Consider the following 129,713-nt stretch of genomic DNA (forward strand, 5'->3'; position numbering starts at 1 on the left):
CATTCCTACTAGGATAATTTTTCTTCTTCCTGAATGATGTCTTTTAGAAGTTCATTGTTGAAGAGCCATTGATTGTAAATTCTCTCATTCTTTGCTACTCTAAAGATATTTTTATTTAACCCTTGTTCTTAAAAAGATGCCTTTCCCGGAACACAGTCTTATTTGGATAGCATGTTAATGAGCTGGAAGATATTCCTGTCTGCTTTCCCTTGTTGTTATTGAGAAGCCTACTGTCGCCCCATTTGCCTTTCCTTTGTAGGTGATCCTTTTTCCTGGCTAGTTTTAAGATCTTTGGTATTTTGTGGAATCATAGAAAAAATATGTCTAGGTGTAGAATGTTTTTTATTCTGTCTGATATGTGCTGGTCTTCCTGTAGCTGTGGACTCATGGCTTTCATCGTATTTCATCACTTCAAACACTGTCTCACTTCTCTTGCTCCTTCTGTTTTTCATACGGTTTAACTTTTATGTCATCCTTCTCATTTCCCCATGTCTCCGTGCAATATTACAGTTAATTTCCTCAGCTCTTTCCTATAGTTTGTCAGTTCTTTTCTCAGTATTTCTAATTTTCTGTTTAACCCACCTGTTTGTTATTCACATCAAGATTATAGTTCTTCATTTCGGAAATGGATTCCATTTCTGACTTCTAGGTCATTGTTGATAGCCTCTCGTATGCACATTTTTAATATGCACACTTTTAAGTGAATTTTTTATCTTTAAATTATCTTTAAACTTTCTTTAAAGTTTTCATTTTCTGATCATTACAATATCTGAATTCTTGGAGGAGCACTGCATCTGTTTTTGTTTCTTCAAACTCTTGATTAGTTTCCTATAACTGCTATAACAAATTATTGCAAAATTGAAACTGGTGATTTAAAACAACACAAGTTCATTCTGTGACAGTTTTGGAAGCCAGGAGTCTAAAATCACTTCGTTAAAGCTGGGGTGTTGGAAGGGTTGCTCTTTCCAGATGTTGTAGGGCAGAATCAATTTCCTTTCATTTTCCAGCTTCTCGAGGCCACCCTCATTCCTTGGCTTGGGACCCCTTCCTTGCATCACTCTGGCCTCTTGCTTCCATCATGATGTGCCCTACTTCTGTAGTCAAGTCTTCTTTCCTCTCTTAAGGATACTTCTGATTGTATCTAAGATCTACTTGGGTTATCCAGAATAACCTTCCCATCTCGGTATCCTTAATCACAGCTGCAAAGTCCCTTTCTTCTTGCAAGCTGATGTTCACAGGACCAGGGATTGGGACTAAGATATTTAGGAGGTTCATTACTAAGACTACCACACACTCAGTTGTCAGAGACTGTTAGTTACCAATTCGTATCCATTCTATCATCCCTTCCTAGGAATGAAAATACTAATTTTTAGCCAGGCTTATTGTCAGCCAGTTAAAACTCCCTAGTTTTTTGGTTTTTTTTCCCTTGTTTTGACATACAGATGTGGTCACCAGAATTAAAATTTTGCCAGTAAGTTATAAGTGGAGGTGCTATGTGCAACATCCTAAATATGTTTTTAAAGAGAATGGTCATGCTCTTCTTGTCCTTCCTTCCATAATGGTCTGAAATGTGGATATCTGGAGCTCCAGCAGCCACCTGGGATCACAAGAACAAAGATCATAAGAAAGATCTCAGAGGATTCACGAACCATAAGAAAATAAGTCCCTGACGTATTTGTAATAAACCTGTCCTGGATATCTACTTCTTCATTTGCTTTACATAAAAACAAATAAATGCGTGCTTAAGCCACCATTATTTGGTGGGGTTTTGGGGTTTGTTTGGAGCTTTTTTGGTGTGGGGTTTTTGTTTGGTTTGGTTTGGTTTTTGATTTTTGTTCTTTTGCCACATGAGGTTGAATTTAGTCCTAAGTGATTTAATCATTATGTCATGTTTCCTCGTGTGTTTGGTACTTTTATTCTGATCCTTTATTTGGTTTTACACAATCTGTGGGAATCCTAAAAACCTGAATTAATGTCACCCCCCCCCAAATGGGTTTGCATTGACTTATTCCTGGAGTCGTATATTCCACCAACAGGAGATGGCTTTAACCTTCTTAATGAGGGAATAGTCTCCAGCAGCAGGCTGAGGTTAGCTTCCAGTCCCTGCATTTTTGGCTGGCATTGTCATTTCTTTATCTTCCAAATTTGCAGTTTTCTTTCCTCTATCAATCCTGGTCTTGCTTATTTTTGCATGTTTATATGTTGTTCTTTTGTTTTATTATCATTGGACAGTTCTGCGTCTGGTGAGAGCTCAATGTATTAAAAATCATGTCATCGCCTGGATACTATGCCATTGTAGTAGACTATTACCTCAGGGTCTCTTGTTCACCTTCCTGCCAGGAACCACCCAAGTTTCATGATTAAGATGAGCCACAAAGGCCTTACATCTGATTGGCCCACCCAATATTTTGGTGTAAATTTGGTACAAACAGAACTCTTCTGGAAACCAGATCGGTAGCACTTTCTCTGACCATGGAATCCATTCATTTACTTGTTCTCAGGGGTTCATCGCAGTTAGTAACTATGATTCTCTCTTTTAGAGTTTCCGGCAGCTCTTTCAAATTACACAGTCTCCTTCATCTGTCCACAGAGATTTTGATACACTTCCAGGAAAACATATAATAAAACTCTACTAATGAGCTATTATAATATGTGTAATATTCTGAAGCTTGCTTTTTAATTTAGTAATGCCTCCTATCCATCTCAGTACTTCTGGTCACCTCATTCTTCTTCCATAGCTGCATGGTATCCCAAGGTAAATGTAATAGCTTCTTGGACAATTTGATTGTTGATGGACAGTTAGTATGTTTCCAATTTTGTGACATTATTAACAATGCTATGCTATAATAAGCACTTATACACCTATTTGTGTGATCACATATGTGAGAGTAAATACATAGAAAGGATTTCTAAAAATTAGTGTTTTAGTTCAAAGACTATGAATATTTAACATTTTGACAGATGTTCCCAATTTGTCTCCCTCATGTTAATGTAATGGTGTTTTGTGACAAACTACTAATGTGAAATCAATGTCCATTTTCCCTAATTCCTGAGTGGGGAGTCTCTGTTTTATTTCAGAGTAGTGGTATGCCTACCTAGAGACTACACTTCACAGCCTCACTTTCAGTGAAGTGTGACCGCATGACTATCTCTGGCCCCTGAGCTTGAGTGGCCATCTTGTTTGGAACATGGTACAGTATTGCTCCCTGAAACTTATGCCACTTTCTGCCCTTCTGCCTTTATGCCTTCTTCCAACATATGCAGGGGGTTAATGGCTAACATTCCAGTATCCAAGATCATTAGAAGTGGATTTTGAGGATAGAAACTAGCCATTAGGGATTGTAGAGAAGAAAGAAAGGGAGCTGAATCTTGGAGAGCTACCATACAACCTTAGACTCACTACATCTTGACTCCCATTATAAGAGAGAATAAACCCCTATATCCTGAGTCTTTGTAACATGCAGCTGAATTCCTAAATGACACAGTGTTCCTTTCAACCATTTAACCAATAAGCTAGTCTTTGCTATGAGCCCGGTCCTGTGCTATGGATTACCACCACAGTGTACTTACCTGTACCCAAAGTGGGCTGTCCTTGGAGGGGTTGGTGTGACCATGTATGTGACATTTTACATTGATGCCCATCTCTTCTTCCCCAAATGGTATTCTCAGTCCACAGAATAGAGCAAACTTTAAATTCCTGTCTTTGGCTCAGATCACCTAAGGAAATCAGTCAGAAACACGCACGCGCACGCACACACACACACACACACACACACCCATGCATAAAAAAAGCCAAATAACTTTTCACAGCACCCATAAAACTTCCTTACTTCAGTCTCAGGAATTTTACAGAATAACCCTTTGGCCCTCTTTAAGAGAAGGCCTGTCTGATGAAAAATGTAATAGTTCTATGGATTAAAGAATTGCAGAATTAATAATTCAAAGCTACTATTAAATCAGTGTACTTCATGTTGGTTTGTCAATGTGGACTTTTTCAATTAGACAATTTTATTACAGTGATGAATACCAATGGCACAATTTAGAGAGACCTGTTCTAAGTTATGGCCAGGTTAGCCTCGCAATCCATATTTGCTACTGAGTAAGTGTGATGGCTGTAGCCTTTCAAAGATTAACAGACCCTTATTGGGAACTGAGCCTGCTCCTGTCCCTGGTAAGGATCAGGCAGGAGTGAATTTACTAGTGTATCCCCAAAGGATCCTTCCTGACCATTGTAATGGCTCACTTCCCTCCCCACAAAAGGAACACACACCCTGCCAGTGGCAGGTGTCACAGACAGTGCTGACAAGTATCTGAGTCCCAAACCAAGTCCTACATTGCCTGGTAAAGACAGCAAATAAAATTCCTTTTAATTTACATCTTCATGTGTATTAAAGCTCTAGAAGAACTTGTCAAATGAGAATCAAGTGTGGCAAAGGTTCACAGTCAATGCAATCAAATCCAGAGAGTCTCTGTTATGAGTAATGTATGATTAATGCCTGAGTTATTTTGCCTGCTGTCAGGAGAAGGGACACCAGATACAGAGCAGAACAGGGGAATGCTGGCTCTACCATACTCTAACAGTCACCTTAAGCAATTCTCTCAACTGTTCTAAGCCTTGGCTTCCTCACGGGTAGATTGGGGATAATTACCTCTACTTTCTAGAGTGGGAATAATTACATAATAAAAGAGTGTACTTCCTCTAGCACAGAGCAGATATTCAAAAAAGGCTGATTGACTCTGAATCTGTTCAGTTTATTGACAGGACAGCCCCTGTGCCTCAACGAAGGGTCAGGAACTTCCACTTTTCCTTCCATGACAATGTTTTATTATTGCTTTTCCTCTGTATCTGATTGGAAGTACATGCTTTTTGGCCCATTAATGATCTGTGAGCAGTATTTGTTGCTTCCCCTCTGAATTTGCTGTAGGAAACTCTTGGCTTACAACTGTTCCATATTTGATGGCAAAGATGGTGTCACCTGCCTTGAAGGGAATGGCAAGCCAGGCAGATAATCTTGCTCCTATCCTTGTTTTGATGCCCCTAAAGCATGGGCAAGCAAAGTCCAAATTAACCCTGTTGGCTCTCACATTACCTCACATAATGTTCATGCCCCTCCTGGTCAGCTCCTCAGAAGTCAGAGCACAATTCAGTCCTTGAAGGGGGGTAGGATGACTAACTCATCCTGGTCTATGTGGGACTTTTCTGGTTTTTTTCCCTGAAAGCCCAGCAATATCCCAGCACTGTTGGTCACCCTCAGAGGGGAACAGCCCCAGCATGTGGATTGGAATAGCTTCTCTTAGAGGCCTTTGCCTGTTAAATGCAGAGCAGGTCCCATGGCCACCTCTGGGTGCTTGACTCACTAGGTTTTCACTGCCTTGCATCTTGCTTCAGAGCTTCAGAGACTGCTCCTCCTTGGGGACAAGCACCTGGTCACCAGAGTGCTGCTCCTGCCTTGGGCCTCACTGGGCCAGGCAAATAACAGCCTGGCCTGAGGGACCAGGCCCTCATGGGTGTCCTTTCCTCCATGGCAGGCAGGCACAGGAGTGCTACACTAATTAGCAGATCCCATGTTTCTCCTTTTCCCAGGCTGCTCCTGAGAGAGTCCTGAGGGCAGGAAGCCCTGGGGGCGCAAAGCCGTAGCCAGGTCTTCCCCACTGGTTAGTAATGAGAATGCCTGTGGGCTGAGGCCTGCAGCTAGCGCTGTGTTGACTCTTCTGCAAGCTATTTCTCTTTAGGGATGTATGCTTCCGTATCAAAAATCACACAGTTACTCAGCACCCATGCTTGTTCCCCTTCCTCAGGGACTTTACCGTCTTTCTTTCTATACCCTCCTCAGGGTTCTGCCCGCACCCATCCTGGTGACTCTGTTTCCCTTATTTGTGCTCTAGATGTCTTCCCTCTTGTCTGACCATGTTGGTCTCCTCTTAACTTTTAGATCTGTGGAAGGTTGTGTCAGTTTCCAGAGAGCTCGCGCATACCTTCTCGCACTTGCTGGTTTTGCAGATGGCCACCTCAAGCTAGACCTGGAGCACCTGAAGAGCAGGACTATGGCTGTGCCTCCCCACAGCATGCTGTTTTGGCCTGTGCAACTGCCGTTCCTCTGCATCTTGTAGTGATGGTAGCCTCATGCTGCTGGAGGAAACCGTCCAGTCTTTTCCACATCGTGTGGACTTTTGTGGGCACAGGACTGGGCCTGAATAATGAGAGCACTCATTCTCCTTGACTAACACAAGTAAGCTCAGGGAGGGCCTGGGACCAGCTCGGCCAGTAAGCCTTGAGCCCAGTACCTCCACTGGATCTGATGTGGGAACATGCCTTCTGCTGGCAAGGGCTGCCCAGCTGAGCAGACATAGACTCGGTCTCTTCATCTACCATGTTGGGAGAGCCTGCCCGAGAATGCAGTCAACCCATGACTCCAGGACTCTGCCCTAGCAGCACTGCATGAACTTAGCATCTTGGTTTAGCCATGCCAGACGTAATTTACCCTGGACTTCATAGTTTCACACTTCCCCATTTTTATTAGCCCAGTGTGACCCGAGTTCCTGTGTCTTGAACCCAAAAAGGCATGACTTACCCTGCAGCTTTCTGATTCTGTGATCAGTGTTCTTTCTGTTCTACCGTGTCACATCTTTCTCCCCAGTGTGCCACACATGTGCCCTTCATCAGCATCTCCGCTCCAAACCACTTTGCCTGGCCTGTGCCACCAGCCATCAAGTTCAGGTCAAGACTTCCATCTCTTCTGCCAAGCCTTTTTTTTTTTCCTGCCAAGCCCTTCTTAACCTCAGCACCCTTCACCACTCTGCCCTTCTTCTCAATTCCTGCCCAAGGGGGCACCACACAACTTAGCAATGTCCAGGTCATTGGCTCTTTTTTCCATAGGATGACCTTATCTCTTCAATTTTAAGTTGTCCAAGTTCAGAGATGATGCACCTTCACTTCCACAAATATTGAATCAGTGTTGGGAAAAAATAACGACTAAAAATTTGTGTGAGCACATGCTGTGTGCCAGACATAAGTCTAAGCCCTTTACGTGTACAAACTCATTAAAACCCTCGAGACAAACCTGTAACTATCATTACTGTCCCTATTCTACAGAGGAAGAAAGCAAGGCACAAAAAGTTAAGGCCAGGAAGTGGTAGAATTAGGATTTTCTCCAAAGCATTTTGGGCTCCAGGGTCCCCTGGTTTGACTACTGCACTACATGTCATTTTGTGAACCAGTTTCTGCCACTGTGAAAATTATCAGTTGCTGGAACATAGGGAATTGTGGAATTTTACCAAGCATGAAGTAGTAGTTATTACATTTTTCGGAGTCACCTTACTTCTCTGATAATCTGAAAGTTTTGTACCCTTCTAGAAAATATACACATCTCTCACATACACATGTGCATGTGCACGTGCACACAGAGCACACACACACATGCACACCACACCTGAAAAAAAGGTGCAACCCTGAGTCCTGATTCTGGGGTCATTTTGGCATCTTCATTCTATCCCTCAGTCCTTTGTTATGGCTGGGTGTTTGCAAGGGACACCACAGAGGAAGAGGAAGGTGTCTCTGCTGTCCAAAAATTCATTCAAAGCATAAGTACAACTAGAGGCTGACCTGACAGGAGAGCCATTGGTTTTCGGTGCCTCCTGCCTCCTGTTCCCCGGCATTCAACAGGTGCAGGGGGCAGCCACTGTGTCTGCCTTTCCAGCATGCATGCCCTTATTTCTTGTAATAGCATTTTGATTTCCCTTTGGGAGGCCACCACCCCCTTTTCATGCTCTGTTATTTGGACAGTCGACCAAGGAGTCTACTCTCCTCTGGCCAAGTTATGAGTACAGGACCCCAGCAGCCGACCAGACTGTGTCCTGGGAATTTGAGCAGTCCAAAGAGGGAATGCAGCTGGAGGGGACTCTGGGGCTTGGAGAAAATCTGAGTGTCATTTTCAGGTTCCCCGGAGCTGCCTTGCTTTCTTTCCTGTCCTTGGTCTGACTGCAATTTTTCCTTCAGTTCCATAAGCTACCTGAGGTGGCTTTATAATCTGCCAACCTGGCTAAGCTGAACTACTTCCCAGAACTCCTTACCTATATGTTTTCATGTAGGACGAGCCAGGAGAGAGATTCTGGGGTGAGACTTGGAAGGTGGAAGAGAAGCATCCGCTCCTGGGACCCACAGTGTTGTCATTCATCTGCTCATTAGCAAGAGGCAGTGGCCTTTCCCAGGACCTTCCTTCAGCTTTTCCAGCTTCTGGGCCAGGTGTGTGTGCGTGTGTGTTTCAAGAACGTCATGAAGGGTCCCGACCTCTGCAGGATATCTGTGCCTCCAAGGTCAGAGGCACGGGTTGCAGTCCATCCTTGTGGTCCCCAGTTGGCGTGTGTGGGCTCCAGCTGTTCTCACTCTCCTCTATTTTACATCCAGCTGCCCTTCCAGCTGTCTGCCCCCTGGACTGTGAGCCCCAGCTTCAGACCTGAACACGGTGGCCTTACTGCTTCCCAGCCCTCACAACTGTATGAAGTCAAATCTCTGTTAAAGAATATCTATCTATCTATCTATATAGATATATCTATCTCTATCTACCGATAGAGAAATATCTGATATCGGTAGATAGAGATAGATATATGATATATCTATATTAGATATATATGAAATATATGATATATATCTATATATCATATATATGATATATATGATATTTATAGATATATAGATCTATAGATCTATTATAGATATATATCGATATATATCTATGATATCTATATCTATATCGATATACATATAGATAGATATCTATGATATCTATAGATCTATATATATTCTATATATAAGATATATATAGATATATTCTATATATAAGATATATATATAGATCTATAGATATCATAGATATCTATCTATATGATACATATATTTATAGATATCATAGATATCAATATCAATATAGATATAGATCTATATCGATATATATATATGATATATATATAGATATAGATATCTATGATATCTAGATATATATGTCATATATATCATATATATATATATATATATATATATATCATATATCTATCTCTGTCTATCGGTAGATAGAGATAGATATATCCCTAGCAATTTTGCTTCTCTAGTGGTTGTGCTTCTCTGAGTGAACGCTAACTGACACACCTCCCCAAATCCTCCTCGTAGAGTCCACTTCAGTGGAAGTTATCCAGAATCTATTGCTGCTGCTTGCAGCCCCAAATCCCAAACTATATACATTGCATAATGCTTAAGAAAAAGTTTTCAAATGAAAGAGCACTTAATACGCGCATATTCCTACTACTCTTCCTAGTCTAGACTGTGCTGGAAAGGCAGACTCTGGGGTCAGAGAGATTTAAGTCTGAATTTGGCCAAGTAATACTTGTATGACTTTGGATAGAGTTATTTACTCTTTACTCTTTCTGACCCTGATTCCCCCTTTGTAAAAAGAAGAAAAAACAGTGTTCGTAGTCAGCGCCAGGTATCCATGCATACAAAGAGAAAATCCAGAGTTATGAACTTAAATGCGACACATTTGTCGCATTTTGACACATACGTGCATTTGTCGGTCATGTGGAAGCAGTAGAGGTAAACAGACTTGGGTCCATCATCAGGCCCCCAGGCTCCTCACACCCTGTGTTCCGCTGTCCCTGGAGGGCAAACCCATGCTCAGGGTCGGTGGTGGCCGCACCTAGCTAAAAGGGAGGCTGGCAAATGCAATCTTTATTATGTGGGGCAATAAAAACAGGTTCCTGTCATGGAGGAAGGGGGAAAGAGCAGGCAGGGAAAGCAACTGCTGCTGCACAGTGGGAGACAACAGGGCTGTGCCCAGGGTGGGAAGGAAGCCAGAGCCCATCCATGGCAGAACCCAGCAAGTGTCCATTTTCCTCCCCTACTCGTCTCCTGTTTCCCGCCTACCCTGCCCCCAAGCCCATCAGTGGGCCCTCAGTGCCTCCTGCTCTGATGAGAATCCCTGCTATAGGCTCCATTCACTATGATAAAACTTTCTAGCAGGACTTGTATCCTTAAAGTGTGAAATAAATGGGGGAAAATGCATTAAATATCTTATGCCGATTATATGAAAAAGGAGAGGTTAAAAGTCTGGGTTCTAGAGTTAGATAAACTACATTTCTACTATTGGATCTTCTGCTGCTTGGCTGTCGAATTTTGAGCAAGTCTCTTAATCTCCTGAGATCTTTTTCTTAGAGGAGAGGGAGGGACAGAGAGAGAGAGGATCTTCAGCAGGCTCCACACCCAGTGCAGAGCCAGATGTGGAGCTCCCTCTCATGACTCTGAGACCACAGAGCTGAGCTGAAATCAAGAGTCAGACATGTAATCGACTAAGCCACCCAGGCATCCCTGAAGTCTATTTTTTAATTGCAAATTTCAACAACAGTATTGACCTCCAAGTTTTTGTGGTGAGCAATGAATAATATGGTGCAGGAGAAATACTTAGTACTGCCAGACATATAGTAAGTGCTCAGTAAATATTAACTGTTACTGTTATCATTATCTTTATATACATTATCTTAGTCAAGACTCTCTGTAGACACACTAACGGTTTTCTCTCTGGGTTCATTCTTCACTGCTTTCTTATGCTTTAGGAACCTGAACAGTGAGTGAGAGAATGAGGCTTCTGACATTTCTCCTGTCTAAGAAGCTTTACTGGACAGATTCGGAAAATCCATGGCATGCCCCAGTGGCCCTTCATGGATGAATAGAGATTGAGACCACAAAGACTCCCCTGCTGAGACTTTTGGCTCTGTCTTCTTTGGAATCTTAGCCTGTGATTTCCCTGGAGTTCAGGGACCCCTCGGTAGGTGGTAACAGTTTCCCCTAATCCGTTGATCATCTAGTGTGAGGACCAGGCCAGCACTCATAGGGTTCCCAGTGTGCTTGCTGCAAACACAGACTAGCTCTGAGTGTGAATGTTGTTTCTCACCAGGTAAGGCATGTGCTCAGTCCAGATCAAACACTGGTTTATCTTCAGAGTGCTGAGAGCCAAACCTCTGCTTCTGTTCCTCGCTGGTGTTTATTTGCTTACCCTTGTTGCCTCTGACCCTGGTGTTATTTGCATACCTGATCTCAGTTTCTGGCATGGATGCCCAGAAAGGTATCCTGCTTCTCGAGGGAATAGAACATGGAGCAGCTTGTAGGTGGTACAGGGCAGGGAGCATTGGACTAGGGGGTCAAGAGACATAGCCCCTGAATCCATCTCCAAATGGAAGGATTGGGCTCAGTAGACTTGAAGCCCTCTTCCAGAGCTGACATTCTGTTTTGCTATGAAAATCCCAGCATGAGCGTTCTTAGGGATAAAGAAGAAAAGTTGAAGACTTAAAATGAGGAGCAGGAAGCATGTCTTCAGCCTTCTGTGTCAGGGAGAATTGTGAGTCTCTTTTGACCACATTATTTTGTGTTGCTTGACTTAGCTGTGTGGTCACAGCACCAAAAGTGAGCAGGAGGGCTCCTGCTCATTGACTTGTTTGTGCAGAAATAGCTTGTAAAAACAGTGACTATACTCCATGCAAATATGAACAAAAGAGGTTGGGGGAGAATTCTAGAATCCTTGCTGGAAGATAACCAATGGTATAAGGAGGTCCTTACTTTGAGAAATATTTCATATTACAATCAGAACTTACAGAATGAATGGGTGGTGGGAGGTAGGGGCATAGGTTATTTACTTTACAAGATAGTTTCCCACTTTAGAAGAAGCCAAATGTTTCCTTTAGGAAATCAGCCCTCACAGTGCACTAAAAATATGGTTGAATCTATAATAAAGCTGATTACACAACTTTTGGCAAATGAACCCATTGTGTACAAGCTTGGCCATCCTGTACAGCGTTATCACATTCTTTTCATAAATACGCTCCCATCTTTGGAAAACATTTCTAAAGATAATGCCTTTTTTGCGGTCCAGTTTGATTTATGCATTTACTGTAAACAATAAGATTTTTCCAATTGCAGCTGAAGGGCAAAATCCCTTTTCTTTGGTGATAAATGACCTGCAATGCCCGTGCTTTCCCACAAGGGGGCAGCACACCACAGGGCCCTTTGGTACAACACGGGCTTGGGATTCAGAAAGCACGGCCTGCCCTAGGAGAGAGAAGCTCATTCCCAGGTGGAAGACAATTCACTAAAAGCTGTTAAAAGGCAGATCTGATAGTGTCTCGGCATAATTGAAAGCCCTAAATATGTGCCAGAAACTTTTTGGCTGTTCTTTTGGAGAAAAAGGATGAAATCATTTGGTGATGGATAATCCTTCGATATTAGCAGAAATTATTTTTTCTATATCAATACAAAATTTATCCACCTATGTCACCAACAAAAGTAATTTTGGGCAAAGATACATTGAATCATAAATATATTGTTTCCCTTCAAGTTTCTTTGGTGAGTTTATGGAAATCCATGAGGTCAAGTGTTGCATTCATGTTCTACTCCACTGCCCAGTAGACAGAAGCAGGGTTTAGGATTTGAAACAATTTGTTATTAAGTAAACACAAATTTTTAAGGAAAGAAATTTAGGAGAGAAGATCAGTTTGAGTTTTAGGGAGAGCGTCCCTTTCATAATTTTATACAGGGCCAGGCTTCCACTACATGTATGTAAAGAATAGTAAAAGAAATTCAATGGGTCAGGAAAACAAGTGATTCCACCATGTCCTGTCTATACTAGCTGATGGAGAAGGTTCAGTTGCCAAAAGTGTATTTTGGTTGCCAAGATCCAGTTCCAGCCTGAGGAGATATGAATTGATCACTCCCTGGTTTTCACCTCATGGGAAACCTTAGCCAAGGAGATTTTATGCTGGACTATTCTGTGATACTGTGGTTAAATCCATTATTTCTCCTAATAGCCTTCCTTCTTCAGAACTTCTGGATGTGAGTTGAATATATCACTGCAGGGAATAGATCTGTTTCTCAGCTTACTATATGGTAGGTGTGACCACATGACCAAACCGTGGCCAATGAAATGAAAGCAGAAGTTGTATTCCTTAAAATGGCAGGGTATCCTTTCTCTTACTTTCCTACTTCTATTTCTTGCTGGCTGGAATGTAGATGTGATGGTTGGAGCTGGAGCAGCCCCAATAATGATGAGGTAAAAGATATATAATAAAGATGGTAGAAAAACAAGATAGAATCAGGTTTCTTCTTATGAAGCCATCATAATAGCCTAGACTGCCTATCTAGATTTTTGGAAGAGAGAGAAATAAAAATGTTTTGGGTTTTTCTCATCAACAGACATATGTTGAGAAAACAGGTCAGAAGATGGACTTTTTTTTCTAATTATTTGTTTTGCCATGATTTCATAATTTTTACCACCAATCAACATATATTGAACATTATATGAAGGGCACTGCTGGATGATCTGGTTTTAAGTTGGCTTAAGGACAGAGATCAGGACCACCATAAACAAAGTTCAGTTGTTAAAAAGTCCTTCATGGAAATTGCTTCAGTGCTACTACATAAATAAAGGCAGCTGTATTTGGTCACAGCCATAGCTTTTTCTGACATCTGTGTTTTCCCTGGCAGCAGAGGTTGTGTTTATCCCGAATCTCCCTTATGACTTAAACACAGCGAGAATCTGTTTCTGCATTCAAACTTGATGTTTGGTGCAAAATATGCAAAACCTGTGGACATTAATGGTCATGGCACTGTGAGGCCGATTTGCATCCTCTCTCTCTGTGTCATTCTAACTAAGAAGCACCCACTTCTGTGGTTCGAAGTTGAGCACAGGCATGTCTGTTTCCCTCTAGATCCTGACACAATGATACAGATTCACAGGATCTGGATAAAACAGTTTTCATGCAGCGACTTGCCTGCCCTAGCCCTACAGGAGCCAAACTACTTCTCACCCGTCCAGGCAGCATTCAGGGGTGTGGGTGGAGTGAGGTATAGGGCAGTGTCCTAGCAGTCCTGAGTCCTCAGCTGTCTGGATGAGGGACAGGACTTCCGTCAGGTCTGAGAACAGCACGGGCTCAGTGCCTCCTGGCTTATAGGGACTCCTGGGTATGGCCCAGCTCTGAGAGCTCTGTGCAAAATAGGAACCTAGTAGCCTAATCCCACCCACAGTAGTGAGGTAGGGCCGCAGAATACAAGGGTGGCCATTTGGGGCTGAGGTTTTTCTAGGCACTTAAAATGATCAACCAGTCCTTTTTAAGTAACATAGCTAAAAGCCAACTGCCTGCTTATTTTCCATCCTAGCCAGAGCAACTGAAGGCAGACAGAGATACTATACTCAGATTGCACAAACCAGCCTTCTATTCAAAGCCTATTTGCTGCTTTGCCCACCTTAGGGGCAAAGGAAAAACATGTCTTTACAAAGTAACACTTGCCTGGAAGGGCTGAGACCCCATGATGAGAATTATTCCAGAGAACTTTTACCAAAATATTCAATAATTACCACCGTTCCTAGCCAAGTGCTAATGTTTATGCTACAGGAGGATAGAAACAAGTACACAAAAACAGACACACTATCCAAGGGCTTCACTGCCCAGAGTTGGGTTTTCAGGCTTCACCAAGGCCCGGATTATTTCTAAATGCTGCCCATGTCTGGTTCTAATTTGACCCCACAGGAAGCCTTCAGATATGTTAACACAGAGGGTACCCCAGCTGGCAAACCTAAGCATTATGGTAGCTAAGAGACTCATTTCTCACAGTATACAAATGAAGTGCCATTTCATTTTTGCATGTTTGGTTTATATGGTCTAGTGCAGGGCACTCTCATCATTGCTTGGGATATTGAAAAACAGCACCAAGGTTTGAGGGAGTCCACACTGAGGTAATGCCTGGTCCAGGAGACTATCTGAACTCCATTAGGGTATCCCCAACAGCTGGTAGTAGGTCCTAGTTGTATGATAAAGCTTGTGAGACTCAGAGAAAATTAGTACCATTAGTGATTAGTAATAGCCATACTAAATTAGGGGCAGGGAGGTGTGTGAACAGGTAAGTGGGACAGGAGGGCTGCATTTCAAGTAACAAACTTCATTCATTTTAACCAGTCTGTGACCCTCCTTCCACATTTTTACATCTTTGAAGTTGTGATTCATCCTGTAACTTTACCAAGCCAGACTGTATCTTCGAAAAGTGGACAAAATATTTTAAGTCTCACACACTCTTCCAGGACCTAGCCATGCCCCCATAAAGAACTGGAATTTATGTCCCCTCCCCTTGAACTGGGGAGAGAGGAAGATTTTGTGACTGCCTCAACTAACAGTGTGTGGCAAAAGTGATGCTAAGTGAATGATGGAGCTAGCCCATTAAAAAATGCTCCTGCTTCTACCTGGCCTTCTCTTCTGGGATGCTCATCCTGGGAACCCAGCCACCACTGCTCTGAGGATGCACACGCCATGTGCAGAGGCCCTGGTTCTCAGGCCTGGCTGAGGTCCCAGCTGACAACCTGAATGCCGCCTTGGAGACAGATCCTCTAGCCCTAAGGAGGGCCGCCTGACTGATTTTGCACAGAGCACAGTTACTAAGTTTTGCAATGATCTGTGACACAGCAACAGACAACTGAAATGGTCCTCCGGTAAGCCAGGCAGCCATCATGACCGTTGTCACCACCGGCACGGGTACACCAGAACTTGCAGAGATAGTGTCCAATAACTGGAGACAATAGAGAAGCAGGTTTCAAAGAGAGGCTGTGTCACCAACATTTTTTATGGTACAAAGGACAGTACTGTAAGGAAAATATTGAGAGGTGGTGTAGAAGGATCAGACTCTGAAGCGGGAGAAATCGAGGCATACCATGCCAAATTTATTTTTTATGTCTTCCTTTATAAGAATGCACAAAGTAAAACATATATCTAAGTTTAAAAGAATATCCAGGGGCACCTGGGTAGCTCAGTTGTTGGGCGTCTGCCTCAGGCTCAGGTCATGATCCCAGGGTGCTGGGTGCGAGCCCCGCATCGGGCTCCCTGCTCAGTGGGAAGCCTGCTTCACCCTCTCCCACTCCCACTGCTTGTGGTTCCCTCTCTTACTGTGTTTCTCTCTGTTGAATAAATAAAATCTTAAAAAATATATATATATCCAATGAACATTAAAGAAATGATGAGTCATAAGTGTGTATGGGTTTCTAGACAGCGTATTCCTTTCTCAGTGGTTGAAGTTCATCTTACAATCGATGACATCTTAGATTTAATGAAATCAAAGTATTTATTGTTCTTGATTTAAAACCTCTCTAATTACATTACCAATTACAAGTTTTCTAAGAATTTCACAAATTTTTCATTTTTCTTTGACAATTAAAAAAAAAAAAAAAAAACCCAACCAAAAACACCAGCAGGTGCAGGCTTTAAATTCAATTTAATTTTTACTTCCATAATTATGTCCACAGCAAAAAAAAAATATCTTGAGGATTTTTTAAAAGGTTAATTTTCTGAATATTCCAGATTAATGACTTTCCAGGAACCCATGAAGTCACAGGACTCTTAGATATTTCAAATGTTTCAGGTGGCTGATTCCTGATCTGAGGAGTGAGGGAGGGTGGGCTGAACGCAGGTGAGTGCCTCCGAGCTAAGTGAAAGATCTGGGGAGCATTAAAGAGGCCTACTGAATGAAGAGGTTTACAGAACAAAGATGTGATGGTGTTGGCTTTATTACTACTATTAAATTAACAGAATCAAAACTTCCATAGATTTCAAAAGCAAATTTATTCATAAAATATATGAAAAGATTTGACAAAAAATAAGGCTAGAAAACCTCCATAATCTTATACATCTCAACATCACTTACCAGTCAATAACCAAAAGTCCAATTTGACTCCTATTTTTTTTTTTTAAGTAAAGAGATCATTGTACATATTCACTTGGTAAATATTTTTTCATTTTAGGAGTTACACAGCTGAAAATAGTTACCCAAATCTAGTCTGACCATGCCATTTTGGGATTTTAGAAAGTGATATTCTTTACAGAAACTTACTGACACTGAAATCTCTCAAAGTATATTTACGAAGTTAATTCACAGTACTTTTAGAACTATTTTAAACCAAGTGTTATGGTAAAATATGTAACTCTGGGGATGAAGAACAAATTTAAAATACAGACAAGTATCAACTTCTTCTTAGAAATGGAGGGAAAATGGACAGAGCTGGAAACAGTGGTGTCCCGCTGCAGCAAACCAGTTCTGAGTCCGGTCACTGGAAGATAGCACTCTGTGTTTCACACCCACAGAAAGGCTAGTCTGGACGTTGGCATCTGGGGTCTGTTTTCTTTTTTTTTTTTTTTTTTTTTTTTTTTGGGGTCTGTTTTCATCAGTCAAATCCAGCTCTGTTCAGTGAGGGTCAGAGGATCCCATGCATGTCCTAAATACTAGGAGTGTTCCTCTGGAAGGTTTCAAGTCCTAAGTCTTCAGATCAAATTTTATGGAGTTTTGTAATAATCAATACTCTTACCATTTGATCAAATGAACTACAGATGCAGAGACCCCTTTTATCTGGACTCCAGTCCAAACTGGAAATGGGCTGAGTAGACAAGGTGACATTCTGCAGAAGGCTGACAGAGCCCGCAACTCCCATCTCTACTCCCTCAGAATCTTTCTTTGACCGCTGAACAGGGTATTCACTGCAAACAAGGCCAGAGTAGTAAGGAGAGAAATCTTAGCATTCTCCACACTGTGTTTACAAGCATACAGACCAGTAGCTCTATTTTTACTTCTATGTTGATTACTACAACTAACTGGTAACTACTTAAAGAATCTTTCTAACGTTGTTTTATAACAATAAAGAGAATATATGTGTGTGTGTGTGTGTGTGTTTCAAATACACACACACAAATATCAGCATGTTGGGGTCCATTCATTCAAAAAACAGTTTCTGAATTAACTAGATAAGATGCCCTAGGAACTCTTGTGTGCTCAGTAATACAACTTAACTGCACTACTACCAAGGGAAAATGGCAAATGGAAATAAGGCTAAGTATCATTTTACTTAGACCAAATCTCTTTTGCTGGTATAATACTCCGACAGCAAATCTCCAGACCGGTTTGAAGATTATACTAGATATCTTTTCTGGTAAGGATTCAAGTTCATACTGAGATAGCTTCCAATTTCTAATTACACACAAGTCCCCAATCATCAAAAATTCTAGCTGTAAATGTGTTTGCACATCACATGGAATACAACTCCATATGTGGATTACAAAGAAAACGGGAACCAGTTCTTCAAGGAAGCAGCCTAAGGAGTTTGGTTCCCAGGCAGAATAGTGACGTGCTGCTGCATGGCTTAACTAAGGACACAGGCAGAGCCTAATGGAGAGTGCAGACTGGGCTGGAAGAAATCAGGGAAGGACAATGGGCAAGATATTAAGAAAACAGTAGTTACCAAATGGTCTGTCTACCCGGCATGCTCCCAGAATTCTTAAAACTCTTCCTCTGCTTTTTACTCACAAAAACTATACAGTGTTGATCTAATGCATTCACTCTGTTTTTGTTTTTGTTTTGTCGGCTAGATCCCTAAATACCTTAACACTTTTCAAATGTAGCCCTGTTTTTCAGCTTCCCTGCTAGCTTCTAAAAGGAGCTAATACATAGACATGTATTTTGCAAATGTGAAAGTCCCAGCTATACTGAAGATGGTGTTTTTCTTCTTCTTCTTTTTTTTTTTTTAAAGATTTTATTTATTTGTTTGTCAGAGAGACAGGCACAGCGAGAGAGGGAACACAAGCAGGGGAAGTGAGAGAGGGAGAAAGAGGCTTCCTGAGGAGCAAGCAGCCCGATGTGGGGCTTGATCCCGGGACACTGGGACCATGACCCGAGCTGAAGGAAGACGCCTAACGACTGAGCCACCCAGGAGCCCCTGGTGTTTTTCTTCTTATATCATTAATCAAACTTTATTTTTGAACTATCTTTCAGTTGCAGGCTTGTGTTGTTAGGTATTTTTTTTCCTTGAGTGATGGAAAAAGAAATACCATTCACTCCTATCTTTTATTGTGCCTTTTAAATGAGCTTCTGACCTCGTACATGCCACCTTAGGGACTTGGGATTCAAGGCACATCTACAGCTGTAACTCAGGCAGCCCCCAGCACACAGAAAGCAAGCTCAATGACCAGGCTTTCCCTGAAGACCCATTGGGCCCTTGGCGCTCTTCTGGTTCTTTCATTACAATGGTATCTAAAATTAAGAATTCCAACCCTTGGGGCGCCTGTGTGGCTCAGTGACTTAAAGCCTCTGCCTTGGGCTCAGGTCATGATCCCAGGGTCCTGGGATTGAGCCTCACATTGGGCTCTCTGCTTAGCGGAGAGCCTGCTTCCTCCTCCTCTCTCTGCCTGCCTCTCTGCCTACTTGTGATCTCTGTCAAAAAAATAAATAAAATCTTAAAAAAAAAAGGAATTCCAACCCTTTTCTTATTCTCTAGAGGTAGTGTTGTAATGACCAGATGGTAGTATTTCCAAAAAGCCTTCAGTCACATTTTTCATATCAAAACAAAACAAGACAAAAACAACAATTTCAATTAAAAAATCACGATTTTAAACCTATGAAAAGAATGATTCCTAAGGCACCCTGATATATGGAAGACACAACTACAATGACAAGTATATGCAGTGTGTCAAAAGAAGGTTAATATTTACTAAGTGTAAAGTAAGTACATGAATGTTTTAAAAAGCTGACAAAATAGCACTTATGTAATACCATTTAATTTAAAATCACTTCAAAATGAATGAAGTCAAAGGAGGAAGAAAGACAACAAAGTTCAATCCAATCCTACTTTCCTCCCACCAGTAACTTAAAAAGCAGCAACGTGCACAGGCAGAGACTTACTACTTCCAGAGGTGAAGGCTGCCGGCGCCTCCCGCTGTCAGAAAGAGCTCTCTGTTCTGTGGCAGGTGTCGGACCTGCCACACAGTTGATTTATGAGCCTATGAGGATGAGAAGCACATAACTAGTTTTTACATTTATATGATAAACAAAGACTGCCCTAGAAGAGAAACTCTGTAAAAAAATTTTTTTTACTACTATAATTTCAACTGTTATTAAAGTAAAGTATTTCTGGCACATCTCTTTGTGAGGGCTACAGAGATTTATAGGAGTCCATCACAAATTAAGAAAAGCATCATTTTTCTTTATTGCTTTATGCAACAAAGTTCTACTGGATTAAAAAATGTTAGATTAAAAGTCCATATAAGTTTCTAGTACCATATAAATTATGCAAATAGATTTTTACACATTTAAGTATCTCTAGCTCACTCCGAGAGAGAAGAAAAACTCGAGATGCAAACATATATACTTCCTCCTAAGGGGAAAAAAGGATACTGAATTTAAAAAAAAAAAAAAAAAAGACAGTAGACTTTATTTTTTTTTTAAAGATCTTATTTATTTATTTGACAGAGAGAGAGAGAGATCACAAGTAGGCAGAGAGGCAGGCAAACAGAGGGGGGAGCCAGCTCCCCGCTGAGCAGAGAGCCCGATATGGGGCTTGATCCCAGGACCCTGAGATCATGACCTGAGTTGAAAGCAGAGGCTTAACCCATTGAGCCACCCAGGTGCCCCTAGACTTTATTTTTTACAGCAGTTTCAGGTTTCCAGCAAACTGAATGGGAACTACAAGAAGTTCCCATACACCAAATGAACTTTAACTTAAAGCTCCCAGAGCCTTATCTTTAATTTATACCATTTGACCTGTCTAGTCTTCAAAATAGGGATCATAAGACTTATAAATGGTGTTTAAAGCCATAATAAGCCAGGGTCTTTATCAGTCACATTAAACTAAAAGACAAAAATGGCAACTGGAAGGTAATAGCTTGTTAGCACCTCGACAACAGCTAATAAATCAGTGTTAATGGTGTATTCACTATAAGGGATCTGAGAGAGAAAGAGAGAGAGAGAAATGGAGGGAGGCAGAGGAAGGAAAGAGAAGTGAAAAGGAGGGAGGAGAGTCGGATGGCGGGAAATAGGAAAGATTTTGTTTGCAGAGACAGTGAGACCAACTAGATCTAAGTCATTCTTAGATACTTCACATTTCAGTGAGTGATTTGTCTTGGCATTTGACTTAATAGTCTTATAAAAGGATTACCACTAGCAGATTAAAATCCCATATCTCAAAATATACCCTTTAAGTGTGTAAGACTCCTCAACTGAGTGGGTTCAAAGTGTTAAAACCTATTTCAATTTTAAACTTCTCTTTTGATTCTGAAAGCTGATTAAAAAACAAAACAAAACAACAAAAAAAAACAAACCTAAAAAGCAAGAGGGGACATGACCCCTTAAAATATATTGGATGAGGGGCGCCTGGGTGGCTCAGTTGATTAAGCATCTGCCTTTGGCTCAGGTTATGATCCCAGTGTTGTGGAATTAAGCCCTGTGTTGGGCTCCCTGCTCAGCAGGGAGCCTGCTTCTCCCTCTCCCTCTGCCTGCTGCTCTGCCTACTTGTACTCTGTCAAGTAAATAAATAAAATCTTAAAATATATACTGGATGAGGGGCGCCTGAGTGGCTCAGTGGGTTAAAATATATACTAGATGAGAAAAGTGTTATAACTGTATAAAGGATAATTTAACAAAGTGCTTTATATTGTTTGTAGATACATAAGTATATTCAGAAATAACAAAGGCAAACAATATTGCAATTTATAGCTGCCTTGTTAAGATTTAGTTCATCAGGCAGTGACAGCAATTTATATGCAGTGATAATAATAATTAACAGTAGTAACCAGACAAAACAGGAAGGTTTGAGAAATACTGCTGAATCCACAATGGAGGGGGAGAGCGCAAGAGAGTAAATTTTTATTTCCTGAGCAACTTATATATTTTAATCTTATAGAAACTACAAATCTGTAACTGATCTTTACTTTCACACTCAAGGAAGGTAGAGTCACATTCCCAACCCGTCTCTGGCCAACAACAGGCTGTTTCAGCTTGAGTCTGATGCAGTCCTTACTGCAGGCTTCATTATAGTTTTTTTCTTTCTTTAACCAGTATTTTCCCTGTGCTCTGCTTTCTTCATCTATTTTTGAGGTTGTAATACCATATGTTTCCTTCTAAGCTACCTCAGATACTTCTGGAATAAGGTAAAGTATGTATATATGTGTAAGTGACTGACTGAAGAATTTTTTTGAACCTACTATGTGCCCACGATTGATGCTATAAATAATTTCACTTAATATAGAAAACTAGAATATAAAATGTGAAGAAATGACATAAGGTATATGTGTTATATGTTCTGAAAAGTATGTAGATACTAACACAAATATTATATATTTATTAGAAAACACCAGGCTAGATTTTGTTGATCTAATTCTTCGCATCAGCTAGTTGTCTTGGGATTGTTCCTAAAGTACAAAACAAGATTCTTAGCCAGCTGAGGCCTTTATTATAATCAAGAAATCTAAAACTGATCAACTTTGAGAAAGTACTCTCTGCACAGAAAAACTTGTCAAGTTCCCACAAGAATATATTAAAAATAGCTCCTTTCATATAAAGACCTGGAAGGAACCTTGGTGACTAATTCTATTTATTAGTCTAAAACAAGCAATGAACATTCCTGTTCATAGAAAGACATTTCCCTCATATTTACCTTCTCTGAAACAGAAGCAAAACCTTTCGTTGGATGCTGTGTTCTCATGTCAAAAACATGAAACTTTCCTTCCAATGATGTAGCTACTAACTTATTCATACTTATGTCTTTTCTGTCAAACTCCAAGCTACATACCTGAAATAGAAAATATTTATTATTCATAGCCTAATAATTATTATTCAGGAGGCTCTTTTAAACTAAGTAAAACAACTTTAAAAGCGTCAGCTCATGTGAAAGCATTTAAATAATCAGTTTATCTTTTGAGGATCAATACATCAAATACTTCTTTTTTTAAAGATTTTATTTATTTATTTATTTGTCAGAGAGAGAGAGAGAGAGCGCGCGCACAAGTAGGCAGAGGCAGAGAGAGAAGCAGGCTCCCTGCCGAGCAAGGAGCCCGACGCAGGACTTGATCCCAGGACCCTGAGATCATGACCTGAGCTGAAGGCAGTGGCTTAACCGACTGAGCCACCCAGGCATCCCTCAAATACTTTTAACTGAAAAAATTTCTTCTTGGTTCATAGGATCAACAAACCATTTTGAGTTCCCCTGTCTAGAAGATTAATTTGGAAAGCTATATAATCTTTTATTGTTGTTACATAGTTATTTTATATAATGCAACCAAAGCTAATTTTAGAAAACAGGAAGGAACCACATTCTTTATTAACGGTATACGGTATATGACTCAGGACCCCAAAATCTCCAAGTACTTGGGGAGGCTGTTACTATTCAGGCTTTCTAATATTAGCAGGAAAAAAGGCCTCTTACTAGCTCATTTTAATATCACACTGCATAGCTACAGAGGTCCACAGATAGGCTACAGGGACTGGTGACTCACCAGGGATTGTCATACCACATCTGAGTATGTGTTCACTTTCTGAAGAGAGGCTCCATGATTTTCATTAAGTTTTCAAAGGGCTCCACAGCCCCAAAAGTTAAAAACTACTGGCCGAGGGGCTGTACGAGATGAGTCATTAGAGGCGCTCTCCTTATGAAATAGTTCAGAGGTGGACACAAACATGCTCAAGCTATAAAGCAACCAAATATACCTTACCCCATTTTTTATGTTTGTCTCCCACCGCAATGACATATTTCTGAGATCAAACAGTTTGATATCCCCATTGTCATAGCCAGCACAAACAACACGTTCCTCTTGATTATAAGCATTGCCTAGAAATCAAGATACGTTGCAGATCTGTACAAATGCACATTTGAAGGCTGCTAAAATAATGTTATAAAATGACACATATAGCTTGTACCAAATCTCACACACACACACACACACAATCACACTAGGCAGAATCTCGTTTTGCTAATCCTGACAGGACATCAAGATTATTAAATTGGTTATCTAACATTGTTTTTCAAAAAAAAAAGCTCATTTGCTGAGATTCTCTACTGAAGGGGTAAGTGAAAGTGTTCACTGGAGTCTAAGTCCAAAGCAAATGTTCTTTCTCTACCATATTTGCAGACTAAGAAGTCTCGAGATTCCTTCTATATTCATCTACACGTCTTGTGACCTTTTATCATTTCTACCCTGTACTATAATTAGTGTGGATATCATGCCCTCTTTACTAAACTACAAGGTTCTTGAGGCAAGACTAGGAATCTCTCTCACCTTTGCATGTCCACAGTATTCTGGACATACTTGACATTCATAGAAGAGTAAAAATAATGGATTATTTTTCAAATTTAATGTCCCCAATTTCAAACTGCACTTATATTCCTTAGATCAAAGATGAAAGGCATTAATGGACCCATAGGTAATTACTTTTTAATTACCATATCAAATTTTAGATGATGACTCTAAATACAAAATCCTGAAATTTCTTACCAAACTGTACATGTGCTAAGTTTATATATTATTGTTCATAATGTACAAACACAGTAATTCCCATATAAGAACTTGTTTTTTCTTTAATTGGAAACCTAAAACTTTCCTCTGATTACAAAATACTGCAATTTTAAAATAACATATGAAAGTTAAACAGTTCACATATACTGTTAAATTAAATTTTTAATGTCTGTTATCAACAAATTATTTTAATTACGGCTCTCAGTAAGAGATACTAGGGCACACATCAATTAGCCCTACAAAGTCAATATTCCTTTTATGTATAGTAACAGAAGAACACATTTATCAAATTATAACAAATAATTCTGTAATGGCATAACTATGTTCTAGAAAATAAACATCTTCTGTGTAGCATATAATGTAAGATTTGTTAGGTCACATTCGAGCATCTGAAACTCTGCTTGGCTCCATTAATGGCATTTGGTTCTAAACTAGGTCAACATTATCTAGTTAAACAGAAGTATATAATAGTAGCAAATATTTTTGAGCACTTAATAATTTAAGCACAAATCTAAGCACTTTACATGTATTAATTCATTGAATCCTCATAATACTATTAGGTAAATTCTATTATTCATTCCACTTTATAAATGAAGAAACTAAGGAATAGAGACACTCGGTAAATTGCCCACTTCACTCAGCCAAGAAATAACAAAGCGAGGATTCAAACCGAGGCCCCGGAGGCTGACATTAACCACCACCTCTATTTGCCTCAATAAACTATCAGAATAATCCACAAAACAGTGTGTGATGAGACTATTGGGAATTTCTGAAAGCACTATGCTTTTTACCATCTGATACCTCAAATGCAAGGTTCTTCAATAATTTACCGAATGCCACAGTCCAACAGTCTCTCTTGTTTTCTCCTTGTACAGGTTCCATATTAGCAACAGGATCATCTTTTTGCCTTGGGTCCCACACCTTCACAGTTCCTGTTGTGCATATAAGTGAGTTGGCAAAATTCAATAGTGATTGATGACATTTCTTTTCTGCATTCTCTTCCTATGACTTCCTGTGTATATGGCCACATTACAGATAGTATAACACTTAAAAATATTCATATATTTCTGACTTCTACTTGGGTAAGTTGTATTTAAAGTTTTTTTTTTTTTTTGAAGACTTTATTTATTTATTTGACAGACAGAGATCACAAGTAGGTGGAGAGGCAGGCAGAGAGAGAGAGAGAGAAGCAGGCTCCCCGCTGAGCAGAGAGCCCAATGCAGGGCTCTATCCCAGGACCCTGAGACCATGTTCTGAGCTGAAGGCAAAAGCTTAACCCACTGAGCCACCCAGGCACCCAGGCAAGCTATATTTAATAACAGAGATACAACCCATGTTACCGTCAGACTTGATTTCCAAGTTAATAGATACACAGAAAAGCCAACGACTGTTCTAAAGTTTCCAACAAGGTGTAACTGACAAGGGAAACACAAATGTTACTGACTCAGATCATGTCTTTCTTTGAGTCTAAACCTAATGTACTATTTACTTAGAAGAATATCATTGTTATTTTAATTCTTTTCCATACTACCATATAATCATGGGCATTTTTCTTATACAGATGAACAAACTCTAATTTTTACATTTATGATTTCTTATATGGGGTTTTAGAATACTATCTCACATACAATTAAGTTTAATTTCCCTGTGGCAGTAGAGATGAGGGAAATATTAAATAAAATTAACACATATTTCTTCTCATTGCTTCTCCTTTTAATGCAAACTGCAGGACTACTTAACTAAACTCACCACTGCCTATGAGAAATACAAATGCATTTAATAAAATGGCGAAAAGGCAAGTACTTAAGAGAGAACAGGACAAGGGTGAAAAGCCCTTAAAAGAGATAATAAACTCAGGAAAAGGAGAGATATCCCACTAGATTTTTCTCCAACGATAAAATAAAGTTGGTCATTAAAAAGGCTACTTTAAAGAGAATAAAATGGTCACAAATGTGACAAGAGGTTATTTTATTACGCTAGAGGGTTCATACAAATTGATAAGATGCATATGAAATTTGCAACAGTTAAATGAGCAAAGAATATAAACAAAATTCACAAAGCAAAACTAACTGAAAAACAAATGCAGAAAGAAGTTAACACAAATTGGAATGGACTACTATTTTTATCTATAAAATTAGGGGAAAATGGAAAATCAATGCTGGTAGGATAGACTGGAAATCCACCTCATCTATCATAGTTCAGAATGGACATGGATACTTTGGAAAGTCTGACAATAACTTTTAAAAATAATAAAGTATGCTTATTCTAAAAAGTTATATACATGATGATACTCATTCCCTCATTATTTTATAGTCACTCTCCCAAAACAATAAACAAAAACTTAAAGCAAACTGAATGCTTAACAAAGACATAGTTAAGGGCTCCTGTGACACATCCATAGGATAGAATATCACAGTCATCAGAATGGTAATGATGGAAACAGCAACATTTGCATATGACAAAGCACAAAATAAAAAAAGACAAAAATCATATTCACACTGACAACTATATAAAATGGTATACAAGACTGGAAAGGAAAACAAATCTAAGGGTTATGCTACTGTGGTAGACTGAATGCTATTTTTCCTCCCCTATTTCATATTTCTTCTATTATTAAAAGGAATAATTGATTTCTGAAACACATATACTCTTGAATAACTATTAGAAAATTATATCTCACTTCTTTTAAAACAATTTCCTCATGGTCTTGAGCAGCCATTAAAAACTAGCCAAACCCACTAAGATACCAAATTTTTTATGTACCCATCATGAAGAAACAAATTCTGACTCCTCTTACAGTCATTCAGAACATCTTTGGACACCAATAGACCTGGTCCCTGTTAGTCACCACAGGTAGAAAAGTAGAGTTCATGCCCTTGGATCTTTCACAATGCTTAGTGGAAGGATCATAGAACTTCGATGTTCAGCCAGCTGTCAACACGATAATTTTTGCAAGTACTAATTCTACTTTTTAAAAAAAGAAAGTGAGGGGTGCCTGGGTGGCTTAGTCAGTTAAGCATCCGACTCTTGATTTCAGCTCAGGTTATGATCTCAGCGTCATGAGATTGAGCCCTGGGTTGGGCTCTGCATTGGGCATGGAGCCTGCTTAAGATTCTCCCACTCTTTCCCTCTGCTCCTCTCCACCCCCCAAAATGTGAAAAGCTGCCACCCACCTTATATTGTCAGCTGTCTCAAAAACCTGTAAAGAAATTTTAAATCTTTCAAAGTTCAAAGGAAAATATGATTGTAAGGATTTGAACTAGCTCAAAGCTAAAATAGTAAGTGCTCTGTCTCTATCTCAAAACACCCAGAAGTCTGAGGCAATTGAGGGCCATGCAATTAAATGTACCTATTAAAACAGTACAGTTAAATTTAGGGAATCATGGCTACCAAAGAGGATTTCCATAAGAGAAGATGTACTGTTGCACAAAGATTTATCTAAAGAAAAAAAAAATTTTGAAATACAAAGAATACTTTAACTTACCATCTCGGCTGCCAGTCACAATTTCTGGTGCACCTTCCCCAATTCCCAGTCCACCTACACCATCTATGGTGTTTATAATTTCCTTATGGCCCTTTACGGAATATACTGGGATCTCTGGAGCTTCCAAATTCCTAGACAACACAACACAGCTTCTTACTTACTCCATGTGTCCCAAACATTTAGTGCACTACTCAAATTTAAGAATGCATACTGTACTTAGATTTTTGTTTAAAAATAAGGGCTTTGCTGTGAAGCTAATTTATACATTTACTTCCAATATTCTCTCTCTATTTGAGTTTCTTTCGAGCCCTCAACGAGAACTGTCATAATTCAACTTGGAACTCTACATCCTGAGCCCACTTAGTGATTCTCAGAGATAATCTATCTAGGACCTTTGCACATGACTTATTAGACAAGCTTGATAATAAATGTGGGCTCCTCCCCATATGTAATGGATGAGGAGCCCCAAATCTGCCAACCCTTTGGGTCACTGAAATCTAATAATCACTACTTTAAACAAAGAGTAAATTCAAAGTAATTCAGAATGCTTTTTCCAAATAGGTCTTGGAAGTCTGATCTTGAGATCTTTTGGAAGGATAAAATACAAGTAGTGTTTACTTTGTATACATTTCTCCCTTTATAATGTACTATTTTCTCACTAAATTCCATACTATTTTTCTCTCTTTACATATTTTTCAGTGTATCATCATGCTGGTCAAAACAAAGGCAGGTGTGTCTAAGTGTAGTTTAGTTAAGAGAAAGAAACAGAGAAAAGCAGTCACCACGAGTGCCTGAATCTACCCAAGATGGCAGGGTGATGAATGGTTCAAGTAGGTTACGTTAACATATCCCTTCACCTGTCTCTCTTTTTTCTACTAAAGCTTCTAAATCGCATTTTTCTATAACAAGTTAGTTTCTGATAACCTACACTCAAAAAAAATTAATGTAGCTATCCATGAAATGTAATCCTACCTTATTACTAGGCCAAGATTTATTGGTAAAATCTCCCTAATTAAAATTTCAGGTAGCTCAACCTAGTTCAGAGACAGTTTATTTTTGTAGTATCACTGAAAGAAACAAGACTAAAAGGGCTGAGATTCTACTTAAAAGAACTGTTTTACTGTTTTTACAGACTTTAAAACACTGTTTTTATAACATGAAATTATAAGACTTAATAATGAAAATAAGTCAGTAATACCTGTAACTATACTAAGGCACTCTATTAGGAAGACAGTCAACAGTGTATATTTTTTTGCATATTCTTATACTGAAATATGTTATTTTTAAAAATAACAATCAGACTCGTCTTTCCCCATTTCTTTGAAAGAATATGACACAGCATATAAGAACCATTAAGTATTCTAACAAATGCAAACTTAAGTATTTAGCAGTTAAAGCAAAGGGAAGTTAAAATATAGCTTCATTCTGGTTTAAATTGTGATTCTAAAATAAATATGTTAGAGTAATTCAATTACAAAGCAACAGATTCTAAGTGAGAATCAAGAAAGGTCACCTTTGAAAACAGAAGGCAGAGGAAATCGTTTCTTCCTAGAACATTACTATATATACTTCACACAGTTAAAATAAGAAACATTCTTGAAAAGTAATTAAGGAGAAATATCAATTCCTGCAAATTAACTTAAATATGAGGAAATAATTCTAGGTAGAACATGAAAATTACAAACATTTGGCATAATTACAGTTTTGTTCATTTATAACAGATTTATATTGATTTGTTCAACAGATGTTTTCCTAAAAAGTTGTGCTTAGATGTTAGCTAAAGTATTAAAAAAAAAACTTTAATAAATTGAGGATTCTACATTAAAAAATTAAACAGGGGCGCCTGGGGTGGCTCAGTGGGTTAAGCCTCTACCTTCGGCTCAGGTCATGATCCCAGGGTCCTGGGATCGAGCCCCGCATCCGGCTCTCTGCTCAGCAGGGAGCCTGCTTCCCATCCTCTCTCTCTGCCTGCCTCTCTGCCTACTTGTGATCTCTGTCAAATAAATAAATAAAAATCTTAAAAAAAAAATTAAACAAAAAAATTCAGTAGATTATTCTGTAATGCCAATTGTCCTGTTGATATGTTAACAATATCAAACTTCTCTGTGTTACACATGTGTGGGGAAGAGCCCTTTATGTACACTTATAAAGTATTAAATGCTAGCACCAAACAGCTGGTGTGGAAATAAATACTGGTAACATTATGAAAATATCTACAGAAAAACAGTATTTTTAAAAGGGTTTTGAATATAAAATCTAAAAATGTGTATTAATAGACAATTCTTGCATTTTTATAAATAGTTAAAATTGAACAAGAAATTTTAAAATTAGAATTCTCTCTTTCAGAGGAAGAGCAACAAGACTATCAAAGGAATAGCCTACCTCATGTCTTAATATTGATCAAATAATCTTACCATATATGAAGGTTTCCAGCAAAATCTCCAGTAGCTAAATATCTCTGCTGTAAAGATGTTGCACCAAATGTTCCACATTTAATGGGTTTGGCCTTTTCAATCTTGACAGAAGGGAGGAAGAGAGGATACATTATTTATGTAAGCAGCTATTTATAATTCATGATATTTATGGCTCTATTATGGAACTTTAATAAGACACATAATATAAAAAGCAATTAAAACACTTTCTGGTCAAAATTATCATGCATTTCCTCTAGTCACTTTCCTATAGTTTAAAAGTATGTAACTGTCAAAGAGAATGAGTTTTAATTTTGCCTTTCCTCTCATCTCACTAATGAGACATTCAAATGCTGACAAGTATACCATCTCCATTGGTTTGCAAATATGAAAATTTCAGCATTTAATGTGCTATTCTTCTTTAAGATCCTCAGCAGAAACGAGAACATAATGAAGATATTATTCTTTCCAGATGGCTACTGGAACAAAAATGTTTATGTGTCTCTTATAGTTTTCCCTGCAGGACCCTATAAACTGAGAATGTTTATGTCCTTATTCTCTCTGGGACCTTATCAATGCATGGAGATTTGTATACATGTGGGTACCAAAGGCACTGCTATTGGTATGGATTAGACAGTATTTTGATGTTTCTTTAAAAAGCAACTGCTCCCCGTATTGCATAATCACAGTAGTAAAACAACTACACACTGATGTACTATTTAATTAATGTGGCTTATGGGAATCATGTATAGACCATATCACCGAAAGGGCCCTCGGAAATGATATCATATCCCGCCACAAGCAAAGAGCTTGAAGCATACAGCTTTATACATTTGCCCAACTCGGGCATTCAGCATTTTTAAGGAGTTCCTACTAAATGCAATCAATGGACTAGGCAGAATAGGATACAAACATGAAGGAGACTGGCCATGCCCTCAAGAAGCTTACAATCAAAGCATCAGGACACACCTATGCGTTATGCTATTCTCATCTACGCCCACACCTCTGTGGGGCCTCTGCTAATCTTCTACTTCCTGATGATTTCCATTTGTCTGCTGCCCCCTACCCACCCCCGCTCACCCTGACCCCACCTGTTCAGGCCACTGAAGTCCCTCCCGGAGTGTGCTGCTGCCTTAAACCCTGGGAACTCTGGGCAATGCGGAACCAGATGAGGCAGCTACCTGATGCCTGCTGACACCATACTCTAGCCCTATATCTTCCCATTTACTGCTGGCCTCAACACGGCAACTATTCCTCCTATTTAATCTCTTCTAAACTCTTAAGTTTTGTGTGTACAAAAGTAATACGCGTTCCCTATACAAATTCAAACAAAACAAAAAAACATCAAGAAGTGAGTTTCCTTTTGATGCTCCCCAGTAGTAATCTCCATCCTTCTAGACCTTTTTTTACACATTTACAAGCATACATAGGTGTGCTTTAATATAAGAAGGCCCATAATATATTTTCATTTCACTTTCTTTTGTTTGACATAACAATATTCTGGATATACTTTTTTCTCTCCACAGAGAGCTCCAGTTTCTAGATTTCTTCTTGTAACCTTTCAGTTCTGAGCCAATCGGCATCCCTCCTACTGGGTTTAGCCTATTTCATATAATTTAAAAAATGATTTCCCTGATACTTCCAGTGTTTGGCTGAGCACTTCCATACAGAGTATACACAGCAATTTTCAAAGAAAAAGAAAATAAAATTCACTTAACACAAACTGTAAACTTTTCTTTCCTGGCTCAAAAGATATGATTATATGGTGCAGGGCTTTGGAAACTCCCAGCCTGTTGAGCTTTCTCACTGTTTGGGAGAAATTAGCAAGTTACTATGTAGCCAGGTCTACAAGAAAGCATTCACAGCCTCCTTGGAACTATCCAGTAATCAAAAGCAGTCATCGACAATAACAGGACTGTAAAAGACCACACTGATGAGAAGCATAAAATCACAGAATCATATTTTTCTTTAGAATACATATGTGGTCTGATAGTTCAGTTATTCAGAAAACTGATATTCATTTCAGTTATTTCTCCAATTTTATAAAAGTTATCTTATAATGCAGCAACACCAAGAATCAAAATTTTGTCAGTTTAACAAAGTAGTTTCCAGGGCACCTGGGTGGCTCAGTGGGTTAATCCTCTGCCTTCGGCTCGGATCATGATCTCAGGGTCCTGGGATTGAGTCCCACATCGGGCTCTCTGCTCTCTGCTCTCTCTCTCTCTGCCTGCCTCTCTGCCTACTTGTGATCTGTCAATTAAATGAATAATATCTTTAAAAAAAAAAAAAAAAGAAGTAGTCACCAGTCATAGTTCCCACAGCTGGAGGTACAGAATGAAGATGAGCCTCTCAGGTAAGCAGCGGGATAGACAGACACATGGTTCCAAGAACTCAGGGGATTGGCAGCTGTGGGGAGGTTGCATCATGTATTAACTCTCCAGGAAAATTCTTCTCAGAGACTGGGGAAGAGCAGTCTCCCATGTTCTCCTCTTCTACCACCTAAAGCACGCTGCTTCCCACAATTCCACTATCCCCTGGGGTCTTCGACGGGGTATGTCTTCTTCCTAAGCCACAGGAGAGTTTTACCTTCAAAGCTAACCTCTACTTTTCAGTCCCTATATTACACACATAGTTCTTTGAAGACTGGTAATAAAAAATTGGGAAGCAAAAACTTTCCTATGTTATTATTTTTTTAAGATTTTATTTATTTATTTGACAAAGAGAGACACAGCGACAGAGGGAACACAAGCAGGGGGAGTAGGAGAGGGATAAGCAGGCTTCCCGCCAAGCAGGGAGCCCCATGCATGGCTTGATCCCCCGGGGATCATGACCTGAGCCCAAGGCAGGCAGACACTTAACCGACTGAGCCACCCAGATGCCCCCTCCCTATGTGATTTCTTTATCTAACTTTCACCTTTTAACCATTTGGGGCAGAGAATCTCAAACCATGCTCCTGGAACACATCAATCTTCTGGTACCAACATAAATTTACACACACACACACACACACACACACAAACTTAAAAAAGCTAATGGATATGTTTTTCTCAAACTTATGTTTTCTTGGATATTTTTTAGCTTGCCTATTAGAAAATATTAGCAAATGTACACCAGTAAGAAAACCTGGAAATGAAGATTTAAAAATTTATGTATGGTTATTTCATGTGATATCAAGACCACAGTATGATAAAATAGCCAGATTTTTCTACTGGAAAAACCCTTCTTTGTAAGGAATTGGAACTTATTATACCAATGTTTTATGGAGTTTCAAAAACAGCATCACAATGTTCAGACATTTTGGCTTCTGAACACATCTGAGAATCCCTACCTTAAAAGGAAAGTAACCAAACAGAGAACCACTCTATTGCAATAGATCCTATATTAGATATTTCCATGTGTCATTGCACAAATTCTGAAAGTCAGTCTTTATTGAAATATAATGGAATGAAATAAAATGCACCTACATTTAGAGTGTCACCAAGGCCTGTGGTAGACAAAAGGTACAAAGCTCTTTGAAATCTTGCCTTGATTCTTTGGCCTTATTTCCTGCTTCTCTCCTCTCTACTACACTCCACCCATATCTGCAGCTTTGTTTTTTGCTCTTCAGACACAACGAAGTCGATTCTACCTTAGGACATTTGCATTTACTATTACCACTGCCTGAATTGCTCTTCCCTCAGATCATCATGTCTTCCTTCTCCTAATTCAGATTTGTTTTAAATGTCACCTCCTTTAAGAGACTTTCCATGCTCCTCCATTCTGAAGTGGAACCCCTAAATCACTATCACTCACCCAGTTTAACCTTCTTTATTGCACTTACCAATAAAACTATCTATTCAGTTCTCTATCCCCATCCTTTCTAGAGTGAGTGCCATGAGAATGGGACCTTGTCCAATCTGTTAAACACTTTGTAGGTGGTCAACATTCGTTGACTCCAAGCATAAAGGAATATCTATCAATCTCTCATTCCTAGTGCTGGGGAGAAAGAAACCATTACTGAAGTCTATATTCTCCTTTCTCCCACGTTTTCACATGACACACCATATAGTTTCTGGTGTCATTTATATGCAATGATAAAAACAGCATCCATATATTGAATACATATATCAGATATGTTCTAGATGGTTAGGCCATCCCTCTTCTTCCTAACACAACTGCAAGCAAAGTATTTGGAACACTCCTTTCCAGATGAGGAAACAGGTTCAGAGGACGGGGCTTGCTCAAGGTTCCTAGAGCCAGGAAGACTCCAAGCTCTTTATACTAAACTAGGCTGCCCTCAGATCTACATGTAAATCAATTAAATAAAGTTCAGTATGTAGCCCCCATTCTATAAACCCAAGAGTCATTAGAAGTACCAAAGAAATGTTCCAACCTTGAAATGGATTGGTGAGGGAAATGGTATAGTCACTAACTGAATCTACTTTCAGACTTGTGCCTTCAGTTTTTACCTTGATTCATATCTTTATAAGATATAAATGCATGGTATTTATGCTTCCCCCATGTTTTTTCTCCTTATATCAAAGAAAAATAAAGAGATTTATAGGTAGTAGTAGTCTGCTGTGCCAAGAGTCAAATTCAACTCAAAATATAAGAACATTAAAAAAAAAATCCAATGTATAAACATCTGATCATCTGCAGGACAGTGAGGACTGCAGTTTGCTGAGAAGGGCTGAGCTCTGCTGGGAAAGGGTCTTACAGAAACAGGGGTATTTTCTCTTTCTAAGATATTCATGTAAATCATAATAGCTTTTTTAAGAAGGGGTGCTGGAGTGAAGCCAACTTTTTATAGTTAATAAAAAGGCTCCATCCCTGCCTGTTAAATACTTTATCTTTGAAAAGAAAGATTTAAAAAATCCAGTGGTTACTTAAATTTTTCTTGCTGGGGAAAAAAAAAAAAAACTGGCTAAAAAGATTTTATAAAATGTGTTCCACAAAGAAAATTTGGTCTATATTAACAAGTTTTGCTGTGTGACACACCATAGATGGTCATTTTGGACCCAGCTGTTGGTTCTCTTTGCTACAATAAGTGAACATGATTAAGGAAGCCCATGATGGATAATTCCCATGAGAGCTATTTTTGTTCTGTCTGTGGGTGGGTCTAGTACAGCCTGTCAGTATTTCCTCCTCCATATCCCAGCACTACTTTAATTAACATTAAAAGGGTTAGTCAACCAAGTGGTAACAAGCACTGAACTCAGTGGCACAGGGACTAAAAAAGGAGACATTTGTTACCTTATTATTTTTACAGTATAAACATCCACAACTGTGATTCCATTTTTCAGGGCCATCCCTCGTTCTTTATGCCAATTAGAGAAAAGCTGCCCTTTACAGGATGAGGAAGTCTCACATTTGTCAAGTTTGATAAGAAAGAAACAGATTTCAGCTTTCCCTGGACCCTGCAACCCTGTGTGTGGTAGAGCAAAGTGCTCAGCTGTACAAGAAGGCCCTCGCTCCCTGTCTGTCCTTAGTAACAAGAGAAGGCAGCCGTCAATGAAGACCTCTTTGCTTCCTTCACGTATTTTTACCTTGGATGCATGAGATGTGGAACACATGACTTGTAGTGGTTCCACAATGAACCAAGTATTTCAATAATTCATCTAGCCCAATTGTAGTCAACATTGGTAGTTGTTAGATTCACCTCGTTAAAGTTTTAAAAATACTGCTATCTAGGCCTCACTCTAGTGTAGTTGCAAGAGTCCCACTGCAGGGTGCCTGAGTGGCTCAGTCATTAAACACCTGCCTTCGGGTCAGGTCATGATCCCAGGGTCCTGGGACTGAGCCCCACATGGGGCTCCCTGCTTTGCGGGAAGCCTGCTTCTCCCTCTCCCACTCCCCCTGCTTGTGCTCCCTCTCTCGCTATGTCTGTCAAATAAATAAATAAAACCTTAAAAAAAAAAAAAAGTCCCACTGCATCAGAATTCCTTAAGGTGGAACCAAGGCATGATTATTTTAAAACACACACACACACACAACAGCGACAACAGAACATACTCAGCTGACCCTGATGCACAGTGAGGGCTGAGAATCACTGAGCCTGTATTAAACTGATACCCTTTTCCACTGCACCATCACAGCCAAATGTAATCTAAGTTCTTAAAAGTGTTTTTGCATTAGTCTTATCCTCTCTTTAGAAGAAGAAACTCATCTTTCAAGTACCCTTTGTCCTTCTTTAACATACTATTTTGAAATAGTAGGTTGCCAATATTTAGAGACAAAGGGCACTATTTCACTTTGTGGAAAAAGTGTATTCCTGGGCACCTGGGTGGCTCAGTGAGTTAAGCCACTGCCTTCGGCTCAGGGCTCAGGTTGCGATCCCAGGGTCCTGGGATCGAGTGCCGCATCCGGCTCTCTGCTCAGCAGGGAGCCTGCTTCCTCATCTCTCTCTGCCTGCCTCTCTGCCTACTTGTGATCTCTCTCTGTCAAATAAATAAATAAAAATATTAAAAAAAAAAAAGTGTATTCCTGAAATGTACACAAATTATATTTTATTTTTAAAAAGTCACAAGTCTGTAAATGCTCTCTGGTGAAATTTGATGGTATTTAGTATTTGTTCCTAATATTTACCTATCAGTTTCTGTCTGCTATTCCAATGTTTTCCATTTGTTCAAACCCTGATGCCCATTGATCAATGATCAATAAGCCAATATTTAAATTTTCCAAGTTATATCCTTATACAGATATACATTCACTCTTTCTTTTAACAAGCAATTTATTGAATGGCTGAACCTTACAAACCACACTAACAAAAAACACTATCCTTACTCTCCAGGAGCTTACAATCTAATTAGAGATAAATGGGACACAATTACATACTCCTGGAGTGGGTAATAATCACCAAAAGGATGTAGTGAAGAGGAGTTTGTGCGGAGATCAGAAAGGGATTTCCTAAGTCAAATAATTTGAACTGGACCCTAAAATAGCAACATTAACAGGTGCAAAGGGGCTAAGTGGTGTGCAACCGAAGGCAAGGTAGAAGAGAAAAAGCCATGTTTAGGAACTCTTGAGTACCCGGCTAGAAAAGACAAACTGAACAAGGAAACTGGCACTGATAGATATTTAAAGTGAGATGAAACCTTATATACCTTCACATCCAAGCTTGACAAACTATATTCATCCTTTATCTACCAGTTTAATGCCTATCTGGTCCAAGCAGACTCTCTTCATAGTTTTAAGCCTTGGAGTTCTCAGCCTTCTCTGTAGTCTGTTAGAACACTAAATATTTATGACTGATCACCTGAAATCGATGCATTTTAAAAACAAGTGTAAGAATGTCAACATCATTATTCTCTAATTCTTTCAATAATGATCTTCACTAAACTAAACCTGATCTTGACACACCCAGTTAAAGTCCTTCAGTGATGTACCATTTAAAAAGGAAGGAGTATATCTTATAAATGACCTACAGACCTTGCAAAGTCTGCTCCCTTTCCGGAGCTTCCACTGATGCTGTTTTCTTTGGAAACCACCTCCTCTACTACTAATTTAGCCTAGTTAGCTTCTATTTATCCCCAATCTGTTTCACTTTCACAGAACCATGTTACTTTATGTTAGAGAATACATCTCGGTATTTATGCATCGTCGGTTTGATTATCTAACTGATTCTCTCTCCCACTAGAAAATAAACTCCATGAGACCGGAGACAATCTCATTCACATGCCTGGGATTACAGGCAATGAATTGGTAACTCATTGAAAGAATAAATGGTTACGGGGCGCCTGGGGTGGCTCGGTCGGTTAAGCGTCTGCCTTTGGCTCAGGTCGTAATTCCGGGCCAGAAATCGGGTTCCACATCCGGCTCCCTGCTCCGCTGAGAACCTGCTTCTCCCTATACCTCTCTCTCTTCTGTTTCTCATGAATAAATAAAGAGAAATATTTAACAAATAATAATAAATGGTTGCGTTGTCTCCTCCCATTACAGTGCAGGCATCCTGGAGCCTGCCTTGTCTCTGCTTGTATGAAAGAATATTTTACTATTTACATTATTACTTAAATCGACTCTCCACAAACAACTGCCCACCGCCTAGAACCTCAAATTTAGATACGAAGTCTTCGTGTCACTTCCCAGAGACCTCGTGGTGGAATGGAAGAGTGGCTGCAGGAAGGGGCCAGCAGGGAGATGCTCTGGCCAGCCGAGAATTCAGGACTCGAACCAAAGCCTTTTACGTCGCAAGTATTCCTCAGTTTGCGATCTCCTTCGCTGGTTCCGCGCAGCTCGAGCTGTGCTTTTGGCGGACGCTGGACCGAGGCTGGGGCAAAAAGAAATGCCAACTTCCCCCACCCCCGGATCCGCACTCGCTCCCTCACCAACGGCAGATCCTGGACCTGGGCAGTCTCGCCCGGCACCCACCTCCCGAAGCAGCTTCAGGTCCCCGTGCTGGATCTCGTACAGTTGAATGACGCCGGTGCCCCGGGCGAAGTTGCCCATGGTCACAAATTTGGCGCTGCAGGGCACCCATTTACAGTCAAATACCGTGTAGTTGAGTCCCTTCTGGATATGGGCGATGATCTGAGGTTTCTCGAAGGCCGACATGGTCCAGCCGGTTTCCCCTCCAAGCAGCAGCACATCCAGAGCCTGACAAAACACTAACCGGGAAACCAAACTCCAAACATAAACGACAGTTTCTCCCCCTCCCCCCCCCGCCCTCCCCGTAGTCGCCTTGTTCGCCCTGGCGAGGTGGGTTTAGTTGTCTCAGATAATGCCTGATGCGCTACTGAAGTCAAGCCGATAGTTCTTCACTAAGAGCACAAATCTACTCATCGTCTTTACCTACTACCATTCCTACATACACATATTGGAGATGGCAATTGTTTCGGCTGTGAGTGCTGGAGCCAGACGGGCACCACAGAAATCAGGCATAAATTAGGATGTCCCCGCTTTCCTACCCCCCCCCCCCCCAGCAAACGCACAAAACCCTGCTTCAGGTCCCCTGCGTGGGACTTCTCAGGAAGCGGGGCGGAGGCCTGGGGCTGGTTGGCGGACGCTGCACCCTGCGTGGCGCGCCTGCGCGGTGCGGCGGCGCTCGCGTTCGAGCCGGAAGCACATGTCGGAGCTAGAGATAACCGGGCATGGAAACGGAGATGGAGGCGCAGAGCGCGGGGGCCGAGGACGGCTTCACCCAAGTCACCCGCAAGGGTGGCCGGCGGGCGAAGAAACGGCAGGCTGAGCAGCTGTCCGCCGCGGGGGACGGCGGGGACGCGGGCCGCATGGACACGGAGGAGGCCCGGCCCGCGAAGAGGCCCGTTTTCCCTCCCCTCACCGGGGATGGATTCCTGGTACTAGCGGGGACCGTGGGACGGGAAAGGGACCGGAGACAAAGGCGGGCCAAGCCGGTGGTCTCTGCGGGATGTTGAAAGTGCGGGGGCTCTTCTTTACTGACGTCCTTAAAGAAATGATTGTCTTGCACGAAGTTCATTTTTTCAGTTAAAGAAAGCTTCTTGTGGAAGAGCCGTCAGTTTACAGCTCCACCTCCATCCCTCGATCCATCTGTGTTCTTTTATTGTAGAGTGGGAAAGAAGAAACAAGGAAAATTCCAGTCCCAGCTAACAGATACACGCCATTAAAAGAGAACTGGATGAAGATATTTACTCCTATTGTAGAACATTTGGGACTTCAGATACGGTTTAACTTGAAGTCGAGGAATGTAGAAATTAGGGTAAGGAGAATGTCAACCATTTCGCAATATATTAGGGTTTCTTTTTTCTACAGGGGTGAAAAAGCGTGAATAGACTTTTCTTAATGGGACTTATTTTGTTAAGTGGTCGTTATGCAGTTTTCTCAAGTAGTATAGTGAGTTTGAACTTCTTGAATGTCTTCAAAATCTGCTTCAGCACAAATGCTAGTTGAATTCATAAGGTGGACAAAAGGTCATAACCAAAATATTGGTTATGCCTGTGCGTGTATTTTATGATGCTCTTAGCAGAGCAGGGAGCCGGATATGGAGCTGGATCCCAGGACCCTGCAATCATGACCTGAGCTGAAAGCAGTCACTTAACTGAGACACCCAGGTGTCCCTGAACTTGCCTTTTACGTAGGGATCTAAGTCCCAAGTTCATCTGACCAACTCTTTGAACCTTTTTATGTCCACACCTGTGGGGGACTTTGCTGTTTGAAGAAAGCCCTCTACTGCATACTCTGTTTTCCAGCCTCGATTCCAGGCATCCCTTGGAATCTGGCTCAAGTGCTTTCTTCTTTACGATTGCTGTGTATTTCAGTCCTTTCTGCGGAGCCTACACTCTTAAACTGTGCTTGGCTGTCTTACGACTCGCAGAGGCATCAATTTGGATTCCACTCACACCTGTTGGGACTGCAGGATGCCAGGCACACAGTGGTGCTTTGGCATGCCCCATGTCATTTTAATCTTTCAGATAGGCCTGTGAAGTAGTCATATCCCCACCGTTTAGATGTGAGGAAACGGAGTCAAAGGAGTAGGTTAGTCAGAGTCATCAAAGTCGTTCACTAACAGGTGAGTCTTGTTAGTCCTGAAAAGATCCCCCACTCTGACCTTTTTATTTTACAAATGAGAAAACTTAAGACCTGGAGCACCTATGGGACTTTCCCAAGTTCACATACAAGATTGGAACTGGGAGCTAGTTTTATATGTACATTATACAACCTTGCGTAGTTAGAAATTTGTCAAATATGTGGTCTCCTCAACTAAATTGGAGTCTTTGTGGAAGAATGGAAATGATACTTTTGGAATCAGACCTGTTTCAGAATTCTGCCTTTTTCACATTTCAGTACTTCAGTTTTCTCAAATATAGAACTTATCGTATTACATAACTTTCAAAAGCTGTTGTGTGTGAAGCACCTTTGCGGTGCCTGTCACTTTTAGTGGCTGAGATTTTATGAATAGCAGCTGTATCTGCAGTTATCTAGTAAAGCCTTTAAGGACAAGATCCTGCTTAAACCATTCGTGGTAGTTAGTCCTGGAGTTGGTGCTTTGGGAAACATCAGCATATGATGACGATTATAAGCTGATGATCACTCCTAGTGTTGTACTAGAATATTTTCATTTCCAGTCATAATATGTGCCTCTTTTCTTTCTTTTTTTTTTTTTAAACAGACTTGTAAAGAAACCAAGGATGTTAGTGCACTGACAAAAGCAGCTGATTTTGTGAAAGCCTTTATTCTTGGGTTTCAGGTGGAGGTAAGTGATTTCATGACATCTAAAATAGGTGCTTAAAAACACTTAATATGAGGAGCACCTGGGGGGCCCAGTAGGTTAAGTGTTGCCTTTAGCTCAGGTCTTGATCCCAGAATCCTGGGAATGAGCCCCACACTGGTCTCCCCATTCGGTGAGGAGCTTGCTTCCCCCTCTCCCTCTATCTGCTGCTCCCTTTACTTGTGTGCGCTCTCTTTCTCAAATAAATAAAATTTTTTAAAATACACACACTTAATACGAATGTTTCAGTGGTTGGGCTTTTTAAAAAAATTGAGTTTTCTAAGTCTGGTGAATTTTAACTTAATAGTTATTCTCAGGTATATAAATGCTAAATTCACAGCATTTATATTTATGTTATAGGACGCACTTGCCCTCATTAGGTTGGATGATCTCTTCCTAGAGTCTTTTGAAATTACAGATGGTGAGTATAAGGTGATCTTTTCCTGTTAACTATTGTACTGCCGACTTTGTTTTGCTGGAGACTCTTAGCTTTCTAATAGCATCAGTTGACCTGTATTATTAGCCAGTATTAAAAGTATATATATTTTGTATCTTTTAGTAGGGAGATTTAGGTAGTGATTAAAGTTCAATACGGAGCAGGTGGTATCCTGGAATTGCATGTCTCCTGAGGCTTTAATCTCTCATTTAGTGAAACCCCTAAAGGGAGACCACCTGTCAAGGGCAATAGGAAGAATCGCTGGCAAAGGAGGAAAAACCAAATTCACCATAGAGAACGTGACACGGACACGGATAGTTTTGGCTGATGTGTAAGTATCTGATCTTGGAAAAATTATTGTCCTGATTTATATTTGATCTTCTGCTTGTTTCAAGAAGTCATAAAGTTTGTACTTTATGCATAATATTGCTACTGACTCTTTGTCAATATATGGTTCTGAATGAAATACATCGTTACCTCGAAAGCAGTTTAAGTTATCTGAGGAAATCTTGGGAATTCTCGTGTTTTTCCTCGGTTAGCAATAAAGTACAATAAAGGGCACATGGTGGCTCAATTGATTAAGTGTCTGCCTTCGGCTGGGTTCCCTTGGTCTGGGAACCTGCTTTTTCGGTTGGGTTCACCTTCAGTCCGGGTTGCCTGCCCCTCTGCCCCTCCCCCTCTTCATGCTCATTCTTTCTCTCTGTCTCTCCCTCTCAAATAAATAAAATCTTTTTTTTTTTTTTTTTAAGATTTTTATTTATTTATTTGACAGGCAGAGATTACAAGTAGGCTGAGAGGCAGGCAGAGAGAGAGAAGGAGGAAGCAGGCTCCCTGCCGAGCAGAGAGCCCGATGCGGGGCTCGATCCCAGGACCCTGGGATCATGACCTGAGCCGAAGGCAGAGGCTTTAACCCACTGAGCCACCCAGGCGCCCCTCAAATAAATAAAATCTTAAAGAAAAAAAATAAAGGAAATGTTTAGAATTACTATTAAAAGAAGGTGAAGATTTAAATACTATCCGAGGGGACTCCTAAACCAATAGGAGACAGCAAGGAGTGGATTTTTAATGCCATTGTGACTTTCCTTTTCAAGAAAGAAATATATGTGTATAGTTTTACACATATTTTAAAACTATATATAAAGGCCTTTCATAAAAGGACAATGAGTATTGCACGTTGGGTGAAAAACCTGGGAGCAGCTCTATGTGAACAGAAAGATGATGATATAGGCTTAAAGTAAGGGTGCAGGAAGTCAAGCTGGGATTAGCCCTTGTGGGGGTTGAAGCTGCTGCGGGGCCAGGTTGGGGTTGCTGGCAGATGGTGTGGAGATTAGATAATGCCATGAAGTTGGGGAACAAAGCAGGTGACTGACAAGAGGAGGGACGTGCCTGCGGCTAAGCATAGAAGTAATATTTAAAATCCTACTAACTTGGCTGTAAACTCGGGCTCACCATTTTTTAGAGCCTAAATTTGAGACTCTCTTTTACACTCAAGGGATAACAATGATACCAGGTTGATGCCCAGTTACTGGAAGACAGGTTTATTATAATTTTGATCTTTGAGAGGGGAACCTGAGGGGGCCATGAGGAAAACTTGTTTTGCACTAGACATTTTAAAATATTTGGAAATGCATACGACATTTGGAAGTATCATACGTAGCCCTAAAAACCTTTGCTAATTTAGAAATCTAAAAATGCAACTGATGTGCTAATCAAATTATAGATACTATGATGTATCAAATTCTAAGTATAAGCCTGCTTCCCCCTCTCTCTGCCTGCCTCTCTGCCTAATTGTGATCTCTCTCTCTGTTAAATAAATCTTTGAAAAAAAATTCTAAGTATATTGATGTGTTAACATAAAATTTACTAGTCGAACTGGTTTTTTGTGTTTTTTTTGTTTTTTTTTTTTTTTTAATTTATTTATTTGACAGACAGACAGACAGAGTAGGCAGAGAGGCAGGCAGAGAGGGAGGGGGAGGCAGGCTCCTTGCTGAGCAGAGAGCCCGATGCGGGGCTCGATCCCAGGACTCTGGGATCATGACCTGGGCCGAAGGCAGAGGCTTAACCCACTGAGCCACCCAGGTGCCCCTCGAACTGGTTTTTTTAACAGCTTTACTGCGGTGTGATTTACATATAAAAAACATCACTATTTAGTATCCTGTTCAGTGAGTTTTGGCCAAATCTATAGTCCTTTGATCCCACCTCAGTCCCAGGCAATCACTGATCTTTCTGCCATGGTTTTACCTTTTCTAGAAATTTATATAAATGGAAATACACAGTATGCAGCCTTTGGGGTATGGCTTCTTTTAATTAGCGTGCTGTTTTTCAGTAATTTCTCTTTACTGCCAAGTACTCTCGTAAGGTATTGCATTTTGTTTATCCATTCAGGTTTGATGGACATTTGGGCTGTTTTCAGTATGGGTTATTATGAATAATGTTGGCTATTATTGAATTACTTTTGTATTTTTCGGGGGTTTTTTCCCCAAACTGAATTACATACAACTTGAACTTGAGTATACTGTCTTGAGTGTTCAGTATAAATAGGCTAATTGGAAATCCACACGTTCATCCACGTACTAATTGTAGTTAACCATAATGTGGACTAGTATGCACCCGTAGGTGTTGTTTTGATGAGTTGCTGATAACCTGGTGGTAAAATACAGTATGATGTGAGCAAGATAAAAAACTAAAAGCTATCCCCAATGTATTCAGTGCTTCAAATGGGAAATGGTGTTGCCTGCGTGTCCCGAGACCTCCATACCACTCCAGCCACTGCCCCATCATTTTGGTGGTTTTGGTAGCAAAACTGCTCACACTTCATTCAAGCTCACTGTTCCTCATCTTTCCTGCGCCATTGTCAAGAGTTTTTATCAAAGTTAGACACACACATACTTGAGCAAGCCCCAGATTTCTACCCCTACCTCTAGTTCCTCTTCCTCAGAGGAACTAACTTCACTTCCTCCAGGTCATTTTAAAAAACTGTTTATCTCCAGATTTTCAAATACCATGTTTACATACCAGCTTTTTTTTCTTCATCATTGACTTTCTACCATAAAAGATGAAAATTTAGCTTTTTTTCATCTCTCCCCCAACTTCTACCCCGTGTACTCAGCCCTTCTGACAGCCAGGTTGCTCATGTGTCCCTGAGCTCCCCGTACGCTCTGGGTTTTGTGAGACCGGTGTTCCCGTTACCTGTGCACGGGGGGCAGCGCTCGGTGTGTTGGCAGCCGGCCTGGGTGATGACCGTGATTCTGTGATTATTCTGTCTGCCCTTTACCACTTTGTTTTCACTTGAAAAAATTCTTACTCACATTTGTGCTTTCTGATTATCAGTACAATTGAGTAAAAAGCTGTATGTCATCATATCTCCCCACGGTGTATCTGGGTGCATCACACGTTTGAGCAGCCTCTCCTGGAGCCTGCTTCCTCAGAAGCACTGCTACCCTCTCTGCCTGGTTCTCCTTTCACCTGTGCTCTTCCGCTGTGTGAATCCCTTGGTTGTTGGGTTCTCTTCCCTGAGTATTTCTTAAGGTTCTTTTGTTTGTTTTTCTTTTTTAATTTGAAATTTCATGTATTGCGAAATGAGCACCACAGTAGGTCTGGTTAACACCCATCACCACAGTTACAAATTTGTTATTTTGTGTGTGAAACTTTTAAGATTTACTCTTAGCAACTTTCCATCATGTAGCACGGTGTTATTGACTAGATTGACACGCTGTTACCTTATATCCCCGGAACTTCTTTTCTAACTGAAAGTTTGTGCTGTTTGACCCCCTTCACTCAAGTTGCACACCCTGCCACCCCTGAGTACTCCTCATTTTGGTGCCATATATAGTCGATGAGCTAGCTTAGCTAATATTTTTTAAGAACTTCTAGTTCCAAAGGTGTCCTCTCTCCTGACTATACAGTTCTGTATGTTCTCAATGACATCCATTGAGAATTTTGAAGACATTGCTATATCCAGGCTTTCAGTGTTGCTGTTGAGAGGTCCAACGACATTTTTATACCTGATTCTTCGAGCGTCCTAGCTGGCAGTTGTATTCTCTTCATCCAGTGTGTTCTGAAATTTCATAATGCTATGTGTTAGCGTGGGTCTATTTTTATTCATCTTACTGGGCCCTTTCAAACTAGACACTCATTTTCTACAATTTTCAGAAATTTTCTTGAATTACTTTGGTCTCGCTTTTCTTTCCCCCTTCCTATCTGGAATTCCTTTCTGTAACTTTATTCTTAATACCGTATCCTTGATTTATGGGTGCATGAAAATAGCTTTTCTGACCTTACTGATGTGATTTTGTTTTTGCTGTTTCATTCTTTTTCCCCCTGGTCTCCATTTCTCTTTCTTCACCTTGCTGGTTGTAGCCTCTGTTTTTTGTAGTAGATGCTTCCGTCGGATTCTGGAGATCCTCTGTGTGTGTGCCACATGTACAAGAGGGAGGCAATAAAGAGCAGACCAGAAGCCCTGAGCTCATGGGGTCTGGAGCGTGGGGGACGCCAGCTGACCATAGGCTTCGCTTAGGGTAATTGCCAGGCTGTTTCTGATGCATCTTTTAATCATTTTTTTTATTTCATTTATTTATTTGAGAGAGAGGAGGAGAGTGTAGAGGGAGAATGAGGAGCAGACTCCCTGCTGAGCAGAGAGCCAGACATGGGGCTCAATCCCAGGACCCGGGGATCATGACCGAGCCGAAGGCAGACGCTTGACTGAGCCACCCAGGCCGCTTCTCTTTTGGACTTTTTTATTGAGCAGGTCAGGTTCCCGCAGAGAAGATTCTCTAGGCTCTTTGCTGCAAGGCTTTGAAGCCTGGTTAAGGAAGATAGCTGGAGGTCTCAACAGCCAGTGTGCAGATATTTGCTTCCTATTGCCCGTTTTAACATGGCATTCCTACTTCAGCTGTACCTGGACCCCTGGTCGAGACACCAGGTCTTTTACCTTTCCCAGGAAGCAACACTGCGTATCCCCTCACCATAATTTTGCCAGTTACGATTATACACAGAGTGGGGAAGAAAATCTAGATCATCTTGAACGGACTGTGTCAGTTTTGCCCCCATTTCAACATGCCTGAGCCTGTCTGGATGACTGAATGTTCTGTGATATTCTCCTGACAGTTTTGGTGTCAGTTCCTTACATTTTGGAAGATGGGCTCAACAAGACAAATACTGTATTCTCCATCTTGAGTCAGTCAGCCAAGAATTTCCCTTTGTAGGGTCTGGATGATCCTGAGTAGCAAAGAAATTCAGATAACCTTGAGAAAGCTTTACAGTTGAAATCCAGATGCTTTAATTAAGTGCAATGTTACTTCCATTTCTGGGTACTTAATACCAGCTCTGCCATTGTGTAATGATGGGCAGGTGTGTTTATTTTTTTACTTGTAAAATTTCCTTCCTCATTTATAAAATGTGAATACCACCTACCTTAATAAAACTCATGTGAGGATTAAATGGGAACACATAAAGCCCTAGCACATAAAAATCACTCACTTGGTGGTAGCCATTATTAGCCAAGAATCTTAAAAAATTCATTTCTTAAAATTGTTTTTTGTCATTTTTATTGGGCTATAATACACATACCATAGAATTCTTAAAAATGATTTTTAGTTTATTTAAGAGTTGTGCTACCATCACCGCCATTTTTATTTAAGAACATGTATTGTGATTTTCCAGAGTTTCTGGATCATGGGATTTAGTTAAGGAAATGCTTTTGTTGCTAACTTGTCTCACATTCTCTTGCAGGAAAGTTCACATCCTTGGCTCTTTCCAAAACATCAAGATGGCAAGAACTGCCATTTGCAACCTCATTCTGGGTAATAATAATGTATAATTATAATAATAGGGAATTTAGAACTCAAACCCCGTTTGCACATCAGCTCAAATTAAGCATAATGTTAAAGATTTCAAGTAGAAACTCTTAGAGGTTGGCAAATGTGGACCTAAAGAAAAAAGGAATATTTTTGCTTAGATTTCATCAGTCTGCTAGAGAAGAGAGTTTATTGGGTTATAGTGCTTAAATCTTTGCTTTGTTCCCCTGAGGTACAGTGAAAAGCCACTGCAGAATAGCAGGCAGTGTGTTTTAGGCTTCAACGAAGAGAGAGCTGCTGATCACCATCAGTCAACTTAATTGATGCACTTCGTCTTGTTTTTTGTTTGTTTTTTATTTGAGGGTGAGCAAGCATGAGCAACTGGAAAGAGGGGGAGAGAATCTTCAGCAGACTCTGCACTGAGGGCAAACCCCAAGGCAGGCCTCTATCTGATGGCCCTGGGGTCATGACCTGAGCCAAAACCAAGAATCAGACATTCAACCGACTGAGCCACCCAGAGGCCCCAGTCCTGTTTTTCAAACTGTGCAGCAAAGTCAGTAACTTCTGGTACCAGTTATAGGATTGTAGTAGTTTGCTCTAAATGGGATTTTCCATCAGTGCCCAGATCTGACTAGCTTCTTTTTTGAAATATTTAGATAAGTCCGTGCCTTTGACTCTTAGGATGTAAAATATTTTGGGAGAATATTTGGGTATGATTTATGGTTCTTCTGTTAATTTAAGAGTGATCCAGTGGAAAATGTGCTCTTTAGTTGTAGACCACCTATCATGTGTTTTCTGTTTATGTGAGTATATTTGTATAGATGTGTTTCTTTTCCTCTGCAGGAAATCCTCCATCAAAGGTTTATGGCAATATCCGAGCTGTGGCTAGCAGAGCAGCAGATCGATTCTGATTTCAAATCAGAGACCTTTTGTCTTTGGACTCTAGAGAAAAAGCCCTTGCCCTCTGCACATGCTTATGAGAAACCACACGAAGAACTTTTCAGTCACGTTAAGCCTCCATCGCTTCTTCTGTTCTCAGCCAGAAGCATCAACAGAAAGGTTTGATGCATATTCACATGCAGCAACTTTGAGGATAATTCCCCTGCCTGAATTTATTATCATTATTGTACTTATACCTTAATTATAATTTGTCACTTCATTTTAAATAAAAGATTTACATAGTTTATAATTCTATTGAAACTTGTTTAAACAGTCCTATATGAAATTATTTATAAATTTATAACCTTTATAAACATTTCTTGTCTATGGAGTGTAATTAAAACAGACAGCTTACAAAATCACTGAATCCTCACCCTTAATACTGAGTGGTATGTGGGCTTTTTAGAAGCAGTAGTTTGGAATTACTGTTGTGAACAAAGGCTAATCTTTTTACCTCTTTTGTAGTTTATAAAATTAAAGACACAAAGTTGATGTGAGGAAAGAATTCTATTTTTCAAATAAGCATTCGATCAAAGTAGCCGACCTTACCAGTGTTTCGATAAAGGTAAAATATGGTAAAAGTATGTTTTTACCAGGAAAACTATAAAATTCTGCAAATGTAAGAGCTTGTTTTAACTACTGTCTGCCTATTCAAATACTCATTTGGTAAGCATTTAATGTAAGTATTAATCTTTAAAGTATTTAATTTTAGCAAACACTAAGAGGTAGGTAGAATTCTGGACACTTGAGGCTGTTGGTGGACAAGGGGCAGAAAAAAAAAAATCACTGTACTTGTGGAGTTTTCCTTTTATTTCAATAACCAAGAAAGACAAATGTGCAAAAATACCTAAATTCTGTCAGCAAAGAGAAAAATGCTCTGAGGAAGTAAAGAGTGGAGATAAAGGAGATGCAGCGATATGTTCACATGGGGTGGCCAGGACACACCTGAACAGACCTGGTGGCATTAGCTGTGAGGTCTCTGGTGAGGGAGACGGTACAAAAGCCCGCAGCAGCAGTAGGCCCCAAACGCCAGGAACCACAGGAGGCAAAGGCAGTGGGAAGCAGAGGAAGAGTGAGTAGTAAAGCAATGAGTTAGGGCTTTGTAGGTTGTAATGATTTGTGTTTTTAACTAGTGATAAAGCAGATCTGTCTTTACTTATGGCTTATAGTCAAATATCAAACATCAGTTTATCAGGGTTTTTTTTGTTTTGTTTTTTTTGTTTTTTCAAAACCCAAAAGAAGGGAAAAAAGACTACCTCATAGGAAAAAAACACTCTCATGGCTGTGGAAGCCCAGCAAAGACAATTATGAACACACACAGGCAAGTTTCAAATATTTTATTTTCTTATTCATACAGTATGAAGTTTTCTAAAGATCCCACAACATGACATTTCATGCAGAAGAAAAACTAAACATTCAACATAAACCCCTCCCCCACCCACACTTTAAAAACAAAAAAAAAAAAGGGAAAGGAAAAAAAACCCTCATTCCCCAGTAAGGAAATAATGTTTGCACTATTTTTCTGTAACGCCAGCCAAGATATGCACAAGCAAGAGAAATAGAAAGCATTTGCTAAAATATTTGTAACAAATACTTATGTACAAAAAATTCACAAAAGACTAGTTCCCCCTTGAAGCAGAGCACATGGCAGTTGACACTGGAACAGATCAAACCACTGGCTGGGATTATAAGCCACGTACTGATCCAGAGGAAGAAAGTTAACATGTAGTGGAGATTTTCAGTTTGAACATTAACATTTCCAAAGTTTGGCAACATTATCTTTTAAAATTATGCAAATTATGTAAACAAGAGGTACATTTTAAATTGATCTACATGCAAAACTCCATGTCATGCAAGGACACCAAGCACCGGGATTTTTCTCTCACAGACAGAGCCCATGATGTGCAGCACTCAGTTGAAGGAACAGCGATGGCAGGCAGGTGTGCCCAATTTAAGATTTGTTTACCTTGATTCAACCTGCCCTTTTCCACTTAAGATTATAAAACCGTTTTTCTAGAAAAACTATACAGGGGAAGACTACTTTCCTAGAAAGCTAACCAAAATGTTTTCTTCCAGCCAATAGTACCTTTGCAGAAAAGGGAAGGGATAATATCAAGTGGTGGAACATGATAGGCTACTTTTATATCACACATTTAGTAAGTTAGCATCCATTACAAATATGGGCAAATCAAGAAAGAAAACCATCATGCACTCTATGCCTTGTAAAGACATTCAAAAGGTATAAATTGAGATAAAATTTTGCTCTTCTGTGCCATCAAAACTAGTAAGACTTTTCCATTTAAGTCACAAATATATGTGGGCGTTCAGATATACACATGCACATTAAATATCACCAATTTTTAGATGAGCTGCAAGTCTTTTGAAACAAGTATAATTTATGGTTCAAAGGTAAGCTTAATGACCAACTGTTTAGCCACATACTGAAACGAATGGATATCTTTAGTACGTGATTCCATGGGGTATTATTAAGAAATGTCTAAAGAAAATCGTGAATGCCTCAAATGGCTTCTGGCCTTTCCACAACTGATAACTTACGTTGATTCAGGGACACTTACTAAATGTAATGGCTCCTAGTTAAGAAATAACAACGAAGCAGCCACAAGCTCTGTGCAGTGACTATATGAACACAAGAATGAGCTCTTGGCAGGAGCACTGCACTACACTTTCTCCTCAAGCAGGGATGTAGTAAAAGCTGCTCAGCAATGAGACATAGTCCCTGGAAATATCTTCATAGGTATAAATAAAATTACAAACTCCTTTGTTACAAAAATGTAATTCAGGTAAATAATAGGACGTTAACAAATGCTTTGTCAATCTCTCAAAGGAGAAAGCACAGGAAAAGGAAAATAGCTGGCCTAACACCCGGCTCAAATTGTACAATTTTCTATCTATATATAAAACTGTGTGAAATAAAAGTAAGGATGTTTTATGTTCTGCTTGGCACTTTTGTACTCTATCATTTTGTTTCTGAATCAAGAAGATTAAATTAAAGCCAACCTACTACACATATAGAAAGCTACATATATCTATATATAAATATTTACATATGTATATATAGATACTTTCTCGTTATAAAAGATGAAGAAAAATAAATTAAAAAGCCAACCCCTTCCCTTTCTTCACCACATTGATATGCTCTTTTCATGCTGCTGTCCTTCAGACTTTAAAGTGCTACACTGAGTTATTGAGAGAATAAGAGTTCAATAACACTTAGTTGGCTTCATGAGGCTCGTGTTGGAAAATGTGGCTTCACAGAGAAAAATACTTCCATTTAAATACACAGAGAGCATTGCTGGACGTCTTGAGCAGATCTTCAGAGATGGAGAAGAAAGCAAAAGTGTTGGGTGGTACTCTTTTAAAAAGAGTCACACATCTACCACCATCTTTTTGTGGATATCTAGGCCACCTACAACCTGCAACAGATAGGAACAAATCAAGCTTAACCATGCCTGAAAACTTTTTACTAGTCTAACCACCTGAACCAAAATTAAAATTTAAAAAATACACTACACTTTAACTATTCTCAGAAATTGGCTTTTTTGATTGTTTTTGTTTTTAAACCTGTACTACCTACCTCTAGTTAGAATTTTCATGGCTTCTTCCAGGATAATGGGCATTTTCTTGTGTTCTAGGACAACGGTTGGCAAACTTAAAAGGGCCAGAGAGTATTTGAGGCTTTGTAGGCCACATGTAATTTCTCTTGGCATTTCCTTCTCCCGCTTTTTTTGTTTTTTAAAAGATTTTATTTATTACAGAGAGAACTCAAGCAGGAGGAGGTGCAAAGGGAAGAGGAGCAGCAGACTCCCTGCCGAGCAAGGGCTCAATCCCAGGACCCAGAGATCATGACCTGAGCCAAAGGTAGATGCTGAACTGACTAAGCCTCCCACAGGTGCCCCTTTCTCTCACTTTTAACACTTTAAAAAATGTAAACTGTTCTAAGCTCAAAGACACACAATACAGGCCATGGGAAGGATCTGACCCACTCTATTTGCCAACCCCTGCTTTTATATAAAGTTTAATATCAATAACCAGAGGTCTGCATAAAAATTTGTCCACAAAATCCAAATATGGGCTTAATTGTCAGTCTACTCTAGAAGGTAGTAAAAGGTACCAAATGAGTAAACTTTTCTTCACATTATTTTCCCATGGGCTTGAAGATGTGTTGAGTTGTTACAGACATCTCAGTGAATAATGACATGGTAATCTACAAGTGTAATTACCTATATTTGGAGGATAGTCTATTAAGTACAGTCTACCTAAACAAAGTAGATAAGTCATAAATGTTCACAGCTTGATGAATTTTCCCAGAGTAATCACCCAAGTAACTAGCACCCAGACCATCTCCGGGACTCCTGTGTGGCCTGCCTTCCAGCCATCTCCCTCCTCCTATGCTACCACACACACAGAGGGAGCCACTACTGTGACTCTAACAACCTGGATTAGTTTGAGATCTTTTTCGTGCCTGAGTTGCTTCACCGAACACGTTTTTGCTAATCCATGTTGTTGGGTATAACTGCATCTGTATTATTTTTAAACTAAGTTAAGCTTAAACTTACTTTAAAAGTTTATTTGAAAAATAAAGCTTGAACAGCCAATTGGTGCTACAACTTCTGCTATGAAAACATCGGGGTGCTACGCTGCCCTCATTCTCTGTGTCCTTTTACATACAGATGACCATTTAGACTTTTCAACTAATATTCAGTGTTTCCCTATAGGTCTCTAAATAATATTCCAACATTGCCTTCTCTTCTGTTTAAAGCTGTAGGCATTACCCACTAATTTCCCACCACACAAGAGGAAGATTGAGCTCTCACATACACACATCCCTCCCATCTATCTCCTACCACAAATATTTCCCACACTACCCTTCCAATAGTTCCAGCTTCATTTTGATTAGGCAAATTCAGCATTTTAATTATAACTATATAAAATACTATTTACAGCAAAACAGAACTGCATACTCCACGTCTGGTCTGCTACAGTTAATAATTATCTTCTTCTTTGCTGGGTATTTTATGTATTTCACTAATTCAGTCTCAAACTTTTGTTCTAAATATGTTCAAATAGATGATGTAATTCTATCAATTTTATTATCTTGAAATTATTCCCAGAGCTTTCCCACCTGCTGCAATCCAGGCCTGTCATCTCTGGACCTTGCTTCACCATGCCGGAAATTTCCTTCTCTCATGTTAGACCTCTGCTTCCTAGACCCCTCATTATCATTTTTGATTTACAACCTTATTATAGTGGAAGCATATCTTCTAGTAGTTTCCCAAAAAGGGAAGCCTTGCAGTACTAGAAAATGTCTTCATTCTTCCATCCAGTTGAGTTTGCAGAGAATTCTAGTTCGGAAATAACTGTCCCTTGGAATTGCAAAGGCAGTGCTCCACTGTGGTCTAGTTCCTACTATGCTGCTGAGAAGTCTGATGTCCTGATGATTTTTGAGTCTTTGTATAAAGCCCCTCCTCACCACCCTTCTATCCCTGGTCTTTGGAAGTTGGATCACCATCTCTGTTTTCCCTTTTAAAATTCCATGACACTGTGCTAGCCCCAGAGTATTTTTAACTTTTTAACTTTTTTTTTTAAAGATTTTATTTACTTATTTGACAGAGATAAGTAGGCAGAGAGGCAGGCAGAGAGAGGAGGAAGCAGGCTCCCTGCTGAGCAGAGAGCCCAATGTGGGGCTCCATCCCAGGACTCTGGGATCATGATCTGAGCCGAAGGCAGAGGCTTTAACCCACTGAGCCACCCGGGTGCCCTGACCCAGAGTATTTTTATATACTATGCTAGATACTCAGTAACCCTTTCAGTCAGGAAACAATATTCTGGTTCATTACTTTTGATTCATTTATAGTGACTTCCTTCCCTCCATTTTCTCTCTGGAAATTCTAGCATTCATTGACTTCCTGCAATGGATCTCCAAATTTAAATTTCTAAGAACTCTCATATATTATCTAAGTTTTAAGGATTCAGTATATTATATACCTGAGAATGACAGATTTTTGTTTCAGAGATATCAAAATGGAAATGTGTTTACTTCCTCTCCCTTCCCACTACACTCCAACCCTTACCCTCCAATCTATGCCTCCCGCTTCCCAGCCTACAGACTTCACCCTCTCCAATCTCCCACTACAGGGCAGGAGAGTCTGAAGAGCAGGAAAGGAGATCTAGTGAGCTAAATAAATGCCTCTTAGACTAAGCCATTCTGTTTTTAGCTTCACCTTCATCCCCACTTTCACTTACCCTGAGCCACCAGTTTTTGAGCCTTTCAGGGATTCTGCATTATAAATCAAGCTGCTTCTCAGCTTTCCGGGCTGATAGCTTAGAATTCATTTTTTTCTCCTGTTAAGTCCGCATACCTTACTTACAAGCTGTTGAATCCAGTTGTTATCCTCCCTACTGTCTTGTCTTGTGGGTTCATAAACCTTTAACTTTTTAGTTTCACTAGAGTTTGGAGAGCAAGCAAAAGTAAATACATTTACCCTTAAACAGCACAGGGCTTAGGGATACCAACCCCCCTATGCAGTCAAAAATCCATGTGTAACTTCTGACTCTCCCAAAGCTTAACTATTAATACCCTACCGTTAACTGAAAGCCTAGCTATTAACATAAACAAAACATTTTGTATGGTATATGCATTACATACTGTATTACAATGAAGTAAGCTAGAGAAACATTAAAATCTCAAGACAAAAAAGTACACACACACACACACACACACACACACAACAACAACAACAAAACCCGCACATAAGTGGGAAAGTACAGATTAAACCTTTGTTGTTCAAAAGTCCATTGTACGCATGTTCAGGTCAACCCCAACTTTAATCCTGTCGCTAATCATTTCTATTTTATCTGTTTATGTTAACTATTCTGAAAATTTTAAAGAAGCAAACAAGCATAAGTGATCTCTTAAAGTAATGTCCCATGTCTTTCATTGCTGTAGCTTGAGAAACCGGAATTAAAAAGGATTCAATGAAGCCAAAGTTATGGGCTTGATCAATGTTCAGTAAAGTTGGTTTAAACACAAAAATTTTTCTAAACTCCTGAACTATGCTCCTCAAAAACACAAAAGGAATTTATCATAAATACCGGAACTGAAATCAAAGCGTAGCTTATGTCTTTAGCATCATTTCTATACCTTAAGATATATTTTAATTTCCTTCCACTGACTACTGATTTATATATAATTTTAATTTACATCTTATATTTACTAAATATAAAAGGAGTCTTCGTCTCTATACATCTCTTCCACATCACTGGGCAAGAGTTTTCCATTTTTATTTGTTCCCTCAAGGATTAGGATTCCTTCTTTCCTTCTTTTATTTATTTTTTAAATATTTTATTTATTTGACAGAAATCACAAGTAGGCAGAGAGAGAGAAGAGAAGCAGGCTCCCTGCAGAGCAGAGAGCCCAATGCAGGGCTGGATCCCAGGACCCTGAGATCCTGACCTCAGCCGAAGGCAGAGGCCTCAACCCACTGAGCCACCCAGGCGCCCTTTTCCTTCTTTTAAAAGCTGGGTACTATCTGTGCTGCCACTGCCAGCCTGGTCTCATGTCACACTCACTCTGACACAAGTCATTCTGTGATCTTTGGCAATGAAGAGACAGACAGATGACAAACCCTTGTACCGATACCACCAGGCAACAGTTCAAAGTCCCAAATCTCACACTTAACTCTCTTCCTTTTTTTCTTCTAATTATTTTTTACTTAAATTCAATTAACTAACATACATTATTCATTTCACAGGTACAGGTCTGTGATTCATCAGTCTTATGTAACACCCGGTGCTCATTACATCACGTGCCCTCCTTAATGTCCATCACCCAGTTAACCTCATCCCCCCACCTTCTCCCCTCCAGTAGTTTCCTATGATTAAGAGTCTCTTAAGGGTTTGTCTCCCTCTCTGATTTGTCTTATCTTTCCCTCCCTTCCCCATGCTCTCTGTTTTGTTTCTTAAATTCAACATATGCGTGAGATCGTAAAATTGCCTTTCTCTGACTTTCACTTAGGGTAATACCCTCTAGTTCAATCCACGTCATTGCAAATGGCAAGATTTCAATTATTCTGATGACTGAGTAGTATGGTATTCTATGTGTATTACACATCTTTATCTGTTCATCTGTCAATGGACATCTGGGCTCTTTCCACAGTTAAGCTATTGTGGACATTGCTGCTATAAACACTGGGGTACAGGGGACCCTTTGGATCACTACATTTTTATCTCTGGGGTAAATACCTATTAGTGCAATTGCTGGATCATAGAGTAACTCTATTTTCAGCTTTTTGAGGAACCTCCATACTGTTCTCTAGAGTGGTTGCACCAGCTTGCATTCCCACCAACAGCGTAAGAGGGTTCTCCTTTCTCAGCATTCACACCAACATCTGTTGATTTCTAACTTATTAATTTTAGTCATTCTGACCGGTGTGAGGTGGTATCTCGTTGTGGTTTTGATTTGTAGTTCCCTGATGCCAAGTGACACTGAACATTTTTCATGTGTCTGTTGGCCATTTGGATGTCTTCTTTGCAGAAATGTCTGTTCATGTCTTCTGCTCATTTCTTGGTTGGATTATTTATTCTTCAGGTGTTGAGTTTGATAAGTTCTTTATCGATTTTAGATACTAGCGCTTTATCTGATTCAGACATTGGCAAATATCTTCTCCCAGTCTTTGGCTGTCTTTTGGTTTTGTTGACTATTTCCTTTGCTGTGCGGAAGCTTTTTATCTTAATGAAATCCCAACGGTCCCTTGCCTTTGTAGATATATCTAAGCAAGATGATGCCGGGGCGGAGGTCAAAGAGATTGCTGCATGTGTTCCCCTCAAGGATTTTGATGGATCCCTGTCTCACATTGAGGTCTTTCATCCATTTTGTATCTATTTTTGTGTATGGTGTAAGGAAGTGGTCCAGTTTCATTTTTCTGCATGTGGCTGTCCAATTTTCCCAACACCATTTGTTGAACAGACTTTTTTCCATTGGACATTCTTTCCTGCTTTGTCAAAGATTATTTGACCATATAGTTGAGGGATCATTTCTGGAGTCTCTCTCCTGTTCCACTAATCTATGTGTCTGTTTCTGTGCCAGTACCCTACTGTCTTGATTACAGCTTTATAACAGAGTCTTAAGTCCAGAATTGTGATGCCATCATCTTGGCTTTTCTTTTTCAACATTCCCCTGGTTATTCGGGGTCTTTTCTAGTTCCACACAAACTTTAGGATTATTTGTTCCAGCGCCGTGAAAAAAGTTGGTGATATTTTGATAAGGAGTGCACTGAATGTATAGACTGCTCTAGGGAGCATAGACATTTTAGCAATATTTATCCTTCCAACCCATGAGCATGGAATGTTTTTCCATTTCTTTGTGTCTTCCTCAATTTCTTTCATGAGTGCTCTGTAGTTTGCTTATTTGGTTAGATTTATTCCTAGGTACCTTATGGTTTTTGGTGCAATTGTAAATGGAATCAACTCCTGAATTTCTCTTTCTTCTGTCTCATTGTTAGTGTATAGAAAGCCAACTGATTTCTATGCACTGATTTGATATCCTGCCACTTTGCTTAACTCCTGTATGAGTTCTAGCAATTTGGGGGTAGAGTCTTTTGGGTTTTCTGCATATAGTATCATGTCATCTGTGAAAGTGAGTTTGACGACTTCTTTACCAATTCAGATGTCTTTTATTTCTTTTAGTTGTCTATGCTAGGCTAGAACTTCTAGTACTGTGTTGTGGTTAGAGTACACATCCCTGTCGTGTTCTTGACTTTAGAGAAAAGGCTCTGTTTTTCCCATTCGCTGTGGGCTTCTCATAGATGGCTTTTATGATACTGAGGTATGTATCCTCTGTCCCTACATTGTGAAGAGTTTTAATCAAGAAAGGATGCTGTACTGTGTCATGCTTTTTCTGCATCTATTGAGAGGATCCATATGGTTATTGTCCTTTCTTTTATTAACGTAGTATATCATGTTGATTGATCAACCCTTGCAGCCCAGGAATAAATCCCACTTGGTCATGGTGAATAGTCTTTTTAATGTACTGTTGGATCCTATTGGCTAGTATCTTGGTGAGAATTTTTGCATCCATGCTCATCAGGAATATTAGTCTTTTATTCTCCTTTTTGATGGGACCCCTGTCTGTTTGGGGGATCAAGGTAATGCTGGCATCATAAAGTTTGGAAGTTTTCCTTCCATTTCTGTTTTTTGAAAACTGCTTCAGAGGAATAGGTATTAATTCTTTAAATGTTTGGTAGAATTCCCCTGGGAAGCTCTGGCCCTGGACCCTTGTTTGTTGGGAGATACTTGATGATTGCTTCAATTTCCTTGGTGGTTATGGATCTGTTCAGGTTTTCTATTTCTTCCTCTTTCAGTTTTGGTAGTTTGTACATCTCTAGAAATGCATCCATTTCTTCCAGATTGTCCAGTTTGCTCATAATATGATCTTACAATTGTATTTCTTTGGTGTTGGTTGTGATCTCTCCACTTTCATTCATGATTTTATTTGGGTCTTTTTTCTTTCTGATAAGTCTGGCCCAGGGTTTATCAGTCTTACTAATTGTCTCAAAAGACCAGCTCCTAGTTACACTGACCTGTTCTACTGTTCTTTTGGTTTCTGTTTCACGGATTTCTGCTCTGATCTTTATTAAGTCTCTTCTCCTGCTGGATTTAGGCTTTCTTTGCTATCCTTTCTCCAGCTCCTTTAGGTATATGGTTAGGTTGTATATTTGAGACCTTTCTTGTTTCTTGAAGAAGGTTTTTATTGCTGTATACTTCCTTCTTAGAACTGCCTTTGCTGCATCCCAAAGGTTCTCAACAGTTGTGTTTTGTTTTCATTTGTTTCCATGAATTTTTAAAATTCTTTAATTTCCTGGTTGATCCATTCCATCTTTAGTAGGATACTCTTTAGCCTCCATGTATCTGAGTTTCTTCCAAATGTTCTTGTGATTAAGTTCAAGTTTCAAAGCACTGCGATCTGAAAACATGCAGGGAATAATCCTAGTCTTTTGGTACAGGTTGAGACCTAATTTGTGATCCAGTATGTGATCTATTCTGGAGAATGTTCCATATGCAGCACTCAAGAAGAATGTGTATTTCTGTTGCTTTAGGATGGAATGTTCTGAATATTATCTGTGAAGCCCATCTGGTCCAGTGTGTTATTCAAAGCCCTTGTTTCCTTGTTGATTTTCTGCTTTGACAATCTGTTCATTGCAGTGAATAGGGTGTTAACATCCCCTACTATTATTGTATTATTATCAATGTGTTTAATTTTGTTATTAATTGTTTTATGTAATTGGCTGCTCCCATGTTAGGGCCATAAATATTTACAATTGTTAGATCTTACTGTTGGATAGACCCTTTAATTATAATACGTGTCATTCCTCATCTCTTATTACAGTCTTTGGCTTAAAATCTAGTTTATCTGATATAAGGATTGCCACCCCAGCTTTCTTTGGATGTCTATTAGCATGGTAAATTGTTTCCCACCCCCTCACTTTAAATCTGGAGGTGTCTTTGGGTCTAAAATAAGTCCCTTGCAGACAGAGTATCAATGGGTCTTGCTTTTTTATCCAATCTGATAGCCTAATTATCTTTTGATTATGGCATTTCCCTGTTTACATTCAGAGCTACTACTGAAAGATATGAATTTAGTGCCACTGTAATACCTATAAAGTCACTGTTTCTGTGGGTTGTCTCTGTTCCTTTGTGGTCTTTTTGTGTCTCTGTTTGCTTAAAGGATCCCCTTTAATATTTCTTGCAGACTGGTTTAGTGATCACAAATTCTTCTAGTTTCTGTTTGTCCTGGAAGCTTTATCTTTCTCCTTCTATTCTGAATGACATCCTAGCTGGATGAAGTATTCTTGGCTGCACATTTTTCTCATTTAGAACCCTGAATGTATCACGCCAGTCCTTTCTGGCCTGCCAGTTCTCTGTGGTTAGGTCGGCTGCCAATCTAATATAGGTGAGCTTATATTTTATATTTAAGATTATTATATTAGCTTATTATTCTTTAGCTTATATTTTTACTTGTATTTTCTAAATAAGATTAGCTTATATATAGTTATATATATAACCTACAGGGTTACAGACCTCTTGTTCTGGAGCTGCTGAATTTTCTCTCTGAGATTTGCAAGTTTCACTATTACATGTCTGGCTGATGATCAAGTTTTATTGATTTTGAGGAGGGTTCTCTGTGCCTCCCAGACTTGAATGCCTGTTTCTTTCCTGTGATTGGGTTAGTTTTTAGCTATAATTTGCTCCAATATCCCTCTGCCCCTCCCACCCACATCTTTTCCTTCTTCTGGGATCCCAAATATTCTAATATTTTTTCACTTTATGGTATCACTTATCTCTCAGTTTCTCCCCTCATGATCCAGTAGTTGATCTCCTTTTCTCAGCTTCTTTATTCTCCATCATTTTATCTTCTCTATCACTAATTCTCTCTTCTACCTCATTTATACCAACAGTTAGAGCCTCCATTTTTTATTGTATCACATTAATAGCCTCTTTTAATTTTGACTTACTAGATTTTAGTTCTCTTATTTCAGAAAGGGATTCTTTAGTGCCTTCTGTTTTTTTTTTTTTTTTTTTTTTTTTTTCAAGCCCAGTTAGTATCTTTATAATCAGTATTCGGAGCTCTAGTTCTGGTGTCTATCTTGTTGATCAGATCCCTGGCAGTCAAGGATCTGCTTCCTGTTCTCTTTTTTGAGGTGAGTTTTTCTGTCTTGTCATTCTTGCAGAAAGTGATCACTTTTCTATTTGTAGAATTGCAGCAATTCTTAGATCTCTGGCTGAGTTCACAGGTGTTCAGAATCATTTTATAACTATCTAGCTCAATTCCTGGGACCAGACAATACTAAGGTCTCCTACACCTCCACAATCTTGGACACCTCCCCCTCCTACTCAAGCTTAACTCTCTTCCAAAAAGACACCATCTGTTCTTTAGAGTACCACCCTACTTTTTCAAACAACATGCAGACAGCATCCCCTTGAGATGAAAGAAGATACTTAAAGGAGAATATGAACTTCTTACTTAAATGCCAAAATCGCAACTTTAGTCCTTACATGACACACAGTTTGTTTTTCTTTGTATGATTTAAATAAAAAATGAAAAGAAAAGAAGAAGCCTCCAATAGTAACTGAAAAATTTCAAAACGTTTTTGTTATCTCTGCCTTGCCTTCTGGAGTCTCTAGCTTATAGTTAAAACTCCTTAAAATATATCAAAAGGCTAGTATCTTTGCTTTAGGGGCAAAATAGTGAAAGAAGATGAATGGTTGTGTTGCTGTTTGGAAGCAGTGAGTGATAGCAAAACCCTAGACATACTGAAGAAAGGCAATGAACTGGAAGGTAAACTGGGGCCCCAGTTTCTACCTCGCATTAGTTTTCTTACTCCCCATAACTGTGGGCCCTTACCCTACCACACAAAGAACCAGCCAGTAATAGCTTGGGAGCAGGGAGGGGTAGAATCACCATTTACACTGCCTCACTGATGAGTCTAAAATCCACGTAGACTCCATTTCTATTGTCCTCATGAAGCCAACCTTCCAGATGCCTAGCTGAAACTCATCAACACATACATACCTTCCACAAGGTTTTCAAACATATTTATTTTTAAAAAAACCTTAAGAATACACCTTGGTTATAATTTGAGGGACTACCAATAAGTTATTAGTACCATTCTTGTGGTGTATTATCAGATAATCACTGAGAATATGAATTCCTAATAATAATAATTGTTATTAACAATCACAAGGAACAAGGGCCATTAGGCAAAATAAAATATATCAATTTCTAGGGCAAAAAATGTATAAGGAATTCTCTAGTAAGTAATTTTGTTAAGTTTTTAAAAAACCCAACTATTGGAAGAACCAGCTCTTTTGTACTTACAGCACAGAATTCTTCAAAGGATATTCTTCCATCTCCATCCTTATCTGCATTTATTATGGTTTTGTCTACAATTTGCTGTAACTGTGTATCTTTCAGATTGTTCCCCACCATCATCTTCAGCACCTGGAAGAGTTCCCCATTGGAAATATAGCCATCTTTATCCATGTCATAGATACGGAAAGCAACTAAAAAAAAGAGAGAGAGTAAGGAAAATCAATGACAATTATAAGGCAACCACAAGTAAATACTTTAATCAGGAAGAAAGAAAGTAAGCATTCAAATATCTAGAATTAGAACTATGATGTAGCTCCTTCCCACATTTGATCCTGCCTCTAGGAGCAGTTAGACACAGTTGGGTAAGAATATGGACTTTGGTGGGGCACCTGGGTGGTTCAGTAGGTTAAAGTCTTTGCCTTTGGCTCAGGTCATGATCCCAGGGTCGTGGGATCGAGCCCCGCACTGGGCTCTCTGCTCAGCAGGGAGCCTGCCCGCCGCCCCCTCTCTGTCTGCTTCTATGCCCACTTGTGATCTGTCAAATAAATAAAATCTTAAAAAAAAAAAAGAATATGGGCTTTGGAGTCAAGAGTGCTTGGCCAATTAGCATACCTGAGGGTTAAGTTATTTAGCTTTGCTAACCTTCAGTTTCTACACATAAAATAGGGAATAATAACCGTTCCACCGTACCAGGTTCTTTAGAGTACTTTATGATGAGAAATAATACATGTGAATTGCTGAGAACAGTGTCTGAAACATGGCAAAAGCTCAATAAATGATAGCAGTTGCTATTACTATTATTCTCATTTATACTGAGTTCATTTACAAAGGATGTGTGCATATGGCCTGTGCCTCTGAGAACTGTTATTGAGTAAAACGTCTCTCTAGTTAAGAGCTGAATACCTTAAAAAGGTATCAGATGTTTACTGTAATAGAGGCTGGCTACATAAAACCAAAATAATGGACTTCTGGCTAAACAGGCATATAAATGAAGCTTACCTAATTAAATTAGAACATTTTTTCAAACTTTGATCAAAAAGTCTTATTCAAGACACATAGTTCATGTAGCTGTTTTTAGAAGGAAATTGTTTTGTTTCTATCCAACTAAAAAGCAACAATGACACTGTTTTTAAAAAATACTAGTTGTAAATGTCCTAAAAGGGCTTTCTGCAGAATATAAAATTGCTGTTATATATATTAAGCGTCTAGAATAAAAGAAATCTTTTCGAATATCTTAAAAGATTGTAATGTAGTATAGGGTAATAGTGGCATAAGAGGGAGAATGAACTCAGTGAAGAAAAATACTTACACCTCAACTTCTGTTCCTTATCTCCTTTGACACTGAACTGAGAGACTCCCTCAATGAATTCTGAGTAAGAATAGAAATGTTTACAAATCAATTTTTAATATAAAAATATATATACCCCCCACACACAAATTCACATATCCACAAAAAAATGTTACTTGCTGCAAAAAAAAAAAAAAAAAAAAAAAAAAAAAAAAAAAATTACTACTAAGCAGTGTTTTAAACTGGAAATGCCAAATCTGAAACTTCAACAAGGTTCTATGTATTTTTTTTTAAATCTGAACTTGGGAGTTCTCTAAAGGTCAAATCAATTTGAACAATATTAAGTAACACTGAGCTTATCACTAAGGGAAAAAGCATTCTTTAAGCTATTTAACTCTTTTTTAGGGGATGTAACTATAAAAGGGGGGCTTTTAAAAAATATATCAAGCCCTGTGTTGGGTTCTCTGCTCACTGGGGAGTCTATTTCTCTCTCTCCCTCTGTGCTCTCTTTTGCTCTCTCTCAAAGCAAATAAAACCTTTAAAAAATAAAAACATAAAGGGCGCCTGGGTGGCTCAGTTGGTTAAGCAACTGCCTTCAGCTCAGGTCACTATCCCAGAGTCCCAGGATTAAGTCCCACATTGGGCTCCCAACTCCACAGGGAGTCTGCTTCTTCCTCTGACCTCCTCACCCTCTCATGATCTCTCTCACGATCTCTCAAATAAATAAATAAAATCTTTTAAAAAATAAATATATTAAAAAAATAAAAACAAAAAGATCATGGGGCACCTGGTTAGCTTAGTATGTAGGTAGCACATCTGACTCAGGTGTAGGGATTACTTAAAAATCTTTAAAAAAGAAGAAAGTATTATAAAAAGATTATGTATTGTTTTGGGTTTTTAAAATTGTTTTATTTATGTAATCTCTACACCCAACATGGGGCTCAAACTCATGACACCAAGATCAAGAATCTTGTGTTCTTCTGATTGAGCAGCCAAGTACCCTGATTATACATTGTTTGCCAGAACAAAAATAATTTTGCATTTCTGGTTCCAAAATTCAGACCCATTTAAATAAAGTCTTGTGAAAATGACCATTTTTTCCTCACTGCCTGCTACACATTTAAGTCATAAAATCAGCTTTAAATCCCCCCTTCACTTAAAATTCAGTTCCTGGAAGGAAAATAACAAAATCTGTTGATGACAAATCATGGAATCAAATGTAAAATTTTGTACCATGGTAATATTAACGAAAGTATTATCATTTTACATAAAAATTTAGATTAAACAATCCTTTTTATAATGCTCACATCCTAATTACTACACCTCAATTTTATGTTGGTTAGTATAAGTCTCATTCTTTAAAGGAAAAAAAAAAAGGCTTCTAAAAATGCAGTTCTGGGGCACCTGGGTGTCTCAGCAGTTAAGCATCTGCATTCAGCTCAAGTCATGATCCAAAAGTCCTGGGATTGAGTCCCATGTCAGGCTCCCAACTCAGTGGGGAGCCTACTTTCTCCCTCTCCCACTTCCCCTGCTTGTGCTCTCTCACTCTTGTCAAATAAATAAATAAAATCTTTAAAAAATATAGATAAAAATGTAGTTCTAATATTGTTTCCCTAGAGTAAGACTAGTTTTCTAAAAAAGAAAATACTAAATTTCTTTTCTTTTTTTTTTTGTTAGTTTACCTTGAAGGACAATTTCATCACTTATGAAAGAGTAAAAGATCTTAGTTCATATTAAGGTTCATATACCACAGATTGAGAATTTAACAATTATATAATCACACATTTTTAAAAAACAAAATTTGTCAGACGTTTACATACACCAAACTGTAAAATAAGTCATAGATTACATAACTTGTTAAACTACTTTCTTACCTTTAAAGTCTACTTCTCCATTCCCATCTGTGTCAAATATATCTATTACTCGCTGTACTAAAGGATTCTGTTGTAACTCAGGCAGAGACATGAACTCTTCCACACTCAAAGAACCCGAATTGTCCAAATCAAGCTTCTTAAATCTCTTCCCTAGCCTTTTAATTTCATCGGCATCAACTAAAAGCAAACCAAAAGAAGCAGCAAGATTTATAAATGATTTTATCAAAATTACAGGGAAAAAAATCCAGCAGTTAATCAATAGTAAGCTTAATTTCTAGTTTAATTAGAAGAGTCACATATACTCTTGGTTAATTCCTTGTAACAGATAAAGTCATAATATTTTTATTTGGTTACCTTTTTGTTTGCCTGCCCCTGCCATTACATACAACCGACTGTATACTGCACCAAAATATTAAAGGATTGCAATGCTAAGCTGATTATGGAAGTCAGGTGATTCCTACTAGGCAGGCTAAATCAATCTCTGTTCTGTACAGCAAAGCATCTTTTCACTTATTTTTTTAAAGTTTAATTTATTTCCAATAGTTATGGTTTGAACATGGTTCAAAATTCAAGACTTCCCTCCTACCCCACCTTGTAAATGTTGCCAGTTTCTTCAATACTCTTCCAGAGATAGTCTTAGCAAGTATGAGCAAATAGAACACAGGCATTTTACTTTTTTTAACCAAAAGAACCACAGCTAACAAAATTCACTTTTCAATGTTTTAAAGAAAAACAACTTAAGAAATGTTTGCCTTAGTTTGTAACTTCTCTAAAAATTCAGTAGCCGGTCTCTCAGCAGCATATACGGTCTTGAAAAAAAGATAATTTTCGTCTAAATTACATTACTATTTTCATTCCTTTAAGATATTAGGGTAACTCGGGGCGCCTAGGTGGCTCAGTGGGTTAAAGCCTCTGCCTTCGGCTCAGGTCATGATTCCAGGGTCCTGGGATCGAGCCCCGCATCGGGCTCTCTGCTCAGCGGGGAGCCTGCTTCCTCCTTTCTCTCTCTGCCTGCCTCTGCCTACTTGTGATCTGTCAAATAAATAAATAAAATCTTGAAAAAAAAAAAAAAAGGTATCAGGGTAACTCACACATAATTTTAATTGATAGCAGAAATAAAAATATATTTAAAGCTATAACTTCCTAAAAGAAATTTTTCTAAAAAAATGAAGTCAAGGGCGCCTGGGTGGCTCAGTGGGTTAAGCCGCTGCCTTCGGCTCAGGTCATGATCTCAGGGTCCTGGGATCGAGTCCCGCATCGGGCTCTCTGCTCAGCAGGGAGCCTGCTTCCCTCTCTCTCTCTCTGCCTGCCTCTCCATCTACTTGTGATTTCTCTCTGTCAAATAAATAAATAAAATCTTTAAAAAAAAAAAAAAAAATGAAGTCAAATAAATGTTCCACAGCCCGAGTATACATTTATCACAGCCCACAATATTAGAGACTGAGACTGCAAACTGTTTTTGAAAATTCAAATATATGGCTTCCTCATTATAAAAACTTAAAGAATAGATTTTTTAAACATAAGAATACCTTAAAATGGAATAAAAACTATATCTGAATGACTGAAGCACAGACTGTACAACTACCACATGCTGCTGACAGGAAGTAGTTCATATGCAACTGGTAAAGGGAATCATGTCACTCAGTAGAGCACAGAAATTTCAGTGTTGCGGAGGGACTTTTCCTCGTATGTTATGGAGGAAGGGAAAGGAACTAAGTTTTCTCAAATTAAAGACCAAGTACTGATAAAATTTAAGGCTTTCCAACATTGTTATCTGGTGAAAAGTACCAGTAACAAATGAACAAGCTACAAAGATACTTCATCTTTCCACCTCTGCCTCTCCCCACCACAGAGCCTCAAAACACAATTAATGAAGGTGACTATACCCTGGCTTATTATTTAATTTTTACAAAATCAGTTTCTACCAAAGCAGATGTCCTCAAGGACCTTGAGGAAAATCCAAAATAGGAAGCATGAGTCCTAGTTTAAGGCTAACAAATGAATTGCTGTGGTGCTTAATACCAATGCCAGAGGTTATTTAGTGCTGAAAATTTTAAGACCGTAACAGTTCTATGTACTCTGTTACAAAGCTGCATAATGAGTGGTCTATCTAATCCATACTTTCCCCGGACTTACGACGTTTGCAACATTTGAGGTTTGCAAGAATATATACGTTTTACTGTAAGAGAAATGCCTTTCTTAATTTAATAATTCATCTAAACACTGCTTCCAACACCAAAATACACATTTCATAAACACATCAACTGCAGAGAGCCTTTTATCCCTCTATTAAAGAGTATTCCTTCTTTAATGAACAGATGATAAAAGCAAACTGTTCAAATAAACCTTATTTTCTAATTTTCTGTGATGAAACTAGATACCCTTACTCTTGGAGAAAAAAAAACAACTTAATTTTTTTTAAGTCCCTCAAATGCTTTTCATTTATTTACTTACAGGTTTCCCATGCCACCTCAGACGAAATACCACTTTTCATTGTTCTTCTGTACACTACATATAAAAGTTGCTCAATAAATGTTTTAAATGAGTATTCTAAGGGTTTCAGATTTAAAACATAATGATCAAAATGCCATCAGAATTTAGAGTAGAACTACTTACGTAGTCAGACACCAATTAGCAAACCTTTCAGAACATTTCTCCAAGTTCAGATTTTGCTGAAAGCACTTACTCTTCTCTCTCTACATACCAAGGATGAGTTAACTACTTTTTTCTAGTAACTTTTAGTTTTGCCTCAGTTTACAACCACAAACCAAAAAGGTAATGAGGAAATTGAACAGAGCGGATCACTAAAGTACATCACAAGAGGAAAAGGAAAGACACGTGTCCACCAACCGCATCTCAGACAGCAACAGCTCTGGAGTGTATCATCAGTTGGAAAGAACAAAGGCAGTAATGTATACCATATTACTTATGGACACTTAAGATTCCATTTACTAAGGCTGGCATATATAACAGTTGATCTAGTCACATTATGAAACTGAAACGGAGGTGGATTATTGTTTAAATGACCCAGATAACCCCACTAATCCTGAAGAAAGCATTCCGGTCCTGACAAATGAATAAGAAATACTAAGAATAAAGATAAGCCATCAAATAAATATACTTCTTTACATGGCCAGCAGTAATCTTTCTAAAAAGCACATTCAGCCAAATTGCTAGCTCTTGTGCTTACAGATTTGTAGTGGCTTCTTAATACAACCAGGATAAAAAATCCAGAGCCCTTGACAATATTTAGCTTCCACAAACACAAACCAGAAAACTTAAATTTCCATCCTTCTCTTCCCCCATTATCTTTACCTAAGCTACATTGCTCTCAGCACAGTTGTTCAGATAGCATAAAATTCATGCATCCATTTCCTTATATACTCTTTACTGGAAGGTCCTTCCCTGAACTCTCCATTTAGGAGACCCCTATCAATTTTTTTCTCTGATTAAAAAAAAGGGGGATACTAATTGTGTGCCCTGTGGTTATTAAGTATCATTAATGCATTCTCTGGCAAAAGCCCTTAAAGCAACATTTAAAACCATTTTCGGTCTTTTGCTTTAAATATCTTAAATGATATATAACAGTCGATACCTATTCTGGATGAGTAGTTACAACATTCCTCAAAGGCAAAGCAACATGCCTGCGATCACACTTTAACAATACTGCGTTTTGGGGGGGCACCTGGGTGGCTCAGTTGGTTAAGCGACTGCCTTCGGCTCAGGTCATGATTCTGGAGTCCTGGGATCGAGTCCCACATCAGACTCCCTGCTCAGCAGGGAATCTGCTTCTCCCGCTGATCTCTCTCCTCTCATGCTTGCTCTCTCTCTCTCTCTCTCTCTCTCTCAAATAAATAAATAAAATCAAAACAACAACAACAAAAATAACTGACTTTTTAAAGCCCCTGAAGTAAAACCTGGAGGGAATGAGCTCTATGTGATTTTCTATTCACCACCATTCTCACACATCCCTTGCAGCCAAAACTCACCCTGAGATTCTTTTTCTTTTTTTTTTTTAAGATTTTATTTATTTATTTGACAGAGAGAGATCACAAGTAGTCAGAGAGGCAGGCAGAGAGGAGGAAGCAGGCTCCCTGCTGAGCAGAGAGCCCGATGCAGGACTCAATCCCAGGACCCTGAGATCATGACCTGAGCCGAAGGCAGCGGCTTAACCCACTGAGCCACCTAAGCGCCCCTCACCCTGAGATTCTTTAAGAAACCAGTTTAATTTGAAAGAAGGCATATCTATTCTCCAACCACCCATTTATTTCCTCCTTTCTGTCCTTCCTGCTTGCCTCACAACGCTAAGACACAGACTATTTAGTACTTACTATAGTTGAAGCTAGCTGACCAACTGCAGGACTCTGTACCTAAACAGTTACAGTATTTTCAAATGGTTTGCCTAGAAGCCAATGCCATAAATATTTTTTAAAGCCAAGATTAAAGAAAGCTAGTTTTCAAAAAATAAATGGTAAATACAGTTATTTTAGGTATGGAACAAAGTGATCGGTTTGGTCTTTACTGTCGCCAGCAGAAGCAGCACTTCCACTACCCAGCACTGCAGAGATGTGTTGCAGGATTAAATGTATGCTCAGGTGTGAAACGGCATCTCAATTCTTGAAATACGGGCACTTAGCAATCTCCACAAATTAGGCACAGATCTCTCAAACAGATTAAACCCACTAGTACCATTAAATGTTTCAGATCTGCACTTCATACAAGTTAAATATTAAAGAACAAATTCCCATTCGGGGTACCAGCTTTCATCAAAGATTTTTTCTACTGCTTAGGATCATACTCCCTTAAAACAGATGGACAAGGGGAAAAAGAAAAAAAACAAACCTCACCCTCTTGACTCATCTTGTGACTCAGAGATACTCGTTTTCACATGTTTTGCCAAGTTAAAACATGTTATTCTTCTTACTTTTTTTAAGGACTTCCACTTTTTGAAAGGACTATCAATTTTAATAATTGAAAACCACCTATTCACATTATACAAAGTACTAAAATAATCTTATGAAGTCATATTATCATTATCTAAAATTTAAGCAGGACATTAAAAAGTTGATCTTTTCATCAGTTTATGAAATATAAAGTTGTTAATAAGAACTGATGGATTTCTAATGCAGAAAACACCAAATTATACTGTTGAGACCTTACCCAGATCAATGCACCGTGACTATACTCAGGGATAAAGGTGAAATCTAGATGGCTACTCATTTTAACAAGTGATTTCAGGAATCTTATTAACACATAAAATTATTAAGCATTTGCTTTTAGCGAGCCCATCTGGCTACAGTTAATTTTATTTTTTGCATTGATACATAGGATTTTTTTGTTTTATTTTTAATTCCAGTATAGTTAACATAAAGTATTGTATTAGTTTCAGGTGTACAGTACAGTGATTTAACAATCCCATACATTACCCAGTGCTCATCACAAGTGCACTCCTGAATCCCCATCCACCTACCCACCTCCCCTCTGGTAACCATCAGTTCTCTAGGGTTAAGTGTCTGTTTCTTGGTTCAAGTCTTTTTTTTTCCCCCTTTGCTCATTTGCTTCTTAAATTCCACATATAAGTTAAATTATATGGCATTTGTCTTTATCTGACTTATTTCTTTTACCTTTATACTCTCTGGCTCCATCCATGTTGCTGCAAATGGCAGTTTCATTCTTTTATAGCAGAGAACAATATTCCACTGTATATGTATACCATCTCTTCATCCATTCATCTATCAATGGACACTTGGACTCCTTCCATAATTTAGCTATTGGTAATAATGCTGCTACAAACACAGGGCTGCATGTATCCCTTTGGTGTTTTTGTATTTTGGGGGTAGATACCCAGCAGCACAATTACTGGATTGTAGGGTTATTTTTAACCCTTCGAGGAATCTCCATATTCTCCCACAGTGCCTGCACCAGTTTGCGTTCCCCCCAATAGAGCAAGAGGGTTCCTTTTCCCTCCACATCCGCATTAAGACTTGTTTCTTGGGTTTTTCATTTTAGTCATCCTGACAAGTGTGAGATGTTATCCCATTATAGTTTTGATTTGCATTTTTCTGAAGATGAGTGATGTTGAGCATCCTTTCATGTGTCTGCTGGCCATTTGTAGGTCTTTTTTTTTTTTAAGATTTTATTTATTTGACAGAGAGAGACACAGCCAGAGGGAACACAGACAGGGAGAGTGGGAGAGGGAAAAGCAGGCTTCCCACCAAGCAGGGAGCCTGACATGGGTCTGGATCCCAGAACCCTGAGATCATGACCCAAGCCGCAGACAGACAACCAACCACAATCCACCCAGGCACCCCTGTAGGTCTTCTTTGGAGAAATGTCTTTCATGTCTTCTGCCCATTTTTAATTGGATTATTTGTTTGGGGGGCACTGAGTTGTATCAGTTCTTTATATATTCTGGATACTAACCCTTTATCAGGTATGTCATTTGCAAATATCTTCTCCCATTCTGCAAACTGCCTTTTAGTTTTGATTATTTCCTTTGGTATGTGGAAGCTTTTTATTTTGATGAAATCCCAAGAATTTATTTTTGCTTGCCTCAGAAAACTTATCCCTCACTGTAGAAGACTTATCTAGAAAAATGCTGCTATAACTGATGTCAGAGAAATTACTGCCTGTGCATTCTCTTCTAGAATGTTTATGGTTTCAGAACTCACATTCAGGTCTTTAATCCATTTTGAATTTATTTTTATGTATAGTTTAAGAAAGTGATCTAGTTTCATTCTTGTGCATGTAGCCATCCAGTTTTCCCAACAACATATATTGAAGAGAGCTACAGTAAATTTTAATAAATACTGTCAACTGGGCATATTAGTACCAGAGTAATATAATACTAAGAGATAAAATTGCATATTCATTCATCACTCAGATAAAGAAACACAACCATCTCCCTTCATTTTTCTCACTTAGAAAAAAAGAATAAAAGAAGATTCCAAAATAGTATTAATAGAAGACATCTAAATCTCTAGCTGTTAAAGCATTAATATTATTACTACTTACACCCCAACTGCTACTCCACTGTTAGGGTTAAAAGAAAAATAACTGTGAAGTCTAAGCCCTTTTAGGTGATTCTGAGATTTCTCAAAATGAAAAGCAAGCAAGCAGAATGGCAGAAAAATTAACCTTCCACTAACTTTAGCCAATTCCCAAAAATTGTGTAGTAGTCAACAGAAACAATACTATTCCTCCCTAAGGAAACTCTTTTAAATAGCCGATTTATAAATAATTTACTATTCGTCTATTAATCATCTAAGAACAAAAACAATGTCTTTTCAAGTCCTTCTAGCAGTAATAATATTTTCAAAGACACCTAAATGTAATGTGGAATCCTGGAAAAGAAAACTTTTCAGATGTCACCAGTTTTTTCACTAAAATAAGCACTTTGATATACTGTTCCAATGTTAATTTCTTGATTTTGGTAACTGTACTATGGTTTAGTAAGACATTACTATTAGAGAAAGCTAGATAAGAGATACCTAGGAACTTTATAATTTTTTAATAATTTCTCCTTAGTCTCCTCTAATTTGTGACAGCTCATAATTCTTCCCTTGTCTTCCACAATCTTGAAACTCTTAATCCAGTATTTTGTGGAAAGTCCCTCAGCTTGGGCTTGTTGATGTTTTCTCATAATTAGGCTGAACTTGGGCATGTGGGGCAAAAATACCATAGAAATGATGATATGTCCTTATCAGCACACTGTTATCAAAGGATTCACAATGTCGATGTGTTTTTGCTAGTGATGTTAACTTTGATCACTTGGGCAGGGTGATGTCTGCCAGATTTCTCCACTATAAATCTACTACCTTTCCCTTTATATTAAAAAATACCAGGGGAAGGGGGGTCACAATACTTTAAGACCATGCAAATATCCTATTTCTCCTAAAACTGTGACCTAATTTTAGCTTCCATAAGTTAATCTTGTAAGAATTTATTACTATGGTATTTGCCTAGTAATGATCTTCTTTTACCCTTTCTTCCTACATTAATTGAAATGTTTCTATTTAAGAAAAAATAACTGTCCCTTTCCCCATTTATTTCTTTATTCAGTTATTCATATTGTGGCATGGATTCACAGATATTTATTTTATTCTCTAAGTTAAAACCCAATAATGTCATTACTTGTTAATCAGAATTTTCCAGCTTTGTTTAGGTACTTACTACCTCAAGTTGGCTCCTGCATGACCTGTCACCAATCCCCATTTGAGCACCTTCTTGATTTCTGGCACCATAAGATATTCTAGCCTCATCCTGACTATACATGGTATTTTCCAAGCATAGATTCCCCAATCTATTTTGGATGGCAGGATATTTAGAACTGGATTATAGAATGAAAACTATTAGAAAAGATTACTCTAATAAGGAATCTTAGAATTTCTATCTTAGAAATATTTTGGAAAGAGCCATCAGGCATGACTAAGTTACTTATGAAGAAACATGTACTGAATGACTTATAAAGACTATCACAAGAATAAAGCACTATAGTGTTATCAATACAAGATGTTGGGTAGTTTCTCAACGTAAAGTTTGATTTTAAAGTTTTGCGTAAAATGTATCTCCTACAAAGGTAATGAATGAGGAATGTATTTTCATGTTACCCCAAATAAGATGCAAAAACCACCAGAGGGCGCAGTAGAGATGGTCACAGATAAAACCTTCATTAAACAGTTCCAAAACCCCCCCAAATTCTGTAATGACCTTGTGTTTAGACTAGCAGTTTAATATTTATATTCTGCAAGGAACTGTTTGACAACAGAGAAAGAACCCTACCAATAGTATGAGAAAATTGAAAAAGTATTTTATGAAATAAGAACACATAGTGACACAAATTTGTGCAGTTTTTTTTTTTTTAAGATTTTATTTATTTGTTAGAGAGAGAGAGGGAGAGAGCACAAACACAGGCAGAGTCGAAGGTTAGAGGCAGAGGGAGAAGCAGGCTCCCTGCCGAGCAAGGAGCCTGATGTGGGACTCGATCCCAGGACGCTGGGATCATGACCTGAGCCGAAGGCAGCCGCTTAACCAACTGAGCCACCCAGGAGTCCCCCCTGTGCAGTCTTTTCTTAACAAAGAAAAATTTTCCTCCATTTAAAAGGTCTAGGTTTTAGGGGTATAACATAATTTTCTAGTGGAAGAAGCAACATGCACTTGTGGTGTTTCTAGATTATAATTTTTATATCATTTAAGAATGACATAGGGGGGCATGGGTGTGCTCAGTTGGTTAAGCTTCTGCCTTTGGCTCATGTCATGATGCCAGGGTCCTAGGATTGAGTCCCAGGTTGGGCATCCTGATCAGCGGGAGTATGCTTCTCCCCTCTCCCTCTAACCCTTCCCCCTGTTCATGCTCTTGCTTGCTCTCCCTCAAATGAATAAATAATCTTTTTAAAAAAATGAATTGTCAAATAGCGAAAGCTAGACATCAGCACCAAGAATTATCAAGTTGTAAAATGCTAATAAGAAATTTTAAGCCAACTGAGAAATAAGACATTCCAAAAGTATATTATTAAATACATAGTTCTATGGGTTTTGACAAGTATATACACTTATGTAAAGCATCACTACAATCAAGATAAAAGCACATTTCCATCCCCAAAAACATTCCCCTGAGCCCTTCTGCAATCAATCACATGCCCTACCACCAATTGCAGGTAACCACTGTTCTGCTTTCTGTAAGTATGTCTAGAATTTCATACAAATGAGATCATATAGGATGTACTCTTGTATCTATTTTTTCTCATCTAGCTTTTTTTACATTAATTCATATGTCAGTAGTTTGTTCCTTTTTATTGCAGAATAATACAGTCCACTATATGGATATACACTTTTTAATGCATTCATCATTTACTAAACATACCTGCTCTTTCCTGTTTGAGACTATCAGGAATAAAACTGCTAAGAAGAGTCACAAATTCTTTTTTGTAAACAAATGTTTTCCTGGGCTTGCTATGTCAGACGGGGTAAATATATGTTCAACTTTCAGAAACCATCACAAAGTTTTCCGGAGTGGTGTTCCTTTTTTCATTCTCATCATTTATATAGGAGAACTCCAGGAGCTCCACATTCTTGTCAACACTTGGTACTGTCGGTCTTTTTAAATTTAGCCATTCTCGTGGGTAGCAGCAGTATGTATAGTTGTAATCTGCACTTCTCTAAGGACTAGTGATCTTGAATACCTTTTTCATGTAATTATTTTCAATTTATCTATCTTCGTTTGTCAAGTGACTGTTTAAATCTTTTTCTCTTTTAAAAACTGAGTTGTCTGAAAGAGCTGTGAAATTCTGTAGGTATTTCAAGTATTTTCTCCCAGTCTGTTAAGCTACCTTTTCATGTCTTTTTTGATGACTTTTTAAGAAAGATTTTATTTATTTATTTGACACAGCGAGAGAGGGAACACAAAGAAGGAGAGTGGGAGAGAGAAAAGCAGGCTTCCTGCTCAGCAGGGAGCCCAATGCAGGGCTTGATCCCAGAATCCTGGGATCATGACCCTAGCTGAAGCAGATGCTTAATGACTGAGACACCCAGGAGCCCCTGCCTTTTCATGTCTTTTAAAGACCAAAAATGTGGGGTGCCTGGGTGGCTCAGTTGGTTGAACATCTGACTCTTGATTTTGGCTCAGGTCATAATATTGGGGTCATGGGACTGGGCTCTGCATCGGGCTCAACACTTAGTGCAGAGTCTGCTTTGGGATTCTCTTTCCCCCAGCTTCTCCCACTGCCCCTTCCCCCAATTCGTGCTCAAGAGATAAATAAAATCTTAAACAGCAAAAATGTTCAATTTTGATAAAATCCGTTTTTTTCTTTTATGATTCATGTTTTATGTATACCAAGTAGACAAAAATCTTTGTCTATCCTGGTTGTGAAGATTTTCTCCTATGTTTTCTTCTAGAAGTTCCATAGTTTTGGCTTTTATGTTTGTATCTATGACCCATGTAATTTTTTGTATATGGTATGAGGGTAGAGGCAGATTTTTATTCCATATAGAAATATAGTTATATTTCATTGAAAAGTAACCCTTATAATGGCATCCTTGGTGCATCTGTGAAAAATCTACTCTACAGGGGCACCTGCGTGGCTCAGTCAGTTGAGCATCCAACTCTTAATTTTCTCAGGTCATTATCTCAGGATTGTGAGATAAAGCCCTATGTCAGGTTCCACACTCAGCACAGAGTCACCTTGAGATTCTCTCTCCCTCTCTACCCCTCCCACTGGTATACTCTTAAATGAATGAATAAATAAATCTTTTTTTAAGAAGCAAGTATATAAATCAATATGTTGTACACCTTACATTTACACAATGTTATACTGTTATACTGAGATAATGTCAACTATATTCAATTATACTCATTTAAATAAAAATTAGAAACCAATCAAATTATATATATATTTACCAGTGAAGCTACATATGCATGTGTGTGTGTGTGTGTGTGTGTGTATATCTATCTATATATATATATATATATATATATATATATATATATAATGTATTTATACGGATCAATACCCTTTAGTGTGTTCCATTAATTTATCTTATGCCAATGCCAGACTTATGTTTTAAAAATAAATGTTTCAATCAGGGAGCACTGTCCTCATACTCTATTGTTCTTTTTCAAAATTGTTATGGCTTTTCTCAGACCTGTACATTTTCATATGGAATTAACAGTTAGTTCGGTAATTTTTACAAAAAGCTTACTGAGAATTTGCTAAGGATTGGCTTGAATCTATAAATCAGTCTGAGTAGAACTGATGCCTTAACAGTATCGAGTCTTCCAATCTATGAATGTGGTTATGGTTATCTCCCTTTTAAGTTTCCCTTAGTAATATTTTATGGTTACACATAAAAATCTTACAAATCTTAAGTTAAATTTTTATATGAATAACTCGTTTTTTCTTTATAAATGGTGTTTCTATCAATTTCATTTTAATTATTGTGATTATATAAACTTCCACTGATTTTTGTGTATTGTCCTTGTATCTTACAATATTGCCAAATTATTTCTAGTAACTCAGGATTTGCTATATATACAATGATGTCATCTGAAAATAAAGACTATTTTTTACTCCTTCCTTCCTAATCTGAACGTAATTTATTTCTTTTTCTGGGTCTAATGTATTGACCAGGACTTCTAGTACAGTTTTGACTACATTTGGTCAGAGTGAAAAACCATGCCTTTTTCCCAGTCTTACATGGGAAGGATTCAGTCTTTCATCATTAAATATGATGTTACTGTAGGCTTTTTATTTTTATTTTTTTTTTTAAGATTTTATTTATTTATCAGAGAGGGGGGGGGGGAGAGCAAGCACAGGCAGACAGAATGGCAGGCAGAGGCAGAGGGAGAAGCAGGCTCCCTGCCGAACAAGGAGCCCGATGTGGGACTCAATCCCAGGACGCTGGGATCATGACCTGAGCCAAAGGCAGCTGCTTAACCAACTGAGCCACCCAGGCGTCCCCTGTAGGCTTTTTATAAATAATTTATCAGAACTAGGAAGTTCCTTTCTATTCCTAATTTGCTAAGAGATTTACCCCTGAACTCCGTCAAAGATTTTGCTACATCTACTGATAAAATTATGTTGTTTTTTTCCTCTTATTCTGGCCGCATAGTGAATTAGATTATTTATAATTTAAAAATGATACTCAGGATAAATTCCACTTGGTCATGTTTTATTGTCCTTTTTGCATATTGCTGGATTTGACTTACAAATATTTAAAGATTTTTGCGTTACATTCATGGTGAATGTTGGTCTATAGTTTTCTATAATGTCTTTGATATTGCTAATGGTGTAATGCTAGCTTCTATTTTCTGAAGGAATCTAGATTATGATTTTTTTTTTTCATTAAATGTTTGCTAGAATTTACCAGTAAAGCCATATGGCTAGGTTTCTTTGTGGAAATATTTTTAAATAAGAATTTAGTTTCATTAATAGATACAATTCTATTAAGATTTTCTACTACTTTTGTTTCAGCTTTAAGGTTTCTGAAGAAATTTTTCCATTTATTCTAAGGTGTAGAACTTACTGGCACAAAATTCTTCATAATGTTCCCTTGTTATCTATTAACATATGTAGGATCTGTAATGATTTCAGTTCTTTTGTTATTGATATTGATAATTGCGTTTTCTTTCTTCTACAGTATTCCTTCAAAATGTGAATGCTGTATGTTCCACTTCTTCCTACCTTATATAAAAGGCATAACCAAAAATGACCCATCACACAGAACTCATTCAGGCAAATGAATGTTGTCCAAAAATGTTAAAATAAGCTACACAGTTGGAGTAATCTTAAAATTCTTTCTTAAAATTGTTTTCAGAGCTAACTGAGCTTCAGAAGAAAATTTGTCATAGAAAAGCCGTGTAATGTAAATTGTTCAAAGAAACCTTGGAGATGAAACACTCATGATGAGAAAACAGACCCAGAGATTTAAATAAGTTGCTCAATGCTATAAAGCTTGATGACAAAGCTAAGTGACAGAATTTCTTGAAATACTTTCTGATCTAATTTCTCTTCCTATGTTAGCTCCATGAGAACAGTTAGTACAGAAGTTTAGGCTAAGAGATATCAGACACTGCTGTTCATCAACCTGCATTTTCAGGCTAAGTGTGGAGAAAAGGGAATAATAAGAATGTTTTCGCTCCAGACAGATAAAAATCAAACCATATAATTCTGAGATGTTCTCCAACTTATACATTACTGGTTTTCCTACTGCAGGTGTTTATATTGATGTTGTTTTTCTTCTTTTGGTTTATCTATATTGTGGTTCTAATCAAAATAGGCAACAAGCTACTTAAAAAAGCATATAAGATATATTTCTATAAGATCATAAGAACACAAGTTTTCTCATTGTTATTAATAACCATCGCTTAAAAGTCACACTTTTTTTTTTTAAACCTAAGTGCACACTGTGTAGGTCAGTAACATATCTCATTCAAAAGATCTAGCTCTTGGGACGCCTGGGTGGCTCAGTTGGTTAAGCGGCTGCCTTTGGCTCAGGTCACGATCCCAGCATCCTGGGAGCAAGTCCCACATCACGCTCCTTGCTTGGCGGGGAGCCTGCTTCTCCCTCTGCCTCTGCTGCCACTCTGCCTGCCTGTTCGTGTTCGTTCTCTCTCTCTCTCTCTCTCTCTCTCTGGCAAATAAATAAATAAATAAATAAATCTTAAAAAAATAAAAAAACGATCTAGCTCTTAAAGATTTCCATTGTTTTGTAAGTCAAATCCAACCCCTATACCATTATACATCATATTTCTCCAGGTTTTCCTCTTGTTCTTATCTGTTCCTATGTTCTGTTGCATTTAAACACTTAGTTGTACTTTTCTTTAGTTTGGTACCACCTCCATCTCAATCTCCCCCCAAAATGCAAGAATATGTATTTAAGAGTCTTCTATTACATTCAACACCAATTATTCAAGACTTATTTATGGCTGCTCCAGAGTTCAATCTCGTTTATCAGGAATGGGACACTATATACAAAGAGTTTTGGTTTTTTTGTTTGTTTTTTCTTATTGACTTGACTTTTATGTTAAGAAATTCTGGAAGGGAGGAAGGGAAGGAAGGCAGGTTCCAGCACACAATTTATATAATGGCTTTTTTTTATTCTTGAAGTCATTCTTCACAAACAATTCTAGCTTCTTGCTCTAATTTGTACCAACTGTTTTCCAGACCCACTAGCATAACTGCTACCCTTTTCTCTAAAACACCTTTTCACTGGTGTCTTAGAGACTTGGTTTCTTGGATCTCATTTCATCTTCTTTAACTTCTACTTCATTTTCCCAGGTACATATTCAAGAACTTAGATAAATTTCCCAAGTCCTTAAATACCTTAATTTGATCTCATACCTGAAAAATCATTTAAACTGGTTATCAAACTCTGGATTGAGGAATTTAGAACTTTGAATAAAATGTTCCACAGCTTTCTGCTAATAAATCCAATGCCAAAAGATTTCTATTCTTTTTAGGTAATTTTTTCCCCCCTGTCTAGTTGTAGGGTTTTCTTTCTACTCTTGGAATTTTAAAATTACAAAATAAGTTGAGACTAAATGTTGATTTTTTTTAAATTAAACTTCTTGGTTATCAGAATTCTCTTTAAATCAGAATATTTGATTTTACAGGTGAGGAAAATTATCTCTCTCACTGATGAGTTTTGCTTCTATTTTATCTATTACATACCTTGATGTTTACTTTAGGCAGATACTATTACTCACTGTATTTGTGCCCCCAATCTTTCCTTTTTTGTATATTTTTCCTTATCCTTTGCTCTAACATTCTGAAGGAGATCCAAGAATTCATCATACTTTTGCTAACTGGTTGGCTAGGCTTTTCCACCAACTAAACCAACTTCTGCATACCAGCTATAAAATTATTCAAATTCTGACAGACCATCACATCACTACATGTCATGCACTTCAGTGTTAAAACCGTGAATTTGTAAATGCTACCATACCAAAATTGGATAGTCTGGCCCCTCAGTTTTTCTTAAGACTACCTGCCTAAAAATTTAAAATATTTAGAACCTAGCAGACAACCCAGGATTTTCTTTAAAAAGTTATCTATAATGCAAAACAAGGAAACATCTCAAAACCCAGATGTTCAGACAAGATCGGGCGCGTTCAGGGTGGTATGGCCGTAGACTCAAAATCCAGATGTTCAAGTCCTACACTATCCTTTAGAAAACTTTTCATCTTTCTCTCCATTATTCAGCTCTAAAGTTTTACTCAAAGCAGAATGTAAGTAATTCTCAGTGGACTAGGTAAAACAGAATTCAGGATCACTAAATTACTAAATAAATGGTAAATCATGGCTGCTAGATTAAGAAACATTAACTATGTGATACATTTATGAATATTTTAATCGAAGAAACAAATGTAAAAGTCAATTTCAAAGTTAATGGTGAAAAAGTTTTTTAATACTAAATAGTATTATAAGAATAAAATGTGTTTGTTTGTTTTAAAGATTTTGTTTATCTGTGTGTGAGAGAGAGAGGGAGAGCAAACATAAGCAGGGGAAGGGGGAGATGGGGCAGAGGAGAAGCAGACTACCCGCTGAGCGGGGAGCAAGACACAGGGCTCGATTCCAGGACCCTGGGATCTTGAGCTGAGTCAAAGGCAGACACCTACCCAACTAAGCCACCTAGGCACCCCTATAGGAATAAAATGTTTTAAAACATTCTGAGCTGCGCACAAACTGAATTCTTTCTGATATTAAAACGGTTTCCTCCAAAGGTTTCTGAGATGATGAATAAAGGTTTCAGAGTCAACCAAAAATCACTCTTTAGAACACACATTATTTAAACATCGAATGAGGGGCACCTGGGTGACTCAGTCAGTTAAGCACCCAACTCTTTATTTCGATCTCAGGTCATGAGATCAAACCCGGCTCTGTGTTTAACAGGCAGTCTACTTGACTGCCTGCTAAGTCTCTCTCTCTTTCCCCCTCTGCCCCTCCTCCCTCCCATGGGTGCACTCTCTCTAAAATAAATAAAATCTTTAAAATAAATAAATAATGAAATTAAGCACGTCCATATAAGAAAGGGAAAAGAAGAATAAAAGAAAGACATTATAAATAAAAGAAATAAAAGAAGACATTAAATTCACCTTAGATTAACTTTTTCTCTAAAAAAGTTTTCATAACAAAAAACTACATTCTAAAGACTATGACTATGTAAACTTCCCTGTGACCACCTGAGAGCAGGTATTAACAGCACAAGGTAAAGTCTCTACACTTTCAAGTCACCTGTAAATACTCAAACCGTAAACAAAATTGCCTGAATATGAGACTGTTTACTCACAATGAGAGCAGTGTCCTAAAGGCTAATTAATCAGGTCTTCAAGGTTTCTACACATAGCTCTTGATACAAAAGGACATGCCCTCAGAATCTGCCAAGCTCTTCTTAAGTCACCTTCTAATGAAAAGAAAATTGAGAAATCTTTTTAGATAAAAGATTTCTTGGGGTACCTGTGTGGCTCAGTCGGTTGGGTGTTTGACTCTTGATTTCAGGTCATGATCTTGGGGTTGTGGGACAGAGCCCCAATCAGACTCTGCTCAGTGCAGAGTATGTTTGGGATTTTCTCTCCCTCTCGCACTATCCCCCCCCCCAATGCATCTCTAAAATAAAATCTTAAAAAAAAAAAAAAAAGGAGAGAGAGATTTGTCTTTCATCTACATTCAGTCTACAAAGTAAGCCAGACCTAAGTTTACCAATTTTATCAGAAACATTCAGAATTACACTGGTTTTATCAGCAGTAAAAATTAGCTGAATCTGAGTTTCCACTCAAACTTGCAACTATTCCCCCATTTAGTCTTCTTCTTAAACTATCTGAAGTAGTATCTTCCACTTAGCCACTTTTCCAAGTTATCATGCCAACTTACAACTAAGGTCTCAACTTTGAGCAAATCACCCCAACAGAGTGAGTATACATTTCCTAGTCCAGTCAGGTTAGCCAACAGACAACAAAGTCACAATGGCCTACAATAATTTAACGCAGTAAGAAGTGAACAATGATTTGAGAGACAAAAATGAGGAGGAGGAGGAGGCAGAGCAAGAGCAGGAAGAGAGGAGGAGAATACCTATCTATGTACTGGACAAGTCCAGTTTTACCTAAAATTATTCTATACACACAAATGTTAACACTGATCTTGTAAAATCTACTATAAGGAAGGTGATTAAAAACCTAACTCTGGAGCATGACTATTTAAGATCAACTCATGGTTTTGTTACTTCACCTGCTGATGTGTGGCCTTAAGCCTATTACCAAAGGTCCCTCCATCTCCTGTTTTCTCACCTATACAACAGGGAAAGTAAACCTCTCTCATGAGGCTACTGTAAGGATTAAAAAGGTTAATGTATGTAAATTGCTCAGAATAGTACCTGGCACATGTTAAATGCCATAAAAGTATTTGTTGTGATTAGTTAATAAATGGAGTGACTGGTAACTACTGAGTTTTCCTAAAGGCACAGCCTTTAAAATTATCCAAGTAGTTATCTATTAGTCCAGCAATGAGCTCTTACTAGCTTATTCAGTCAACAGGTATTTATTCAGCATTTGCTTTATGCCAGGCATTGCACTTATGTTTCTACTGTCAAAGCCTCCATTCCTTTATGGGGGAAATGTGCTTAAGCAGCCTCTTAATATTATTAAAGCTTGTTGTGTTACATGCCATACTTAACTATACATCAATTTTTTCTCCTTGATATTACTCTTAGTTAATCTACCTCTCCCTTTTTCCATTCATTAAAAAAAAAAAAAACTTTCAATAACAAAATTTCAGACACATACAATAGTTTAATGAATCAAATAGTTTAATGAATCCCATATAGCTATCATCCAGCTTCAATTAACATATGAGAAATCTTATTTTATTTATACACCCATTTCAATTATCTTACAGAAAATCCCAGATATACCATTTCCATGTCACTGATTAGTATATACTCTAAAATATTCTTTTTAAAAAGATCACAATAACATTACTTGAAAATTACTAACAAATTAATAATTAACTCCTTGACATTAAATAATAATGCTCCAGTTTCCCCAAGCATCACAAACGACACTTCACATTTTCTGAATCCACCAGATTTGGCAAAAAAGGCAATGTGTCAATAAAACAAAGGTAATCTTAATAGTAACAGTTTCATGAGAGTAGTAAGAGAATGAAACCCAGAATGTAGCAGGCCAAGAAATTAGAAGAAATAAGGAAATGGATATAACTATATGCTCTTTTAAAAAAAAGTGTAAGAAAAAGTGAAAGGTACACACAGGATCAGAATCACAGCATAGTTGGTTGTATGTTTAAACTGAAGAGAGAGGAAGAGGCTGAAGACATAGAAGACATAGGAAAAAAACAGAGAAACAAAATAAGGTCCTAGAGATGAGACTAGAATAAGGACCCTGAATAAGGGAGCTGTAACACAAACTCGGACACCGCCAGGAGTTAGTTAAGTATGAATGGGACCGGGAAAATTAGCAGGCAGAGGTGGAAGGTGGAGGTGGGGGCATGTGAACGCTAACATTAAAGGTTTCCAGCTGAATGACAACAAAGTCAACTAGAGGGCGTTCTTCCCAGAGCTCCTAAGCAAGCAAAGGTGTTAAAGAGAATGAAATTGACATGTGTTCTGGGAAAAGAAAGGAGACCAATGAAACAATAAAGAACAACTGGTTTTAGTAAGACACAAAAGAAGTGACACTTCATTGCAAGGTAAGATGTCTCCAAACAAGAACCAGCTACATCAAACAGGGGCATAACGGACAAGGAAGATTCAGAATGGTTTAAGGATTCTGGGACCTCATGATGGCATCTAAATTTACCAAAGGTCTGTATTTCAATTCTGAAGATCTCTCCCTTACCCGATCATTGCCCTTCCACACAAGAGACTTTTTGATTTTTATTTAATCTCCCCGATCCTCTGACTGATCCTTAAATCAAGAATTTCTAAAACTGTCATTTTCCTTTTTTACATTCTCCAGTATGGTCAGAAATGACCATACCACCCACACTTTTTATACTCCTCATTGCCCTGAGAAACATCTTTTGCAACAGCTACTTGGTCTATGGAAGTTTTGCCTTCAACAAACATTTTTTGTTACCAAAAGATAAATAAGCTAGCTGTTTACTTGACATTTTGTTAATCTGAAAAACTTCTGTTGGGTTGCTCCACTGAGATTTGAGGGTTGACTTAACTATAGCTCAGTGTAAATAATAAAGAGAAGCTCTATTAAAAAAAAAATTTCCCTACTCTAGTAACTTAAAAAGACTATAAGTCGGGGCGCCTAGGTGGATTAAAGCCTCTGCCTTCGGCTCAGGTCATGATCCCAGGGTCCTGGGATCAAGTCCCACATCAGGCTCTCTGCTCAACAGGGAGCCTGCTTCCTCCTCTCCCTCTCTCTGCCTGCCTCTCTGCCTGCTAGTGATCTCTGTCAAATAAATAAATAAAATCTTAAAAAAAAAAAAAAAAGACTATAAGTCAAATTCATTACCCATTAAATAGTTAAGGTCTAACTTTGCTATAAAAATATATACAGGGGTATTATATATATACATACATATATAGGGATGGGTAGATAAAAGAAATTCTTGATACCAAGAATATCTGACTTACAGTGTGAGCACATTTCCAAAGGATAACTGGCCTCATTTCCCTGGAGAAAAGAAATAAATAATAATTAGTCACAAAACTGGCACAAATTTCTTTAAAAGGTTAAATATTTTGAGTCACAAAACATAGGGAAATAAGCCAAAAACCAAAGTAGCTAGATCTATAAATTACAGTTTTTTGGTATGAAAAAAATTATACAGTATGACAGAAAGAGCTCTTGAATCAAAGAGGCCTGAGCTGTGTGACTTACACAAACATTTGAGTAAAATTTATTTTAAATATTTTTAATGCCCTAAATATGTTGTATACCCAACTGTAACACACTGGAGACTATCAAGGCTCTAACTGAATTCAGTTGGGGACAGAGCTCAGAAAAAAGCTGCCACCTCTATTTAAATGAAGAGTTTTCTGAGACTGTAAAACTCTTTAAAAGAAAAAACCAAACACATTTATAATAAGTGCACTGAAACAATTTTCTATATGCTTTGCAACTAAAATAAGAAAAATAATCACTGGAAGGTGGGTCCAATGTAGGACAGCCAATTCAGGGTTTTTTTTCTTAAGAAGTCTTATTTCAGTGGATAAACTCCATATTGATATAATTTATCTGAATTCCTAATTTATAAAATATATAAAAGTAATCATCTGTTTTCTATACAGGATTCCATCTAAATCTATTTTAAGGAAAAAAAGAGTTCTAGGAAAACTACAGACCTGGCCCAAAGCCTACATTTAATAATTCCTAAGGAACTGATCCCAGGGAGATAAAGTACCGATCACACCATTTGATTAGTGATAAAACCAAGAGTAGTTCTAAATCTAAAACAGTAAAAACTTCGGTACAACTGACTAACATGAGGTAAAAATCATGAAGATCTTTTTCTTTTTTTAAAGATTTTACTTATTTGTGACAGAGAGAGAGAGTGAGAGAGGGAACACAAGCACAGGGGAGCTGGAGAAGGAAAAGCAGGCTCCCCACTGAGGAGGGAGCCCAATACGGACCGGGCTCAATTCCAGAATGCTGGGATTATGACTCAAACCAAAGGCAGATGCTTACAAACTGAGCCATCCAGGCACCCCAAAATCATGAAGATCTTTTAAAAAGTCTACAGAATTTAGGGGCCCCTGGGTGGCTCAACCAGTTAAGCATCCAACTCTTCATTTCGGCTCAGGTAATGCTCTCACGGTCAGGGGATCAAGCCCTGCACCTGGCTCTGGGCTCAACATAGAGTCTGCCTGTCCCTTTCCCTCTGCTGCTTCCCAGCTCCATCTCTGAAATAACTAAATAAAGTCTTTATAAAAAGTCTACAGAATTCTAAATAATGTAAATTAAGCTCAAAATTCAGTGATAAAATCAGAGTAGCATGCATCCTATATTCATTCCATGTACCTAATCTTGGCCCTGTCTAGCAGTGTACAATAGAATTAACATAAGAATATACTCATAAGACATTAAGAAATTATTGAATACAGCCTGAAAAAAAATTTTAGTTTGGATCCTTAGCTTTTACTCTTAAAAGTATCTTATACTAGGGGCACCTGGGTGGCTCAGTGGGTTAAGCCTCTGCCTTCAGCTCAGGTCATGATCCCAGGGTCCTGGGATTGAGCCCCACATCGGGCTCTCTGCTCTGCAGGGAGCCTGCTTCCTCCTCTCTCTCTCTGCCTGCCTCTCTGCCTACTTGTGATCTCTGTCTGTCAAATAAATAAATAAAATCTTTAAAAAAAAAAAAGTATCTTATACTACATAAATTTAACGTCTAAGAAAGGTTACCAGTAAATTAGCATCTTCAATTCTTATGTCACCAATGATTACTCTTTCCCTTGAAAAGTATGGCAGATAATTGCAATTTTTCAGAACTGGTTAATTTTGGGTTACTTTATCAAATATATATTAAAAATATAAGAAATAGGAAAATTAATAAAACTTGATAGCAATGAGCAGAGACAGTGTTTCTGCTTATTCTGCCCCTTACTTGATTTAACATCCTTACGGTGATTCCTACCTTTGACTGCCTCACATATTTCATGTCTGAATTTTTAAAACACATTTTAATTTATTATTTACTTGTTTTTTTTTTTAAGGTTTTATCTATTTATTTGACAGAGAGAGGGAGCAAGCACAATCGGGGGAGCAGCAGACAGAGGGAGAGGGAGAAGCAGGCTCCCTGACAACCAGAAAGCAGGGTCCATCCTAGGGTAACAACCTGAGGCCAAAGGTAGATGCTTTACCAACAAAGGGACTAAGCCACCCAGGAGCCCCTTAAAATACACTTTAAAGAACAAAACAAAACAAAAAACTTCACTCTACCTTAAGAATAAGTATGTTTCTTGAGAGGCTCCCAAAAAAAGGAATATAGGGGCACCTAGGTGGCTCAGTGGGTTAAGCCTCTTCCTTCGGCTCAGGTCATGATCTCGGGGGTCCTGGGATCGAGCCCCACATCGGGCTCTCTGCTCCGCAGGGAGCCTGCTTCCTCCTCTCTCTCTTTGCCTGCCTCTCTGCCTACTTGTGATCTGTCAGAAAAATAAAATCTTTAAAAAAAAAAAAAAAAAAGAATACAATAATACTTTGGATTGTCATTCTGAAGTGGGTTGGGTTTTTGTTTTTTTTTTTTTTTTTTTTTTGGTTTGGTTTGGTTTGGTTTGGTTTGGGTTTCTTTGATGATAATGATTAATATTACAACTGTCTTAAAAGTGAGGGGCTTGGGGGCACTGGCTGGCTCAGTCAGCAGAACATATGACTTTTTATTTCAGGATCATGAGTTCAAGCCCCACGATGGGTGTAGAGATTACTTAAATAAATAAATAAATACTTAAAAAAGAAAAAAAGAAGTGAGAGCAAAAAGGTCATATGGCAGTTTGGTAGTTTCAGGAACTAGGTCCTTGTTTCTTCAACCCACTGACTTTTATAATGTTATCAATTCTTTATAAATGATACCATCCATCCCCTATCTATATCATCCCCAACTAGCCAGCATCCACAAAACCCAAGGACCAGCCCAGCTGGAGCCCTTCAGTGCTTATCCACTAACATTGAATGCTTCATCTGCCTCCCAAACTTAGAACCCATATATCCAAAAGACTACTTCAACCTCAACCTGTCTGATCCTGGGCCCAGCAAAAATATCTTTCAAATATTAAGCCAAAATGCTTTTCCCAGATAACCAAAAACTGAAAGAATTAAGCTCCAATACACATGCACTACAAGAAATGTCACAAGAAAATTCTTCAGGCAGAAGAAAAATGACACTAAATGAAAATCTGGATCTAGACCAAGAAATGAAGATCACCAGAAATGGTAAACGTGTTATGTAAATATAAAAGACTTTTTTCTCATTTTCAAATGTCTTTAAAATATAACTGTTTAACACAAACATAATAAAAATGTATTCGGGGGTGTATAATGTATACTGCAGAAGTAAACCGTATGAAAAGAGCAGCACAAATGTGAGATGGAAGAATGATGCATGTTGTCAAGATCATACACTATGAGGGAAACATTACAATATTATTTGAAAGTAGAGCATAATATTGAATATATTTATTATAAACCCTAGAGCAAACACTTTCTAATAAAAAGATAAATAAAATGGTACCATAAAGAATACTCAATCCAGGGGCGCCTGGGTGGCTCAGTGGGTTAAGCCGCTGCTTTCGGCTCAGGTCATGATCTCAGGGTCCTGGGATCGAGTCCCGCATCGGGCTCTCTGCTCGGCAGGGAGCCTGCTTCCCTCTCTCTCTCTCTCTGCCTGCCTCTCCATCTACTTGTGATTTCTCTCGGTCAAATAAATAAATAAAATCTTAAAAAAAAAAAAAAAAAAGAATACTCAATCCAAAGGGAAGCAGATAAATAGGAAAAAAGAAACAAAAATCAAAAGTAAAAAATAGAAAGTAAAATAGGACAGCAGATTTAAATCCAAAGTTTTGAGAATGATACAATGTTACTAGGTGTATTAAAGAAGATTCAGCTGTAGGAGTGTCTGGGTGTATCACCTCCCTAAGCATCCAACTCTTGATTTTGACTGAGATCATGATCTCGGGTCCTGAGATTGAGCCCCAAGTCAGGATCCCTGCTCAGCAGAAAGTCTGCTTTTCTGTCTCACTCTCCCTCCATACCCTGGCTCACAAACGCACACAGTCAGTCTCTCTCTCTCTCTAAAATAAATCTTAGGGGCACCTGGGTGACTCAGTCGTTAAGCATCTGCCTTCAGCTCAGATAATGAACCCGGGGTCCTGAGATGGAGCCCTACATCGGCCTCCCTGCTAGGAGGGAAGCCTGCTTCTCCCTCCCCCATTCCCCGAGCTTTTTTTTACCTCTCTTGCTGTCTCCCTGTCAAATAAACAAATAAAATCTTTTTAAAATATAAATAAATAAAATCTTTTTTAAAAACGGAAGATGCAACTGTATGCTATCTACAAGAAGCCTACTTTAAAAACAGGATAGAGCTAGATGAGTCCTTCACCTGTGGAATCTGATGCTATCTCTAGGTAGATGGTGTCAGAATTGAGTTGAATTATTGGATATCCAGCTGATGTGCAGATACTGTGTGTATATGTGAGGAACTCCCACCACCACACTATAATTAAGTCTCTACAAATACACATACAGGAACAGAGCTTCAAAATAAATGAAATCAAACACTTTTAAGAACTGAAGGGCAAACAGTCGATCATTTTAAAGATTTTAGTATTTCTCTCACAGTAACTGATAGAAAACAAGTAGAACAACAACAAAAAATCAACAACATGCTATCAAGTAACATGTCCTAAACCAGGAGAATATTCTTTTCCAGGGCACATGAAACAATCATAAAGACATTCTTCTGAGTCTAAAAAAGTCTCAATAGAAAGGTCTAAAATCATGCAGAATATATTCTCCCAGTAGAATGTAATTAAACTAGAAAGGTATTTGGGAATATTCGAATTTGGAAACAAAACACAATTCTAAACAATAACCCATGAATCACAGAGGAAATGACAAGAGAAATCAGAAAATATTTTGCATAGAATGAAAACAGAACCTATCAGAATTTATGGAATACAGGTTAAGCAGTGTTTTGAGGAAAATGCTGTTACAAGAGAAGGTCCAAAACAAAATTATCTGTTCCTAAAGTAAAAAGCTAGAAAAAGAATAAGTCAAATCAAGAGAAAACAAGAAAGAAAAAAAAATGAGAAATTAATAAAATAGAAGTGGACTAACAAGAAAAATCAATAAAGACAAAAACCCATTTTTGGGAAAAGATCAATAAGTAAGCCCCCAGGCAAACCAACACAAATCCCATAGACACTTAAAGAAAAATAAAGGAATTTTCTAAATGTTCTGAAAACAAATTTTATAATTCAGATGAATGGACAAGTTTCTTGAAAGATAGTATATGACAAAACTAACTCAAGATAAAAGAGAAAAGCTGAACAGCTCTATAGGTTTTTATTAAAATACACTGAATTTGGGGGCACCTGGGTGGCTCAGTGTTAGGTTAAGCCTCTGCCTTCAGCTCAGGTCATGATAAGGTCCTGGGATAGAGTCTCATAGCAGGTTCTCTGCTCAGCGGGGAGCCTGTTTCCCTCTCTCTCTCTGCCTGCCTCTCGCCTACTTGTGATCTCTTGTCAAATAAATAAAATCTTAAAATATATATATACTGAATTTGAGTTAAAAACTTTCCTATAAAGAAAACTACAGACCCGGATGGCTTCACTGGTCAATTTCATCATATATTCAAAGTAAAAAATATGCCAACCCTGCACAAGTTCTTTCAGAAAGCAGAAGGGGAAAGGAATAGTTCTCAACTCCTTTCATGAGGCCAATATTACTCTCACCAAAATCAGACAGTAACATTACAAAAAAGAAAACTATACTCCCATACTTCTTCATGACAATGGATGCAAAAATCCTTAACAATACTTGAGCAAATCCAGAAAAAAAATTTAAAACAATAAAATTTCATATATGAGGAATATCCCAGCAATGTAAGGTTGGTTTAATATTCCAAATCAATGTGATTCACTACACTGACTAAAAAAGAAAAAACACCATATGATCATCTCAATAAATACTATAAAAGCATCTGACAAATTTCAACACCTACTCATGATAAAAAAAGAACCACAATTCAGCAAGCAAAGGATCTTCCTCAATCTATAAAGGCTATCTACAAAAAGCCTACAGTTAACATCATACTTAATATGGTGAAAGACTAAATGCCTTCTCCTCAGAAAAGGAACATGGTACGATATCTGCACTAGTGCAATCAGGCAAGAGAGAAGAAATGAGGCATACAGACTGGAAAAAGGAAGTTAAACTGCCTTTACTTGCAGACAACATGATTGAGTCTGTACGTAAATACTAAACAAACTGCAAAAGACTATCAGAACTAATAAATGAATGAAGCAAAGTCACCCAATACAAAGTGTACAAAGTGTATATAAAAATAAAATGCATTTCCATAAAGACCTAAGTAGCCAAACAATTTGAAAAAGAAGGAACAATGTTAAAGGAGTTACACTATCTGACTTAAAGAATTATTATAAAGCTAGAGTTGTTAATAAAGTGATATCAGCAGAAGACTAGACATAAAGATCAATGCAACAGAATAAAATGTAAAACACACACACAGGACCACCTGGGTGGCTCAGGCGTTAAGCATCTGCCTTCGGCTCAGGTCATGATCGCAGGGTCCTGGGATTGAGCCCTACATTGGGCTCCCTGCTCTGCAGGTAGCCTGCTTCTCCTTCTCCCACTCCCCCTCCTTGTGTTCCCTCTTTTGCTGTCTGTCAAATAAATAAATATAAAATCTTAAAAAAAACCAACAACAACAACAACAACAAAAAACACACACACAGACGCAAAGTTAAGTGTTTTTGACAAAAAGGTGTCCAGGTAATTCAATGCGGGAAAAAAACCTTTTCAACAAATTATGCTAAAACAAATGAGTATAATATTTTAAAAAGGAAAAGAAAAAAACACTTGAATAGATATTTTATAACAAAAGATATAGGCAGGGGTGCCTGGGTGGCTCAGTCAGTTAAGCGTCTGCCTTCAGCTCAGATCATGATCCCAGGGTCCTGGGACTGAGCCCCCCAAAGGGAATCCCTGCTCAGCGGGAAGCCTGCTTCTTCCTCTCCTCCTCCCCACTCATGTTCTCTGTCACTATTTCTGTCTTTCTCTCTCTAATAAATAAACCTTAAAAAAAATAAAAAATACAGACACAGCAAATAAGCAAGATGAAAAGATGTTTCATGTCATTAGACATTAGTGAAATGCAAATTAAAACTACAATTAGATACAATACTTGCAACTAGTATATATATATATATATATGCTTAAAATTTTAAAACTGGCATACCAAATGTTGCGGAAAATGTAGAACAAATGGTTATGTGCTAGGCAGAATTCTAAGATAGTCCCCTCTGATATTCCCAACCCTAGGTAAACAAACATCTTTTCCCAGTTATTCAAATAATAATCTAGGTACTGGCTCAAAGGGATTTTGTACATGTAATTTAGATTCCACACCAGTTGACCTTAGGATAACATTATTAGGGTGGACCTGTTCTAATCTCAAGAGCTTTTTTAAAAGAAAGAGGGGAAGTAAGAGATTCAAACCATGGGAATTCAAGACCAGGGAGTGCACCACATGCCATTGAGTGCATGCGGCTTCTAAAGGCTGAGTGTAGTCTCCAGCTGACAAGTGAACAAGGAAACCGAGATCTCAATCCTACAACAGCAAGAAACTGAATTCTGCCAACAACCTAAATGAGCCTGGAAACAGATTCTTCCCCAAAACCTTCAGACAGGTCAACACCTGGATTTCAGCCTTCTGATTCCCTGAAGAGAGACCCCATTTGAACTTTGACTTACAGAACTATGAAATAACAACTAGGTGCTGTTTTAAGCCACCTGTTTTAAGGTAATTTGTAACACAGCAACAGTAATTAACACCCAAACATACAGTATATGAGGCTAAAAATAAAAATGTCAACATAACATATGTTGGTGAAGATATGAACAAATGAAATTTTTATATATTGCTGGTGGAAACCCCAAATGACACAGCCATTTTGGAAGAGTTTGACGGATTCTGAATAGTAAGTTTCATGTAACATTCAGAAATGAAAACATGTCCACGCAAAGATTTATACACATGTCCACAGAAGCTCTGTTAACAGCCCAAATAAGAAGCAATCTAAATGTCCATCAATTGTCAAATGGATAAACTGTGGCATATCCAGACAATGGAGTACTACTCAGGAAAAGGAAAAGACAATTTACACACACAACAACATAAATGAATCTTGAGGCGCCTGTTAAGGGTCTGCCTTCAGCTCAGATCTGATCCCAGAGTCCTGGGCTGAGCACCACCACCGCCCCCCCCTCCCACCCCCCCCCCCATCAGGCCCTGCTCAGCAGGAAGCTTGCTTCTCCCTCTCCCACTCCCCCTGCTTGTGTTCCCTCTGTCATTGTGTCTCTGTCAAATAAATAAATAAAAATTTTTTTAAAAAAATAAATAAGTGAATCTCAAAAGCAGTAAGTGAAAGAAACCAGGTACAAAAGGTTACATGCTGCATGATCCCATTTATAAATAGTACAGTTACCAAAAGATAAAGGGTTGCCAGGGGTTAAGAGGGTCAGTGAAAAGGGGTAGCAGGTAACATTTTAGGGTGAAAGAAATGTTCTACACATCTTGATTGTTGTGGTGCTTACAAAACTATACATCTGTCAAGACATGTTAACTGTACACTTAAAATTGGTTAACTTTATTATATGTAAGTTATACCGCAATAAAGCTGTTTTTTTTTCTCCCCCATTTATTTAAGTGAGAGAAAGTGTGTGCATGATGATCAGGTGGAGGGTAGAGAATCTCAAGCAGATTCCCCATTGAGTGTGGAGCCCCACACAGGGCTCCATCTTACAGCCCATGAGATCACGGCCTGAGCCAAAACCAAGAGTTGGACACTCAACTGAGCCACCCAGGTGCCCCTTAAGCTTGTTTTTAAAAATTCAGTAGGAGTCTCAAGTATAATGGAATTGCTTCGTAACTTAATAGATTTAAATTCCTCCTTCCTTTATTAGAAATACCTCATCACTGTCTTTAAAATAGTAAATTTCCTGTCATACTATTATTCACAAAGTATATGGATTTTTGTTTTTATAACTTACACACTCATTTCAAGGTAGCAAATTATGTATTTTTCAGATTAATTTTACAATATCATGAGAAACCAGAAACTTATAGTAAACTCGATCCTTATAATTCTTTCATCCTTTACTTAGTCCTCTTCTCAGATCTCTAATTCCATGAAGGCAGTATTGTTTTATTATCTTTTGATACTCCTTGCCAGATTTAACACTGTCCTTAACTTATGTAAGGAAGTATTTTAGAGGTGCATGTAAAAATCCAGACAGCCTTAAGGAACTTGGTTTAAGTTGCATGTTAAGCATCAATGTATTATATAACATGGTTAAGATTAAGGACATATTAAGAGTTTCAATAAATTCTTTTAAAAATTCAATTATTAAAGAACTTTTGATTTCTGCTTTCCTTAATGCTCACTTTTCATAGTGAGAATCTATTAAGCATCTGGCTCTCCGTACACTTGAAATAAGCAAGCAGTACTCTAATACATAAATAGTATTTATAGTTCCCAAGAAGAGCCTATAACCAAATAAGACAATGTTGTCACCTCTTAAAGTCTCCTAAAGATAAATGTCTACATAATCTGACAGCAGGCCTTTCGAAAATAGTCTAAACTTTACAGCATGCATCTATAAAATTTATTTTTATTCTCTCACATCTAGACATTTCAAGATAAAAGTAACTCTAAACAAAAGGAGATAAGAGATCCAAAAATAGTTTCTTCATTTCTTTCCAGAAAATTTTAGAAATTATATTTCTATTCTTCCTGATTTAATGTGTATCAAAATTGATAATCATAAAACAGTAAATTTTAAAAATACTAAAAATATGGATTTGAAAGTTAGACAAATGTTTTCATCTGCTGAAAGACAAAGTTTGCCCACTTCCCACAATTAATGTAATTTTTATAAGGAAATCAATTTCTAGGGTAAAAATCACTGACCATCTTAATGCTCCAGGACAGATACCCCTTAATTTCAGAAGTATAAAACAAGATGTGAAACTGTGTATGGGTAAATTTGGGTGAAAGCAAATGGAAAGATCAAAGGACAGAAGCAAGAAATAAAAATCCCTGGTTATCAGTAGACTTCAAGGACTCTTCGAAGTCTCTGCATCAAGCTGAGTTCACGAGTACCCCTCCCTCTGGACACTGATTTCTCCAAGCAGGAAATAAGAGAAGTTGATTAGATGATTTCAAGGGGTCCTTCCAGCTGTGTTTTCGGTTTGTGGTGGGTTTATTTTTTTTGTTGTTTTTGGGTTTTTTTGTTTTTTGGGTTTTTTTTGGACTACTAATGAAGATGCTACTAGGGAAGGGAGGGAGAACGGGAGAGAGAACACAGACAATGTCAAGAAATGCCTTCAAGCATCCTGTTGGTCCAGGAGACCAAAGTTTCCCAATAGAGTATACTTAACTTTGTATTATGTTCTTTTGTAGGCCAGTCAACAATCAGTATAAGAAAAGGAAAGGCAAGGGTACCTGGGTGGCTGAGTCGGTTAAGTCTCTGCCTTCAGCTCAGGTCATGATCCCAGGGTCCTGGGATAGAGCCCCACATTGGACTCCCTGCTCAGAGGTAGCCTGCTTCTCCCTCTCCCTCTGCACCCCCCACCCCCACCCAATCTTTAAAAAAAAAGGCAATGAATCTCAGAGGCAGAGTTGTTAGCAATACAAATCAAACATGACCTTGGTTATGGCAACAAATCTGGCACCAGGGATCTTGTGGATACTTTATAAAAATTAGCTATGATGCTATCATATGGCAGAAATTGTTCATTAACACAGTATGCCATTGTTAAACAGTGACTAGTTTTTCAGCAGAAGTCAATAACATCTATACTTGTCAAATTATTTTAGGAGGAAAATAAAACCCTCAAATTTTTTAGACTGATAAATGTTGCCAAAATTATACTCCATAACTTCACCTAGCCAATGTTTGAGGGTACATAATATGTTAACGATTTTAAAGACCCTACTGCATAAAAATATAAAGACCCTACCACCATATGATGGGCCCTGAAATAGTGATACATATTATTCAATCTCACAGTTTACAATGTGTCCATTCAACAGTATCTAACCTAACCAATCCTATTTGTCTTTTCCACCCAAAATTAACCATGATTTTTGTATGTTTCTCTTGTATCCTACAATCTTGCTGAACTCATTTATTAGTTCTATTTTTTTGTTGTAGATTTCCCAGAATTTTCTATATAGACAATCATGTCATCTACAAATAGGGAGTTTTCTTCCTTTCCAATCTGTATGCCTTTACTTTTTTCTTGCCTTATTCCAGTGGCTAGAACTTTTATCACTATGTTGAAAGACTGGTGAGAGCAGGTTTACCTTGTTACTGATCCTATAGGAAAAGCAGTCAGTCTTTGCCATTAAGTATAATGTTACCTATAGGTTTATATAGATATTCCTTATCCAACTGAGTTAGTTTCCCCATACATATTAATTTTTTAAAGAAACTATGAATGGGTCCTGAATTCTATTAAATGCCATTTTCCATCAAATTATGTGATCATGTGATTTTTCTTTAGCTGTTAATACAGTGGTTTAAAAATATTGAGTTTCAAATGGTGTATCTGTGCAGTGACACATACTTGCTAATGATATTCAATTTTTTTCCCATACTGCTTTATTTTCTTAACCATTTTCTTAAAATTTTTGCATTACACTGATACGGGTAAATTGATAGTTTTTGTATTGCTTTTTGGAGGTGGTATCAAGGGAATGGGGACTATTCAGATTATTTAATTCATATTGGGTGAAGGGTGGTACTATGTATTTTTCAAGGAACTGGTCCATTATACCAAAGTTGTCAAAATTATGTATGAGTTGTTCATCGTATCTCCATATTATCTTTTCCATGTCTGAAGGGCCCATGGTAATACCCTACACATCATTCCTAATACTGATAACTTGTTTCCTCTTCTAATCCTCCCAGTCTTGGTAGAGTTTTGTCAATGTATTTATCTTTCCGAAGAACCAGCTCTTTATTTCATTGATTTTCTTGTTTTTGTTTTCAACTCCACTGATTTCTGTTTTTATCTTTATTTCTTTCTTGCTTGATCTGGGTAGATCTTGGTTTTTTGTTTTGTTTTGTTTTGTTTTAAGATTTTATTTACTTTTTTGGGAGAGAGAGAGTGTAAATGAGATTGAGAACACAGGCCGGTGGGGAAAGGTAGAGGGAGAGGGAGAAGCAGACTCCCCACAGAGCAGGGAGCTCAATGTGGAGCTATTCCCCAGGACCTCGGCTCATGACCTGAGCTGAAGGCAGATGCTCAACCAACTGAGCCATCCAGGTACCCCTTGATTTTGCTTTTTTTTTTTTTTCTTCTTCAGGTTCATGAGATGGGAGCTCAGATTTACACTTTTCCCATCTTTTCTAAAATGCGCATATAGTGCTGTAAGTTTCCTTCTCAGCACAGCTTTACCTACATTCCACAAATTTCAATAAGTTGTATTCTTTATTTTTAATTTAAGAGAGAGAGCAAGAGGGAAGGAGAAAGAGAGAACACAGCAGGAGGAGAGGCAGAGGGAAACGCAGGCCCCCCGCTGAGCAAGGAGCTGGATGTAAGACTGTGACCAGAGCTGAAGGCAGATGCTTGATGAACAGAACCACCCTGGAGCCCTCAGTGGGTTGTATTTTTTTCCCCAATATAGTTATTCTCCAGTGCACGGAAACATAGAAAATACTTATTAATATTTTTGAATTATCACTGAAATATGCTTTTATAATTTATAAAGTAAATCCCTTTTTGTAATGTCTTTGAAAAAATGTATTATGTTCCAAACAACTGTTATATGAACTTTAAACATAGTCCATTTGCCAATTAATCTTCCTTTTTATGCCAACTCAAAATTTTCCAGGACTGAAACTGAGTGTATGCCCAAAAGTTAAGAATGATACCTTAACAAAGTGTTTGGTCCACTGTAAGCAATTAATGAAAGGGACTTAAGAATTTAAGATTTCATTCCCAAAGGTGTAAGACACCTCTCAAGTAGCAACAGACAAATGATAAAAGCTTTATTAAAGCAGAGATCTTTCTGAAAGTGTAGGTTTGCAAAAACAAACAAAAACCTACTGGCTTTTTTCATCTGGTTTGCCTTTTAACAACGATTACATTATTTTCATCAAATTAAGACAATTCTTTACATAAAGGCCTAATATCCTTCAGACATTTCAGGTGCACTAATTTCAATTTCAAGAACTACCTTAGTTCAAACTAAACATGCAGTACAATAAATGATACTCTGTCTAGTTCTCATGGACTTTTTATAAGGTAAAAGCTGAGGAAGAGATCTTTAAAAGTTAGTTTGTAAATATAGATATGTATGGAAAAAAAGAAAGTTTACCAAATACAAAAAAAAAAAGAAAAGAAATCACATTAAGGTGTGGGGCATTCTTTTAGAGACTTTACATACATTATCTCATTTATCTTCCAAACAATCTCCCAGGTAGATAGTGTCTAGAATATTTACTGTCTAGCCTTTTACAGAAATAGTTTTCCAACTCCTTCCTTCACCTGAAGAACTGTAAGGTAAACGATATCCTTTGGAAGGAAGCAGACTTTTGGTTATGGTAAAGTAGGTAGAGAAAATATTTTTGTGAAGAAGCCGACAACACAGGGTTATAGCTACATAATGGTGAAGGAGGAAATACAGTATAACATGAAAAACCAGATATAATTTTCACTGCCTACAATCTCATCAGTAATCACTGACTTCTCAGAATACCAAATAAAATACTGAAATGGTTTTTACTACATAAGGCCCAGCTTCTGGTGACGGAAGGTAAACTAGGGACAGTTTATAAGAACTGCCTTGAAGGAAGGTGATCAAAAGGTACAAACTTCCAGTAATAAGGAAGTAAGTATTAGGGATATAATGCACAACGTGATGACTAGAGCAAACACTAGTCATATATATCTAACAATCTCGCTGTATGCCTTAAACTTACAGGGATGTATGTCAACTCTTTCTCAATAAAAAAAGTGGGATTTGTGCAGGGAGGGGGTGGGGAGGATACACTTAGCTGCCAGAGTTAGAAATTTGGTCTTTTTCTGGTACGCAAGAAACATGGAAAAGACAATGGACCTTATGAAAAAAAAACCTCTAGGGGCGCCTGGGTGGCTCAGTGGTTTTTAAAGCCTCTGCCTTCAGCTCAGGTCATGATCCTAGGGTCCTGGGATCGAGCCCTGCACCGGGCTCTTTGCTCAGCGGAGAGCCTGCTTCCTCCTCTCTCTCTCTCTCTCTCTCTGCTTACTTGTGATCTCTATCAAATAAGTAAATAAAATCTTAAAAAAAAAAAAAAAAGAAAGAAAGAAAAGAAAAAGAAAAACCCTATAATGAGACTTGCAATCTAATAAAAAGAGACACTTGAGGAAGTGCTCCCCCTTTTCTTCAGGCAGGTGTTGGTGTCTGAAATTGTAGTGGCCCTCTTTGGACAGTGAAGCTTTAATGTAAACTGGACCTATGTCCCTGATGAAACTGGATGAACTGTGAACCACACTGTAACTCTGATTCTAGGCTTCTCATTTTGTGAAATGATACATTCCTCGTTATTTAGGCCACATTTAGTTGGGTAGGTATTCTGTTACTCAAAGCCCACCACTCAGATACATTTTCTACATTGTTAATGAGTATATTACTGGACAGAGAGTAACACAGGACAGAGAGTTACACAGAAATCAGAATGAAAGGATTATGAAACCCAAATCTGCCCAAAAAACAACATACTGGTTTTTAGTACATTGATCTTTAAAAATTTAAACAGGGCAGCCCCTGGGTGGCTCAGTTGCTTAAGCATCCAACTCTTGGTTTCAGCTCAGGTCATGATCTCATAATCTCAGGGCCCCTGTTGGGTATTGCACTGGGCGAGGAGACTGCTTACAAATTCTCTCTCTCCTTCTCCCCCTCCACCACTCTCCTGCACTCTCTGTCTAAAACAATGTAGAATAGGGGGCACCATTAAGCATCTGCCTTTGGGTTGGGTCATGATCCCAGAGTCCTGGGATGGAGCCCGCATTGGGGTCCTCCTACTCATTTTCTCACTCTCTAATAGAATAAAATATTTAAAATAAAAAATAAAAATAAAATAAAAATTTAAACGGCATTTTGCATTCTATCAAGCATCTTAGGTAATTACCTTACTCAATACCCACAAGAACTCTGAAATCAATCAGTCTGGTGGCCATTTTATAAACATGTATTTATTTGTGTCTGTTCATGTGTGTGTATACATTCAGTAAACTCAATTACAGATCTTCCAATTCTCTAACCCTGCATGTTCCACCACATCATATTATATCTCAACATAACAACAAAATGATTATTCTCTCAGCACTTAACTGTTTCACATTATCTGTAAGTAACGAGAACCAAATGAATAATAAAAATGTCCGAATAGCTACTACATGTCAAATTCAAACTGGGCAAGCAAAGTGATCAAAAGAAATCTAGCACCTTATAATGGCGTTATTGAAACATTTATCAGCATGTATGTATGTACATGTATATATATATTTATATATTCTATTGTATTTTAATTTTAATTACATACACATACACTACTTTTTTCTCCATATCCTGACTCAGTCTATGAAGTGAAGTCTCTGGGAGTTTTTTTTCTTTCACCTTTGTACTCAACACTAAGTTTGATATGTGTAGAAGGCAAACACTAAATTAAGAAATGTTCACTAAATTAAGAAATCAAAGATTTAGAGTAACAGTCTCATTTTTTATCAGCTGTTCAAGAATATATCTAGTACAAAAATGTTATGATAAATCAGCTTAATAAAAATGTTATTTACCAATTCTGAGTTTCATTTATGAAAAAGTCTACTTACCACTTAACAAATAACATTCTCAAATGCAACTAACAATTTACTCAAATATGTTAAAAAATCTTGAAGCATAAAAGAAGTCCTATAACTTTTAGAATCTACAGTTTCCTTTCCAGTAGCTTTCCCATTATGCTAATGCACTTAAGCTTTCTAATTGTTTATTCATAGGACTTCCACAGACTTCCCTAGCCCTAGACGATAAATATACCTAACCCAGTTGCACCTTTGCTGGCTTGTCTACTTATATGTATCCATCATTTACATTTATATTCCTTGAGAGATGCTACAATGGTAACTAGCTTTACAAAGATGAATAAAAATGCATCCCCTGCTTTAGAGGAGTGCACAGGTTAGGGTAAGCAATTACACACAATGAAATATGGTATGTACTATTATGAAAGTTATTTCCAAATAGCCATTAATTGCTGGAGGGAGCTGGAGATGTTTTCACAGAATGCCACTGGAATAGGATCTTTTTTTTTTAAGATTTTATTTATTCATTTGAGACAGAAAGATACAGAGAGAGAACATGAGCAGGGGGCGGGGGGGTGGGGGGGCAGGGGCAGTGGGCTCCCCTGCCCGATGAGGGGATCGATACCAGGACCTAGAGATCATGACCTAAGCCAAAGGCAAATGCCCAACCATCTGAGCTACCCAAGTGCCCCTGTAATAGGATCTTGATGTCTGCCAGACAAAGGAGCACAGGGCAGATGGAAGAAAAAGTAAAAAACAAAGCCCCAGTAAGTTTTAAAAAAAAAAAGAGAGAGAGAGAGAGAGATGAGGCACTTGAGAACTAAGTAGTCTGACTTGGTTATAGCATAAAGATAGCTAGAAATAAGAATCAGAACATGAGTGTCAGCAAAAGACTTTACATTTTTTAAAGTTTTCATATTTTTTTTTTAAGATTGTATTTATTTGGGCGCACCTGGGTGGCTCAGTGGGTTAGGCCTCTCTGCCTTCGGCTCTCTGGGATCGAGCAGCGCACTGGGCTATCTGCTCAGCAGGGAGCCTGCTTTACTCTCTCTCTCTGCCAGCCTCTCTGCCTACTTGTGATCACTCTCTCTCAAATAAATAAATAAAATCTTTTTTTTTTTTTTTTTTTTTATTGTATTTATTTGACAGGGAGAGCACAAGCAGGGGAAACAGCAGGGAAAGGGGAGAAGCAGGCTCCCCACTGAGCAGGGAGCCCAATGTGGGGCTCGATCCCAGGACCCTGAGATCAGGACCTGAGCTGAAGACAGATGCCTAACAGACTGAGCCACCCAGGCAACCCAGGCAATTTAATTTAATTAAAATTTAAAATTTTTAATGTAAGATGTAGCACTGACTTTCAAGTAAGGCAGTGACATAGATTTCCTTTTCAGAAGGAAAACTCTGGTGGCAATATGAAAGACAGAATGAAAAAGGAAGAAACTGGAGGCAAAAAGAGCAAAGCATTTAGTAGGCTACAGAAATGATCCACATGAGATCTAAATGAAACCCTAGCAATGCCAGTGGCAATAGGGATAAAGAAGCTGATTCAAGAGGCACAGGAGGATCTAAAAGGGAAGACCGTTTGCTATAACATGATACTTATCTTTCTGAAAAAACTTCATGCTCTTAAAACTACACATTAAAAGTAACATGGCTTAGGGCACCTGGATGGTTCAGTCGGTTGAGCATGCGATTCTTGATCTCAGAGTCCTAAGTTCATGCCCCACGCTGGGCATAAAGCTTACTTTAAAAATACATAAATAACATGACTTAAGGAAAACAGAGTTGGAAGCAGACACTAAAAGCCTATGCATTCAGAGTACTAGCAAAACCAACAAAAATCCTAATTAAGTATAGTTAAAGATATACTAACTAATCAGTATGGCACTTTTTAAAGGTACAGATGAAAGTAACAGAAAAAAGGGGTATTTGAAACTAAGTTAAAGAAACAAAAGAAAAAGGGAAAAACATCTGAGGGAATTATACAATAAACTGTTCCAAATAGGTGAATTTGTAATTCACTCACGCTGAGTCAAGAGGAAGAATGTGGGCTATATGGATAGTATACAATACTGTTATTCTTCAATAGCTTGCCACTTTTAACTGCTAGTGTTTTGGATTCAGCTGCCACTACTTAACAGCAAGAAGCATTAATACACTGGGAACATTTTAAATATATTTTCCTCTTTTATCAGTAGTACATGAATCAAGGTGGAATTTCTCAAAAAAATCCCTCTAGTAAGTGACTTATCCTCCCACGCCCACACCAGGTCAGGCCACGTATTCCTATGTTATACTCTTCCGGTACAAGATGCAACTGATGACTGCTTAAGATGTAAATAGCAGTAAAGGGGAGAAAATGGCATACCAGGTTTCCAGATATGAGTGAATGAACAGATACTGTTTCTAGGAAGAAAAATTAGGGAATAATGGAAGCATGAATAGGAAGACAAGAATGAATGTGGTTTTAGTTATGATGAGCTGAGGTGACTGACAGACACCCTCATTTAGATAAGTATCCTGTAAGCAGTCAGATCCATGGACTGGAGCAGAAAAGAATAATGCAGGCTGAAAGTATGAATCATCAGTACACAGAAAATGATGGAACTTTGGGAATAAACAAAGAATATATGCATTCCCTCAATTCACTCATTCAACAAATATTTATTAAATTCCTGTAATATGGAGGGATCTATGCTGGCAGCTGGCATAACAGAGGAACAGTCTGACCTGGCATGGGGGTGGGAGGCTCAGTTACTTCCTTGAGGCACTTTGAAGCATTCCAAACATAACCTATGCAAAAGACTGATGGTAGATTAAACAGATGGCAGAATAAATCTAGCATACAATACTGAATGAAACGTTAACAAGACCAAGTTGCTAGAGTATAGAGAAAAAGGAACATGGAAAAAGCTGAAGTAAACAACAAGTAGAGCCCATAGAGTTCATGTGCTACATTAAGGTGATGTTAATCCTATAATATATAGGGATTTTAAATGGGAAAGTAATATTTAAGAGGGCCTTGGACCAAACCCAGATGAGAAGCTACCAACAAAGATTAAAAATGGTCAGAGATGTAGAACAGCAACTAGCAGAAAATGTCACAGATGCCAAAAAAGGAAAGAATTCCAAGAGTTTCCAACAAGTTCCAACATTATCAAAAACTCAAGTAAGAAGAATGAAGAACTAAATACATTTAAAGAGTACCAACTGGATTTCTGAATACTCTCTATTATCACTACAATCTGAGGTGCTCTTATTCCCATTTTACACTACTAATAAGGTCAAGAGTTTATGGTATTCGTTCAAGGTCACACAGCCAATGAATGACAGAACTAGAATCTAAATTCACATCTTTCCAACTCCCAACTCCGTGCTGGTATTAGAAGATTAGTGCCAACACAATAACTCTTCAGGGAACTGCAGATACATAATCATTCTAAACCAGTGCTACCTAATAAAAATTTCTGCTCTGTACAGACAGAAATGTTCTATATCTGCACGAATGCAGGAACCATTAGACACAAGGAGCCATTAAGTGCTTGTAATATAGCTAGTGTGGCTAAAGAACTGAATTTATAATTTTATTTAATTTTAATTAATTTAATTAAAACGTAAACAATCACATGTAGCTACTAAATAGCACATCACAAATCTAGACTGTAGTATATTGAAAATAAGAAAATGAGCAATAAGAGTAATAAAAGAGTCAAGAAATATGATGGTAAAGATAGTGACAGCCACACAAGGCAACAGAGTTTAAGTACTGATTGTTCATAAATTCATTATTTATTTGAAAAATACTATTATGAGTTAGTTTATAATTCATAAAATTCCATTTGTTAGGAAAACAGTTGCAACACAGATATAAACTCTATATATAGATATAATAGAAATATATCTATATATAGATACAAAATCATGATTTCCCTTATTACCTATTAGCACTTGTTCTTCCTGACATTCCAAATTTTATTAAAGACTGCCTTACAAGTAAATAATATTACAGGATGCCAGCTTATTGCACACCTGTAACAGGAGATTCCTTGTGGCATCACACTCGGGCAGATAGGATAAAAAATATATATGTATCAGCCTTGAAACTAGGCAGATTAAGGATTAATAAAACTGCTAACAGCTCCATTAAGGCCAATGATAAATAAAGATCTGATCTTTTCTGTAGGTTGCTATGCTTCACAGTCTTGTACTTGGGTTTCAAAATGCCTATCTAATTCTCACACACAAAAATTAATACTATGTATTATTTACAAAGGACAAAAGAGAGCTGGTTAGAGTACAGATAAGTTTAATAATGCTAATAATGCTACCAAAACAAGTCAAAGTGTCAATCTCACAGAAATGTTTTTGGGATAGCAATAGATTACAGATAAGTTTAATAATGCTAATAATGCTACCAAAACAAGTCAAAGTGTCAATCTCACAGAAATGTTTTTGGGATAGCAATAGATTATCACATGGCCCTCCTTGTAACACCCCTAACAAAGGGCTCTAAGTGACAAAACAAAACTCTAAGGAAGGAACCTATAAGAACCTACGGACTGTTGAATTTTCAGTGCTCAATTTTCAAAGGTTTCCTATAGAAATCTCCAAATGTCGAAAAAAATTTTATAGTACAAGATTATAAAAACCAAAGACAAATCCAGAAACATATTAGTTATACCTCATTTCAAAATTTATTCCTGTGCCAGATCTATGCATTAGCTGTCAACTCATGACCACAAAAAAAGTATGGCAGTTCAAAAAAAAAAAAAAAAAGTATGGAAGTTCAAGGAGAAAATTCAGAAAAGGAGAGTAGATGTGAGCTGTTGAATAAAAGGTTTATTTGGAAGTATAAAAGTGTGGAAGTAATTTTAATCTGGCAAGCCTGAAATAGAATAGATGTCTGATAGACTACACTTTGGAGATAATTTTCTCCTTTTAAGAAATGGTTATTCATTTTGTTAACACTTACTAAGGTCATAAATGGAAAAAGTAAGTACAAAAAATTTTGAAATAAATTATTTTCTTGGGGGACTGGCTGGCTTAGTCAGTAGAGCTGTGGTTCTTGATCTCAGAGTTATGAACTCAAGCCCCAAATTGCATGGAGAAATTACTTCATTTTTTTTTTCTCTGAAGAGTTAATTTTGCAGAATACTGTCATAGTTAAAACCTTGTTAAAACTCAAGTCATTACAAAACTGCTACCTGATCAAAAAATTATGCTCAATTGTTGAGTCATGCTTACAATGAAACAGTTAAAAACCTGGGAATAAAACTAACTATAATCAGTCAACTAGAACATGGTACTGTTAAAATCTCTTTAAAGTTGACCTTTATAATCTTTTAAATAAGAACTAATTTAAAAAGAAATTAATAAATCCATATACTGTCCCAAGTTTAAAAAAAAAGTAAAAAAGGAAGAATACAACCCCACCCCCAAAAAAACCCTCCCTTTCATTAAAGTACACAACAAACTCAACAGTGATCAATACAAGAAAAAGGCGTGCCCTGAAGAGGCTCACTTGCCATGTTATACCTTCTGGTATAAACCGAGTTTTAAGCAAATGTATTAACAGTGTCTTTACAACTTCAAAAAAAAATTAAGACTATCAATCCACAACTCTATGTTCCCCTTATATAAAATAGGTACTCAGAAAATGGGTTTTTTTAGACCTATGTAACTTTGTCAGAAGTTATTAAAACAAACACTGACAAAGTATTAACCTCTTTTCTTCTTAATACTCCTTTTTCTTACATTCATTCCCTAGGTCACTGACTCACTGGTGCTCACTCCTGTGTCCACTTATTATTTAATAACATTTACTTAATACCCTATTAACTGCATATCAAATCTCCCCCAAATCAGTATTATAATCTTTTCCATACTCCTCTCTCTCAATCTCACCTCATTTGCCTCAGCCTTTAATCTCAACTTCAGATGATCTTGCCTCAAACTATCTTGAATTCCTGAGAGAATTTAGGCCACCTCCCATGAACTCCATTAAAACTATCTATTGCCATGCCTACTCATCTCACTCTTTGATATTTTCCCCCTCTCTTTTGATGTCCCTTCTTTCCCATTATCCCTCTTCTTTCCGTAACTTCTAGTACTCATTCTAGGACTCATTCCATTAATTATCCTTTCTTATGGCTCCCTTGAGTGGGCTTCTCTCGTAAATCTAAAGAATACCAAAATCTGGGTGCCTGGGTGGCTCAGTTGATTAAGCGTCTGCCTTTGGCTCAGTCATGATCCCAGGGTCCCAGCCCCTCACTGGGCTCCTTGCTAAGCGGGGAGTCTACTTCCCCCTCTGCCTCTCCTCTCCAGCTTGTGCTCTCCCACTCACGCTCTCTCATATAAGTGAAATCTTTGAAAATAAAGAATACAATTCTAGGGCACCTGGGTGGCTCAGTGGGTTAAGCCGCTGCCTTCAGCTCGGGTCATGATCTCAGGGTCCTGGGATCGAGTTCCGCATTGGGCTCTCTGCTCAGCAGGGAGCCTGCTTCCTCCTCTCTCTCTCTCTGCCTGCCTCTGCCTACTTGTAATCTCTCTCTGTCAAATAAATAAATAAAATCTTTAAAAAAAAAAAAAAAAAAGAAGAATACAATTCTATCCTAAATAGAATTCACCCCAACTGTAAAGCAGTAAGGTTAACCTTTTTTTAATAAATGTCTCAGAAAAGGAACTGACACCCATTGCCTCCACTGTCTCATCAACACTCACTAGTTTATTCCACTTACTCATTCACATATTCCTTCTTTAAACACTCCTTAATATCCAGTATATAACATGTATTTGTAATAGAACAATGAAAAAACAAAGACAAGGCCTCTGCATTCTCAGTGTTTACTTTCCCCTGCAATCTAATTTCTATTACCTAGGATTTAAGTGAAGTTCTGTCTTAAAGATTATGATCTCTGTAACAGTTTTCATTTTTATTTCCTTCCCTCTCTTGTTAACGGATTTAAGAAAAAATCTCTTAAATTGCCTAAGGAGAGTTCTATTTCATCCTACCTTCTTGGGTAACCTCAAACTATTAATAATTCCATCTTCCCCCTCTGAATACTCAACCACACTCCCTCTTTCCAGGCTATTCCTTTTACTCCAGAATAAATTCTTCCTCATACCTAAACTCCATAGCTTTTATCTGGTCTCCTTTTAGTCAAAATTTTAAAGAATATCTATACTCAATGTTTGGCCTCCCATTCATCCCTCAACTCACTGCATCCTGGCTTTTCTTGTTACCAGTACAAAATGGTGTTTTCTTGTACTGTTGCCAGGGTCACCAGAACTCTCCTGATGCCTCCAAGAACTTTTAAGTTCTTCTCTTTCCTGATCTCTGTAGTATCTAGGCACTGCTGACTCCTTCAAATCTGACATCACTCTACTAATTTTCCAACACTCTCTGGCAATTTATTCTCAGACAACCTTTGGGGATTGCTTAACCTCGATTTACCTCTTAAATGCAGCGTTAGGGTTTACCCTCTTCTCATTTTACATTCTTTCTCCATAGGATTTCATCCAGTTTCATGGCTTCAGCTACTAAGAGACCCGGACAGACAATGCTCAAATCTTTAATCCTAATCCAGATTTCTCTTCTGAGCTCCAGACACAGAGATCCAATTACCTGTTCACCATTTCCACCTAGATGACCCACGATTACTTTCTTTTTTTTTTTTTAAGATTTTGTTTCTTTGAGAGAGAGACAGAGAAAGAGCGGGCGGGGGGGGGGGGGGGGCAGAGGGAGAGGAAGAGGGAGAAGCAGACTCTCTCCCAGCTGAGCAAGGAGCCCCATACACAGCTTCATCCCAGCACCCTGGGATCATGACCTGAGCAGAAAGGCAGACACTTAACCAACTGAGCCACCCAGGTGCTCCAATCCACAACTACTTTAAATTCAACATGTCCAAAACAGAAATCAACATTACTTCCTCATATCTCCTTTTCTAATACCTCCTAGGCACAGAACATGCATTTCTGAAACAATCCCAGATGATGCTGATGCAGCCAGTTCAGGATTCACACACTGAGAATCACTGTTCTAACATACATTACCTCTTCCTACCTTCAGGTTAACAAGTCTCCTCTATCCTAGGCCACGATATCTATGCAGTAAGCAGCATTAATATTTCATAGCGCTCTGACTGAACTTACAGAATCTTGCAATACAGCATCCCAAGTATTAATTACCAAATGATGAGAATGCTGGAGATAATACGACAGTCATCCGAGCAAACTGCAAGTTTCTTGAGGACAGGACATTTCTTATATCTGTAGAACTGAATCTTACCCATTAGGTGCTCAATAAATATTTGCTGAATGGATGGCACAATCATCTGTCCAGTCACCGAAGTCAGAAGCCACACACTGCATATACCTTTTCTTCCTACAATCCAATAGTCACCAAGTCCTCTCTTCTACCTTCCAAAATGTGTCTCATACCTGGTCTCTCCTCTTCATTTCAACTCTTCCTATAGTCTTTTAAGTCCTCACATTAGTACTGTAACAATTTCTTAACTGGCCACCATACCTTTATTCATTTATCCTATTTTATTATCCCCATGGCCACCAGGCTGATCTCTCTAATAAGACAAAGGAGACAATGTCATTCTCCTGCTTAAAAATAATAGTTTCCCACTGGTTTAGGAAAAAACTTTAACTCCTTCATATGATATGCAAACTCTTCTATGATCTTGCCTCAATCTAACTGACCACCCTCCTTCTCCTTTCCACCCTAACCCTCCACCCTCCAGCCATACTGAACTGGCTTATATATATTATGCCTCTATTGCTTTAAACATAAAGTTCTCTAGACCACCTCTCTCATTGGCTAAATACTCATCCTTTTATTTATTTATTTACTTTAAGATTTTTTTTTTTTTAAGATTTTATTTACTTGACAGAGATCACAAGTAGGCAGAGAGGCAGGCAGAGAGAGAGAGGAGGAAGCAGGCCTCCTGCTGAGCAGAGAGCCTGATGTGGGACCCGATCCCAGGACCCTGAGATCATGACCTGAGCAGAAGGCAGAGGCTTTATCCTCTGAGCCACCCAGGCACCCCAATACTCATCCTTTTAAAACTCAGCTCAGCTCCTTCCCTGCCACCACTGAGCTTCGCAGAGCCAGAGGCTTGGGTGCAGTCAAGATTCGGCTACACTCACTAATCCACCGCCACGGCACCATAGCCAAGGAAGACATTGCTGCTGAAGGCATAATGGATGTTAATACTGCTTTACAAGAGGTTCTGAAGACTGCCGTCATCCACGATGGCCTAGCACATGGAACTGGCAAAGCTGCCAAAGACTTAGACAAGCACCAAGCCCATCTTTGTATACTTGCATCCAACTGTGATGAGCCTATGTATATCACGTTGGTGGAGGCCCTTTGTGCTGAACACCAAATCAACCTAATCAAGCTTGATGACAGAAGAAACAAGATGAATGGATAGGCCTCTGTAAAACTGACAGAGAGGGAAAACCCCATGAAGTGGCCGGCTGCAGCTGTGTGGTAGTTAAGGGATATGGTAAAGGATACCCGGCAAAGGATGTCCTCAAGGAATACTTCAAACACAAGAAATGAATAAAAAATTTGGTTCTTGTTCCAAAAATAAAAATAAAAAGACTCAGCTCAGACACCATCTCTCTCTCTTGAGGAAGCTTTCTGGGTGCCATTTATCTCCCTGCCCCATCCTCATCCCAGTTCCGATTAAACCTCTCCTCTGCCACGTACTTCTTTTTTTCTTTTTTTAAAGTAATTTCTACACTCAGTGTGGGGCTTGAACCCACAACCCCAAGATCAAGAGTCACATGCTCCACTGACTGAACCAGCCAGGCACCCCACCCCTACACCAAGTACTCAAGCACCCCGTGTTTAGTCTGTTAATAGCAAGGGCCACAATGCATAGTTGTTTTGTTTGCTCCATGTAATTAAGTTCCTTGGAAATTACAAATGTGTCTTATGTTTGTACAGTCAGTGTGAGGTATGTCAACAGATACTCAATTAAGATTTAAATAAACATATTCCTCGCTATTTTCTAAATAGTGGCTCTCAAAAATTAGCATATAACAGAATTACCAGAAAGTTATAAAGTTTAGACTGCTTGCCTCCATCCCCAGAGTTCTGGATTCAGCTGGTCTGGGTAGGACCTAACGAGTTCCCAGATGATGATGACAATGCTGTTCCAAGTATCAGTGCTCCAAATAAAGTTTTCTCTATCTCCAGGATTTAAAGAATCTTTTCCTAGATGCCTCCAACTCTGCCTTCTGCAATCTTAACAACCTTTGTAGACCCAAGTTAATTTTCACCTACTTCATAAAACTTTCCCTAATCCCAGATAAAACTGATCTTGCTCTTTCCTCAATTTCTATTAGGCTTTGTGTGCATTACTCATATTGTAACTTGGACTAACTTTTTTCATACCTACTAGCATTTGATTATTTTCTAAACTTAAATGAAGATAGAAGACCTACCTTAGACATTTTAATATCTTCAACAACCAAGCACAGTAACCAGTGAACAGCAGACAAAAGCTACAAGTATTTGTGATATGAATGAATTCCTGTTGCTTGACCAGCCTCTAAGCCCTCTGACTTGCTTAATTCTCCTGGCCCAAGCTGACCTCCTTATACTGCCGTGTACTTTTGCTTGCCTTACTACCTAGAACGATGCCTGATCTATCCACAGTTATCTGTCCCACACATTGCTTTGCTGACTGATCCTCAGCTTCTTTACCTTACAATCTATGCCCTTTTAATTTTCTCATCCACTATGGGACATAATGAACAGAGAAATTTTCTTCTCATGACTACTGTGAATTTTAATTCTACAGGTCATAATACAGAGGTTGCTTACTTTGTTGTTGCTATACAGCCTTTGTCACAGAATCTGAACTAAAATACATTGTATGCAACTCCAACTGCAGGTATCACGAACAGCAATAAATGTTTTGAATTCTGTTTACAGATTGGAAATTATTTTATTTTAAAGATTTTATTATTTGTTTATTTGAGAAAGAGAGCACAAGCAGGGCAAGCGGGAGAGGGAGAAGCAGGCTCCCCGCCTAGCAGGGAGCCCAATGAGGGCTCCATCCCAGGACCCCAGGATAAGGACCCGAGCCAAAGGCAGATGCCTAACCAACTGAGCCACCCTAGCACCCCAGATTGTGGAAGTAATTTTAATAAAAAGTTCAAAAACACAAAGACATAAAAACATCATTTATAAAATTAAAGCCAATTACTTACACACCACATTGATATATGCATCCAAAATAAAATTCTATTTTTAAATTATACTAAGTACATGGTGAAAACTATTTCTGATGCATGAAAAGTTAACTAAGTTTCTAGAAATGCTCCAAAAGGGGGGCCTGGGTGGCTCAGTCAGTTAAGCATCTGCCTACAGCTCAGGTCATGATCTCGGGGTCCTGGGATGAGCCCTACATAGGTCTCCCTGCTAAGCAGGGAGTCTGCTTCTTCCTCTCACTCTGTGTTCTCTATCTCTGTCTCAAATGCATAAAGTCTTTAAAAATTAATTAATTAAAATAAATAGAAAATAAAGTAAAATAACGCCCCTACAAAATTTACTCCTCCAAAAATAACTCGGAGACTTTTCAATCATACAGACCTAAACAAACATTCTTCTGTTCAATCATTTTATTCTTTTTCTGCATGGCAGTAACTCTGAAGTACTCTTATCTAAAACAGATGCCTACCCAGAGAAAAGAATTGTGAAGACATCTAGTTATTTACTTCAGTAAACATACACAATTTTATCAGACAACTGGGAGGGGGGTGGATATTCCTAGAAGCTCGGTACTCAAGTGTGTGTCTGTGTATGTGAAATCTTCAAGCCACCTGCATGCTCAGCAGTTTAAGATTCAAAAAGAGATGGAGGGAGGGAAAGACTTGACTCCCAGGTAACTGGGGCATCTGGGTAGCTCAGTGGGTTAAGCCGCTACCTTCGGCTTGGGTCATGATCTCAGGGTCCTGGGATCGAGTCCCGTATAGGGCGGGCTCTCTGCTCAGCAGGGAGCCTGCTTCCCTCTCTCTCTCTGCCTGCCTCTCCGTCTACTTGTGATTTCTCTCTGTCAAGTAAATAAATAAAATATTTGAAAAAAAAAAAAAGAAAAAAGAAACTACGTTTAACATAGCAACTAAAATAAATACCTACCGGAAAGGACTGTTGGTAAATTCAATTCAATCTTTTCACTTACCCCTTACTTGAATTAATCAGTGATATTTGTAATTTGTAAGTTAATTCATAAATTAAAACCCCCTGACAAAATTGTCAATATGGTCATGATACTCAGTAAGAGTTATAATAAAGTTTTCCAAAGGGAGTGAAAATTTTCAGAATTAACTAGAAAAATGAACCAGATCACTCCAAAGCCCAAATTATGTGAGTTAATTAATATCCCATACAGCAGAGTTGACCTGTAGGTATGGTCTTGATACCTTGAAACCAGTGCTGCATTCAACAGACTAAAATAATTCTAAGGTTGGGAAGCCAATGTCACAATAAATTAACTAGGTCCTGAAAAGGTATTGAGAGAATGGCAGAAGAAAGAAGGAAAAGTAAATCAGAAAATACGGAAAAGAAAACTGGAAAGAGGGAAATAATGACCTAGAAGAAAAAAATATCAAAAGATAAACCTTAGAATATTCTTTTAAGATAAGAAAACACTGAGTATGAGGAAAGTAAATTTAAGAGCTAAAAAAGAATTTCCCAAATTCAATCTGTTGGTCAAAAAAAGGGGTGGGGGGGGTTCCTGAGGGGACGCTACAGGGGAAAAAAAAAAAAAAAACACCTGGAAACCAGCTCATTCTGATGTATAACAGGTAAGCAACAAAAGGCTGGGTCATTATTCCTCACAACTTATTGTTTACAAATGCTGGTAAAAACATTCACTGCTATGGTCAAAGATCTTCAAGATCATGACATTCAAGTAAAATATATATATAAGGAAACGGCAGTAAAGCACTCAAATGCAATTCATAACTCCAAAAAAACTATGCCAACAAAAAGACTGCACTATTAATGGCCTTGATCTAAACTGTTTTCTGTTGTACTCTGGAAAAACCGAAAGTTTTCTAACTTTGGGGGCCAAAGCTGTCTCTGAGCTGCCTTCCAAGTTGGCCGGGAAAAACTTCCTCCATATATCACTCACTAATCATTTATTAAGTCTCTTCATAACCTGGATTTTAAGTATACTGATAAGTGCACTTAATCATTTGTCCTTTATTTTAAATAAAAGCTGACTTACTTGAATTTTCTAGTGTCACTTTGTTCCTTCACAATCCCATCGAACTGATTTTAAGTTGCCGTCAACAGGATTTCTCCCTTTGCTAATCCACCGCTCTATTTTGAAACACTTAAATTCTACATCCAGGGTGAAATACAATCCAAGAAATTACCCAACGTCAAACAATCGGTCTAAAAAATCTCCTGACAACTGTTGGAAGACTCTTGGAAAAAGCTGAACAACCGAATCACATGTCTGAATATCTGACACGTATGGAAGAGCCCTGCGAACTTTTCCTACTCCGTATACAATTCGCGATCGCAGAGAGGAAACCGCAGCGGCTACCCGGGGCGAGGGAACCGGTAAGGTAACAGGCTAAAAGGGCGTCGTTGATTTCTTGGCTACAGTGACAGAGGCGGGAGACACACCCCTAGCGTCGGTTTGAAACACTACAGCAATGAATTCTACCTAGGGATTAATGCGAGGGTAAGGAAAGACAAAATTTAAATCGCCATGATTCAAAAACAACCACAAGCGAGACTTAGGAAGGTAACAAAGGAAACGAAAAGCCGTGGACAGCCAGGAAGCGTTGAAAACAAGTATCCCCGTGTATCAAAGACCGAGTTAGAGACTGCGTTTTCAGGACTATACACCTCGGACCTTTCCGGTTCGCCCGTGCCGAGAGAAAAAGCAGCGGCGAAAGGAACCCCGTAAGGTCTGCAAACAGCACCAAAATACGAACAGGAGAGGGGAGAAGTAAGTGGCAGGATCCCTGCGAAGGCTCACTGCTGGAAAATGGAGTGGGAGAGAGAACAGCTCTGGAGAGAAAGTGGGTCTTATATAAAAAGCCATTTACCACGTATTATTTCCCCAGAATTCTGGAATGTGCCCGAACTTGAAGGAGTGAGTCTGGGGGGTGGAAGGGGGGGGGGGCTCCACGTGCAGGAGGGTCCGTAAAGAAGTAGTGCAGGGCGACGAGGGGCCAGGGCCAGGCGGAAGGCCGGGGAGGAGGGGGTCGAGGCCGGCGCGCGCGGAGGGAGGAGGCGGAGGGGCGCCCCGCGGGGGCCCGGGGGCGGGCGCGGGGGCCCCGCGGTCCTGTCAGGCAGCCGGCCCACCGCCTCCACCCGCTGCCGGCCGCCAACGCACCCGGACCGCTGAGGGCTCTCCCCGACCCTCCGCGGCCCCAGCTGGGCCGGGTCTCTCGAATTTTCCACTGGGGGAAGCCGGCCGGGGGTATCGAGGCTCGCCCCCGCCCCCGGCCCCGGCCCTGGAAGCGGCGGGCGGAGGAGGGATGGTGCAGTGGGGAAGCAAAGGTCTCACCATTTTGCTCGGCGGTCGGCGGCTCGCGCGGGAGGAGAAGAGTGTCGGCGCTCAGAAGGGCTCCCGCAGGAAGCGGCGGCGGCGGCCCAGCTGCGCCGGGCTGTGGCGGCTGCGGCCCTCGGGACGCCCGCGGGGGAGGGGGTGCAGGCTGGGGGGAGGGAGGCGGTGCCTCGGGGCCCGCGCCGGCCGGGTGACTGGGCACGCGGGAGCGAGCGGGGAAGAAGAGAAATTAAGGTCGAAATTCGGAGACAGAGAGAGAGGGAGGAGAGACAGCGAGAAAGGGGAGAGGCAGAGAGGCAGAGAGGAAGGGGAGAGGGGGGAGAGGGGGCCAGGCGGCTCGTGGGGTACAGCCTAGCTCTCGCGCCGGAGCCGTAACGGACTCACTGCAGTGGCTCGCGCTGACCCGCAACCTCAAGGCACGAAAAAGGGGGAGGGCGGGAGAGGGAGGGGAAAGCGGAGCGCGGCGGGGCGGAGGGCGGGGGCGCGCGCGGAGCCGGCGGGGGGCGGGGCTTCCGCGAGCGGCGCACATCCGGGAACCCGCGCGCGGGCTCCGCGGCGGCCGCCGGGGTGCTCTGGCGAGCTCTGGTTGGGGATCGCGGAGCGCGCGACCACGTTCTCCCCACCGTGGGCCGCCCTTTGCGTGAGGTGCGGGGGGAGGACAGGGACGGGGGCGCGGACGTCGGTGACGTCGCGTGGCGGAGCCCTTCCTGTCATGTGGCTGGAGGCGGGCAGGTGGGAGGAAGGCTGGATCGGGAGGAGAAGGAGGAAATGCGAGGGTGCAGTGAGAGGGAGGAAGTGCGAGAGGTGCCCGAGCTGTGGGCGAAGGCGTACTTGGTTCCAGGAGTAGGAACCTCGTGGGGGAGGAGCCGCAGATGAGCGGCCTTAAGTTGTCAGAGCCACCCAGGCACCGCACCAAAAGAACAAAAACCAAAAAAGAGGACTATCCGAGCCCTGGAGCTAGAAGAGGATCCGTTTGCTCAGGAGGATTGCTATCTTTGCATCAGTGTACCGACTTGGACCCACTACAAAATGGCTCGGCGCATCTAGACTGTTTGTTGTCACCCCGGTGCAGCACCCGCAGGCCCACACCCCAGTATGAGCTGGCAGGGTCAGGAGCCAGGTTGGAAAGGCAGGGAAGAAGAGCCAAAGCTAGCTACAGCTTGAGACTTGAGGAGCCACAAAACAGCTGAGTGGAAGGACTGCTTCCCACTCCCGCAAAGACTTCCTCACCCAGTTCTGTATTTTCCTTAAACCCTCCAAGCTGCCGTTTGACGAGGTGCCCAGTGTTTGTTTTTGAAACACATTCGAAGATAGATTGCCCACTTATCCCTTTAGTAGGGCTGTACCTACTTTGGTGGCAATTACCATTCCCAGAAAATTCAGGCTGTAATGGGAAACGCAAGAGCATAAGGAAGAAAGTTATTGGGGGCTGGGGCGGGGTGTGGGGGGGAGCCGATGGGAGAGATGTGATAAGGCTAGTGAAGAAAACATTTTGCAACTATTTTAACCATTTATTCCTTTTCAAATTTTTTATAATCTTGAGGCTTATGTGTATGAAAGACGGGGAGATAATGTTTTCTGAGTGGTCAGAAACTCCTTATTGACAAATCTTTTGAATAGTTTATAAAAAGGTGTAGTGTTTTTAAAACAGTCTTGTTGATGCTTCTCACATAAGAGTGTTATTCTTTGTGGTAATTATTTTTTCATGATAAGGGTGCATCTTTTCTAAGAGGCTCAGAGTCGTGCCCTCGGTCTCTCTGTCTCTCCCTCTCTCTCTTTTTCTAAGAACTACTTTGTGTCCAGATGAACAAAGAAAAGTAACTAAAACATAACAAATTGTCTTATATGGTAAATGCTTCAAGGAAAGACCAAGAAATTACACTGTTTCTTCTGCTATTTAAGTTTCTTATATGTGTTGCTATTTATATAATAGTATGTTACCTTCTAAAACGGAAAATTCCCTAAGCTAAAATGTGTGTCATTTATGTTTTTTAGGTATATATATTTTTTAAGATTTTATTTATCTATTTGACACAGAGAGAGAGATCACAAGTAGGCAGAGAGGCAGACAGAGAGAGAGGGGGAAGCAGGCTCCCTACCAAGCAGAGAGCCGGATGTGGGGCTCGATTCCAGGACCCTGAGACCACGACCTGAGCCGAAGGCAGAGGCCTAACCCTCTGGGCCACCCAGGCGCCCCGAGGTATATTATTTTTAATTATTCATCATAAAATTGATATGCTCAGTTTTTAAAAAGTAGTATGTAAAAAAATTCCTCCCCCTTAACTCCACTTCTTAGAGGTAATCACTGTGACTGCATTGGTGCGTATGTCCTTTGGACATAATGAAAATTAAATTCTCATTTTGACTGAGGATTAAATAGCAAGAAAGAATTTGACTTACATGGGATTCAGTAGATTTAGAATAACCCATAATTTTGTGAAGATTTGAGCCAATTTAGACTACCATCATTCAACAAGTATGTACTATGAACCTAACTCGGAAATTCAAAAGCTAGGCACTGTGAAAGATTGGTTAGCCTCTGTTACTGACCAAAGCATGAGACACAAGGGCCAAGTCTACTTGGTCCTTCTCATCCTACAGATCTCCCAGATAAACATGATTTATATTCTCAGCCTTGTGTATACTGCATAAAATACAGACATATTAGCAGGTTCCATTTCTGACACTGAAACTAGGCTATTCTGAATCCACTGAAAGAGGCAAACCTAAACTGTACCTTTAGTATACAGGTTTTTGCCCTAAGGTTCAAAAAAGAAAGTATAATAATCATTCCTCTTGTCTCTTTCCATTAAGTTTTAATGTAAAGCTTAGTATGGGAGGGGCCAGGGACCAAATAGTCCTGCAGCAAGTATACATGTTTTTAGTTAACTAGGTAAGTGAAAGACAAAGGACATAGCTAACAAATGGATCTTTTCCTGGAAAACTTAGCAACTAAAAGATGACTGTTGGGGAGTTTTTTTTGTCAGGTAGGTTGGAGGGAGACATACTTAAGACATCCCAGTTAAAAGAACAGTAACAGTCATGCATGAGGTAATGAGAAATACTAATGGCAAAGGAAAGGAAGGAGTAAAGAAAGACATGAAGCAAAAATGCACTGACAAACTTGGCGGATGTAGGGAACAAGGAGAGGAAGAAATAAAAGATGACCAGTTTGGGGTGCCTAGGTGTTCAGTTGGTTAGGCAATTACCTTCGCTCAGGTCATGATCCCAGAGTTCTGGGATGGAGTCCGTCTTCAGGCTCCCAGGTTGCTGGGGAGTCTGCTTCTCCCTCTGACCTTCTCCCCTCTCATGCTCTCTCTCAAATAAGTAAATAAAATCTTAAAAAAGAAAAAAGATGACCAATTTTAGTTTGGATGACAGAAAATAATGATGTTATTAAAAGAAATTAGGAAAAATTGGGGTGCTGAGTGGAGAAAGATGTGTTTGGATTTAAGAATGCTGATTTGCTGGGGCGCCTGGGTGGCTCAGTGGGTTCTCTGCCTTTGGCTCAGGTCATGATCTTAGGGTCCTGGGCTCTCTGCTCAGCAGGGAGCCTGCTTCCCCCCCACCCACCCCCCTACCAGCCTCTCTGCTTACTTGTGCGCTCTCTGTCAAATAAATAAATAAGATCTTTAAAAAAAAAAAAAAAAAGAATGCTGAGTTGTTGATGAGAGATCCCAGTTGGAGCATCGAAGTAGGAGCTAGAAGTGCAGGTTAGGAGGGAGTAGGAAATCAACTTCAAAATAGGTTGAAAGTGAACTCTTCAAATTTTATCTTAGAGATAGGAAAAAAGGAAGAATGCAAAGATAGTAATTAAGTAGCTCAGCAGAAAGCAAATTCAAGAGAAAAAAAAGTTTTAAGAAAGAATGTTTATAGTCCTATTCAACCACAAACAGCGTCAAGCTTCAATGTCTCCACGATTATCTTTAAGAAGTTTGAAATGTCCCAGGAAACTTTATGTATAGAGTCTCCAGATCATTGTGATATCCAGAATCCACCTTATTCTTTTTTTTAATCTTTTTTTTTTTTAAGACTTTATGTATGTATTTGAGAGAGAAAGAGAGAGAGAGAGAGGAGGGTCAGAGAGAGAAGCAGACTCCCCATCAAGCAGGGAGCCCAATACAGGACCTGATCCCGGGTCTCCAGGATCATGACCTGAGTTGAAGGCAATTGCTTAACCAACTGAGCCACCTAGGCTCCCCAGAATCCACCTTATTCTTAAAGGACTGGTGACTGCCATTTATTCATATATAAGATTTAAGGGTGACAGAAGAAACAAATTACCACTCCTGTAGTTGTTGAAGATATGCCAGTGCAGTATAACCCCAAAGTGTCCACACTTTTATTCATGATTATACTGACTAATGTGAACTAGAAACCATGTTTAATTTTATACTCTCGTACATAGGATGAAAATGCCAATTAAAAAAGAGAGGGGCACCTGGGTGGTTCAGTGGGTTAAAGCCTCTGCCTTCGGCTCAGGTCATGATCCCAGGGTCCTGGGATCGAGCCCCACATCAGGCTTTCTGCTCAGCCGGGAGCCTGCTTCCTCCTTTTTCTCTCTCTGCCTGCCTCTCTGCCTACTTGTGATCTCTGTCTGTCAAATTAATTAATTAATTAATTGATTTTTAAAAAAAAAAGGAGAGCCAGTTAAAACAACTTGAAAGTAATGTCTGTTCCTTTGTAGCACATGTTTGTTGTTAATGAAGATTTAGAGGAAATGTCTGCCTCTCCTCCTAGATAAAACCTATACATCCCAGTTCAAGAATCCCAGATTTAAGAATATTTTGTACCTTTTACCACATAGTTTCACACCACAAAATTCTCTTTTGGTGGGCGTGAGGTTGCATGGGGAATAAATCGCCTTCCTTCCTGGAATCCTCTTTTGTAGAAAGAGCAGGAATGTCACCTCACCCCTTACTCAATGGGGTGGTTGAGGAAGGGTTCCTCAGCACCTGAGAGAGCATGGAAGTAGCTCCTTCCCTTCTTGCTAAGCAGCAGAGGTTTGAGCCAAGGATTCTATATTCCATCTTGGAAACTCATTTCTCCATAGAAACCATTTTACAAAGAGTTTTATAAACAATGGCTTTTCTGCAAAAGACTATTTAAATTAAAATATAGCTGAAACTCTGCATTTGCTGTTAAAAACATAATGGTAGAAAAACAATGCTCTTTTTTAAAAACATATGGCTTTATGAATTAATGAGTTTGGGGAAAATGTATACCAATTACTAGATGAAATTCTTGAAATTTTAAGCGTAAGTATTTCAAATTATGGATCATGTGCAACTTTTTTTTAAAGTACCTTATTTTATTTTTAGATTTTTATTTATTTATTTGTCAGAGAGAGAGAGCACAAGCAGGCAGAGGCAGAGAGAGAAGCGGGCTTCCTGCTGAGCAAGGAGCCCGATGCAGGGCTCGATCCCAGGACTCTGGGGTCACGACTGGAGACGAAGGCAGCTGCTTAACCAGCTGAGCCACCCAGGCATTCCTATGTGCATCTTCTGTAATTCTCCTAAGAATTAATAACATTAGATTTGTTCAAAATAAAATCCTTTGTCATTTAATTTTCAGATAAAAAGCAAAATTTTTAAATTTGGACAAGTTTCCCAAAATTATGTGATTAATTGGTTGTATAAGTTATTTTTATATTATATACAGAGCCAAAAAGAAAAGGAGGAAGAAGTCTTCATGAAATGTATTCCTAAAGCTCCTGAATTCACATCTAAATCTGTGTGTTGGAGGAATATTCCACAGTTCTTTTAGAGGCAGTCTGTTAACACTCTTTACATAACAAGCAATTCTTTTTCTGTGCTGATAATTTTTCCATATGATAAGTACATTACAATTGGGTAGTTATCAGCGTAAAGATGAATGTTGAAACATGAGGTAAAGAACAGAAATCAGAGAGCACAGAAGCAATAGAGCAGGACCATAGGCAGAACAGAAGGTAGCATCTACTTTCAAGTGATGCAAGAAGAAAGAAATGAGATAAAAGATAATGGTTGAGGCTCTGGGAGGGAGACCCAGCAAGAATGCCCAGGAAGCTGAAGAAGAGGAGTTCAAGATGACAAGGATGGTCCAGCAGCATGTCAAAGAGGTCCAAGACAGGCGGAAAAGTTCAGACAGTTCGTATACATCCATTGAGATGTCCTAGATGATGTCTTAAAATAGTTTTTTGAATTAGAAGTCTCATTTGTTTCTTTGGTGTCTTCCACTTAAAAGTGAGTACCAAGAATAAGTTGTGTGTTTCAGGAGCGCCTGGCTGGCTCAGTGGATTAAAGCCTCTGCCTTTGGCTCAGGTCATGATCCCAGGGTCCTGGGATGGAGTCCCTTATCGGGCTTTCTGCTCAGCAGGGAGCCTGCTTCCTCCTCTCTCTGCCTGCGTCTCTGCCTACTTGTGATCTCTGTCTGTCAGATAAATAAATAAAATCTTTAAAAAAAAGTTGTGGTTTCAATTTTGATAGCATTTCCACTTTACACATTTACTAAGAGTATTTACCTTGTAGCATTAACCTGAACAATATTTATCTAAGCATAACAGAAAATAAGATTTAAATATAAAACAGACATATTGGGCGCCTGGGTGGCTCAGCCAGTTAAGCGTCTGCCTTTGGCTCAAGTCATGATCTCAGGGTCCTGGGATCTAGCTTCTGCCTCCCCCTCTCCTTCTTTCTGCTGTTGCCCCTGCTTGTGCTCTATCTCTCTGTCAAATAAATAAATAAAATCTTTAAAATCAATCGATCGATCAATAAACAGGACACCTGGGTGGCTCAGTCAGTTAAGCGTCTACTTTTGGCTCAGGTCCTGATCCCCTGGTCCTGGGATAGAATCCCAGCATCTGGCTCCTTGCTCAGCGGGGAAACTGCTTCTCCCTCTGTCTGCTCTGCCTGCCACTCTCTCTGCTGTGCACTCTCTCACTGACAAATGAATAAATAAAATCTTAAATAAATAAATGGGCATATTATGACACTAGAGAAGACCTGCTTTTCACACTTGTTAACACATTTATATACTTACATGCTCACAAATATCTACATGTGCTCCACACATGAGATCGCATGTAAGTCAAGAGTGAGACCCTAGTTCTAATCCCACCACTGGCTCCAGTGCATATCTCTATGAATTTTGGATAGTTCATTTAAGTCTAAGTCTGCATTATCTAATATGGTAGCCACTAGAAACTTGTGGCCATTTAAATTTAAATTAAGATTGAATAAAATTTCAATTCAGTTCTGTCTTTTTTTTTTAAGATTTTTTTTATTTGTCAGACAGAGAGAGCACAAATGAGAGGAGTGGCAGGCAGAGGGGGAAGCTCCCTGCTGAGCAACGCTCCCTGCTGAGCAAGGAGCCCCACGCGGGACTCAATTCCAGAACCCCGGGATCATGACCTGAGCCAAAGGCAGGTGCTTAACCAACTGAGCTACCCAGGCATCCCCAGTTCTTCTGTCTTATTAGCTACATTTCAAATGCTTGATAACTACATACTTAGTGGCTACTCTATTGGACATCACAAAAAGTTCTCTTGGACAGCACTCATCTAAATACTTTACCTGAAATTATTTATCACTACCCACAAATTTAATATTTGTTCATTTTGAGGGTAAGAAAATTTTACATATAACAAACTAATTGAAATTTATTATGTGTCCTTAGCATTTGACATATAATTGGCACTTAAAATAAACCAGAAATGTATATTTGAACAAATAAAAATGGGCTGATGTCAGAAAAAAATTGTGTATGTATGTACTGAGAGACTAAAAAATGAAAAATTCAAAATACTCCCAATACTTTTATTTAAAAAGTATATTTATAGAATTATGATTATCAATTACATAGAATTAATAATTTATTTAGTTTTCATTAATAATTTTTCTTACTATAATTCAAATTCCATATTTTATCCATGCCATTAATGTAAATTTCAAATACCAATCAGTACACTGTAGAGAAATTCTAAAATGCAAAGAGAATGTATTAGGGGATAAAGTGTTAATCTTGCCATCTTACAAAGATTCTTAAGAGATCTTTAGTAAATAAAGGATCAAGATTTCAGTTTTATGGTCCATCTAAAAATAACAATCCTTACCACTGATCAGTACCTTGAGCAAGCAACATATTAAATCTAGTTCTTTCAATTGTCAGGGTTTTTCTCAGGGAATTTTCACTGTAGACTGTGACTTCCATGGAAATGAATAAACTGGCAAAAGAAGATTGGTTGGCATACAATAGCCATTCATTAATTTAACTCATCTGATGTTTGAAAAGATATACACTCAAAAGCCAGCTAACCTCTAGAAAAGGAAACAGTGTTTTACAGATTATAACCTGCAGGTACTAGAGATTAGTTGGCTTAAGATGGCAGAACTCAGAGGTCCCCACTGATTTCTCTTGTGAGAGGGGAGGCAATGCAATGCCATTACATTGCCATTATGGTTAAACCATAACTAGGGCATAACTTAGAATGGCATTTTCTTCTTCCTCTTCTTCTTCTTTTTTTTTTTTTTTTAAGATTTATTTATTTATTTGACAGAGAGAGAGACACAGCGAGAGAGGGAACACAAACAGGGGGAGTGGGAGAGGTAGGATTCCCGCGGAGCTGGGAGCCCGATGTAGGGCTCAATTTGGGGCTCAATTCCAGAATCCTGGATCTTGACCTGAGCTGAAGGCAGACATTTAAGGACTGAGCCACCTAGGTGCCCTTAGAATGGTATTTTCTAGATGGAGGTGTGGAGAGAGTGGGGAACACTAAGGCTAAATATTAGGCATTACTAACTGGTCTTTTACAACCATTGTTTCCAGTAGAGCGAACTACTCTGAACGTTCCACTTTTGAACAAGCCTTTCTCTCTTTTGCCTGGTGCTGAGCACTGGGTAATTTTTGTGACATAAATGGAATAGTTTAATTCTAAGGGACTCTTGGGGGGAAACCACTGGATCATTAACATGGTTATTATAGAAAATGTCTTAAATACAGAAAAGTACAAAAAAAGAGAAATCATCTGTAATCATACTACCAAGAAATAATCATTGCTTTTATTTGGATGTATATCCAATCTTTTTAATGTATATGTACATTAAAAATTTTTTGTATCTATTTATATATATTATTTACTTAATTGGGACCCACTATTTTAAAACATACTTTTTCACTTAATATTTGGTAATGTTTACTACATCTGTAAATATTGCTCAAGGATATGATTTTTAGTTTTTTTATATTCAATAATATTAATGTATCTCATAATTCACTTAATAAATCTCCTATGACTTAATTTTGAATTTGGTTGCTTTCAGTTTTTTCCTTTTATAGACAATAGCATATTAAACATCTTTGCAAATATTTGTGCAAATCTCTGATTTTTTTAAAAGATACATTCATTGTAGTGAAATTATAAAACCAAAGAATATAAAAATGTTAAAGATTTTTAAAATATATATATATAGTCAGATTACTCTCAAGAAAGTTTGTACCATACCAAGAAGCATTGCACATTTTCTAACAACTGTACAAACTATGTATTGACATTATTTTATTTTATTATTTTTTAAGATTTTATTTATTTGTGAGAGAGAGAAAACACAAGCAGGGAGAGCAGCAGGCAGAGGGAGAAGCAGGCTCCCCACCAAGCAAGGAGCCCAACGTGGGACTTGATCCTGGAACATGGGACTTGATCCCAGGATCATGACCCCAGCCAAAGCCTGGAGACCCCAGCCTAACCAACTGAGGCACCCATTTCTTTCAAATGTAGGGTTATTTATTTATTTATTTATTTAAACGGGCATCTTTTTGTAATTTGCATTTTTTGGTTTACTGGTAATATTGAACATTTTTCTTAAGTTTTGACCCTTCAACTCAAACAATAAGAATATGTCCCTGTGCTTTACCTGTTCATTGCCCACTTTTGGGGGGAGGATTTATCATTTTTAGTGATTTATAACAGCCCTTTGTATATGAAGGGTATGATCCCCTTATCATGTGTTATGATGATTTCACCCAAGCTTGTAGTTTGACTTTTTTTTTTAAGAGTTTATTTATTTATTTGACAGACAGAGATCACAAGTTAGGCAGAGTGGCAGGCAGAGAGAGAGGAGGAAGCAGGCTCCCTCCTGAGCAGAGCCCGTTGTGTGGCTCTATCCCAGAACCCTGGGATCATGACCTGAGCCAAAGGCAGAGGCTAATCCACTGAGCCACCCAGGCACCCCTGTAGTTTGACTTGTATTTTCTGAGTTTATTTTCTTGTTCTGTATATGGGAGAAAATATAAAGATGTTAACAAAAGAGTTCATATCCTCACTATATAAATATTCTTCTAGGTACTAGTGAACTATTTTTTCATATTGTTAATCTCTCTCTACATTGAGTGCACTGGTGTGTGTGTGTGTGTATACATTATGTATTCATATATATTCATTATATATACAAATGTATGTATCATATATATCTACATCTACATCTATATCTATATATATTTGGTGATTAGATTTAAGGTAAAAAATCTAGGAAAGTACCACCCACTTTTTCCATACAAAGTATAAGTTAATTAAGCTTGTCTTTTTTTTTTTTTTTTTAAGATTTTATTTATTTATTTGACAGAGAGAGATCACAAGTAGGCAGAGGGCAGGCAGAGAGAGAATTAAGCCTGTCTTGACAGTGGATATTTACACTTCTTTCTATTGAATAGCTAATCCAATTCATTCAAAATTTCATTTGACTTAAAAAATAAGCAATACTAGGGCACCTGGGTGGCTCAGTGGGTTAAGCCTCTGCCTTCGGCTCAGGTCATGATCTCAGAGTCCTGGGATCGAGCCCCACGTCGGGCTCCCTGCTGGGTGGGGAGCCTGCTTCCCCCTCTCTCTCTGCTTGCCTCTCTGCCTAATTGTGATCTTGATCTCTCTCTCTGTCAAATAAATAAATAAAATTTTAAAAATTAAAAAAATAAGCAATACTGGGGCTCATGGGTGGCTCAGTTGGTTGAGTGTCCAACTCTTGGTTTCTGCTCAGGTCATGATCTTGGGGTCTTGAGATCAGTGAGATTGAGCACCTTGCTGGACTCTGTGTCTGTTTCCCCTTTCGTTCTCCCTCTGCTCCCCAACCCCCACACATCCTCTCCAAAATAAATAAATCTTTTTTTAAAAAAAGCAAAACTAGGGGCACCTGGGTGGCTCAGTGGGTTGAAGCCTCTGCCTTCGGCTGGAGTCATGGTCTCAGAGTCCTGGGATTGAGCCCCACATCAGGCTCTCTGCCCGGCAGGGAGCCTGCTTCCTCCTCTCTGCCTGCCTCTCTGCCTACTTGTGATCTCTGTCAAATAAATAAATAAAATCTTAAAAAAAAAAAAAGCAAAACTGATCTGTCAGTCATATTCTTTAATGAAGAGGCAAATAATGTATGGAAATCCTGTATCAAGACCATATAATCGAGTACAACTAAAAGATCTTCAGAGGTGAAAATATTATTTTCTGAAAATTTCATATTATCTAGTATCTACCCCTAGATTATTGTATTATTTTGTTATAATTTTTATTTTGTTATAATTTTGCATTATATTGTTATAATTTTGTTTATATTATTTTGTTATAATTTTGTACCAATTGCACACATAGCCCATATAATGTAGATAGTTATAAAATGTTCTGTGTGAGGGACGCCTGGGTGGCTCAGTTGGTTAAGCAGCTGCCTTCGGCTCGGGTCATGATCCCAGCGTCCTGGGATCGAGTCCCACATCGGGCTCCTTGCTCAGCAGGGAGCCTGCTTCTCCCTCTGCCTCTGCCTGCCATTCTGTCTGCCTGTGTTCGCTCTCTCCCCCTCTCTCTCTCTGATAAATAAATAAAATCTTTAAAAAAAAAAAAAAAAAAAAAAAATGTTCTGTGTGATAATATTGCTTTACAATTTTTCTCCATTGAAGTACCTACACTACTTAGAAAATTTCACAAAATTTTATGTCATATCATTCTTTCTCTCTATGGTATCCTAATTGATAGAAAATTAAACTTGCCTATTATTTTATACATGAAAGTAACTACAGCATAGTTCTTCTATATTTATGAGTATATTAAAACAATTTGCTTCAACAAAAATAACATCATAGCTATTTTGGGTAGTTAATCCTCATTCTGTTTTTTGGCTGGAATGAGTTCTTTCCTGTGCAATATTCTAAATTAGAAATATCTTTTTTAAAAATTGACTGGTTATATCAGTTTTCCTTGTAATGATCAAAATTATCATAGAAAATTGTTTTTTTTCCAGGGCAAACTTGTTGGAATCAAATTTAAAGTACTCACTAGCATATTCTCTATAATGCTATTCTTCCAGGAAATATAAGAATAACCAAAAAGGCATATTTTGAAGAAAAATACTTGTGGAAATAAGTATATACAGTACAATGTTATAAATTGTGAATATTCAGTAAATGAGCCATAACTGCCTATTCAAGACTGTATCACTAAAATTAATTAGTATGCTTTTCAAAATAATTTGCTCTTCTGAAAAGAGTTCATAAACATGTAGGAGATATGCAAAATTTATAATGTTGTAAATAGAACTTGTTAGTTCTGCATAATTGGCAAATTGCACTAATGCTAAAATCTCAAGGCCACAGCTGGAAATTGCAATGTAGACATATTTTATGCATTTTATTAGAATGAGGAAGGTGATTACATTTCAAAGAAAATATTTTACTTACAAATTGCATGTTTTTGACTAAGGATGAAATGTTTGGTAAATGTTGACCTCAGTGAATTCTACATGTTCTACCATTTAAAACTGGTTTTTGGAGGCCCAAAACAATGATATCCTGGTGTTTAAAGGGTGTGGGTTTGATGAAGTCCCAGAACCTAAGTCATGTTCGGTGGGCTGAGGTTCGGAGCTGATGACTAAAGAAAGAATTCTTAAGACATCTTTGGTGCAAAATGGTGGTTTATTAAGGCATGGGCACAGGACCCGTGGGCAGGAGAGCTGCTGCCCCCGGGTTGTGAGGAGTGACTGGTTATATAAACCAGAGTTGGGTAGGTGAGGACAAAAGGGGGGTTCAGAAGGGCTATTGGGGCAAAGAATATTATCAGGATATTGAAGGCCTGGTTACTATCAAGTAAAGACAATTGGGAGTCTCCTGGTGGAATGTTACATTTCTGCTATCAAGCATCCTTGTTAATGAGATTTAGGTTTAGAAGAAATTTAACTTTATTTACTTTTCCTTCTACCTCTGTCTCCTTCATTTTTTTATGGAGGGGAGGGTGACATTAGGCTTGAGGAACTGAGTTCTGTGTCTTTGGAAATTGGGCTATTGATAAGGTAACTTCTTTGTTGTAATCTCAAGGACATTTGCGAACCAAGGGAGACTCCTGTCTTGCAGGATTGTGATCTCAGCAAGTTAACTATTTATCATTTTATGGCAGTCAGGGGTGCCTGAGGAATGCTACACATATGGAGGGGAGAGGATGAAGGGGGGGTGCAAGGCGCCAGCTTTTGCTTTGTCCTCAGCCAGCCTCC

General features: G+C 38.7%; 1 protein-coding gene, 1 long non-coding RNA gene and 1 pseudogene across 2 annotated transcripts; 2 read left to right on the forward strand and 1 right to left on the reverse strand.

The window, feature by feature from the left end:
• Window positions 1-17,228: 17,228 nt before the first annotated feature.
• Window positions 17,229-116,757, reverse strand: DNAAF10 (dynein axonemal assembly factor 10). The gene is given in 17 exon segments (XM_059187850.1): window positions 17,229-17,547; window positions 19,742-19,839; window positions 22,491-22,625; window positions 23,545-23,660; window positions 25,176-25,277; window positions 27,830-27,960; window positions 30,244-30,344; window positions 38,587-38,820; window positions 38,823-38,867; window positions 38,870-39,018; window positions 39,139-39,491; window positions 60,668-60,669; window positions 62,466-62,650; window positions 63,769-63,828; window positions 65,622-65,798; window positions 85,719-85,758; window positions 116,224-116,757. Coding segments are annotated over 17 exon segments (2,139 nt in total). The 5' UTR covers window positions 116,227-116,757; the 3' UTR covers window positions 17,229-17,339.
• On the forward strand, window positions 43,930-48,619 carry LOC131840229 (uncharacterized). The gene is made up of 3 exons (XR_009357285.1): window positions 43,930-46,354; window positions 47,568-47,638; window positions 48,476-48,619. It is a non-coding gene; the product is annotated as an uncharacterized LOC131840229 (long non-coding RNA).
• LOC131840227 (small ribosomal subunit protein eS12-like) lies at window positions 110,851-111,242 on the forward strand (annotated as a pseudogene).
• Window positions 116,758-129,713: the final 12,956 nt, after the last annotated feature.

Source organism: Mustela lutreola, chromosome 9, assembly GCF_030435805.1.
Source record: "Mustela lutreola isolate mMusLut2 chromosome 9, mMusLut2.pri, whole genome shotgun sequence".
Taxonomy (NCBI): Eukaryota; Metazoa; Chordata; class Mammalia; order Carnivora; family Mustelidae; genus Mustela; species Mustela lutreola.